The 144,179-nt window shown below is 36.8% G+C and overlaps 1 protein-coding gene across 5 annotated transcripts; it reads right to left on the bottom strand.

Moving 5' to 3' along the window:
• Positions 1-20,667: 20,667 nt before the first annotated feature.
• Positions 20,668-78,383, bottom strand: CYRIA (CYFIP related Rac1 interactor A). Of its 5 annotated transcripts, none has more exons than XM_032183529.1 (13): positions 78,290-78,383; positions 61,933-61,983; positions 60,018-60,086; positions 43,247-43,326; positions 32,411-32,532; positions 31,416-31,521; positions 30,119-30,255; positions 29,957-30,034; positions 29,590-29,706; positions 29,412-29,491; positions 27,507-27,633; positions 24,811-24,881; positions 20,668-22,775 (listed from the first exon to the last, which is right to left on the bottom strand). In XM_032183529.1, exons 4-13 carry the CDS (start codon positions 43,317-43,319, stop codon positions 22,712-22,714), a joined length of 975 nt encoding a protein of 324 aa, XP_032039420.1. In that variant the 5' UTR covers positions 43,320-43,326; positions 60,018-60,086; positions 61,933-61,983; positions 78,290-78,383; the 3' UTR covers positions 20,668-22,711. The 5 variants fall into 5 exon arrangements, with proteins under 5 accessions (XP_032039420.1, XP_032039422.1, XP_032039424.1 ...); XM_032183531.1 differs by lacking the exon at positions 43,247-43,326 and adding an exon at positions 43,514-43,593; XM_032183533.1 differs by lacking the exon at positions 43,247-43,326.
• Between the last annotated feature and the right edge of the window lie 65,796 nt (positions 78,384-144,179).

Here is a 144,179-nt window from a genome sequence, read left to right on the forward strand (position 1 = left end):
TTTTTTTTTTTCCCCTAACAAAATCGCCGGCATGTTGGCCTGACAGCCCCCCGGTTCACTGGGATTAACATCAAGGCTGCGGCGCAGGAGCGGTTCCAGAGTGACCGGAGGGAGAGACAATAGACAAAGCCGCTCTCTTTCATCTCGGGGCTGCCGGAGCAGCGCCCTGACAGGTGATGGATGAGCAGAAACCGACACGGCTTCCCCGCGTCCTCCCCAACACTGCGCGGTTTATGGCCCAGCACACTGCGCCCATTATACCGCCCCTCGCCTCTTCCCGGCCCTCCTCTCGCCCTCCAACCCCCCCCCCCCCAACCCCTCATCCCCTCTCGGAGCCCCCACCCGGAGCGGGGAGGTGCGGGGGGCTGCGGAGCACCAGCACCACCTAGAGCCGGGTGCACTGCGCGCCTGCGGCCGGGCCCAGCGGCATCATCTGGGGCACAGCCCGAGGCCTCCGGGGGGGAGGGCGCAAATCCGCCTTTCTCTCTCCCTCTCTCTTTTTTTTTTTTTTTTTTTTTTGTCTTTTTTTTTTTCCCTTCTGTTTATCTTTTTTCTTTCCGTTTTTCTCTTCCCCCCCCCCCTTCTTTTTTTCCCATTCTGTTTTTCTTTTCTTTCCTTCTGTTTTCTCCCTTTAATTTTTCTTTCTTTCCTTCTGTTTTTCTTTATCCTTCTGTTTTTCTTTTTCCTTCTGCTTTTCTTTTTTAATTTTTTCCCTTTTCTCTTTTTTTTCTTCTGTTATTTTTTTTTCATTTTTTATCCTTCTGTTTGTCTTTTTTTTCTTCTGTTTTTCCTTTTTCTTCTGCTTTTCTTTTTTCTTCCATTTTTGTTTTCTTTCTTTTTTTTTTTTCCTTTCAGTCTTTTTTTCCTTCTGTTTTTCTTTTTATCTTTTTTTTTTTTTTTTTTCCCTTCCTTTTCCCCCCTTCAGTTTTTCTTTTTTGTTCTCTTCCTCCTTTTTTTTTTTTTTTTTTTTTTTTTTTTTTTCTTAACTCCTCCCTCTCCCCAAGTGTTTATGAGTGTTACTGTTTGAGTCTGGGGCTGGGCTGTTGCAGAGGGAGGAGGTGGGAGAGTCTTGCCCCCCCCCTAACTTGACCCAGGACATCACTGTTCCAGGGCTTTCAGGGACCCTATGGAGGGGACAGCCACAGTCTGGTTGCTACAACCTGAGCAGTGACACAAATGGACAGGTGGTATTCGGGCTTTTGTGTAACCCAAAATGCAAGAGGCAGAAGCAAATTGCTGAGGTCACAGAGAAGCAGCCAAACTCTTGTATCAGGAAGTTGGTGTTGCTCCGTGTGTGTGCCCTCTGTGTGTGTGCATGTGTGTGGCAGGGACACCCAAGCCTGAAAACCTTTCAGTCATCTGTCTTCCTGGGACTTTGTTGCCATCATGCTTTTTTTTTTTGCCTCCATTACATACTTAACCACCAAAAGCACCAAACCCCTGTTAAGCCCTCTATCAGTTTTGGCACTCCATGTTTTGTGGTCGTAATTACCATCAGATGTAAGCATTGCACAAATGTTATGGAATATACTTCACAAGGCTCCCAGAGGGGCATGTTTATTGAGGAGTGAGAGCACAGGAGGTGGAAGGGAAAAGCGCATTCTTCCTGCCCTGCTGTCCCAGCCTGCTGCTGGGACGGCTGTACCGCCTCTTCACAGGTTTCAGCCCAGGAAGACTGTAGCCTCTGCACATGGTGCTTGTCCAAAAAGATAAAAGCTATCTACCTGTTTGGTGGGTCAAGACCTTTCTAGCTAGCTGCTGCCAAATGAGGAACTATTCCTTAAACTCCTTTATAGCAGCTTAATTAGCACTCCAGTGATATGGACATTTGACTCCTTGATTGACTTCCCTCCAAATTCTCTGAAGTCTGAGGTGCTTTAAAGTATCTAAAGTCCTCTCGGATCTGTGCTTCAAATTCATACTTACTAAATAAATAAATAATGTAAAAAACAAAACAAAAAAAAACTTTTAAAAACCTTGAGCAGCTCAGTGGTAGTGCCACTTTGTAAGCTTACAAAAAATAAAAATCTCTGAGCAGAAAGCAGAAAATTCCCTGCAGTTTAACCTAGATTTTTTTTTTTAATTCACTTTCAATTATATTTCGGACAATGAGACAAGAAGGATCATGAAGGATTAAGTACTAATATTACAAAAATACAATAGTGTAATTATTTGGGCAAGGGAAGAAACAAGAATAAAATAAAGAACAAGTGATCTTTTAAATGAGCTGAATTTATTCATTTTATGTATTACGTGTATGAAATTTAGAATATTTATATTTGCCTTCCTGCAGATAGGTATAGAAATATTATATCCATTTTATCCTTTTTTTTTTTTTTTTTATGTGTCAGCATAAGGGTGTACTTCCCCTGCAGATGCTGTTACTGAGCAGAACCAACTTGTGTGTGTGTGTGTGTGCTCTTGAAGGATAAATCAGAGAGTGCTAAGTGTTTTGCATTTGGTGTGCACATCCAATGGAGTTGTTGCACCTCTAAATGATGATTCAGAGACATAAAAAGATGGTTGGGGAAGCAATGAGAAACTGTCTGAGTTTGCTCTGGAGAGACCCTGATAGATGTGCCATGTATTTCCCCGGTATTTCCTATGTTATTAGTCAATACACAAAAACTAATACTTCAGCAAAACACAGCAAAAGTGATTAATTTGGAGGCCCTTGAGTCCACAGTGTTGTACAGCTGACAGTTTTATAAATTCAGACTTCACTTGAGCAATGACAAATGCATGCCATTAAGCTGAAGAACAATACTATGAGGCTGAACAAAGTAATATAAATGATAGCTAGACGGACTAGAAAAGCAGCAAGATAGAAAGTTGAGGTGAAGTGCTGTGGCTTTAAAGGTAAAAAGGTAAACCTTATTATCAGGCTGGTTTGCTTCTTGAGACTGGCAATTTCCTGACCTCAGAAAATGCACAGACCTGATCTCATTAATTTCATGAAGCACTTCACATTGCTGATAAATAATTATTTACATCTTGATAGCACATAAATATATATTTTAACAGCATTGTAATAATTTTGTGTAGCAATGGTACTGTATTAAATTACATAAATTTGAATTTGATATTCAGAAACCCTTAGAAAAATTCAAGCTTTGGTTGGCATTACTTGCCAAATGCTATCCTCCTCGTTGAATATCCAGCTGCAAGCTGTACAGAGTTATATTTAAAACAAACAAACAAACAAAAAAAGCAAAACAAACAAACAAAATAAAAATTAAAAAACACCTTTATTTCTATAACTTGCAATACACAAAACTAGATTGCCTGTAAGGTCCGTGTCCCTTCTCAAGCCTTTGATGAAATTTTCACCATGCTATTAGATGATTTCAGTTGATACAAAGGCTCTGTTTTGCTCAATTTAAGGCATCAGCTGGTACTTAAGAAAAAAATAATACTTCGTAGAAAGTGAGAGTGGTTCTAATCTAACTGATAAATGGTTTAAACACTTTAAATTTTACTATTAGTGAATAGAGATACTTTTAAGAAACAAGTAAAGACCTCCAAACTGTACTTAACAGGTTCACCCCCTGAAATGTGTTCTCTCGTGATGCTATGATTTTTGGATCCCTAAAAGTAACTTTAATAAGGCTGTAGGGGTTGTGGGACACAATTGTTTGCCGGAACATAACAAGAGCTGTTTTGAAAACTGGGCTGTAAACTTTTGCTTTGACATCACAGGTGATCTTAACATTTCCATCAGGCAGAACTTACACTCAGCATAAAGTTACTGGATCTAGTCCAGAGAATTTGGCTTGGATGAATTAACGGAGCTGAACAGAAATCCCGGGAATACCTCTCTTCACTGTGACTTACAGGGGCACCGGTGGACATAGTCAAAATTTTAAATTAAAATTAAGAATCTACTAGCTTTGTCATACATGTGTTTTGTATGATTTTAATGAAACAGTTTACACAGAGTAACTGAGCAATATTAATCCCATTTATACAAGAAACGTTACCATATTACATAGCATTGTGTCATTAATGTTTTGGTACCTGCTCTGGTAAAATGAACTGTATCACAATATTTTATTTTTTTTTAATTGACTTGTTAGTGTGTCCATAAATTATAATGCTTGATCTTTCTATATACATCTCATGTTCATGTTTTGAGACTTCATCTCACTTGTTCCCTACCATTGTTACTAAAGACAAACCATTACTATGAGCAATTTTTATACACATATTAACTATGGATTACTGAGATTGCTTAATGAGGTTTTAATTTTCTGTTAAATATTCCTGACAGAGGAAAAAAATCAGTATATAATTTGAAAAAAACATCATCTCATGATGAAACCAACTTCCAGTAAGTTTTGTTGGAAATATTTGTGAGAAAGCCTTTACAGTTCTGCAAGAAATTATCCTGCATAATGCTAATAAAGCAGAATTAGCTCAGGTTGTTGCTGACAGCAGAAAACTACTCTGTTTTTTCACCCTATCAGGCTACCACACTTGGAAAGTATTATAAGCAACTACTAGGAAAAAGAAAATTAACATGGGGAAAAGTGGAGAGAACATTTGGTTTCCAGTTGTTCTTGTGATGCAGTTTGCAATGATCATCCTCAACTGGGTCCTGACCCAGCCATCTGAGTGAAATCACCTCCAATGGAAGCACCTCTCAACACACAGGCACAAATTTAGTTGGGTTTGCTTTCTTCTTCTTTTTTTTTTTTTTTTTTTTTTTTTTTTTTTTTTTTTACCATACTTTTGGATTATGCTTTATTAAACAACACTGGAACTCCAAGGTTTTAAAAGGGAGGATCACTTTTCTCAAATTTTTCAAAATGAAGTAAGATGCTGCAATACCAAAGTGTCTCACTAACTGATGTTCACAGGCAGGAGTCCAGCTGGCTGGAAGGAAGATAGGCTTTGCTAATTTTTGGCTTAGTTTTCCAGGAGGCTTTTTTTTTTTTTTCTGTTCCTGTTCCTGTTTGAGATGCTCCAGCCCTGGTCAACTTGATACAAATGTTTTCTTCAGGCGAATGTTGATGCAAGTTATATTTTCCTATGATTGTTTCTGTGAGGAATATCATAGAATTATAGAACAGCTTGGGTTGGAAGGGACCTTAAAGATCACCTAGTTCCAACAGTCCTGCCATGGGCTCCCTACATCAGGTTGCTCAGGGCCTTCTTCTAACCTGGTCTTGAATGCCTCCAGGATAGGGCATCTACAACCTCTCTGGGCAACCTGTTCCAGTGCCTCACCACTGAGTGAAGAATTTCCTCCTAATCTCTAATCTAAATCTCCCCTCTTTTAGTCTGTTGTGTTTGCAAAAAAAAGCTGCAGCCATCTTGCCCCACCACATGCAAATGTCTCATTTGCAAGAGAAGAGAGGGTAAAGGCAACTCACATTTCCTCTTAATCTGAAGAATGGATGTTAAGAAAGAGGGAATGTGTGTCTGATGACCTCAGGCTATGTCTATGCCTGAAAATAAAATGTATGGAAGATCATAGCCTGGCTTACACCCAGGCACGTAAGCATTCTTCCCTCCAAAACCAGGGTTGATTCAGGTAAAATCCTCGTTCATTTGTAGTGAAGTTGCATGTATCTCTCACCCTCTTTCTGTTTAGTTGTTGATGTTTACTCTAATGTTTTTAACTTGAAACTTGAAGAAAAAAATCCATCACATCTGCTCATCGGACTCTTTAGACAAGCAGTACTATTGGGCTATTACAGCTCTTTGTCATATAAATAATGAAACTTCCTGAAGCAGAAGAGCCTTTTTGTATGGCCTGACAAAGACCGGTGAAACAGGACATTTTGATGAAATGATATTCCTGTTTAGGAATTCTGTGCAGTGTACCTGTCTCTTATTTTATTATTCTTACTCTGAGGAGCAGACCACAGAAGGTGTGAGCACACCTATGTCTGCAGCACCTAATAGTTGGACTCAGAGACAATGCATCTTAAATCTTATCTTTGCACATAACTAGTACAACTAAAGCCCATCCTGCTGATTCTGTATACTTTTCAACTTGCTTTGTTTTCTTGGCACTGATGAAGATGATGCCGGTGCCCAGATGTTATACTTATCAACCATGCTGTTTCTTGTGTTGGGAGTACTGCAGAAGTTATAGTCTCTTCATTAGGCAAACATTGTCTTCTATCTTAAACACACAGAAAAACCTCATATACATGTATGTGTGCGTGTATATATATATATATAAATATATATATTCCCTTCCTCCCCCCCGCCCCCCCCCCCCCTCCCCCCCCCCCCCCCCCCCCCCCCCCCCCCCCCCGTTTTTATACCTAAACTCATAGCAGCCTGCATTTCTACAGAGACACTGTGGTTAAAGGGAGTTCAAGTATAAACTGCCAGCAAGGGTTTTTGCCTCAAAATGCAGTGCTTGGTGAGGTCGCATCTTCTACTTGGATAAATTAGAGTTACACAAATAGAGAAAAAAGTGACAAAAAAGACAAAGAGAGACACAAATAGAACTAATTTGTCGTCACTTTAGAAATGGTTTCATATATATATATACATATATATGTATAAAGAATAATGTTCTTTAACGTAATGAAGTCTAAGGGATTGTAAGATTTCCAAGTTTGCAGAAGGCTGGAAAATAAATTGACATTCAAAATCCTGATCTTTCTGTGATGAAGATTGGGACAATTGAGTTTTATTTTTTAACTAGATAACTCTCTATCTGGGCTTTTCTGGTTGGCAAAAGCTGCTTCTGCATCACCTTCTTGGCTGGACTTCTCTACTCTGATGCATACTGCCCTCTGCACTACTGCAGCAGCACCTCTGAATGCAGAAGGATGGGCATTCAGCTCATACCATCCTTCTTACAGATGTGTTCAGAGCTGTCACAAAGCTGTATATATATATATATATATACCCATATATAATATAAAGCTTCTTTTATTTGTAACTGGAAGAATATGGAACATCTTAGCAAGTACTTTATAGATAGATATAATTGTGTAATTCAGCCACATGGTGTGCATATATAAATGTTGTAATATAATGTAATATATTGTGGTAGCAATATTTATTTATTTATTTATTTATTTGTTGGTCCATTTTAGGTGAATTACAAGATTACAGTTTCCCCTTTGAAGTACATTTTATTTCCATGTGCACCATCCTGATCTTGCTTCTCTGTGTTTTCCGTGTGAAATATGGTTTGCCTTTCCAGTCTGGTTATAATGTTCTGGCATAGCTTGCTTATGGTTTACTCTGGCAAATCAGAGAGCAATCTGTTCTACAAGTCGGTGAGCTGATACTCAACCTGCTGCCAATGCTTTCTACAGATAATATCTACAGTAATCCCTGTGTGCTACAAATGTTTCACTTACACCCTCCACTTTCTGTCTTCTCAAACAAGGCACAAGACAAAACAAACAAAAAAACTGCTCTCACAGGCAAAAGTCAACAACCTAAACAATATGGTGAGAAGTCTTTATGTCTCTGATGTTGTACAGCCACAGTTAAACCAAAGCTTGAAGTCTTTGCTCAGTCTTCAATTAGTCCTTGCTCAGGTAAGGACCTTATGGAAAGAAGGCACACCAGAGAACATCATCTCCTTCTTTAGGTATCACCCACTCTTATATTTAGGCTTTGTAATAATCCCCTTTTATAGATAGGCAGCCCAAAGATGCCCTTGTGCCCTTTCATATATCTACAGGGTAAAAAAAATGACATAGTTTCCTGCATTGCCCTCATTACCTTCCCATTATGAATTCAGTAATAATGTGTATAGCTAACATGTAAACATGTAAGGTTTCTTTGCGTAGGCTTTTACCAGGGGGATAATAAATTCTTTTTCTTTGCATTTAAAAAAAAAAAAAAAAAAAAAAAAAAAAAAGGAGTATTTATGTAAGAATTACCTTCTGATGTTATTAAAACTAATGGAATTGCACTAGGATAGAAATGATATGTACAAGAAGAGCCTCAGGCTTCTAAGCCATGTTTACATTGGCATTTGAGTGAGGAAACCCCTTCTCTGAGCTGTACACAGATCATTCTCTATGCAGTATGGTTTGTATAAAGATGTATTGTTCCCTGTTCCTACTCAAAAAGCTCAGAGAGCTTTTTGTGTTTTCACTGTTTTTATTCCCCCAAATCTTACACGCAGCCCATTTTGTCTCCTTTCATCTTACTGCTGCTTTGTCCTGCTTCTTTCTTCGGCCTCTTTGCAGGATGCAGTGGAGCTCAGACTCTCAACCTCTCCTCAGATGAGTGATGTCTCCCTCTTACTGCAGCTTGCAGCACTGGCCAAAGCACTGATCATCCCTGGAGAGATCCCAGCACACACACTGACCACAGGCTGGTGAAGTCAGCGGCTCAGCATTTAGCTTGTGTCAGCAGTATCTCACACACCCCCAGTTTTATTCTACAGAAATATATGAAAAAAAAACAACAACATGAAGAAAACACAAAACATCTAATATTGTATTAAATGTTGCTTACAAAACATTGTATTTAACAGCCTGTGTTGAAAAGAGAGAAGATATTTCTTCCCCAGGTGAGATCAAGGTGTGATGGAAGAGATAAAGAACAGTTCACAAAATTCAGCTTTTGCCTGGCATGATTGTTTATTAAATCCAGATTTATTACTATTAAAGTTTTTTTTTTTTGTTGTTGTTGTTATTTTCTTATTTGAACTATAATAGTTATAAAATAATAGTTATCAATAGATAATAGTTATACAGCAGGCATAAGACACTGAGAGTAGCATTTTACCAATCTTCAATTATACTACACTTCATCTTTATTGAATGATATTAATTATAATTCATGGCTTTTGCAAGCCACTCTTATAGTTAAAGGACACTCAAATCAAAAACAAAACAAAGAAAACAAAACAAAAACACGAATATAATGTCTAGCTCCAGTGTACTCATGTAAGCCACGTTAACCTTTTGATTAAATAACCTAGCTTTCTGTAATTATCCCTATTATATGAACTGATAAATGCAGTCAAAAAATGGTGGCTTTCCTAGTGAGAGGAAGATATTCATCTTATCAATTAATTCAATGGAGGCTTTAAAAGTTATTGTTAGAATGCTATTATTTTATCTTAATGTTCACAAACTTCAGTCAGTTTCTAATGTAAATTCTTCCATTTGAAATGAGTTACAGTGTTTCAGAAGGGGATGAGAAATGAGATGTATATCCCTCATATTTCCAAATCCGTGGTAGAGTTTATATTTCATCATCTGGCTACAGTTTTATATAATATTATGTAATAAAGTTAAACATTTTCCTTAACACAAATGTGTTCATTTAAGGAATAAGTGCAGAAAAGGTGTAGCACAAAGCAAATATCTGATGAAGATCCATTTTCTTTCCCCAGCCAACATCTGAGTCTTCTTGGACCGCATTTTTTGGGGGTAAGATTCCCTCCTTGGGGACAGGGTGATGGGGTCAGACTGATGCATGCCAGGACTGAGGCTCAGCACCCTGACCCTATGCAGCTGTATGGCTGGAGCCTCTGCATACAATAGTAGCAGATTTATATAGAGAACATTTCTTCAACCACTTACAGGAAATCAATGTGAGGTACCATCAAAAGCTTTACAAAGGCAAATTACTTGACATTGCTGCTTCTCCTCTGCTACTTCTTCCTCTCTGTTAAGGAAACCACATTTCTTTAACATGGTCTGACATGGCCCATTATCTAACAGGGCTCTTATTTTCAAACCCTGTCCTGCTTTTTAAGGACAGCCACTTGCCTTTTGAAGTAATCACATGTCCGTGCTAAGCCAGTTCATTATATACTCTATGGTGAAGTTCATCAGGCCCAGCCTACCACAAGTATTAAATTTAGCTAAGTTTGAGGCACTGAAGCATGAACTTGGTATTTAAGGATATTACTTCCAGTGTATCTACTACTTGCTATGAGATAATCATGAAAAAATACTAGCTGACAGACAATGAAATGCTTTTTCAGTTTTTTTTCAGCTGTGTTTTCTCCGATTAGTATTGTCAGTGCTATACATCATTGGAAACATCGTCTATCTCCTTAGGCTGTTTTAATGCATCCATGTCTTTAATATTTTATGTTGAGAAAGTCTCTTTGTCTAAAAATATCTTCACTAATATCAATCCAGAGTACATTCACGGAAATAAGTGCAGCAGTACCTGTAGGACAGAAAGAGGCTTTTTAGGTATTCCAAAGGGCTAAATTGTTTTGCAGTACCTCTTGATTTTATTGCCTAGATCTATAGGCTTTTTGTGAAGCCCTAAACATTTCCAGGTCCCCCTGTCCCTAGTTGTTTGTATTCATCTTTCACGTTCTGATTTCACTGTTTAAAGGGCAAGGAAAGTTTACTGAATGGAAAGACCTTGGAGTCTACAATATCAAACAGCAGAGTGACCTCAAAGGAAAACATATTTCATTAAAAAGAAAAAAGAGTTTCCTTGCAAATCCAGCTTGTTTTACCCACCCAGATCTGTCTTTTTGCTGCCTCTGTGGTAACACATGTTTTATATGAATCTATATTAAGATGAATTTTAACTTACAAATAACTAGATACAGCTATGCAGTAGGAGGGAATTCCTACAAGATGATGTAAAGTTTTTTAAGCAGTAAAATTAAAAATAGCACATAAAACCTGACCAGTAGATTTGGATCTGAACCAAGGCAACACATTTGGGAAACATTATCAAGTTTATCAGGGGTAACATATCACAGAAAATCTGCTTCTGTTTATATGCCATTTATTATTCATTTTTGACATTTCCCTTTTTTCTTCAACCTTTTTCAAACCCTAGACAAATATATGTTAGACTTAACTGAAATGTGAGATAACAGACCAGCCTTTTTATTTCTTTTCCTATAAGACAAAAGCAGATCTGACTAGAAGCAAAAAATAAAATAAAATAAAAATCTGTAAAGTATAAGTACAGGAAAAAAAATGTTGATGGAGTAGCACTGGTAATAAAGGAAAAATCTGTTTCACAATGAAAACCAAGAAAAACTGAAATGTCTAATAAGATGAACCTAAGGGCCAAATTCTGTCCTTCCCTATACTGTCTTGCATTTCCTGATGTATAAATAGAACATTACAGACTGCTTACTCACATGAGCATACCATATTCATTATATATATATATATATATTTTTTTTATATAACTAGGACATCTGTATTAATAGGGCTATGCCACCCAAGACATTTTTGCCCATGCTTTTCAGAATGTTTGCAGATCTAAACAGTGCACAGTTGCCAAATCTAATTAAGGGAATAATGCACAAAATTCAAAATTAAAGCAAATTAAATTCTGGTAAATGACCCATTCACTAAGTTTTACTCAGACAAATTCTCACTGATACCGTTGCAACAAATTTTAAACTAGAAATTTTGTCTAAGAGTGAATATAGCCATGACTTTTACTTGTTATTATCTGTCTTCAAAATAAAAGTAATCATTAAACTCAGTTTAAACCTGATCCAAAGTCAGCCAAGATGCATGTAACCTTTTCTACTGAATGCACTTCATATAGGTTGGAGAAGACCTATAAGATCATCTTGTCCAACCTTTAATTTAGCACTGCACCATAAATCCACCATTAAACCATGTCGCTAAGCACTACATCTACATATGCTTTGAAGACCTCCAGGGACAGTGAGGACTCAACCACTCCCCTGTTCCAGTACTTTATAACCCTTTCAGTGAAGAAATTTTTCCTAATATCCAAACTAAACCTTCCCTGGTGCAACTAAAGGCCATTTTCTCTTGTCTTATCACTTGGTGCTTGGGAGAAGAGACTGACCCCTGCCTTGCTATAGTCTCCTTTAAGGTAATTATAGAATGTGGTAAGTTCTCCATAGAGCCTCCTTTTCTAGAGGCTAAACAACCCCAAATCCTCCAACAACTCATAAGTGTTGCTTTCTAGATCCTTCACCAACTTTGTTGCCCTTCTCTGGACACACTCCAGCACTTCAATATCCTTCTTGTCGTGAGGGGCCCAAAACTGAACACGGTATTTAAGGTACAGCCTCACCAGGGCTGAGTACAGAGGGACAACGACCTCTTTAGTCTTGTTGGTCACACTATTCATAGAATCATAGAATATCCTGACTTGGAAGTGACCCACAAGGATCATTGAGTAACTCCATAATACAAGCCAGGACACTGTTGGCCTTGACCACCCGAGAACACTGCTGGCTCATATTCAGCCAGCTATTGACCAATAACCCCAGGTCCCTTTCCACTACTGAGTTGCCCATAAGTAATTTGTGACTTTCTTCAACGGATCCAAATGTAAAACATCAACATGTCTTTGAAAGCAGTTGACATTACTTTGTTCTGATGTTCAGATCTCTAGCTGAGGTGAGTATTAATTTTTCTATGCTCAAATGAGCAAAACTTCTGGACTGGATTCAGAAGCAGATCTTTACTACATATGTTCTAGAATACACATATATCAGCAAACACTTTTCACATGTCAAAGAAACAAAACACAATACAGGGCATAAAATAGTGGAGACATTTATTTTAAAATACAAGTACAATCCCAGAATATAATAATATAAACATATATTGTTTATTTTTTTTAATACATGCTGCAGTTTTGAAAGTAGATATATATATATATATTTAGAATCTATGCAATAAAACTGTTCTGTGATTTTACCAATCATTGCATGCTGTTGCTGATGCAAATGCTTTATTTGAATAGCTATTGAATATTTTCAGTTGAATGGTTATTTATGGTAATAAAAGGGAAGATTTATTTTTAAGATTCTTGTAATTACAGTGTACAAAGACTGCAGATTTACACCCAGATGTTATGAAGGAAATTTTGGATAACTCTCCACTACTGTGGCAAAGCACAAAACTCATGTTTTAGCAAACATAAGTTAACATGTCTTAAAACATAGTATTCAAAGGACATTTGTTCAAAGTGGATACAGATGGAAGAGACCAGAGAGTAAGTCAAAAGGAGTTCCTAGTAACCCAATAAGGTTGAACTGCTGAACCCTGTGGTGGAAATTAGCATTGCTGGTTATGCTGTCAGGTAGCTGAGTGCTACTAGAAAAAAAGATGATTTATTAGAGCACATGAAGAAAAAGTTACAGCTTGTAGGAATAAAGAGTTTTTTTTTTCTCTGTATTCAGCTTGTCAATTCAAAGGCTAATGACTTGAACAGACTTTGAATCAGATCCTCAGAAATCAACTAAACCTGTATGAAAACAAAATATTTTATATTGTTGCTTTTGTTTCCAATCGTTCATTATTGCAGAAATCCCAGCACAGGACAGCCAGACAGTGCACTAGGCATTGCTCAAAGCAAAAGTTCTGCATAGTGGGAACACTAAGATGAGCAGATGCTTCTCCTTCTGACCAGCGTAAAAGTTGGCATTCCATTCAAACCAGGATCCTGGCCTTTCAGTCCAATGCATGGTCCATAGTGGAGAGACTGAAAGACATTTCTAAAGGGCTTATTCAGTGCATAGGAGCTCCAGAAAGGATGAGGCTCTTCAGCAGTCTGTCTCTCCCCAGTCTTTGGAGGACTGCATAGAGGAGGTCACAGTTTGCTATCTCAGACAAAGCCCAGCGCTGCTTTAAGTGATACCCCTTGAAAGACCAAATTAAAATAAAGGTTCTAAAACCTGCCACCATTTTTTCAAGATGTCTGTGGCAGGCTGGACTCAAAAATCTATGCTTCAAATCAGGCAGGCCAAGCTGAGCAAAGCTTAGGAAGAATTTACCTGCTTCAAACACAAGAAAAAATGTATTTTCTATTTTTTTTTTAATGGATAAAATAATAAATAAATAATAATAAAAATAAATTAATGCCATTAAGAAGAAGGTGAGATGACGTCTTTTTAGCAACTCTGACCATGAATTATTTTCATCCTGCTTTCAAGATCAGGGAGGTAAACGACCCGCCACTGCAGAGTCTAAAATGCTATCTTTCATTTTTATGCTTCTTGACCCATGAGGTCAATAAAAGATGTCTCAGAGGAATTATTCCAGCAGAAGTTTCTAATACAATTGTGATACAATTGAATGAACGGCTCAGGAAAAATGAACTTTCCCAACACACACAAACAAAAACCAACAGATTGACTTTCCAAAAAAACTCGTATTTCGTGGCCCTTTAATTTTACACAGAAATGGCCCCAAAATTCCTGCAAAAAAATAATCTGAATTAAATTGAAGGCTGCATCTTTCAGAACTACAACTCAAAAATATTTGCTTGTTAGTCTTTTGTTGGTTGATTTTTATTAAATATGACATTTCAAATTGCTCGTAGGGTCAGAGTTAAAGAAAGGACAGTTTGCTTGCTTGTTTAATTCTATTTCATAAGTATGAAAGAAGTGAGGAATATCAAATTTTCCAACGTGAACAATTCTCAGTAGCTTGGACTATATCAAACTCTACCAAAATTGTGCTGTGTTTTCTCAGTTCTGTTACACCATACCTCTGGATTCAATTTATTTGCATACTTTTGTAATTCCTGTGTAGTAAAACTCCATTTTCCATTTGGAAAATAATAGGGAGGACTACTGGTGCTTGTTTGTAAAATAATCTTGTTTCAGAAGTAATATATTCCAGCAAATTAATTTAAATTATTTTCCAGATAGCATATATTTGACTGTTTCTATTGACTTCATTTAACCTGTGCTGGATTACATTATTTAAGGACCTGGCCAATTATACCATGAATGGCAAAAAAATAAAGAGCAAAACTATTTGTCTTATTTGGTCTCAATTAAAGTAACTACAGTTGTACAACATATATTCAGAATAGTGGGTCTCAATGTCAGTGTGAAACTAGTGAACAAAAGAAATCTTCATTAGGTTTTTAAGCTTTCAGATTTAATAAAGCAAATGTCACTTTGACAGACTATGTAAAACAAATGTGGCATTCACCTTGAAGTTTTAAAACACAGCTGCGAGGAACTGCATAAGTCAGTAGTTACAAAGAATTGCATAAGTCACTAGTTAGAAATAATCTTCCACTGTAGGCCTGAGTATGTGTGATCCAAAATTAATCAAAAGAACAAATATGATCTGATATACATAACACAAATCTCCACAAAATCCTTTAATAAGGTTGGCTAGATAACAGAAGTTTTCTTTACCTAAATTAATTTCTTTAAATGTACTTTGTGGTTTGGTCTTATATTGGTACATTCAGTATCTCAGCAGCTAGGACTATATCTGCTCAGTGAAGTTCATCTAAGAATCCTAATTTAACTCCACTGTAGGGAATCATGTTTGGGAAGGTTTCTATTAAAAAGCCTTTGAGCTATGATGCTGCATGCTATTTAAGCCTGAGTTTCATAGTTAAAATGCTTATAATTAACCACAGCCTTGTGTGCAAAACCAAAACAAAACAAAAGACATGAAAAGGATTATAACCTAAACCAAAGACACAACTAAGAAATGCATAGAAAATTCTGTCAGAAAACAAACAAACAAAAACATATAAACATAACATTTGATTTAGAAATATATCTGAAATTATCAAACTTTAATCTCTGTTGTAAAAATTGTACAAAGTAACTATTTTCAAAAACCTTCTCATAAAAAATAACAAACTGTTTAGTTCTCACATCTCTGAATTCACTGGGAAGACTCCATTTACAACAGGGCAGATGGAGGCTGTTTATGGGTGAGCTAAGGTGAGCCACCTCGCATTCCCTCACAGGCAGCTTTACACACAATAAGGCTAAGCATCAAGTAGCAGAGGTTGTAGCCTGAGGTGGGCCCTCAGGCAGCAAATGGAGTGGAAACTGAGGCCCCACACAATGCTGTGCTGCTGTCAAAGAAAGGGAGGTAAGGTTAGTTAAGCCAGCAACCTGCTTAAACCTTGGCATCCTGAAGTTATGCCTGTAAAGAGACAAAGTTCTTCGTCTAGGGTAGAATATTTTCCTTACCAAGCCCTCTCCATATGACATGATTTGACTTGGGACATTGCCACATCACACAACCACATGGGAAAGCAATTTCTGAACTGCACAGTGCCTGCATACGTTCCAAGTCTTTGTCCTCTTTTTATTATGTATAACCTAAAACCTGTTGAGGTTGATCATCTACTGCTATCCTCCAACTTCTTTTGTGCATCTAAAGATAGAAAATCTTCCACAATTTTCAAGGCAGTAAGGAAGTATCTGTTTGCCATTTCACTAAAATTAATGGAAATATTATTTAAGTCCTAGGATTGCTCTGAAGCAAATGCAGCATCAGAATAAGAACAATCACATGGGCTGTAATAGCAGTTATGACCAAAGTCACATAAAAATTTTCTGAACTTTAAATTCTTTTAGCAATTTTAGAATTGCAAGAGTAATGACAATATTCTGATGAAAATGTACAGACCTTAATACCCAGGTCTGTACATTTGTCACAGTCCAAATATGCAAGACAAGAGTTTGATAATTCCAGCTGGATTCCAAATTGAGATCAGCTGAAAATTCATAATGTATCTTCCTGTTAAACTAGGGATTAGTGCTTGGTTGGTCTGTTTTTTAACTATATACTTATTGATTTTCTATAACACCTACTGCACTGTTCTTTTTAGTTTTAATTTCAAAGCAGTCAAGAGCCAGATCTCTGCAAGATTATCGGGTTATGTCATTGATCTGCACTAGCAGAAGACTCAACTTACTCAGTAATAAGCAAGTTGGGTCAAAGGGCACAACTGAAAAAAACACAAAGAGTATCATTTACACCCATGTCAATCAGAAACAGATCTTTTGCAATCAACTGAGTTATATTTATGTCAAATTGATGCAAAGAAGAATCAGGTTTGCAGAATTTGGATCATTTGGCAGTCAGGAATTCACCTTTATTAGTCTACAGCAGGAAGCACTACAAACTACTAGGTTAAAATATTAAATCTATTAGATGTATTTTTTTTTTTTTTACATTTTTTTCTTTTTTTTTTTTTTTTAAACAAACAAGGCTTTATTCACTTACAGATGAATAAAAATTGTGTCACTGTTTCAGTTCACTGGCTTCCATTACATTATCTAATGTGCTTCATGTCCATAGATTCTAGAATTTTGCATCAGAGATTTCATCTGAGGCAAGAGAATAGTAATTAGTGTCTTACTTTTCAAGGAAATAATAAATAAATAATTAATAATAATAATAATTATTAATAATAAATAATAATAAAAAACCCTCTTAAAAATACCTGAAACCATCAACAAACTTTTCAGATAAGCGAGATTTTATATTTCTTGACTTTTTATGTTCATTGAAGCATACACTTCTAATAGTTTTAGAAGACACAGAATCACAGAATTTCTAGGTTGGAAGAGACCTCAAGATCATCGAGTCCAACCTCTGACCTAACGCTAACAGTCCCCACTAAACCATATTCCTAAGCTCTACATCTAAACGTCTTTTAAAGACCTCCAGGGATGGTGACTCCACCACTTCCCTGGGCAGCCTGTTCCAATGCCTCACAACCCTTTCAGTAAAGAAGTTCTTCCTAACATCTAACCTAAAACTCCCCTGGCTCAACTTAAGCCCATTCCCCCTCGTCCTGTCACCAGGCACGTGGGAGAACAGGCCAACCCCCACCTCGCTACAGCCTCCCTTGAGGTACCTATAGAGAGCGATAAGGTCGCCCCTGAGCCTCCTCTTCTCCAGGCTGAACAAGCCCAGCTCCCTCAGCCGCTCCTCGTAGGACTTGTTCCCCAGGCCCCTCACCAGCTTCGTCGCCCTTCTCTGCACCCGCTCAAGCACCTCCATGTCCTTCTTGTAGCGAGGGGCCCAAAACTGAACACAGTACTCGAGGTGCGGCCTCACCAGAGCCGAGTACAGGGGGACGATCACCTCCCTAGCCCTGCTGGTCACACTGTTAAGACGTGTTAATTTTAAAGCATATTCCCAGCTATACAACCACAAAATGTCTTCCAGGAAAGATTAAATTTGGGAACTCCAATTTTTGACAGAGGTCTGATTGGAAGAATTGCATGGGAAACAGTCCTGAAGAGGACTGTAGGAAAAGCTTGTTTTTCATGGATCACCTCATCCAAGCTGAAGAATGGACCATCCCGATGAGCAGAAACCAAGGAAAGGTGGCAGATGCTTACGTGGATGAACATGGCATTCCTGACTAAACTCAAATATAGAGGTAACATACAAGAAATGGGAACAGGAACAAGTGACCTAGGGAGAATATAAACGCTGTCTGAGCATGCAGGGTTAGGATTAGGAAGACCAAACCCTCTCTGGAGTTAAATCTGGTGAAGGACATGAATAGCAGCACAAAGTGCTCCTACCAGTGTATCAAGAGCGACAGGAAGGCTACAGAAAATGTGTGCCCACTGCTAAATGGGGTAAGGGACCTAGTGACAAAGAATGCAGTCAAGGAAATCAGTGTTTCCTTTACCTCGCTTTTTAATGGTAGGATTTGCCTTCAGAAATCCCAGGCCCCCAAAACCAGACAGAATGTTTCGAGAAAAGACTTACTCTTGCTAGAGAAGGTTCAGGTTAGGGAGCATTTAAACAAATTGGACATACACATACCCATGTGACCTGCTGGGAAGCACAAAGAGTGCTGAGACCTGGCTAACGTCACTGAAGACTGGATGAAAGCAGGTGTAACTCTTTAATTCAAGCAGGACAAAGAGACTTTAGTTAACTACAGGCTGGACAGCTTCACCTAAATTGATGTGAATTTGATGTGACAAGTCCTAGAAACTATTTCCAAACATAAAAAAGGACAAGAAATTGCTTGGGAGTAGTCAGCATTGATTGATAATAAGGAAATCATTGAATCACAGAATGGTTTGGTTTGGGTTGGAAGGGACCTAATGCCATCTAATGCCACCCCCCTGTCAAGGTCTGGGACACCCTCCACTAGACCATATTGGCCAAAACCCCATCCAACCTGGTCTTGATCACTTCCAGGGATGGGGCATCCACAGTTTCTCTGGGCAACCAGCTCCTTAGCAACCTCAGAGTAAAGAATTTCTTCCTTATACCATGTCTGATAAACTTTATAGCCTTCTTTGATGAGATGACTGGCCTGGTGAATGAGGGAAGATCAGTGGATGCTATTTATCTTTACTTCAGCAGGGTTGTTGACACTACCTCCCATAATAGCTTCATAGACAAACTGATGAAATATGGATGAGATCAAAAGACAGAATTATACTGAGAAATAGCTGAACAGCTAGGCTCAAAGGGGTTTTGATTAGTAGCACAAAATCCACCTGGATGCCAGTCACTAGTGGTATACCCCAGTGGCTGATACCGGGGCCACTATTGTTTAACATCTTCATTAATAATCTGGAGGGAGGGACAGCATACACCGACAGGAATTTTGCAGAAGATACAAAACTGGGAGGACTGGTCGATACATCAGATATTTGTGTTGCCAACAAGTATATTATGAAGTTCAACAATGAGGGTTGCCAAGTCCTGCACCTGGGGAGCAATAACCCCTTCCACTAGCACAGGTTGGGGGCCAAGTAGCTGCAAAGCAGCTTGTCAGAAAACAAAATAAAACTGAGGCATCTGGTGTACAGGAAGATGGGCATGAATCAGCAATGTGTCCTTACAGCAAAAAAGTAAACAGCATCCTGGGCTGAATGAGGAAACTCTGCTCTAGATGAACCTGCTTTGAGCAGGGGAGTTGGACTAAATCAGAGGTACCTTCAAATTCAGCTACTCTGATTCCATGAAGCCCTTGAATCATATTGTTATTTAAATAGTTTTGTTCTTTTGTATTTATTCTTGGTCTTTGAAGACCTGTTTTGCAAACTTGGAAACTGAAGGGGAAAAAAAGAAAAAAAAAAAAAGGAGAGAGAGAGACTTGCCTACATCCAAATAGTTTTTCTGTAAGGGTTGTAGAGATATTTAAACATGAATGCAGAACTCTATATAGCTAGAAAAAGTTGTACATGCAAAACATTAAATAGCTTATCTGTGGCCTATCACATATCAGCAAATACAATCTTAGCAACTATGCTTTGTGACAGCCACTTAGTAGTAGCAGAAAGCTTAGAAGTCATAAATTAATTAATAAACGCTTCTGAGTTGAGATTAAACCCATTCATTTTTTGCAGCAGCAAATTCTAGTCTTTATATCACAACTCTCCCCCCACTTTTTTTTAAAGGCTACTCTGTCCCAAACTAGTCACACATATTTATGCACATTTTGCAATGCTCTCATTATGAGGCTTAAATATTTACCATACTACAAAATATGTATTCTTACGTAATGATGAACCAAAATAACAAGAAGAACTGATAAAATGGAGATCAATAATTTTGACTGTTAGTCTATAGAACTTCTCTTCTGAAAGCAAATCATTTGCTCTTATCTTAAGAATAAATGAATCATCCTCTGGTTATTATTGATTATAAAGGCAGCCTGTGACGGCCACCACAGCCTTGGGTGGCACACACTTCACTAATGTGCAGTTATAAATTTCATGGAAGGGATTCATCTCCTCTTTTTTGTAAAGCTGTATCAACAATTTCCCCTGGACATGATGACAAATGATACTATTTGTCAAAAAATCCAGGAATTGTTTAACTGACTTGAGGTTGTATTGTTCTGGCATGCAAGTGACACATTTTAAATGCTTTTTAAAGAAACTATAAAATGGATACATAAAGGTGAGCCTATTATAACTCTGATTCAAAACTTAAATAAAATCCTTGTCAACTTTTAAATGTTGTCTCTAAATACAGACAGTGCCAATGCTTACTGTACCAAACTTTTTATTATTTCAAACAAACTTCTGTACAAAAACATCACAGCAGGCAAAGAAATTCAGTGGCTTCAGCAAACAGCACATGACAACTTGCAGAATGCTTTAACGTTTACATTTTTATTATACAAGTGACAAATAGCTTTCCTCCAGGCTACTTAAAGACTTCATTGTTTGACAAATAATTGCAGGTAAGCGTCTATTAACTTTAGTTACTAAAACTCAACAGAATAACCTTTAATCCACCTAAATTTATCTAACTGAAAGTGGCTATGAACAAAACAGGATTTTCCCTAATATACATTTGTAAATGTCCCCCAATTAAAAATGGAGTTTGTAAACAGTGGATTTACTACTACAAAATAGCAGTGTGATCACCGCTTCCAGAAAAAGAAAAACTACTCGCAACTTCTAATTCTGTTCCTGACGACAACATAGTGATCTGCCACAACTGCAGATCTCTGAAATGAACTCTACAGTTGCAGTGGTATCTTGTAACATTACATGTATAACACTAGCTTCTGTGGGTTCTCATAAGATTTGAGAAACCTCATAGTGGCAGTTCTGCTCAGAAATAAACTCTAAGGCAATTCCTATTCCAAAGAACTTATGATAGTAATACTGTTTAAGGACCAAGTTCAATGACTAAATTTGTAACAGCGCAGCTGAGTTTTAGCAGACCAAATGCATCTTCAAAGTCTTATGGGTAATGTTTCAGAAGCGAAATGCATGAAAATTCCAGTGACAGCACACAAACCCTGATTGATGTACACAAGAATAAACAAATACAAATCTGAATCTGTGCACAAGCACTGGAGTTTTCATACATACATGCAAGCAAAGTACACAATTGAACACATTTTCACGTGACCTCTGCAAGAATATGTACAGCAACTGTAGATCACTCAGAAAAGACACTTTAACAGAGCATGAACATTTTGCTGCTTTTGGCAAAATATTTCTATTCCATTTACTGGAAAAATTACTAGAAAGAAAGAACAAACAACTCAGCAAGGAACTCAAGTCCTTGAAGCATCAATCACACCTAGAAAAACAATGAAGAGCAGTCAGCTGAAACATACCTCTGTGTGGATTCTGAATCAGCTGATGAATATTACTACCCAGGAAATTGATGGAGTGCCTAAGAACAGCTCAGGTCTTGAAACTCCTTTATTTCATCCCTAGTCTAATGTGGGCAATTTGACACTAGGGAATTTTACTGCTACAGAAAAGCATTCAGCTTTATACAGTTTTGTATCAGCAAAAAAATTATTTACCAGGAAGAGCTGTCTCTAACAGATAATGTTTACCATGATATATTTACACTGACAAACTCTTTTCTCAAGTCAAGGCATTAGCATTTTCCCTTACCTTTCTAAATCTAATAAAATTCTGTATAATTTTCAAAATCTAGCAATGGTCTTGAAACACACTTCGTGTTTATATTGAATCTGAAAACAGGTATTAATTTCCTCAGTGGTGGAAAGGTATAGGCTATATTTATTAGAGGTAAGATGACCTCTTTTGCAATGCATTTTTAGATGTCAGCCAGCAAATAATCCTTAAAATCGGATGTCCACTTATTACAGGAAAGACAATATATTTAATGAGGATAATGAACATTCAGGTATTCTTCTATTCATACAATTTTACTTTCTCTTTGATTAAATTTCTCCTTTAAAGTTCCTTTTTCTATGGCATCTCTGATATTCCAGTTTATCTGATTTCATTTTGTCTTCATTACTACCTACTTCTCTGGAAGAGAAGGCATTTAAGGATTAAAATACACAGATAAACTGTTGTAGCTGAAGTATCTAAGTAGAAAAGGTATTTTAAAAGTCAAAAGATAAAGGCTAGCATAAAAACTTAGGCTGCACTATATAAAGTCAGTCAGGTTATGATTACAGATTCATATATTTTAGCAGTGCGAAGAAAATGGTTATGTAAATACACACGAGTATTAACACCAACTGTATTAAATTATGTAAACATACACATCTTCTGTGGTCAATACAAACATCTACTTGTCTCAGGATACTACTGCAGCATAGCTCGGATTTGTTTTGAAGTAGATTCATCATTCAGGTGTTTTGTAGTGAACCTAGAAATTACAAGTTAGAACAATAAATAAAACAGTAAATACAATAAAACAAACATGGATAATAAGAGTCTGAAAACTTCATTGGCTTTTTTGGAAGTCAATACAGGTCAATTACACAAAGACCCTTGTATATTCCTTTACTCACTGATCACTGGAATTTAATTACTATTAGTCTGGAGCTCTTTATCTTTTAATTACCCTTTGCAATAAATTATTCCTTATTAATAGGTGGAGAAATGCTGGCCTCAAGCCAACAATCATAGTTACTTCAGTGTTGCAAGTGTTTTAATTTAAAAGATGGGTCTGCAATCAAATACAGTGCCTGTGATCTGGCAGGAAACTGAAGTCAAATCATCATATTTCAAGAACAGATCTTGATACTGTCTATGACTTTTTTTTTTTTTTTTGGCAGACTTATCTTCTTTTTTTTTTTTTTCAGTTAAAAGCCTCAAAAGAAATATAACAAATAGAAAGCAATATGAAATAGGATAAAAAAATAGGAATCTAGAGGAATCCTAATTAGGATTTAGGAATCTAGATTGAATTTTGGCAGAACCTAAAAGTTTAAGCAGCTTTTTAAAATGTCTTCTAAACTTGCATCTTATGATGTACCATCACACAGAGAATCTTCTTGCTTGCTTGCTTGCTTTTTAAACCAGCAGTTTATTTTGTGCTGAGTTAAACTATTATGAATATCCTAGGAGGACTGAAAGAGCTTTAGTGTGTTTCTTCCATTTAAGCCCAAACGCATTTGCCACTATGTATGTTTTTGGGGAAATCAATTGCCACCCAAGCTCAAAGGACAACCAACACCTGTAGGATTTAAGTCTGTATCAATTTCAATTCAAAAGACATAAGTAAAGATGGAGGTGGTTATGGCTGTAGATCTCTCTCTATCCTAGTCCTCTACAGCTAAAAAATTCAACACAGCTGTGAAAGATTTGTTACTATGATGCCTTTCTCAGTTTCAGAGAGGTCAGATCTTTGTGTCTTGCTTTCCGAGAGCGCCTCAAATGCTCAGGTACAATATAGGGGTTTAGGTTAGATGTTTTCCTTAAGTTGTACCATTTAGCAACATTAAAATAAAATAATTCACTAGATCGCAAGGAAAGAGAAAAGGGAAGTAATGATGACCCGAGAAATAGAAATTTTGTTCTACACAATTCTATTCTATATTCTATTGTAATTCTTTCATTCTAAGTGTTCTAACTACTGAGATATTTTATATAAGAAATCTTTCTCTATCTGTGCCTTAAAATAAAGCTCAAACTGTCTACTCCAACTGATGGTAGATGTAGATCAGTGCTCTAAATTGCAACTTTCCTGAAATTTGCAGTCTCTTTCCTGTCCCTTCCTCTAGTGTTCTCTATTACTGTCTCTGCACAGGCTGCTGTGGTTATTGCAAACAGCTTTGAGGAACCTAGCTCTTCATTTCTAGCAGTCACTTCAGCTCTGAAGTTGGCTTTAGAAAGTGCTTGTTGAAGCACCATACCATTCCAGTTTTTAATACAGTTCTAGACAATTTGTTGGAGATGTCTCAAGAAGATTGTGGTAGAGCGCGCAATTAATATTCACGTCACCTAACCTTACTTATATAAAAGTCATTTATCTAATTTGAGATTTCTGATCGTGCTTGTAAGCAACAAAGACAGAGAAGTAGACAAATGCTCATTTTTTCCCACTGAATATTAACTGAGCATAGAAAACATGCTTAGCTATATTGTTTACTTTTTAGATAGCTAATTTTTAGGCAATTGAATGAACTTCTACTTAAGTATCACTGACGTAGGACACTACAACTTCCAGTATTAATTGTCATTGACTATCAAAGTGAAATGAAATTGAAAGAAATTAATATTACTTAAGAAAATCCCAGGTGATGAATGCATACCTGAAAGGACAGTTTTCTTAACAAAACAAACTTCTAGGGTGAAAAGTCTTAAATATGAAGAAATTGGGAGAAAAAAAAAAAAGAAAGAAAAAGAGGAATTTGTTAATTTGTTAAGGCTGAATCAAACAATTAATCGATACATACCTGAGAGCATTCAGAAGTCCTTCCACAGTGTCAGGTGGCTGTTCCTTTAAAACTTTTATGCATCCCTTCATCTGGGAACAGAAGCATGCCACTATTGAACAATAATATATGAATTGCACTAGCTGAAAGCAAGGAAAAATTTCACCAAAGAAAGGCAGTTTTTTTTTTTTTTTTTTCCTACTGAGTGTTAACGATGCTTTATAGGACACAATAAAAAGTGCAACTTATTTTAAATTAGAGAAAACACCTACTTTACTAAGTAGCTGTTGATACTAAATTATAAATCAAAAACGTTTATTTTAACTAACACAATTTCTCCAATTCCAACTGGAAAAGAGTTCAAGAATAGCTGATATAAGCTAAAAAAAATCAAAGAGATTGAGAGAGAGTTCCATATCACTGCTGATAGGAACTATCAAAAGAGATGTTTTAACTTTGACTTTTATTTTTATACTTGCACACAGAGAAGTAATTTTCAGTATTTCATTTATAGTTGTAAACGGCAATAGCTTATGGTTTGTTTCATAACTAGTGGTTTCTAACTTCATCTGAGATGAGAAGTCTCTGGTGTTGACTTTAAACATGATAGTGAAAGAACATCTGCCTTGGAGACTGTAATAATCAGGCTAAAAATACTGTTCAAATTTACAAAAGATAATAAAGCAGAGAAAGACGACAAAGAACTTATCTGACCCAAAATACAGACTCCTTATATAGTTCATAGAGAGAAACAGTAAATTCCTCCAACCTATCCAAAATATAATTTCAGATGTAGTGAATGGTACCCTGGAAATACATATTTCTTCCCATTGCTATGTAGATATCCATTAGCTATTCAGAAGTCAGTCTAGGTAAAATCAATCTTATTTAAAGTAACAGATAAAGACATGGCACAGCCAAGATGTGATCTTTTTCCAAGTCACATTACAGTGCTAAATCTACAAGCCATTATTTTCTTTGTAGCTATAGAGCAACTCCGCCTTATTATGGAAGTGGATGATTAACTGAAGTCAGGATCCATGTATTTGCCAATAAAAATTATTTGGAAAATGTGACTCAGCCTCCTGTACAAAGACTGGTCTAACAATTTCTGATCACTGTTCAGTTGGCTTATTTCTACCTGTAACATAAAACTAGCAATGCAAACACCAAATCAGATGAAATTCTCAGGGTAGCAGCACATGTATTGTTAAGTGACAAAGTTACTTCTCCTGAACCAGAGAAACTCTGCAATACAGTATGAAGTACACATTCAGATGTCCCATCAGATCAGACAAACTCAAAAAGGATAAAAATTCAAAGCATTCATTTCCATTTTTGTCAGCCTCAGAATCCTTAAAACAATCAAAAAAATAGAAGCTCTTAGGGTATCTAAGCTAGGTGCCTATCAGCAACAGCTTGAAATACAACTCTTTGGTATCCAGCCTTGAGAGAGTAACAGAAAGGTAATTTGTTCCATTGTCCCTAAACTCTTCAAATGGCTCCTAAGAAATGACTAGCTTGGAGAGTAGCATTGTTTTTTTTTTAGTATGCATCACCTGAAATACAACAGGAATATATATATATATATATATATTTTTTTTTTTTTAAGAAGAATCTCTAAACTAATTAAGCAAATTAATAGTTGAGATCATATACTAATTTTTTAAAACTGAGTTGTACATTTCCTTCCTCCCATTTACGCTGACTATCCTGTAAGATTACAGGGTTTTAGGATAAATGTGATAAACAAAGTACGCACACTGTATATTTGGTCCTGTGAAAATTTCTACTTATGTATTCTTTGAAGGCAAGAGACCAAATTAGAAGTCAGGAAGTCTGAATTTAATTCCCAGACCTTATCTGCTGCATGACTTTGAGCAAATCAATTCACCTCTTTGTGAAATCCCTTTCCCTCTGTTAATCAGAGTCAAAGAGATCCAGTAAAATATTGGTATCCACAAATAAAAATGCTAACAAAGACTCAGTGTCATGGAGTACAAAAACATATATGTATGTATATATATACATATTTTTTTTTTTTCTTCCTTTGAAGTAGACTGTCTTGTAAAGGGAAAGATTTAGCTTTTTTCATTAATTACAGATTATTTCTTCTGAAAGATGTAGTTCATGAGATTTAGGCTTGTAAAAATATGTAGCACCAATAGAGCACTTTTTTGTATGTGCTTGCGATATCTCAGATAAAAAAAAAACAAAAAAAAAAAACACGTTTATTTTGCTGTGACTGTTCATGCCAAAAATAGAACTGAAGGCTCATTATCAACATTACAACAGTAGCATTTCAGTTCTGTTACTTTAGATCACAGACAAAGCAGAGACAATGTAGAATATCTGCCTATTTACAACAGAGCTACAGCCAAGGATAAGCATTTTATTATAAAGAGATTACATGATTAATAAAAAATTATGACCACAGAACTTATTCAAGGTTAGCTATAATACAAAATTATTTTAGTATAACTCTACAGTTGGTAGAAAAGCGGAGCTAACAAAGACAAATAGGTATCTGTGTCTGAGAGAAAATACCTTATTTTAATTTCAAACAATCTGATGTGAAAGTATGCAGGTAGCATAAATTTTAAGTTTTGCCATTCAAAAGTAATTAAAATGATTTATACAGAGTTGTAAGCTTGTACTGAAAAAAATCTGCAAACTAGTTTTCAAACCTATGGAATATTAGAAAAAGTAATTCTTACATCAATCTTTGATGTCTTTGAGAAAGCTCCCACAGGATGAACATGATCATACAGAATAATAACTCCCACCATTACACGCATGCAGAACATAAGAGTCTCTTCACTGGTGAATCTACTCCTGTACTCTCTGAAAAACAGAACAAAAGAAACAACAAGTCTTGAATTTTTTTAGCTTGATAGCTTTCCAAACTAGACTATGAATGTGTGAAACCTTAACATTGTACTTAAATGTAGTACAAGAAGAAGAATTTTAGCAAAATTTTAAAGATCTTTAAATTGCATAAGTCCATGTCAATTTAGAAAGAAGTTCAGAAAGCAAAGAGATACGGAAATCTGTCCTATTGACTCTTCACAGTTTAGATCCTCACTTCTGTGAAGCCATCAACTTAGACATTTTGCTGAAGACTTCCATAGTTAATGAAAATATGATGGACAAAAATTCTGCTTCCGTTTAGTCTTAGCAATGCAACATATTTGGACCTCAAATGAAACCTACTCTTTTTGCTTTCTTTGAAACAACTAACATTTAGGTGGGATCTAATTTTAGCAGCTAGGAAGCTTAGGGCTTCACCTAGGTGAATCATAGCCATTGCTCTCTCCTAAGTACATAGGCAACTTCAACAACCCAGGTTCAGTAAACATCTAAAATGTAGAGGCACACTATATGGGACTTGACTGAACTCATTCCAAAGAGATTTTCTGTGATTTTTGAACGGCAAAATAGGAGTATGGATGGCACAGTTAAGTCAGTCCCTAACAGCTCCAATACCTGAAATCATCACAAGAAATAAAGAATTAACTACAGTAGAGAAAACCAGAAAGTCTGAAAAACGCTAATCACTGCTATTTTTCCAGCAAGTATTATTTTGAATAGATAATACACAGACATCTACTGTCATTCATTGGCTTTCAATATAAAAAAAATACTTAAATATTAAAAACACCAAAAGCTTTACTGTACTATTTCTCAGTTTACAATGACTTCAGATTTTATTCTTCAGTTTACAACTACTATTAACACAGCATCATAACATGACCTGATTTAAAGGCTTCAGACATTTACATGTGAAAATATGTGATTATCCCACAATTAGAACTAAGAACTGGATAATAAAGTCAATTTTCTTTTTCTAACTCTTACTGTTATTCTAATTTTGCCAAAAAATGAGCTAACACATAAGGTTAGTTTTCAATGATGCATTTTAAGATGTCCAAGTATTGTGAGATGAGCCCCACCTCCTATATACACTTCTCCAGAATCTTCATAAACAATCATAATAACCTCGGGCATTCTACCCTTTACATACCATTATGAGCAAATAATTCAAAGACAAGAATACTACTGTGAATCTATCTTGTATGTGTTTTTCACTCAGAGAACACTTCTAACCTAAAAAATACTTGGCCAAAAGCACAGCTAAACAATAGTAACTCCACTGGCTATAATAATGCAAATAAGTAAGAAAGCAACTATACAGTTTCCATACAATTGAACTTTCCCATATCCAGAATAAGATGGCTGCATCCAAGAAAGACCTATTCAAATTATCTTCAAAATAGTCCCTGTGTATCACCTGCAAAAATGCCACTTGGAAGAGCCAAAACCTGTCCTGCTAATAGTTTAGCAGAATGGGCAATCAAGAGATGGCAGTTGGCATATGACTCCGGTTAGACAAGACACAGATATTGAAACCTATGCACTTAAATTACACTTGTATGTTAACCTTTGTTGTAATACAGGCTGACCATGTAATCCCAACCTAACAAAATTCAATGCTGATTGATGAAAAATATTCTAAGATGGTTAAAATAGGAGGCAAGGCTTTCTGAAACAGGTAATGCTTTCTATACCAATATGATAACACGATAAAAATCTTGAAAAACAAGATTTAAGGTAAAACTTACGGTGTTTCCAACATGACTTTACATACACTAGCCATAGTACTTAGACAGTCCGTTGTATTTTCAATTGGCAATGTTTTGTTCTAGAAGGGTTAAAAATAGACATTGTTCAGTAAATTGTCTTGTAAAATTAAAATTAAGAATGTCTATGCATTTCTCCCATTTCTCCCCCATTACCTACTTCTGATACAAAGTGTGTAGTTGCATTACTGAGTGTTTTCAGCATTGGTGTGGCCTCAGCATAAAACAGGGACATCCTATTGGCCATTTCATTGTTTACTTCATTCTCAATGTCTAGCTGATAAAAACACGAGAAAAAATAGTTAGTAAAACTCTTAAAAATTTTGGCAGTACCAGGATGCTCATATCAGCAAGCAGATTGTTGCATGAATAGTTCCAGCCTAATCACTGCTGATTAACTCTCACTGTGAGGGACAGAACATGACAGCTTGCTAATCAGAATAAAAAATATTACCACAAATGGTGTAAATGTGTGCAAAATAATAAATACATCTGCATGAACAGCAGATCAGCTTTTATTTACTTACATGCATGTTGTTTATTCTGTTACGGCTTATTGTTCGCCTATAATAACTGAAGTCATTCTGAATTGCTGGGTTTCTCATCTTAGGGAAAGACAAATAGGAAATAATCAGTTTCAATTCAAAATATATGGAAAAAAATAGCATGTACTAAAAGATTTTATTTACCTTAAGTTCATCAAAACGAAGAGTAAAATGTAAGATTTCTGCAAACTCTTTAGCCAGAGCCTGTTCCCGTTCCAGGTGTTGAGTTGGAGTATAAGGTGGGCAAGTCAAGGATTCCAATAAGCTTTGCAGGGCTTTTTCTAAATAAAATAATAGAAGCACAGCTTTTATTCAGTCCATATTATGACAATTTTTACATAGGTATCTAAACATACTTTGTTAAAAAGGAAGGAACCCTTTGAATATGCAGAGCCCAAACAGGAATATTCTTCCTTTCTATTCTAAGGTGAGAAACACTTGTCAAAGACACCTGCCTCTTTAAGCTGTCATTTCCTCTCCATTTTGCATCAGTGAGCTCCTTTCCCTTACTTCTCCTTTTCCTTTTTAACACCCTTTATCTAGGATCCCTATCAAAAATTGTATGGAGAAAGCATTTTTCCTGTATTCAAATATCATGCCCTCTCTCTTTCATCTCACTCAATTAGCCATCAACAGTAGAGAGATTATTCTGGCATCTCAGTTATTAAAAGTGTACTCTTAGGCACTGATAGCAATGACGTTCAGCTCCTGTGGTTATAATTACTAGCATTACTCAAAAAGGGTACACAATTTAGGATGTTGTAGAAGAATTCCCTTGTTTTGGTAGCTCTCCCACTTTATAAATACATTATGAATAAGTTTTTTGCACACTGGCTCTCATCCGGAATCCTAATTCAAAGATTAAGTACATAATTTTTTGAGGAGAGCAGGGATGGCAAAATCAGTTTAAAACATGCTCAGGCTTGGATTTTCACCCTGCAAGAGAGTTTATCGATATCTTCCTTTCTCTTATCTCCCTCCTTAAAACAAACAAACAAAAAAAAACAAACATAAATTACTGTATATTTTACTATATTTAAATATATATATTTTTATATATATATGTATATATATATATATATGGTCTTAATTCATTTTAAAACCGCTCTCTTCAAGAATCCAAATTACAAAAAGCAAATTGCTACAATAAAGATCAATGATGTGCTGAACAGTGGGAGGCATCAAACTTCATATTGTTACAATCACACTCTCTGCTTGTCCTCTATTTAGATAACATAGACTTAAGTGACAAGCTAATAAACTGTGATAATTTTGAAATCAAACAAAGATTAAAAGGTATGCTCTGAGAAATGTAATTGAAGGCAAATTTCTGTCTGTATCAAAAAGAAAGAGTAACAACCTTTTAAAAGTTTGTGGGAAAAGAAACATTGTCTTTCCTTAAAGTAAGCTGGTAAAACAGATAAAATAACACAAGGCTCACCTAATCTGAGTGAAAACTCATAAAAACGCTTCAGCCTTACAACCAGAGGACATACTGAATTCCACGCTTTTTCTTGCAACTGGATATCATTGGGGTTTTGTATTGCCTGAAATGAAAACATCACAGTAAAGAATGGTGATCCATGAGTAACGACCAAAAGGTGGTTTGGAAGTCTTTTTAATACAGAGTTTTAGAAAGTAAGTATTATAAAAACACAGAACAATTACAAGAAATTACACTGTACAGGAATAGAAAACTATTAAACAAAAACAAAAGCAGTCAAAAAAACCCACAACATTCTTTTCCAGCTTCCTTCTTCCTTTTAACTTGATGATTAAAAAAATATTGTGAAAACATAAGGGAAGACATTTGTATAAGAAACTTTTTTGTTTTCTTTTTAAGTTTTGATCCTTTTGAAATTTTCAACATATTCAGGGTCTTAAGTTCTATAGCTCATAATAGAAGTAAACATGAGACTGATGCAGGAAAAGATTCTGTAAGTTGAGACAAATTTTAAGTAACAGTTCTGAATTTTACTTCAGGACCAGATTCACAGAAAAAGACACCTGCAAAGTTGATATAAAGTTATAATTTACTGTGTTTCATTATTTCTCTTATACAGAACCATTATTTTCAACTTTTTTTCTATTATTTCTGATATCTGAGCATTATTTCTTCCACATTCTTATCTGTGACTTCTGCCATAAGATACATGAAAAGAGGCATTTGAAACTGTATATCAAAGTAAAAAATAGTTACTAATTTCTAATAGTAAACCCAAAAGAAATTCCAACAGTCATTTCATCATCTGATGATGTGACGTTAGGGCTTACTATGTTACCCATAATCAGTAACATGTTTTCAAAAAACAATTTTAACGAAGATTTTTGTATAGTTCGACAGAACATGCTTAGATATTGAACAGAAGCAAGGAACACATTGAGTTTTGCTTGATTTTGCTTCCAGAGAACTGTTATTAACATTAATGAACATACATCTCTAATTTCTTGTCCAGCTCCTTTGTAAGCCTGAAGATCTGCAAGCATACTTTCCGAGTCCTGCAAAACTGCACTGATCTGATTCCATACCTCCCTTTCTCCATCTGTGGGCTGTGCATCTAAGAAACATAAAAGCAAAAGGCACAAAGTCAAAAGGTAGCTGCAGTACAAATGGCAAGATTACTCAGTTCTACTTAATTATATTCAACTTGACAATGTGTTAAATGCATTTTTTTTTAAACACACAACTATACTGCACTGCCACTCTGCTAACATCAAAGTTTTTCCTTTCTTTACACCAAGGAAGGAAAACCAGTACAGTTTTGGTAAGCTCTGGCTCAGAATGTCTCTTCTCAAAAAGCGGCATTTTGAAGTGAAGCAGTATCATAAAGCAGTAGTATTAGAAAACAGAATAATGCCTCTCATTCGTGAGCTCCACAGCTTGAATCCTCAAGCAAAGGATTGTTCATGTTTCTTGCAGCTTGGGGATAAAATCAAGCCTGAACGGTGCAGTAGAATATAAACTTCCTCCAGGCTTCCCTAACTGGGCTAACTTTTCTGTAATAGGTACAGTACTATTAAACATTTTTCCTTTGTATGTCAAAGACCATTCCTGCTACTAAAATAAAACCAGTTCTGACAATGATAATTTTGTTTTTAGGGTGGGAATGGCTTGTAGGCCTTTATATTAAGAGAAATGACATTTTGAAGGAGATTAAAATGCCCACGCTAACAACACGAAATTCGACAAGTGCAAGCAAGGCACGTAGTGATAGGACAAGGGGAGACGATTTTAAATTGAAAGAGGGTAGATTTAGATTAGATAACAAGTTATTCACTCTGGTGGTGAGGCACTGGAACAGGCTGCCCCCTCCTTGGAAGTATTCAAGTCCAGATTGGATAGGGCTTTGGACTGCCTAATCTAATGAAAGATGTCCTAGCCCATGGCAGCAGAGGTCGAAACAAATGATCCTTATAAGGGTCCCTTGCAATCCAAACCATTCTACAATTTTAAGATAAATTTTCCAATTCAAATCCCACGTGATGGGATTTTTAAAGCATGATGTCAAGTGATGATGTCAGACCTCAAACATCAATTTGCAAGACAAGGTAGAGATCTTCTCCCTTCTTTTGCTTTGAAACATAAAGTTAACGACACTGATTTGACAGGATGACCTACATTTACAATTGCTGTCAGCAGTTGTAGAAACAATCACAGTGTCCCCGCAGATTTCTACAATGAGACTTTTTTTTTTCTCCCCTAAAGACAGTATTTTGATCTTAATGGAGGAAAAAAAAAATATTGTGAAGGTAAATCTTATGTCAACTGTTAAGGGCTACTTGTTTGAATTCAAAGCAAAGAGATACATTTAGTTTGAAATTCAGTGATTAGGAAGAGCAACTATACACATCTCTACGTTAACAGGCATTAAAAATACTTTTTCTATTTAGTCTTCTCACTCTCCCTAAGAAATGAGACACAGTTCTTCAGCTATAAATCAATACGGGATTCATTTACTCAACCCCCATTAGAAGCAAATGAACCAGTTCAATTTGGAGAGTATGGAAAGGGCAGACACTTCTGAAGACTTTCTCTATGAATTTTCAGGTTAGGACAATTCAGTTAAATATTAAACCGGTACCTTCCTTGGCTCAGCTCACTCCCCGAGACCCCACGGATATCACCCCCTGTAAACATCTTGGAGGGAAGGTAGAACCAAAGGGAAAAGTACCCCCAAAGACAAAAATCACAGCTGAGGACCAGTGCTGTTGAACTGAACTCTTCAGTGATATTAAGCTTACAATGATACTGACTGATTCTTTCCCCGAGCTGCAAGAAATCTCATGTATACACTGTAATGGTTCTCTGACCTTGTGAAAAAGAGGGGAACAAAACAGTGAACATTTATGAGTTTAACAAGGAGGGTGGTACTCTTGCTAAAATGTTACATACCAAATAACAATGAAGTAGGAGGAAGGAAGGAGTCACCTATAAATCAGTATTTGTATTTTAATTGTTAAGTAAAAATTAATTAGAGTAGTATTACCAGCATAAAAAAAGAGAATAAGTAAATGATTAGTACAAATCACAAGTGTAAAATTTGCATATACAGGTCACCAGAAGCATGGGTAAGTTAGCAAAGTACTTCTATGTTACTTTCACAGTTAATTCACTTTAAAAAGTTTTAACCCCTAATAAAAATTTAAATGCTGTAGACTGCTCAGCATTTTGGAACTTAGGAACGGTCTTTAATAACATCCTTTGTAGTTAATCTTTATCAAATTTTCCTAATTCATCTTTTGGAAGCTGGGGTAAGGGTGAACATTTGAAACCAATCGAGCTGTTTTGTATCCCAGCACCTGGGGAAGTAGGACTAGCAGAAAGGTAGATGGATGGAAAAGGGAAGGGAGAGGGAGCAGGCTGCAAAAGCTACAGAGCAATAGGCTTAGCTTGCACTTGCAGAAGCAGTTTGTATTTATGCTGAAAGTGTTTAGCTTAAACGCAAAGGCAGGGAGGATGAATCAGGCTTTTTTTTTTCTTTTAAACATGCATCTTATTTATGAACTGTACGTTACGCAAACGGATGCTCTGCTAAAATTATAGTTGTGTTTCAAAAGGGATTTTACCTAAAGATTTTACCAGGTATTTTTGTCAGCTAAAATACCTGTGATCAATCACTGAAAAAGATACAGCTTGCTTCAAACAATAACAACAACATTAAAAGGAATAAAGAATTCTTCATGGTTGAGAGTTTGGCTTTTAAAATTATTTTTCTATTCCAACAATGCCAAAGCTCATTCCCCTGTACTGTGTGTAAAAATGCCATACATGATCAAACAGTAACAGCCTGGAACTACTGCTTGGTAGCATCACCTCTTGCATCTTATTACTAGAGATCCAGCACATTCTTAAGCACTTTGAGCAAATTTATAAATAAAATTGTAGCCACAACTTATCCACACAGAATGTAAGCCCTCTCAGTAAGGTACCAGATCACTGAACTTACTGCATTTCAAGTCTAACAGTCTTTAGAGTACCCTCAAGTCTGAATCTTTACAATTCACAATTATCTTTCAGAGTGCGCTTTCTTTAGCAAGACAAAACAGGAGACCCTTGCACCTCTCTCTGATAACTGAGTAAATCCTCTTCAATTATTTCAATATACTGTATTCAAGTACAGTGTGGTAAATACTCTGGAGGGAAGGGATGCCATCCAGAGGGACCCTGACAGGCCTGAGAGCTGGGCCTGTGTGAACCTCATGAAGGTCAACAAGGCCAAGTGCAAGGTCCTGCACCTGAGCCACAGAAATCCCAAGCACAAATACAGGCTGGGCAGAGAATGGATTGAGAGCAACTCTGAGGAGAAGAACCTGGGGGTGGTGATTGATGAGAATCTTAACATGAGCTGGAAAGCCAACTGTATCCAGGGCTACATCAAAAGCAACATGGCCAGCAGGTTGAGGGAGGTGATTCTCCCCATCTACTCTGCTCTCGTGAGACCCACCTGGAGCCCTGCATTCAGCTCTGGGCCCCCAGCACAAGGACACAGACCTACTAGAACAAGTCCAGAGGAGGGCCATGGGGATGGTCAGAAGGGCTGGAATATCTCCTATGAGAACAGGCTGAGAGCTGGGGTTGTTTAGCCTGAAGAAGAGAAGGCTCTGGGGAAGACCTACAGTGGCCTTCCAGTACCTAAAGGGGGCTACAGGAAATCTGGGGAGGGACTCTTTGTCAGGGGGTGTAGGGATAGGACAAGGAGCAATGGCTTTAAACAGAAAGAGGGTATATTTATATTAGACATTTGGAGGAAATCCTTCACTCAGAGGGTGGTGAGGCACTGAAACAGGTTGCCCAGAGAAGCTGTGGACTCCCCATCCCTGGAAGTGTTCAAGACCAGGTTGGATGGGGCTTTGAGCAACCTGATCTGGTGGGAGGTTGGAGCTAGTTGATCTTTAAGGTCCATTCATTCTGTGATTCAATGAAATCTGTATATTTGTATATACAGATTCTACCAGCAAATTTTCATACAGAAAGCAAAAAAAAAATAGTTTTGGAGAGAAAAGTTATTCCATTGGCTCCATCACAATTAACCAGAATACGGTAATTCATCCACTCCATGAACAAATGAACCCTTTCATCATTATACAAGATCTAGTCAATATTTTTGATGGGACTTCTGATTTAAAAAAAAATTAAAGGCGGAAATGATGGACTCTGGACCAAATTCAGTCCATTTGTGGATGAGTTATGTATTTCAGGTACTTGGTAGTGTTGCAACATGGAACAATTTTTTTTTTTTTTATAATATGTCATTTGTTTCAAAAAAAAGTCCTAACAATGAAAAGGTACCTACCTCATCCTTCACCATTTATGCATTAGAAAAAGCATAGACACGACTACATATCTAAGACACTAGTTCTCACGGGACAAGATTAAATACAGAAAAATGGATATGAAGCATTTACCAAGACAAAGTCAAGAGTAACAATATCTCTGCAATTGATTTTCATGAAGAGATAACAAGTCAGTACTAAAAGGAGTACTTCCAATCCGTACACCATTTCTGTATCTGAAATGCAGATGAGAAGCACAGACATTTATTCCACCCTCAAAGTAATTTCAAGCTAAGGGGATTCCCAGTGAGGTTGGATAGTGCTCGCATTTCATTAAGTGTGCAATTGCATTTGTCACAAAATACCATGGTCAGCTGGCTCTGACAACCTAAAAAGCTAGTAGTGAGTAAAGCAAGGTGTTTTACAGGCTCTACTTTCACCTCTTCTTGTCCTACCCATAGCTGAATGTGGCCAATAATTCCAGCAGCCACCAAAAGCAAGTCAGAGTGCAGCATATATACATGTATATTACTGCATCCTTCTGAATTCCTCTTACAGGTCTGTCAGCATGCCAATGATTTTTCCTTTTCCAACCTGGCACATGATTACACAAAAAAAACTAGCTTATGTACTTGAAAAAGACAAAAAGCCTTGCTTTCAACTACAGTGAATAACGTATTTCAGAGGGTATAACCCTCTAGCAGGTATAGCAGGTGAAACCTGCTATATCCCATACATTAAAAAGAATGGTACCACATAGAAACAGCATCCTACCAAACATTTAAGGCAAAATTCCAGTGTACACTGGCTTTTTGAATTTCATCCTTTCTAAATCAGCCAGAACAAAATGAAGCTCTCTAAATTGTTAGTGGCATGACACTGTGCCAAACAACTGAGTCTGAGGCTTCCTTGTTTGCTGCTCCCTTCAGTTCTGTGACAGATGCGGAGTGGACAGCCTGAGAAGAGGTGGTGTGACCTCTGAGACTAAACCACAGCTTCTTGCTTAGGGCACTCTCCGAAGTGCAGGAGACAAATGTAATCTCCCTCAGGCTGGATACAGATTACATCTCCAGCCTTCCTGCCTGCAGAGTAAGGGAATTAATTAATACTCTATTGTGCAAAAAATGGACAGTTGCTCCATTGCCAGACATGTTCTATTAATAGACAATTTTAATCATGTATGAAAAATTATAACTCAGTACTTCATGGATCGTTCCATGGTGGAGGAGGAACACTGGAAAGTAAGTGTCCTTGATTCTCGGGGGAGGGATCAGATAACAAGTCCACCCAGCTAACATTTAGGAAAAAGGGTTCAGGTTCTTTTAAGGTTCTGAGTTCAAAGAGTTTGGTCTTATAAAAGATATTTATATGTGGGTAGAGGATGGGACTGAAGGTGACACTAGAGACATTTCCTGCCAAAAACCTACAAGTTTTCCAAAGCATGTTATAAAACTCCAGTCTTTTAGGTTCAAAACAAATTGCTGTTACCCCAATCATCAAATTATTTCCAAGAATTCATGAAATAGTTATTTATTTTGTCTGAAGAGTGGGAAGTAGTAATTTGACAAAATTTCTACAAAAAAGAGCACTCATAAGTTGCTACGGAAAGAGCTTCAAATACTCAGAATTCATTTATTTGTTACTAATTTAAAAAAAGGTGAAGGTCTAACAGAATGTCCCTTCAAGAACAGAACAGTTCTTGAAGGGACAAAAACAATTTTAAGAGAATTCACCCTACGTGCTAACAACGAAAGCTTTCATTAGCTGTGAAGACCATAAACTCTCAAGATTTGTCATGTACTCACTCTTCCTAACAAGATTTTTATTTTTTTGAGTTAAGAGCAAAGGAGGAATTAAGACAAAGTGGTATATAATCAATTCAAATACCTATCATTTTGAATACAAATACACAAAGTGTAGAACAGTAATTTGCTTTCTGTAATTAAAATAAATAAATCTGGGGTTTAATTAAAACATAATTCTGTTCTGGAAAAATCATAATTTCTAAGAAAATAAATTTATTTCTGTTGCACAGAACAACTCAACCTTACAACATGTTGCCTAAAAATTAAAGGTAGTAAGGGAAACTAGTAAAATAAGTCTACTGACTACTATGCTGACCTTATTGTGCAGTTTCTTAACTGACCTAAGATATCTAGATCTGTTCAATTGCTTGTCGTTCTCTCCAGCATTTCTGTTCTCATTCATGTGACACTGTTAGGGCTCTTCCAACCATGCAGTCATCCAGATTACTCTGATCTCACTGGAAGAATACTTAGTAGGAAGTTGAAAGCTGGTAGAATTTTTTGTTTGTTTTGTTTTGAACAGCTAGTTCCTAGCAGGGTCATTATCCCACATAGTTATCTGACTTAGTTATATGACTGGTACAACCATATTTGTACATGTTAATTCTAGCACAAGGATATAAGACTACGTGACAAATCATTGGGGATCACCCCTTTGGAGCAGCACAGAGCTAGATCAGCTTAAATTGATTATCAAGTGAATTTAAAACCTTCACATTCTTCTTGTGCTTCCTTTGTATAAGCACTCATACTACTTTTGACCAACATCAGCACATAAAACCCCTGACTCTGGAGGTATGAAGACAGATCATATTTGTTCTACTCCTGCATAGTAGGAAAAAGCTTTTTTTTTTCTTCCTAACAATATTTGTATGGCACATTAGATGCATAGCAGGAAGAAGTATGTCACACACCCTCTTTTCAGGTACAATAAATTCCAAATGAAGAACAGCAAAATGTACTATGGAAGGAATATCCAAAAATTCTGTAAACATTTCAGACATAGTGCTGACAGATTTACTTTGAGATTTCAGCTTACTGCTAATGAAAAAGTGCACAAAAACTAAAAAGCAATATCCTGATGCAAAAAAATGGAATACAGTAAACGTATCAACTCAACGTACCTCTCATCTAAAAAGGGACATTCTACAGAGTATTTCCTGTGTTTTTATAACGTTCAGTTATAAATGCAGTTGAACTCAACAGAAACCTCTCTGGGATACTTATACTTGCACAGCAATGTTTTCAAGAAAGTTACTGAACAACAACTCCACTAACACTTGAAACTACAGTTTTACCTATTTAACTTTGGTTTAGTCATTTCGCAGTCTAAAGCAGAGATGAACACAGATGTGAGTTTTTCTCTGATGAATCTGTCAGAATAGGTGTGGCACAGTTGGATAAATCCTTGTGGACAGAAAGGGATACTGCATTTCTACAATCCAGCTAATTCGTTCTTTAAGTCTCTTATCTAAGGTCCATCACACTTCTAGATGCAAAATAGCTGGAAGATTAGTAAATATTTAAAGAGCCTGGCAGCTAATCTTTTTTATGCAGTATATTTGAAATTGAACGAAGGAAGCCTGTGATAGTCTTATACTATTCATAAGCATAATACAAGTACCCTTGAAACTGCATTTTGGTTGAAGGCTTTATTGACACAGAAAAAGAATATTTGCTCTCCTTAAAATAGGTACCTAACCTGTCTGTATTAACCTGAGGATTTGTTTGTATGTGTGTATATATATATATATACACACACATGTATACGTGTGTGTGTATGAACATTTCTACATATTTTTACATTTATTTGAAAATTACTTTTTACATTTCAATGAAAAGCACAAGCTATTTCACTCTGCAGACTAATACAATTTAGGGGGAGAAAAAAGGAACAAATTGTGTAAGAAAACATTTGTCTCTACAGTAACTTTAACTCTGTCTTAGTTTAAATTTAGTGGATCAAAACTTTACCTTCTAACACATACCTACAATGTCCAACAGCTACAGCGACTGGAAAAAACAACTTTTGGAGAAACTAGAAACAAAACTCCTAACTCAGCCTGCAGACACATTAAGTCTTTTGTAGAGAAAGAAAAGAATAGAATTTCTTGCACCTGTCGTGTTCTATAAGGATGCACTACAACACGCTGCCCCTGGCATCCTGCAGTGTCAGGAGCTCATCACACTAAGGGTTTTTCACAGGAGAACTGTAAGTAATGCAGTTCTAGTCTTAAAAATGTGACTAAAATTACCTTTTTGTTATAACATAAAAGATAACATCAAAATATCTGAGACTTCTGAAACTATCAAAATTTGATTCTACATTATATTCTACATTATATGAAACACCTTTCCAAAGCTTTGGAAAGGCTTTTTTTTTTTTTAAACAAGGAAACTTTTGTAACTGCATTAGGTTCTAATAATACTTCTTACTGCTGACATCAGGTATGTAAGAATAGAAATCCAAGAAAAAAAACTAAGAGTACTCTAATTATTTGACTTCTCTCCATAAGTTCAATACAGATATTGATAGGTTTTTGGCTATGGTGAATGCACTTTTAAATATATGAATTTACAAACAAAACAAATCTTCAGCTTTTTGATTATAATCAGCATACAGTCACTTTACAATGGGTTTCTCAATTACAATTACTTCTGCATCTCATAAAACACACATAACACCAGAACTGTCTACCAGATACCTGGAGATTTCAGTGTATGCTCACGTGTTAACATAGAATCATTTAGTTTATGTTTGAGAATGCATGAGGAACGTCTCTGTACTTAAGCATAGTCCCAACTATCTCATTCAACAAGGTATCAAAAACTGATGTCAACTCCTGATTGGAACTACAGTGGATGTATCTTTAGCAACTATACCTTAGAGATACAAAGCCGAAGGACTTTTAGAGACCTCTGAATAACCAACTCTAGTGACAACCTTTACCCACTGAACTGAAAACTAAATCCACAGAAAGTCACATAGCCAGCAATATGCAGATTGGCATCTGGCCATTAACTGAGAACGCTTTAACACCATTCAATGGCTAAGGAGACAAAAGCATGCCACTACACACCTCTGTTGTCACATCCCTTCCACAGAACACAGATTTCATTCCATAAAAATCTCCAGGACTTTATTTCAATCTCTAGGTAGCTGTGCCTGACAAGTGTGTGTGTGTGCTTACACCAATCACTTGTACTTCCCTTGGGAGAAGGTGCTTTGGCCCATTTCAGTTCTTGTTGGCAGTGCACTTTTAGAAAGGCAATAAAATAGGTATTTTCCCCTCTCCCTCCTGCGAGGTCTCCCACTGCCAGGCCACCTGTTTCCTGCTACGTCTACATTCCTGGTTCATAGGACTTTCTTACAATAGAGGACATGATGGGACTGATTAAACCTGAAGGCTCAAAGCAGCTGAAAACCTTTGTAATAGCTTGGCACAGTGCTCGCTCTGAAGTTTGATAGTAAAAACTACATGATCTTTTGGATAAAGATTTGACATCTCAGTTTTACAATAAAACTGTCAAATTATATAGACAGAGGGGAAAACGGCATAGATGGCTTGCAGTACCTTTTTTCTAAACCCCAACTAGCCAATTAACTTTTTCCATAATTTAAAACTGATCCTTCTTAACATAGTAAGATCGAGATGAGAAGATTAAGATACGTACAAAGTGATATGCATACACTCCAGTTCTGATCCAAGAAAGCAAGTTTGAACAATTTCATAAGATTTACATGTGCTTAAATGACTTTTTGAATCAGTGCTTCTGAGTGAGCACACACAGTCTTAGCTCATGTAATTTTTTTCAGAAAAAATACTTTCAGAATAAATTATTTAGTAAAGCCATTTCAAGGTAATAAAATTGATGCCTACTCATCTGGAATTCTCTCAAACTGTTCTTGAGAATGAAGTCATTCAAAAAGTGACTTTTCTCAAAACATTTTTGTTTGTTCTTTAAAGATATTAAGAGACAAAACATTATACACTGTTAGCATTTCAAATAAAAAGCATTTCACATAAGTAATGGAGTAAGATTAAACTCATATTTAAGGACTTGATGACCAGTTTTCAAGACAATGTCTAGAAGTACATGCAGGAAAACTGTAGCCAGCAGAACTGAAATAGCTTTGATTCAGAGACAGATGCAACAAGGAAATTAGAAAGCGAAACACTGTTTGCAAATTGCTAAACATGCAATTAAGAGAGATGCAATCAAGCACATACACTCTGACCACTTCATTACTTCTTAAAAATGATAATAATCCTGTTAAATCAATCACTGAACCAGGCAAAAACTGTGCCACCTACACTGTTGACATTTTAACAAGATTTTTATTTCCAATATATATTTGCATTCAATGAAGCAACAACAACAACAACATAACTGAATGTTAAAGGAAGCTGAGGTCAAGTTCATTCATATGCAAAAAATGGTTTATAAATCTTCTGAAACTAAGTTGAGGTAAGATTTTACTTGAATGTCTATCATTCTGCCCTCTTCTCTGCTCAGAATGAATTTAAATCACTTTATATGGTTTTATAAATATCAAAAAACAATATTCAACTGAAGTGTAATTTGATTTGCTTGCAAATCCCTTTTGAATTGCTTTATGATGCGTAAGCGCATGCAGTTTATTAGGAAGTAATAAGCAAAGAAGGCAAGCCAGGCAAGAAGCTTTGCTCACTTTCAAAGTCAAGGAAAAAATTTGGCCCCTGATCAAGCTCTGTGCAAGTGAGAACTTTTAAAAGATTTCCCATTTGGTTCCTGAAAAATAGAAAAGGAAGAGAAAAGGAGTCCTGAGTGAACAAATGGTTTTAGAGACAAGGACTTGGACAGACTGGTTGTGCTGGAAAATATACACTGCAAGCAATCAGATTTTAAAAGTTTTTCCTCAGTTTGCTGTTAAGTCAGGGAAAGATTCTCTCATTGTCTAGTAATTGTTTGAACTTACTTTCAAAATCCAGGAAAAAATGTGGATAGTTTTCAATTTCCCTGGTAAGGACCTTAAGAAGATTACCCATCCCAGCAAACCTAGTAAATGCAACAAAATCGTAAACAGTTATATATGTAAAGTTAGAATACTATAACTAAGGGCTTGACACAGTCTGCATCATGTATTAAACATTATGGCAAGTTCTGGACCATGAGAAACATTTTGATGGTCAGTTCAGTGATATTTATGTGTGGGGACAGAGAGAGTAAGACCTTGGATAAATACAGAAATAATTCTGTTCATCAAATTGGAATTTAAACAAAAGTATAACATTCCTAAGTACAGACAGATATTTATGAGTTTATTTACTTAGCAAAAGAAACAAACTCAGAACTGTCTATATTTGTAAATCCTCTAAATTGCTGGACTCAGATTGCTAAATAGCATTCCACAGTAAGAAATAAGGTCTTAATCCCTGGTTTGGATTCTTAAGCATAAATTCACACATTATTGCACTAAAATGACTCAATTATTAAAGAAAATAAATTACTATATTAGAAACCTAAAAAGTCCATTTCTTAACTTGTAAGTATTTTTATGTATTTTTGAAAAAAATACTGAAGTTCAGACTCTACTATTTATCTGTTATTCCTATCTTGTATCAACTCAAAAACATTTACATGTGAAATTATTAAGAAAAACTCCCAAAAGAAAAAGTGACCAATTCTCAAAAAGGCAAGTCTCTGTGGAAGACAAGAAGGAAGGAGATTTGAAGATATTTTTTTTCCCCCCACTGGTATGGTCCTTAGAAAATTCCATTATTCTAAAACTATGTGAAAGTATAGCTTACTTGGGTAAGCTTAATCGTTTTTTTCTCAGAAGAGAGGAATTAAACCATGAAAAGCTAGAATAAAGAGGGTCTGCCTGGAGGGATGTAGAAAAATGTAATTTTAGATTTAAAAGTCAGATTGAAAACTGTTTTTTGCCTCAAAGATAAACATTCTCAGTACTCTAAACCATGGCTCTTGAGGCTTACATCTGATGCTCATCTATTTTTCAGTTTAAGACTTTTCCCACTTAAGAAATCAGAACACACACAAAAATGATTCTAAGCATGTATACGGGTAAAACTTCATTTGAGGAGACAAAGATTTTTTCTAAATTTTCCCTCAAGCATTACAGAAGAAAAAGTATCATGAGTTCTAACTGCTTCATGCATATAAAGGATACATTTTTATAGCAGGAAAACCTAGAAAGGTAATGTAAGGCTTAGAGATTTCAAAGCAGTCATAGTCATCCCATAAAATGATATAAATTTAGTCAATAATCCGTTCCGAGTACACAGTTTCATGTAAACCAGGTTTTTGTTACACATGCTTTGCATAAAGTATTTCTTCAAAATTTTCTCTCCAGAACAGATCTAGTGAGCAGACTGTCAAGCCCTTTACAATTAGCATCATCTTGCATACGCAATATTGAAACATGAAGAAACATTCTCCATTATTCATAAAGTCATGTCCATTTACATGCAGAAAAAAGGAAATACAGTTTTACTTTCACAAGTTCTACACTTTATGAACTGAACCTAAGTTTCTGATTAGCCTAAAAAGGGGAAAAACATGCAAACAGGGGAAACAACTTTACTCAAGACAAGGTTTAATGATGTATAATATAACATCTCATCACACTGAAATATTGCATAAACATCATTTAAGAGGGACAAAATAATACGCATATAGTTATTTTCCTTTTCAGAACTCGGAAAGAAACAATTTATATTATTAAGAAATACTACCACAATCTAAATTCAGTTTTCATTCTTCACATTCAACTCATTTTAAGCCGTATCTTACCTCATTGCCTTCAATCTTCAGAGAGAATCCAACCATTTCTTCTACTGCCAAAGTTAGCACTGCATCCAAAGACTGTTTTAGTTGATAGCATGCTTCGAACAGCAAGAAAGCTGTTCCCTTTGCCAAAAACTGCAGCTATGAGCCCTTATTTGCATGGAATAGCTTGAAGTCATGTGCCCAATATTTGGTTTCTTATCCTTCTTACAGAACTACAGCACACCAAAGCTGTGGAGATTTCTAAATATTTTTTCTTGAATGTTTACTACATTTCTTAGCTTGTTTTTCATTCTATTCCCCTCTACTTCAATCCTCATTTAGAAAATACATTCAGCTATTTATGTTATAAGTACTAAACAAGAACTCTCTTGCAAACTTTATACCAGGGTCAAACCACATTTTGTAGAGGTCTTAAAGGCACTGGTTTGATGTCATCTATTTCCAATACACACAAAACCAAAAAAGTACGTGATATTATTCAACATCTAGAAGGCACGGTTTGGGCGTTTGATAAATATGTCATTTTTTATGTTTTGAAATAATTTCTTAGTGTTTTCCTAAAAGCAATACTAAAAGCAAGATCTACTTCCAAGTAAATTTTCATTTTAATTATAAGTCTTCATTCAATATTAAGTTTTTAACTCCGTATTAGAAGACCAACCTTTACCATAATAGAAGTATTGATAAGCATATTGTCCTACCCCAAGCTGAATTATTTTATTCTTTATAGCTTGCTGCTTCCCATGACTTGAATCTTCCAAACTGTCTTTCCCTGGAAACTAATAGTTTTTCAAACCTCAGGAACCAAGTCACTTCCAAGATGATTTCTTAATGATATTTCAAAGATAATTCAATTTCATTAAACTGGAAACCATTTTCCTTTACTTACTGTAAAATCAGTTCAATGTTGAAATACAACTCAATGCATGCATAAAAACATTGCTGTTGCAGCGATCCTAAATGACAGCAGCTTCTCCTTAGTGTCCAAATCCATTAAAAATTCAATTTTTACAGTATGTTTTAAAAATGACATGATGATGTTTGCGTTTTCATGTTTCCCACTTTTTCCAAACCATCAAAGCTTATCCAAAGAATATACATAAACATACAGAAAATACTAAGGTATTGTTGACAGTTTAATCCGTATTCGATACTCAACATTTCATTAATTGCACAAACAAACCATAAAAAAGCAGCAAACAAGAAGGTACACTTAGTATCTTGTGTTTCATATACAGCTATTCACTGGTATTTAAAAAGTCTTGAGCTTTGAAATAAAAATAACAGACTGATTTTCTATTGCATCATCACTTTGTTCCTAAAATTGCATTAATTTAGTTTGGACATTCTCCAGGTTACTATTTATGATGGGTAAAGAAAATTCTTCTCCTACACTAAAGCAATCAATGTATTTTTGAATAATGATAAGCAGAACACTCCCCAAAGTGCACTAACTGGGTATTATCAACTGAATTTTGCATGTCAAATGCTAAACAACATGTTATTTAAACTTTCTTAAAAATATTTGTATTTGCTGTTTTATGTCATTATATAATTTTGATGTGTGGAGTTTTTTAATATTTCTAATTGATAACTACAATATTCTAGATATTGCTAAGTAATAACTTTATAAAATGTATTTATTCTTCCTTTACAGGACTAATTTACATCAGCGTAAGCTCAAAAACATCACTATCACTAAACTACGTTGAAGGTAGACATAGAGAGACAAACATTTAAACACTGTATTAGTGAAAAAAAACATGTTCACCAGCTCAACCCTTTGCTGATCATCAGCGTTCCTTTGCCAAATTTTGTTTCCTAAATCTGCCTGCTTACATAAACACAGTCTAAAAGGCTTCTGTCAAAATGAGCTAGATCAGCAAATACCTACTGCTTAAATTCATTTTTATCACCCTAACTAAATGGGGCTGGGAGTGTTCTCATGAGCAGCTCCACCGGGAGTTTCAGGAGAAACAGAGACTCCCAAGTTCAGAAGCAGCTATGAGTAATTAGGAATGACGACTTCTAATGGTGCATCTACGTTGATAAAGACAGGCATCCAAGTCCACAGTCTGAGGGAACTGTACTGTAGTAACCCTATTATTAAAGTAGTGGAACTGACCTTACTGCCTGAATACTTTACTCCGATTTCAAAACAAAACAAAACAAAACCTGAAGCATCTGAACCCAAGATGATGTCTCAAATCAAAAGCACAATTCCAAATTACTGTGATATTCACCTGTGAAATCTGTTGAGGTGCTTACAAGGGAACATAGCAGAAGTGCAAGACTTGGAAAATGGTCAGAAAAATATTGAGAGATAAAATCAAAATAAAAATAATAAAAAATGCTGATTAAACATCATCACAATTTCTTCATGACAATAACCAACTTTGTTTTCTGAATCACTCTTTTTTTGTTTGGGAGAAGAAGGAAGATGTAAAAGATCATTTTCAGCTACATTTTCCTACTCTATTATTAATATTTTTGCTTTTTCTTCTTCTTTGCAATAAGCATATTAACACTTACTCTCTTTATTATTATTATTATTATTATTATTTATTCTGTAAGAATTTATGTAAGACTAACTCCAAGCAAACTGGAATTGATGCAGTTCTTGGAATTATCCACAGAGTGATGGCACACAGAGAGACTGGAGTACTTACAAACAAGCAAAGAAAAACCAGTACCTCACATTCCTTGCCCAGGTGAAGCATAAACAGAAACAAACAAACAAACTAACAAACAAACATAACACAACAAAACTCAACCCCCCAAAACAGATGTAAAAAAGTGAAAAGTGGAATAAGAGAAGAATGTTGCTCAAGGTGAAAGTAACCAAAGATAAAAGAATAATTTCTGCTTTGAACAATTATTTTATTACAGTTCCTAGAAAAACAATGCTTCAAGCCAAGAGCTTTTGCTGTCAACAGACAGGTAGATTGTGGGCACAACTGAAAGCTACAAGAAAGGTGGGGTGTATCAGCAGGAGTTAATAAATGGTTTGTAATGACAAATACATACATTTAAATAATCATAAAATGTTAAAAGAGTTGGCCAACAATATGAGAACCTATAGCCCCAAGGAACAAAGAGCTTGGCTCATGGTTTCACTAAAATCAAAAGGTTAAAAAAAAAAAAAAAAAAGGATTACCTCAGATGAACTTAAAACTTATTTAAGGGGGGATTTTTCAACATGCCAACCCTCACACCTGAACACACTTTGAAGAGAATACCTATGTATTTTCAAGTGCATAATATTAAAAAGAGACATCATGAAAGAATGAAGACCAGGCAAGAAAACTCTTGGGATTCTGACTTGCAGGTCACAATAAACAAGAATGGAAGACAATGAAATAATTAGAATAAAATTACGTTTGAAATAAAGGAACTATACAACATCAAGCTGTATACTTGATGCTTCCACCTAAGTATACAGTTTGAATCAAATTCATTGACTACTGGCATCACATCCACAGATGCTTACACACTCAACAGGGGTTCAATTCCTCCCCTCTCCCAAGAAATAGAGCCTCAAACAGGTAAGCTAAACAGGATTCTAATATCTACCCAACTGATACCTGTTAAAGGTATCCTTCACAGAAACAGAACAGGTTTAGCTAGTTTGTTTCTTCAAAACAAAACCATTTTTTCCAGGTACAGTTTGACTTAGCGCTTTAAAACTTCAATTTCAAAGGGCATCTGCTTTCAACATTTGTTGATATTACAAGCAAAAACTCTACTGCTGATCCCATACAGTCTTACATACAGAATGAGAAACAGAATTCAGATGAAAAATCAGAAAGAAAAAAAAAAAAAACAAAAACAAAAAACAGAACACGTTGCTCCTCTTAATGCCTTTTAATTAATGCCAATTATTCAACCTTCTGACTATACCATACATAACATTTCATACTATGCTCATAGAAAATCCAAAGTATGTGTCTGAAACAACAAGCTGAAACCCAACATATTCTAGTTCTTTGTACAGCAACAGCAAAGATTTTCCACAAAGTGATTTTTATTTTCAAGTTATTTCTTGAGAAAGTTGATAATAGGAATAAGTCTTTGCATGCTAACTTTGTTCTTTATCTATTTTACTTCTTTTTAATACTTAAATACCAAAACAGCACATAAAACCTCAGTCAAGCCAGACATAAATCCTACGGTGACTGGATTTCTTGCTGCATATTTGTTAGTGATCTGCTCTGAATGTGCCAATACGTAGGGCATAGAGCATTTTGCATGCCGAATATATATTTCTAGTTTGAAGGGGGCTGATCTACAAGCTATGAACCTGAATCAGTCTTTATACATATTCCTTTCTGCAATAGGAGTCAGAAATGAAATGATATCTTACAACACTATGCACATTATTAAATTCAATCAAAGAAGTATATTGATACTGTCAGAATTAAGATAGCTGACATACTGTATATAACAATTGCTCAAGATTTGGGGAATTAAAGAAGAAATGTAGACCTTTGAGGGATTAGTTGCTATTAGTTTAAAATACTTCCATTTGTATAATACTGATCATACTTAATATCTCCTTCCAGAAAATAAGAAAATTTACTGACTCATTTGCATTACATTGATACTGTTGACAGAAATAGCAACAATTCTACTAGAAAGAAGAAAAATATTTAAAAAACACTGTAAATAGGCCGGATGGTTTTTTTTTTATATATACATATATATATATATATATAAAAAAAAAAAATCTTTTTTTTTTTTTTTTTTTTTTTAATTCAGAAAAGAGTAAGAGAAAAAATTCCAAAATATGGAATATGGGTGAGGGTAAAGGAGGAAAGCACAGGTATCATCAAGACAGCATTCTGAGAGATCCCCTAAGCCCAAAAAGGTTTATTGAGCTATGGAGGCATCTGGGTAACAGAACTGGGCATTAAGAGGTTTAATTAACCATTTACCTGTACCAGTTCCTGAAGTCGACTAGCAATAAATGTTGTTTCTCAAACACTGAGGAATTTACTAGAAGAAAGGCTATTTTAGACTTTCACTTTTATAGTATCTTTATACTGTATTTGGTATTTGTTGTAAAGATCTGGTTTTCTCTAATACTTTTAATCGGTGACAAAGAAGCAGAAAATATCATTTTAAAATATGCAATAAGATAGAATGAAATAAAAATATTCTGGAAAACAGGATTACAATTCAAAATCATTTTTGATAAACTCGAGATAACATCCAAAAGAAATTCAGTAAATTCTAATGTAATATACTGCAGTAAAGGAGTGAAAATAATAACAATAATAATAATAATAATAAAACACTAACAATTAACAAAACACAAAAACAAACAAAGTTACAAATGCAGATGGTCTGGAATGAAGAAAGACTGAGGAAAAATTACTTCTTCATTATACTGGACAATAAATTAAACATAAAACTAGAAAGGTGTTAAAACTCCAGATTTTTTCAAAGATTGCACTTATAGTCAAGGAAAGGGAAGGGGGGCCCATATATTGAAGAATATATTTTCTTCAATGTATTAGTGTAATCTGTAATTAGACGGGAGCTAAAGAAATGAATGAATTCCAGTAACACTTCCTTTTAGCTTCATTATTTTTGTGTCATTTTTTAATTCCTTCTGATATTATTTTATTAACTTTCACTCTTTCCCATTAGACACTCAATTCATTAGAACTTGCAGAGAAAGCTTGGGATCATAGCATTGCTGCAAAATATCCTGCCTTGAAAATTGTATTCCATTAATAGGCAAGCACATAAGCCCTCATAATGTTGGAAACATGAAGAGATTCATAATTTTACATCATGCCTAATACTCCAAGAAGCACATCCCCTCCTAAATCTATTTCCAACTAATATGTTTTACGTACAAAGAATACCAAATAAGTTTTGTGCCCCAATATGAGCTACTAAAAGCCACTAAAACTTTTTTGGCTACATTAATAAATCTGCTATTTGCCTGATGAGGGAAGAGCACTGCGAATGGTATTGAATTAAAAAATAATCCTTTTAATTAAAAATTGTATTAGATGGTGCAAATGAAAATTGAAATAACATACTGACCCTGACAGGCTTCTTAGTAATTAATTCAAATCACTACTGGAAGCTGTTATTAATTTAGCAATGAACTTTGCACAATAACTTTTATTAAGACAGTAAAATTGATGCACAGTAGTGACTATATATTCTCCTTCTACTTTCCTATAAAATCTATTTTTACTTAATCGACTAATTTTCATGATGGTTAATCACAAGCCCATTTATGACAGCTTAGTCCCTTCACGTTAAAAGATGCACGAGTCTATAGTGGCCCATTATACAAAGAAAACAGAGTATTGTTCGATGACGTGAGCAAATTAAACATATGCACAAAAGTGAACATTGTACAGTTGTTTTGACAACCCTACAATGCTACTCGGTGGATTTCCTGTAAAGGAGACATTTAAAACTCACAGACCAGCCTATAGACATTTGCTCATTCAACATGGCTTCACTCGAGTAGCTACAACACAAGCTCAGGAAGCCTTTGCTGGGGATGTGGTGCCCTCTGCTGTCTGCATGGGAATCTCCAACCGAAAGACGTTGTTTGAGTGTTTTTAATTTACCCAATATTGCACAGTACGATACTGTGGAAAGCACAAACTCGAGCTTTTACACAAAGCACATGAAAATTTATGCTCTAAATAAATCAAGTTAATTAATATTTTATCTGAAGTGCTTATCCCTTTTATGCTTAAGTAGCTAGCACTAGCACTTCAGATCTAACCATGAGTTTATATTTGCAGTGAACCATCAGTGCTAACTTCTGCATGAGATGCATGTATGAAACTGAATATTTGCAGGGACTACAGCTACAATATCAGCGGGTGAATTTCTCCTCTACTTTTACTTCCTTTTCTAAATAAAGCCAAAGTAAGCTAGATATTATTTTAATAACTAGATTTCAGAACAAGTATCAAAACCATTACATTGTTTTCCCCTTCCTCCAACTGAAACACCAAATTTTGTTTTAAAGTGACTGTTAATTTACATCTAAAATTATGGAAACCATCATTTCTTCCTGAAACATTCAATTGGTGGTATTATTAGCCAGGCTTAGCAGAGAATGAAATTGGGAGGCTGATGAGCTTTCTGAGCAGGGCATCCCAACCCAGCATGTACAATGTGTTACACTGGTCTTTGCAGCAGTTGTGTTTTCTCTATGTGAACAGAAACACTATCTTTGTTTACAGTTACTCAAGAAGTTTTAATTACTACTTTTTCTTTGGAAGTTAAGAAGCAGATTACAACTTAAAAAAGAAGAAATCTGCTTTTCCCTTGGTAGTCTCGCTGAAAACTGAATACACAGGATGAGATACACTAGCTTAAAAATGCCAATCGAAAATGTAGGTAGGTATTTAGCTCCAACAGTTTTTTACTACCTTTGTTGAATACTGCTGTTTGAGAGGCAATTCTAGTTTTATAACTAGAAACTACAGAAAAGACACTGTAATTATGTTTACTGAAAAATTTAGCTAGGTTTATTTTTACCTAAAAAGGATGTAAGAATTTTTTATTCACACTTAGAGGTGAGATAAATCAAAAGTAAAACACCCTTGTAAAGACATCGATCATTACCTCTAACAAAAATTCAAACTATAACTTATTTAAATAGTTCATTTAAAAATAGTTTAGGTACAGAAACATAACTCATTAAAAATGTTAAATTCAGTATATAAGTCATACATGCACACAGATGTAACACAACATGTATACATACAGATACTACACACAAAGTTGCAAATCAGCATATTTAACTGAAAACTGAGAATTAGTTGCTTGTTAAAGGGGAAGAATGCAAATCAAGATTAAATTGTAACAAAATAATGTAAATCAAGATTAAAATAATCTACTGAACCAAAGTCTTCTATTTGTTGACTCAAAGCTATCTAGTCTATGCGTCCAGAGACAAGAAACTGCTGTACGGCAGTAAAGCACACAGCAGAATGTCTCTGTGATTTCAGCTCTAAAAGTGTCATAAAACTCAGGTTAATTTCAGCTCCGTACTTAGATGATGTGAGTTTCTTCAGAGGATGGGGTGAGACAGGTAAAAAAACCCTCAATTATTCCCAATTTCATTATAAACAAATATCATGATTAGAAGATACAAATTTCCTGAAAAAAAAAAAAAAGTTTTATTTAGGCAAATCAAAATCAGCATTTTCTTTTAATCTTCAACAGTAAAACAACCAGTCTGTAATAAAGCATTAGAAGATGACAGGAAATTTAATTATGTTTTCTTCTTTCTCCTCAGAGCCAATCAGTATTTTACTTGTAGTTTATTCAACTCACCTATTAATAAAAGTAGTATAGCTGAAAACTTCAGGAAAAAAGTGAGAGATTTAGTAAAAAATGCTCAATTGGGGGTTGATGGGAAGCAATGGAAATTTACTTAGGGAATAAATAGTTAAAAGAACACAGTCAAATGCTAAAGGAGTCATAAATCAGTCCTAAACCAGTGTGTTTCCGCAGGGGAAACAATCTCTTCCATCAAATAGATTATTTCTGTCAGATACAAAGTATGAATTTCTATGTATTTAAATTTTCTATCAGATACACCAAGTTATTAGCACTGTCATCTTTACTAAGCAAAGAAAAATCCCTGTGGAAAAAATATACTTCAAGTAGTAAGTGTATAGTGACTGAATAGACTTTTTGCATCTATCTCACCTTTCTGCTATTCCAAAGCAGAATTGTTTGAAGTCTACAAAAGATTCCAGCTAAAACAGGATCTATACTCTGAGAGTGTACCAGTGCTATACTCTCCTCAGTGCCATCCAAGAAAAGGTATTGACTACTTTCAATTAGGTCCTCTTCAACCCAGTTCTTGAAGAATCGGCTTGGTCATGGCTTGCCCAGCCACCCAATCTTTCAACCATAAATGCCAAAAATAACTCATTGCCTGAAACACCATTATCTTTAGCTTACTAACAATTATATTTCACTAGCCTAAAGAATCAATGCAGTAAGACCAAGAATGTTTGATCTTTCAAATCAAGTGAAATACACAAATGAGAAGATCCTTACTTTCTTCTATGAAGTTTAACATGCTGTAATAAATGACTCTGACTTTTTAATACATTTAATCCAGAACCTGCACTGACTATCACGAACTTCATAAAATAGTGATAACAGAAGGTTCTTTGAAAACGTGCTATTATCACCGTATTCTAGCCAGGAAGAAAACTACAATATAGAAAAGGATAACTTTATGCTACTTGATTTGTTTTTGCAAAAGAGTGTAGTTAAGGCTATTACCCACTAAGTGGCATTATCAACTCAAAACATGTAAATTTGACAAAAAATAATCATAGTACAGTTCATTTTTGCTCCTAGAAACAAATTCATGGAAAACCAGCTTATTCCTCATGCAAATATCTAGCAGAAGAGAAACAAGAACATTTACAAATATCTAGCAGAATAGTCAGGTCAGAAATAAAACTATCATGACAGAGATATTAAACTAACCAAAAACTTTACAGTGATATGAGTTCAAATTAGATAGATAAAGGTATCATAAGGTATTTAAAAAGTAGCTGGCATTTCAAACTGTTGTGCATCAACAGTTCTAGTGCTTCCTACTGTAAAACGTAAAGGCAACAGAAGTCACACCAGATGTTTATTTTACTTTAGATGAAATACTTTACTTTAGATGAAAAAAATAAATCTAATATATCAGGTAAACTAATTGACTGTTGCTAATTGATGCTAAAAGATATTTAAAAAATACCAACCATTTGAAAGTAAGAACAGTATTTATTACATTTCAGTAATTATTTAAGGGTTAATTTTCAAAATATTACTTAACAGTAAAAGAAAGAAACTGTAGCTTTCTGAGAAAAGTTTACTGGAGCAAAAGCATTTAGAAACAATATGAATAGAAGAAAAATGTATTAGATCGAAACTCTCATTTTAAAATAGGTTTATTCTATTCCTATTTTTAGTCCCTCATCTTTTATCACTGTTGGCTCATATGTAGAACTGCAGAAAATAAGAAGAAAAAAAAAACTAGTGTCAGTGTATAAGAGACTAGGAAAATGAAATAAGCAACTACTTCTGTCTCTCTTTACCACTTCAAAGCATGTATTTTAAGCTTGTGAAATGTCCTATACATGTACTCATGTGCACATACAATGCTAGAAGAATCAAGACATTCTTTTTCCTTTTACTTATTTTTATTTTATTTTATTTTTTTAAAAAGGGGGGGATTTTTTTTCCTCACTGGTCACCGAGGAATTGCATTAGGACATAGTCCTTTTTCCCTACATCCGCCTACGACAAACATTTGCTGCAAGTCAGCGACTCCAAAACCAAATTGTTTACAATTAACTCAAAAAGCCATTTAAAAAATTGTTTCTTTGTTCCAGTTGGAAAGAGAGACAGCCAGATGTGTGGCTTGTTGATCTTGCTCTTTTCTGACCTCTGAGTGTAGGAAGAACTGTAGCTGAGGAAGGAAGTCAGCAAGTTGTGTTAATGAAGGTGAACATTACGAAAAAAGATGTTTGCATTTTTTATATAAGAAAATATCTTTGAAGCATTTTTTATTTAAAGAAAAAGGGTATTAAAAAGCCTTTCTTTTTGCTAGTGGTGAAATATTAGAGCATTTGTTTCTATAAAAGTCAATAAAGAGTGCAGGTTCTGTTACATTTTAAAAATTCAACCCTTAATTTCAGGAATTTCATAAAGTTTCATCACCGTAAATTAGCAAACACCTCATCATTAACACCTGCCGGGAGACTGTCCTTCTTTGAGAATGCAAAATTCAGGAGAGACATTTAAATTTTGGACTCCAACTGAGTCATACTCTATTATTACAGACAATAATCAGACCTAAAGCTGAGTTCCAGATAGAGAGTGCACCCACCTCTTTGTAAAACACATCTGGCAAAACCCCCAAGACAATGAACAATGTTTTCTACAGTACCTTTCTTCATGTTTCTCCCTGAAGCACATGTGTGCTTTATAAATATTCAACAATTAATTAAAGTAATCTGAGTTGAAAACTATTCATTACATGGTTCTATGCACTACACACTGAGATATTTCACTAGCATAATAAAGAACAATCTCTCAAAGACTTCACAGTAACAGACATGAAACATTATCACCTTCTTCCTGAACTTTGAATTATTTTCTAGAAAATGTCTAAAATGTATTCTAAAGTTCTGTGACTACTCTGACCCTCCTTTTATCATGGTACCTGTCAAGTCAGTGAAAGTTACCATACTTGAGATGCTAAGAATGCATTTGCATGTGAAGCAAAAATTTACACCAGAAATTCAGTTTTAGATATTAGTTTTGGCACCTAAGCATCAATCCAGACTCATCAGACAGTAAATGAAGATTCCAAACTGTACTATAGGCATCTACCTTGGTTGTCTAAATTGCATTGCTGTCTTCATCTTAACAACTCACACTAGTTTTGGTAGAAAATGATAACGCCTAAGTTTTGTCAACTGGTTACTATTTCAAGAATATACTTACCATCAAAAGACCTGAACAATATCATCATAGTTCATCTTTCAACATATGCTTATTATGTTACTATTTAATTTAGAATTTATTATGTATTCTTTGAAAACAGGAAACTGAAAACTAGTTTACTCTCTTCCCACTCCACGTTCTAGTGACCTCTAAGGTCATTTGGAAAATGTTATTAGATCACCATACACATGAATATTCACACAATATACACACAAAAACATTTCTGAGAACAGTTATACAAATGTTTAACCTGATTCTGGAGAATTAGAACAGTATTTCAAGTCACACATTTGGAAAGTTTTCTAAGGGATATGGATCATTTTAAAAACAGCATAAGAGACTTGATCTTCCTCTTTGTGCTAAGAGACGTGGAAAATCTTATCATGCAAGACTTCCAGCACAGCTCAGACAGCTCACAGCTATTACCACAAAGATACAAAGAATTACTTCTGCTGCATATATAAAAATATAAATATAAAATATAAAATTTATATAAAATATAAAATAATTTATATAAAATATATAAATTATTTTATAATTTAAAATATATAAAATTTTATAATATATATAATATATAAAATTTTATAAAATATATAAATTATTTTATATTTTATATTATTTTTATTATTATTATTTATATTTTATATTATTTTATATTTTATATAAAATATAAAATAATTTATATAAAATAATTTATATAAAATATAAAATATAAAAATTCTTTTTGGCTTGCTGTTGTTATATGGTTTTATTTTAAGAAACTTATTTTAGGGAAAAGTGTTTAGATGTTTCTACAGTCAATCTTTAAGGTCATTAATGGCATGTTTTGAAAAAAAAAAAAATCATTATATCTGCAATAGGTTTCTAATAGCAAAAAAATAGGATTTATCAGCTAATAAAGAGATTACCAATTTATTTTTTTTTTCTACCAGTTGTAGTTCCTAGCAAGGGAATTAATAAAAACAATGAACTACGTTGTAGTAAAGATTAACCTTCTATGGACTAGATTTAAAGAAAAAAAAATCCTTAATTCAGTAAATCTCTATTTCTTTATTTTACATTCCTTGTTTCTTATCATTTCCTGTTTCTTCTAACATGTTGGAGTCTTCATTAGCTTTTCTACCATTTTTCCCTTTATTCTTTCTTTTCAGTTTTCTTATCTCTTAAGATCTCCTTGCCCTGTGCTTCAGCTCATCTCAGTCCCCCTCTACTAGGACGGATAAGACCATGAAGAACATTCATTTTTGAGACCCTCTCATGTCCAGTTCAGTAAAATCTTCTTCAACTAAAAAAAACAATTTAAATTCAAACTTAGGCCCATTCAATCTTTATAAAATGTAATAGGTATATCATATACGTATGTATATATATAATGTACATATATATATATCATATACATCATTCTTATTTTAAATTCCACTTGACTTTAATAGAATAGAGAGATGGAAGGCCCTTCAAAGGAAAAAAAAGCGTAAAAACAAAATACACACAGACACTTCACTGATTTAGTCTGTAATCCTTTCAAGCGTCACTTCATTAGCTTACAAGGTAGAAAAGAATAATTACTTACACTGCAGAAGTTAATCAAAGTTAGGATTATAGCCTTCAATCTTAACTAACTTTCCTTCTACCCCTTATATCCACCTCATCCCTTGGACCTGGGTTTGTTCAACCATCTAGTGAAACAAAACAGGAATACTGCTGGTTTTCAACTACACTGGTTCCACTTTCAGCAGAAACCTTTGTGGTCTTAAATTAATGAATCTAAACTTTCCAAAGTCCTCTGCAAGTGGCTTTGTTGCTTTTGAACAAACATCCACATGATTAGCAAATACTTTTACTTTGATAGACTGCCATTGAGATTCCTGGGGTCACTTGGGAACCGCAAATCTGCTTTGATAAATTGCCAGTCAGACTGCTGCCATGTTGGGCTTGGTTTTTTACTTACAACAAATTGAAGTCTTTGTGGTCACCTGCCTGCAGCATCCCTTGCTGGATGACTCTCACAGCAGCTAACTAATGACAGAATTCACTAAAGCAGGGCCAGCTTCAAGATTCCTCTCCATATTTCATGATTTCCTTCTCTCCTAGAAACCACTGGATAAAAGCTAGCATCTCACAGGGCCTTAATTACCTTAACAAATTAAGATATTAGTCTCTTTTAGATTTTAAGATTTTAAGTGTTACATGCTGCAACAGCACAGCTCAAATGTCATGTCTGCTTCGCATTTCTCAACAGCCTAGAAAGGGCTGGCAACCAGCAGCGTGTTAGGGTCAGAACCAATAGAACCATTTCCTGCAACTTGTAGCCTTCGGGCTCAGAAATCATAACATATGGCCAAGTTAGTGTCAGCTAAGTGTTACACTGAGTTTTCCATTCTCATCCTTATAATCTGTGTTGTAAATACTAGCAGCCAAATTGGCATGACCTCCAGTATTTCACTATGAGGAAGAAGGCAATCTTCAGGGACAACTGTTGTAATTACATGTACCTATTAAAACCTTCTAGTTCTACTCTATCACCTTCTACTTCCTCCCCAGATACTGAAGTCTCTAAAGTCTCCAGCTGTTCACAAATCCTTCATCTTATTTCTCATGCATCAAATTTGTTCTTGGAGCAGAGTAAGCAAGAGGTTTAAAGACACAGTAAAGCTGATACAACAATTTGTTGCCACAAGTACTGGCACTGATTTCCTTGTGTAAACACCGGTACTTGTTGGATTCCACAGCATGCTGATCCAGAGGCCTAACCTGTCAGAAAACCTTCCAATATGTCTTTAAAATCCTACAGAGTTTCAGCAGCAAATTCCCTAAACCAGCACAAAGATGGATACAGGTGTTGATGCAACAGAAAGGGCAGACAGAACTGAACCACCACATTTTACAGCAACAAGTTAACTAAACTACTTACTCAATAACAAAATTAAATCCTATACATAGTTAGACCATGTAGAGTTGCTAATGCAGTTTCTCTCAGAAAAAGAAAAGTTTAGGATAACTGACCTCTTATTCAATCTCAAATAAAAGTGGACTCAATCAACAAAGATAAACACTCAATATACACAGTAAAGTCTAGCATATTGCATTCTTTAGCTTTCTCATAATCAGTGCAAAATTAAGGAGATACTTAACACAAACACTTACTTATGTCTTACCTAGAAATAGAGTGGTTCCAATTCACATTCAAAAATCCGAAGTGTTGATGCTAAACATTCAACGTCCGTCTGTCACGAAAAACATTTAAGATTACACATGCGATCATTGTGCTTTTCCTCTTTCAGTTTTCAGTTAAAACTTTTTTGCTTGCAAGCAAATACACCAGATTGTATCAACTGAAAACTGAAAATGAGTCTTTTAAAAGTTTGGAGCATCCAAGAAATTTTAAAATAACTGAATTCAAAAAAATCCCACTGGATTGAAATGGTCAGATATTTAAACTGATTTTTCATCCCATATAATTCTACATTACAAATTAAATTTAATTTTGATTTTCATATTAAGCATTGCCAAGATTGCACAGCCGTTCACTGGTACCGATATGTATTGCATTAAGAATGAAAAGAAATAACATTTAAATAATGAAAGGGTAAACACATTTCCAAAACATTATAATAGCTACTTATTACAACAGCTATATTTATTTAAAACAGTATTTACATTGAAAGAAGTCTGGTGAAACTGATTCTAAGTTCACAAATTAAGTTTCCTGTCTTCTGAAACTTCTAAAATAAAGAATGAAACTGAAATGCTTAACAGTGATAATTTCATTCTCAAAGTGTGTGGGGAAAGCTCAGAGAAATGCAAGTAGACCAACCAGGTCCTTTATAAGAATCCACAGGTAGACTTGTTCTTAAGATATGGCTGTTGTATCACTTCTACAACTCTCTAAGTCAAAGAACTTACAATGATGCATGTTTGCTCCAAGAACAAAGTTAAATCAACTTAAGAGAAATAAATCTGCTAAATAAAATATTGGAAGTGAACTTCTTTTTCAATCATATCCTCAGAATTGCTAATTTGGCTCCACAAACACTCTTCACAAATATTCTGTTTCACTGTTCTCATGACTATGGAGAAACAGAGGTTAAGTCATCAGGTCCATAAATCAGTTCATTTAAGTTTGGGCTCTGAAAATCCCATGGTTTCTGGTGCTGTACTTATAAAGATATGACTAGGAACTGGGCCTAATCTAACTATGAATTTTTATTCATTTAATTTCAAAAAAGTAAGCATGTTTAATCACTTCCTGAAGAGAAATTCTCTTTTGAAAATCAGGGAGTGATATGGCACAGATATTTTTTTTCTAAAAATAAGTCCCTCACTACAAATTGTAACAATTCTTATAAAAGCAGATTGAATTAAATCAGAATGAAACACTAATTTCTCAAGTAGAGCACCCACATAGGGAACTAATTAGGAATAACTCCTTTGAGTAAACAAACCTTTATACCAATTAGTAGCTGGTCGAGTCTGGGAACTCCCTTTCTCTAGGGAAAAAAGTCTATTTTCAGCATCACTTTATTTTGCTGCTGGCTACAAATTCTCTAGTTCTGTAGCAATGGAGGGTGTTTAGAATTTAATTTTGAGACAGTTTTCTGGGAATGTGGTCAAGATTTAAAAAAAAAAAAAAAAAAAAAGGAGCAGTGGAAGACCTAAATAATTGTGGTATTAGGACTTCAGAAGGGATGAGAACAAATCCTATTTTCCATCTAGGCCAATTTTGCCCCAAAGTCTAAACAACAACAACAACAACAACAAAAAAAAAAAAAAAAAAAAAAAAAAGGTCACAGTAACAGTGAGATGACTCAAAACAAACAGTAGCATAAGTGAAAAAAAGTACATGGGAAGGAGAATTTACAGCTTTTGTTCTATAAGAAAAGAAAACAAAAACCCTAGGGCGAGAATATTATGCCCACACCACATTTTGAAAGCATCAGTTAGGTGCAATGGTAAAACTGTATCACAGGGCATCATTCAAGGGAGGCTGAGTATTCATTTATTATTTATGACACGTGAATCTGCTAGACAACTGTTCTGTGCAAGATGAAAAGTACATGAGTTGATTCTTACCTTGCTGAAGATGATTCAGAGCCTTCCTGATAATTAGAGAGAGACTGCAATCTGTGAATTTTAAAATTTGTTTGAAAGAATTGTTATTAATCCAAGTTTTGATTACTAAGTAAAAATCAGAAAAGTTACCAAAACGCCTTTAAAACATTATAGTAATTTCCCATTTTTAAAAAGCAATGAGTATCTTTGCTGCAAGGTATCTTCTCTTGTGCATTATGCCCAAAGTAAAAGGTCAATTATCTCATAGTACAGTGCACCAGGATAGTGAACTACTGTTCCCATGGTTAGAATAGCAAGGGAAAGTTCAGACCCAGCTTAGGAAGCTCCTGTAGAGTTAAATTTGACTAGACTCTCAGCAGCTTTAACTGTCTCTATGGAGAGTTGCAAAGAATTGAAGAAAAGGAATTGATAAAACCTTTCAAATGTTTTAACTCCACTACTCGTGGGAAAGAAGCCAAGAAAGAGGCATCAGAGAACAGGCAAGAGAGGGATGGAAAAAGGACTGGAAACACCCCCACAGAACCCAGAAAACTATTGATTTCTTACAGAGTAGTAAAATAGCAACAGACAATTTTTGACCCTCCAGTCCTAGAAAACAAAGGACTAGCTACCATACTTTTCTACAACATTTACTGATTAAAGATGCATCAAACTATCACCACTTCCTTCTTGACCCATCACAAATGACAAATCTGAAAGATTCAGTAACCTCAGCACTAATTAAATGAGTATCAGTGGGAAAGCTTCGAAGAGGGTATTCCACTTACAGCACCATGTTAACTCCCAAGCTACTAAGTGTCTTAGTGCTACTAAGGTATTTTCCTAATTTCATGTAATTGAGGATTAATAGCTGGTTAATAACTAGAAAGAGTGGTCAAGCAACAGTGCACTAAGATTCATATTAAACTGAAACAAAGCAGATTTATTACAATGAATGAGAGAAAGTGAAGATGGTAGAACAGAATGGATGGAAATGTTAAGAAAAAAAAACAAACAACAAAATATTAGTACAGGTAAAGAAAAAGGCCAGTGAAACTTGATGCTTTTCAACAAGGAAAAAAGAAAAAAAAAAAAAAAAAAAAGGAGTTTAGCAAATCCAGCACAGACTATTCTGACACATATTAACTGTTTTTGGAAGGTGCTCACAACTGAAAAAAAAAAGACCCTAAATCAGTTTGAGAAAGGGGAGGAAAGCATTTTAGTATTTTAGATACCTTTAACTTTAAATATATACATGAATTAATCCATTAAAAATCTCATGCCAAAGTGGGCATCTGCAGAACTGTATTTATTTGATCCATAATCAGGAAAAGTTAATCAATTTGAAAAGATCAGAAATTTTCAGTCATTGAAGCCAGAGGCAATGCAGTTTAATTGAATTCATAATCTAATATCAAAAGAAAGAAAATAGAACTAAAAATACCTCAGTAAGGGCACTAGAAAAATTATGAAATTTCCACCTCTTTTTGAGAGTTTTAAATTAAAATAGGCTACAAAGCTTCAAACTATAGAATCAGTCTTACATGTTTAATTATGGCAAAGAATTGCTGGAAACCTTTAAACAGATTGCAAATGGGACAGAAAAAATCCAGTCTATAACTCTATGGAATAAGGAACTGCTATAAAAAAATGAAGTTGTTTGAATGCCATGATGCAAGCACAAAAGTTAAAATATATATGACAGAAACTTTAGAATTTGTATCTTGTAAAATAATGTATTTAGATTATTTTAAAAAATCTCCATGTTCATATCACATGAGCCTTCTATAATAGTATTAGTGATGCTAAATGAAAACTTTGAAATCTAATGTAGACCTACAGAAAGGTACATAAGTATTTTCTTGAATTATATTGTTTGTTTCCGTTTGTTGATGCTTGATTGATTTGTTTTATTACATAACTTGTCTTTTTTTGGACTAAAATGAACAGTGTGGGCAAGAGTAAACTCTCCTTTAACAGGTGTAAAGTATATTCACAGAAAGCAGACTGGCTGGGAAGTCGACTAGCACAGTTACTTAGGGAGTCCTGCACATTTTTATATAGAAAAAACTAGGTTTTGGCAACAAAACCCAGCAACTATAAAGAAGTAGCTCCAGCATAGCAGAATCATGAAACTACACAAATATTGCTACTTCCACAGAATACTTGTTTCTGTATAAACCTAACACAACCTAGCTACCAGCTGACAGTGGGTTTGTTTTTTAAAAAACTGTACATTGCCTTGTGGAAGTCTTTTAATCTTTTAAAAAACTTTTTCTGGATATCCAAATGTCTTTCAAATTTAAACAATGTGTGTATATATTTTTATATATACACACATATATATACATATTTATATATAAATTCAAATGGCATGTAAAATAATGCCAGCCCAGTTTAGTAAAGCTGATACGATCGAGGGCATTTAAAAGAGACAGGGACCAGATGCCAGTAGGCTCTTCTTGTTCAGCTACCAATAAATGCCTGGATGGCCTGGGAGGCAAGTTTACTGAGGTAAAACATGTGGCCTGAGTGAGATGCCATTGAGCAGGAAAGCAAGTGCCATGGGAGAGAGAAGATAAACTACGCTGACTGAAAGAGCTTCCAGTTTTCAGATCTTGGCCTTTAATATAATATTCCTTTAAAAGTTTAGATAAGCAAAGATTGATATCAGTCTTCCACAGGAGAGCCAGAGGAATCAAGAGGGTCAACACTTTAAAATGTTTATAAAATAACTAAATACCAGTATACTCCCTACGACACTGTGACCCAGACAGGGGGTGAACAAACACATTTATAAGCAACTGGGAAATCTTGTGTCAGGGAGAAAGGAAAGGCACCTTTCAGCAAGGAAAACACCAGCATGATGAAAACGGGCAGAAACAAATACACACGCTGCTGCTTACTCTGGAAACCTCAGCAAAAAATCCAACCCTTAATGCAGCTTTAAAGGAAGGATGTCAACAAGGAGGAAAACCATCATAGATTAGTGTAGAAGAGACAATTCTGTTACTGCTTCGGTAACACCTAGTAAGTCCACTTATCCCTCTTTAAAAGGCATTTATAAAATGAAGCATGGGAGTCAGTTCCGCACCCTCAGAGCAGGCGGCTGGGGGGCCTGCTGGCAGTAAAGCTTATTATACACCCAGGGATTTGGGCCGTCACAGCCCACCACCAACTCAAACCTAAGGCATAACACAGCTGCTACTTTGAACGTTTCCTGCTGTGTAAGAAATAATTAAGGCTGTATGATCAGCATTCAAGAAAGCATTTATAGCAGAGAGGGCAAGTTAATTCTACCTGCAAATAAAGAGTCAAGTGACGTTGCATCACAGAACAAACTAAATGTGAAACAAGAGTTAAGCAAGATGTGATGTGTAATAGAGGCCAATCTCTAAATTATAACAATGCAACCAGGACATTATTCCACATTTTAGAACTCACTTACTCAAGATAGCACATGTTCCAAAATGAAGTTATGAATCTTTATTTCAATTTAAGATACAGGGAAAAAAGAGAAGCAGCAGAACACACTGATTGATGTATACAGTGAAAAACAAAGGCTTGTTGAAATTTTTAGTACCAACCTGGTACTATTTAAATATTATGCAGGAAGATGAGAGAGAGAGAGAGAAAGATGTTAAATCTGGACTCTTGTGTTCAGGGCAGTTCTTGCTGAATTTCAACTTCAATGGCACCTGCTCTTGGTTTTGGCTCCCTTTACACACAAACCCAGTCACCCATTGCACCCAGCATCCCCAGCCCAATCCACCACTCGGTCCAGCACTCTCCCTGTGGCCCAGGACCTGGTTTCTGATTGTGGGACCATTCCCAGACAGAGGGACACACGCCTGGTTCAGCAGACAGCCTGTGCTGCCCATACAGCTATTCCTCCCTCATCCCCTACAGAAGAGGCTGGGAGACAGATGGAAGCGCTACACAGACTGGATTCAACCCCTAAGTTGTCTAAAGAGACCCTGGCCCAACTGATATTACATTGCTAAGAGCTTTAATGCTGCTTTAAAAAAATAAATAAATAAAAATCAAGCCACCAGTTTTGGCAAAATATAAAGTTAGACTTAGATCTCCCTGACAGGAGGCAATAAGACAACTAAAGAAGGTTGAAATATTTGCTTGAGACAGACTCCCCAGGGAAAACCTAAAGATCATACCTGTTGTTAGCAGGTTGCTACTGTTACTTTGGATAACAGAAGGCAAAACTTAGGAAAGGGATAAGTTTTACACTTACAGCATACATGTCCCCTGGTCAGAGGACACTGTAGATGACATCTTTTACTTTTATTTTACTCATTTTGATTTAAAATGCCAGACCATTATTCTTCATAAGTAAATATATTTTTAATAGAACTTTCAAAATGGCTAATTGCCTGTGTATTCCCTGGGGTTTTTCTCATACACACAATGTGAAACTTAATTATTCTATGAAACTTAATTATTCTAAGTTGCTCAGGATTATTTTTCCAGCTTTCTAGACACAAATTCTTACCTTCAGATTTGATTGATTTTTTTTCTCAACCCTTCTAAGCACACAAAGAGAATCCTGCCTTTGCTTTCTCAAATATGCTCCTGAATCCCAGCTTACTGAAAAGTAGGATCTGCAGCTGCATACATAATAAAATATAAAATAGAGCAGGGCAAATGGCCACACTCTGGGCTTGGCAGCAGCTAGCATGGTATAGCTTGTGGCTGGACAACTAAAATCCTGTCCCTCCAAAACAGCATGGCCAGATCCAGACAGCCTTTTGGAAACAGTCCACAGTCTATACTAACCCCAGAACTATGCTTGGGCATAATGTGGGAGAGTGTTAGTTGGCACAAGACAAAACTGTGTCACGAACAGTACTAAATTTGTAACAGTACAGACAGTTGCATGCCATATCCATTCCTTATTTAGTTCCTACTATAAACATGTATCATGATTATAGTTCCCAGTTGCTTCTGGAGAATATCATTTTAAGAAGTGAATTCCGTAAGTAGCCAATGCATTTCAGAATTAACAGGTCACCTTTTCCAGGCACAAGAGCTTCTAGCCTTAATAACACATCCTAATCGAGGCTGTTGGTGCAAATTTGTACTCTCTTAGGATTTAGAATTTTTCTAGTGTATTCAGATAGACAGAAGATGAACATCTGGGATCTGACTTCTTCATTTTAGCAAGCCTGGATTGCTGTCAGTATTACACTGGACCAGACTGTCAGCTGGTATGAAGTGGGCACAGTTCTAGTGACAAGTAGCCAATGTACAGCAGATGAGACTCTTCCCCAGACGTTACCTGCATCAGGGTGGTGGGCAAGGACAAAATTAAAATACTTTAAAAGGTTAGTGTTTTCTTTTTTTTTTTTCTTCTTCTTCTTGTAATTAACAAACTCGTCTGTGTCTTCACAAATTTCTTCTAAATCAGAAATCCTGACTTACTTTTCCTGCTAACACAAATCAAAAGAATTTACACTTAATTTGCACAAAAATAGATACAAGTAACAAGTCTTTGTGCACAAAACAAAGGCATATAATTTTTTTCCAAAGGAAAACATAGCTACACTGGATGCAAATTTTATACTTAGGAAGAATTACTGTCTCTTAAACTTTGCATAGATGTAAATGATTATGCAGTGTCACAAGGTAATGAAAAAATAGAAAAATTAAAACTGAGTATAAAAACATATACTCCTTTCACAAATGCATACCTATAAGTTATCTCAATACATGCTTCTCCAAGGCTTACCTTGAAATAGCCTTAAAATGTAATGGTATTGACAAAACTGTATATTATTCTGCGAAACCTCAACCTGCCATTGATAACTGTTAGAGTATCGGCTGCCAATCTGGTCCACTGAGCTCTGAAAAATTAAAATATCAAGCAATGCTGCCTTGTCCCTTACCCAGTGTACCAGTCCCAGCCAGTGAACTCTTGTACCCACATTTGCCTGGGAGTACTTTAATCGTAGCCCCTTGAATTATACATGCAATTTCTGTCTTTCAAAAAAGTGACATGAGCACATGCATAAAGATGATCACTTCAGTTAACCAGAAAACTAACAGATCTGCCAACAAAAAAAACAACCAAAAAAAATAAAATCCAAATGCCCTCCCACATAAGTGAAGTAACAAACTTCTTAACTCTCAGCAACAGTAACATTGCTGGCATGAGACAGGCATATGTTTTGCACAGATTTTGGCCTAAATCCTAGTTCTGATGTGGAAAAAAAAAAAAAAAAAAAAAAAAGTAACAAACCAGCTTGTTGGAAAGCGAAAATACAACTGTAGATCCTGAATTACTATGGTCCTTTTTCTGTTTTCTCTGACACGCTGCCCAGAATACATACGGTGTCACTAGAAAAAGATGAAGCTAGGAAATAACTGGTCAATACTGTCATCTCAGTTTTCTCCGGTTTCCTTTGGACTCCCTGACAAAAATACTTCATTTCATATGAAAGTAAATTCTTGCATAAAAGATCTTTACTTTTCACAGTTGCTTAAGAAAAAAAAAAAGTCTGGTTTCCAAAGGTAGATCCATTCTGCTATCATTCTAAAACCTGTTATGTTAGATTGAGCTGGAAGAGAGACAGCTAATTTGTATGCCTCCAAGTCACATTGTCTCATACCATCAGTAAGTAGGGAATGTAGAAGACTGACTAAAACCAAATTCATCATTACTGTGGATTGACATGGAGATGGTTTTGAAAGTATGTTCAGGATATCAGCAGCGAGCATGGTTGGATCTGACAGATTAAGACTGTCCTGGTGCTGGCTGCACCCTTAGATGCTGAAACATAAACCAGTTGAACTCTACCCGTTAAGCCATGGTAGAAGCCGGGTGGCACTTATTTAGAGCTGTTAATTGTCTTCACTCTGTGGAAAAAATGTGACTCTCACCAATGTGAGGACTATGCTTTTTGTCAGAGTACATCAAAAGAAAGCCAGGAGACTCGTGCTTTGCTGTACACTGAAAGACACTGTAAGACTGCAGAACAAGTGGGCACAAGGCCCCCAGTCACGGAAAGCACTGAGACTTCCAGATTTGATTTCTGGGCAAGCCTTCAGAGGATCACCTGAATATTCTGTTTTCTTGAAAACTGGAGAAGAAACTTTTTAACAGTGCAACATTAAGCACTAAACTTACCCTGCATATCTACAGTCACTGGCACAAGATGGGAGAATACCACACACAGTCATTCTTTTAATCACCATCAGGAAAGTTTCTGCAGGTTTGGAGGAAAGCCTAATCCTAGAGAACTGTTTTTTTTTTTTTTTTTTCTTTATTCCAAATTCGTTTATATCCAGCTTCCCTTCAGAATCTCTCGTCCATGTAGCAGAAAAGAAAAAAAAAAAGTTATTCTAAGAATGAAATGTTTTACTTCAATGTCAGTTGAAGGAAGTACTACCACATACTCTGACAGTTATATCAAATTAAACGCAGAGAGCAGAATGTCTAACACCATGTGGAAGAGTTAGTGCAAGAAATAGCTACCTGAGTAACCTCCCCCCTGCTTCCCTTTGAGATCCGCTCTAAAACAAGTCATATGGCAGCACTTTTCTCCTTTTATGGGCAAAAAAAAAAAAGGAGAAAGGAAGTCAGCACCACGAGCAGGACTGCATTGCCACGTGAATCAAGAAGCTCAAAGCTGGAAGACTACGTGCTTGTGCCTACCTTGGTGAAATCAGAACACACACCCTGGAAGAGGAATATCATGAATCAGTTGGCAGGCACTTACCACGTATATAATTATGTCACAAAATATTTCATGCTGCTGAACTAGAGAACTTACTGAAAACCAAAGGAGAAAGGGCATGTAACATATTTGTATTTGCTTATCTAACATCTTCTTTCTTTATGTGAATGGCCTATCGCTAGATACGAATCTCTTCTTTTGGAAGCAGCTGTAGTGATAGTATGACTCAGAGCAGCAATTAAAATGCATTCCTGTGAACTATAGTACTTTCTTCTGCGTATATTTCTCTGCCAGTTGCATGCTGCCTCAGTGCCCAGCACCCACTCCCAGTGCCGTGGGAGTTTATTTTTTGTTCAGCACCAAGCTGTGGTCTACAAGACAGTCAGAGAAAGTTACAAACAATCTGACTTACCACAGCTTGGCCTTTTCAAGAAAACTGTCAGAATGTCATTAGCTCAAAACTTGGGAAAGGTAAATGATATAGAAAATTCCCCATGTATCAGGCAAAAAGGAATAAAAGCCTTTTTGTTCTTTTATCAATAGCAAGAAAGAAATCATTGTTTCTGCCTCAACAGTTAAACCCCTAAATCATATAAGGGGACTCCTACCTATAAAAAGCTAAAGAATCGAGAGACAAGAAAGCCCTTTTCCTCACCATGCACAGGTGATGGGACCATGACACTGTAAGAATTCCCATTTCCTCTCCAACAACAGGCAGTCAGGCACATCAGCCAGACCACACATAATGTATGTACATACACACAATGACCTGCAGGGTACCTGCAGACACCTTGCGTGGAACTGGGTACTTATCTGTTGGCCGTACAGGTACCTATCATTGACCAAGAGCCACCTTGCTTTTCCTCAGCTGCTGATGCGCAGTCATTCAACGTTTTATTTGAGTGCTGCAACTTAATATTCGACTGCTTTGGGACTCATCCTGCAAACAACTGAATTCAATTACATGAGTTACGCTTGCTGGGCTGCAACCCACGCATCAAAGTTAAAACACAGATAAGCACTGGCCAGGTCAGAGTCTCTGTCCTCAAAGCATTTTTTTTTTTTAAAGGAAGGAAACAGTCTTCCCACTTATCAGATCACTATCGGGTCAGATTAGATGGCCAAAACAGCAGAGCTCTGGAAGTAGTTTAAAATAATCCCACCATTTTTTGAAGTCTAACATTGCTATTACATGGAAAATTAAATTCATTAAATATATATATCTCTATATTTGTTATCGGTAAAGATTATGATTTGCTCCTGCGAAGCTTTCAAGTTTTACCAGTGGGTCTTTAACTCTCTTTTGACAAATGTTATTTCAGTATAAACAAGGGATATTTCTTTAAAAAGTAGTACTTTAACCTGTAGGTGTCCCTTTGCCTTATAAATAAATTAGAAAGCACTGAATAACTGCAATTGCAAAAGTACAAACACTTTATTACGATTGTGGTGAGTCAGACTGCCAGGATTTGGCAGCCCACAGTGTTCCTCAGCAGCAGAACAAAAGGGGATTTTTTAGGCGGATTTACTTTTGGTTCAGTAAAGGACAACATGATACTGTCTGTGCCATAATGAATCAAAACCTCAGTTAAACACAGGCGTAAGTAGTCAGACCACAATAATTTTTGCCTCACGTAATAAAAATGGACAAGAAGATTATCTATACTTCTAAGGCCTCTAATATGTATGCTCTCTCAATGTCTTCTGGATACAAAAACCAATAAAAGTAGTAAGATTATCTAGTTGCAGAACTACAAATCTGTTTTGCATGCAGCATATCCCCAGAATACTTCAAGATCAGGAATTATTTTCTATTTTCCTCTTGAGTACAAGAGGTGTTCAGACAAAACAGTAAGTGGATTTTTTAACACCTTCTCTAATTCAAAATATAAACCCTGTAGACCTAAGTATTGCATTCCCAACAAAATCTTTCACGTATTCAGAGCATGAAACACATTTTAAGAGAGACTCATTTTCCAGCTTCCCAATCATGATCTCATTTGGACTCGCAAACCATTCCCACAGTAATTGATATTACAGCGCTCTGCTGTAATACAGTCTTCTGAGAGGGTGAGGAAAGTGTTCCAGTCCTACAGGGTATTTATGCTTTAATAATAAAAACATAGGAAAAACAGTTGCAAAGTATCAGCTCCCATTTCCTCTGCTGCCATGAAAAACCCAATCAGTTATTAGGGAGATGACTAAAGTCTTATTTCCAGAAACTTCCAAAGATGCCCACATCCATCATGAAATCCCTATCTAAAGGAGTCACCAGCAGTCTACAGATGATCCTTCAAGCAAAACATCATAAAATTATCAAACCATTCAGTAAAAGAAGTCAGACTATGTGTATGTGGGTGGTAAAAATTGCAACTGATAAAAAAAATCAAGACTGTTCTTGGAAATGAAGCATAACAAATTTAACAATCTAGCCTTCTAAAATATAAAGAGGGTTGAACAACTCAGAGAAATAAATGTTTCCCCTCCTCCAATTTCCACAGCATTAGAAGAACCTCCCCCAAAAATTAGGAACAGCAAATCGCCTGTACCAAATAACAAATGATAAATACCACTGCACATCTCTTCTGATGGCTATTTAAACACAATTCTGGAGCCAATTTACTTGAGATAAGGTCATACCGATCAGTTACCAGAGAGAGTTTTCCTTATTCTCCAGAACCAATCCAGCTCCATCAGTGGTACCATCACTCAGCATTTCCGTACCAGCTAGCAGTAATGAATTTCTGCCCCACAGGTCCATACCGCCATTAATATGCATGAGAGAAACCCAAAGATGTACTTTCTGCTCCCCTCCCAGAAAGCCATTAACTCAAGCTAACCTCCCAGACTTAATATGGGGTTGCTGCAAAATTAAAAAAATGAGGATGATCAGGCTATGTACCAAATACATTAGCAATACAGAAAGTAAAACAGAAAGTTGGTTTTCTTTGAAATGCCTCTGAGAAGTAAGAAAAACACCTCTTCCCCACACTTCTCACCCTAAATACATTCAGCCTAAACAACAGAAATATTGGTAAACTACTGGGTTCAGTTCAGTTGTATACTAGAACCAGCTGTTTTAAGTTCTCAGCACCAACTTAGACCCCCCTGCATTCCCTGCAGACATTACTCCAGGCAGGACATGGGTCTTTGTACATCTTGCATCTGCCAGCAAAGCATAGACACAGTGGAAGTTGCAGGGCATCTGGAATAGGACGTGATGCCTGTGTTGGGCAATTCAACCAAACCACGCTCCAACTGTGTCCTAACCCCCAAATACAGTTGTTCTTTGGAAGGTAACTGCAGTCCACTCTTGCCAAATTCTGGACTTCATCCCCCCAGAAATTTACACTTTTAGATTTACCACTTCATATGAGAATAGAAGCACAACAATGTATTCCCATGAAAATTCCGAAGATGGCTATAATAATTCCAGCTAGGAACTTAAAGTAACTGGGATTGTAAGCAGGAAGCCCTCTAACCTAATAGGAAACAATGCTGAGAAGTAGATACCTTAAACAGCATTATCCTGGAAGCTCAAGAGATGCCTATGTTATTAAGAAGGGTTTTAAAACCTTCAAGCCTCCCTGGGAGCAAAATACAAAGACATCCCTTTCACAAAGAGATGAGGGAAGGCGTCACACAATTTTGAAGTTCTGGATGAGAAGACGAGAGCACACCCCCGAGCACCATTTAGCAATTCAAGAGCATCAGTAAAGCAACCACGGAGGAAGTGCTGGGTGGTATGCTCTCTTCAAGCTAAAATGCTGGCTCACAACCACACCTCCATTTGACAGGGCACTGCCCTAGCCAACGGACTAGTTTCTCCCAGACCATTCCCAGTGAAGGTATGAAACTGGAGAATATTTACTGGATGAAAGAATGAAACACCGATAGCAATCAGATTTCCCTCATCTCAGATGAATGTCTTGATCACAGGGCAGGAGTTGCTCTCCCTTTGGCCTAATTATTTTTTTTTTCCCAAGTAACACAATTGCAGGTGAAATAAACGTTTCCTACCACTATGGGACATTTATGAGATGCTGACTGTTGTACTTTCCTGGGAAGAGAGAGATGTGAGTTTAAGTTACTTCAAGCTGAAAAGGGGACATAGAAACAAGCTTTCCACTTCATGGGTAATTGATGCAACTAATGCACCATTGAATATAAAGAGAAGAGGGAGAGAGAAACATCATTGCAAACATTTCTTCCTTGAGTTTGAATAAATAGTTTACACTTCTTATTTATTTATAAGCAAAACAAGGTTTTCAAATCCAGGAGGATCATTCCTGTCTAAGGATGCCAAAGGCAGTTAGGCACAAGAGAGATGCCAGTCTCCAGAACAGTCACGGGGGTAACAATGCTGGATGGACGCAGATGTGTAGCTCAGTGTACCTAATTTTCCCTACAGTAAAAACACAGACAGCAGCGTGCTTTCAGAAATGAGTTTTAAGAACACCATAGTTGGCTTTGAGGCATCTAATTGTAAAATAGGCCACTCAAATAATTTATGAATTCAGGCTGCAATTCAACAGGGAGAAAGATTTTTCCTCCAAAATACCATAAATTATACATATATATACATAAATAAAAGGCTTCTAATAGCTACTTAAATTTTAAGTAAAGCCCATGTGTATCAGAGAGCTATAGGACAGTGCAGAACAGCTGTTATCTAAAATGTCAGCATAAGTCCACAGACCCCTTTAAAAACAACAAACTACCTCCAGAGCATTATTAAATTGTGAAAACTCCAATGCCCAGACATGACTCAATCTTTCAGAGCTCACCACAGATAAACACGTGACCAAATGCAACATCCCAATATATTCCATTCCATGTTCCATATATGACACCTCCCATGACATGTCAATGCTGTTCAACAGATCTGAGGGCGACAAGTTTATGAATCACATTTATTAACTCAAAACTCTGACAAAGAAAGAGTGGCAGTAGTGATAGACATAAATAACATCACAAGTTGCATTGCTAGTGGAACCTTCAAAATTAATTTTTCACATCTTACTACCTTGACAAATTCCTTACACAGATTTATTGAAAAAATAACTCTCAGACTTAGGCATTAGCTTCATCTTTTGCACTGCCATTTATCTAATCCATGATTTTAAAAATCAACTTGTGCATTCCACTTCAAACACGCCTTCCTTTGTAAATATTATCATTGTCAGGGAAAAAAAAATAGGGCAAAATTCACAGAAAGTTCCCATAGCTCACTAGTTACGTAGTCTATGGACAAGTTGGTAAAGTAGGTAAGAATATTTCAGCTGTTGGTGAGCAAAGTTAATTTTTCTTGAATTAAGTCTGTAAGGTATGGAAGATGTGAAGACTCATAAGACTATTTCTAAACATTTTAAATCCATAATAATAAATACAAATCTTTTAAGCACCTGTGTGTCACTGCTGCCCTAGTTCATATGCATCCTACAAGATATTTGTCCTGTATCTGCTATTTTTCAGGTACAAGCAACTACTGCTACCAAATCAAGAACTTGTATCAAACAGTATATAGAGATGGACACGTGTATTTCATTTTAATTGCAAGTGTAGACTGGAATTCTGTGAAAGCAGAGGAACGGTAAAATGTGTACTTCACAAGAATTAGGACCTATACAACTCCCATCATTCACATTGCTCTCATCATTATTCATACATGAATGCATAGCAGCTTCTATTACAATTTTAATTTAAACAGCAAAATTCAAATTTATGACTCCATTTTTTGCAGCTCTCAAGCTGTCCCATATTTTAAATATTGTAATTCATGCTTCTCAAACTGTTTTCTCAGATTTAATGTTACTGCTTTGCATTCATAGATAACATAAGTAGAAGGCACTGCTAAAAGAATGATTGATAATACTGAAACAGATCCAAATACATACTGAATTCAGTACACAGGAAATACTATGAGGTTTTGGCTCCTTCAAATTGATACATACTATTACTATGCATATTCCTCTGCCCACTGATACTATAACTCGCATTGACATAGTAAGTTTGTTTCCAAGGATTTAATAGGAGACCTAATGATGTCTGGATTGTATGCAGGTTTTGGATTTAGAATATTATTTTTCTGTTTTGTATAAAATGTGAACTGAATGATCAAGTTAATGTGCTACTGCATCTAGTACTAAAGAACGTGATTCCACAAAACTATTTTACAGTTTCTCTAAAAACTCCAATTAAAAGGGTATTTGGAAATACATATAAATCAATTCAGGAGGTCTTATTTATAGTATCTGTACACCTACAGTTTATGTTAAGGTAGAATTGTTATTCATCTAAATAACGTCTAGTATTTTTATATACATTTTCATCACTCTATTTGTATAACATGTAACCCATGTAAATCTGCAACACACTGCACATGCAAATCCCTGACGTCTGTGAGACTACCATAGTGCTGAGGACAAGATATTTTAGGCTGACAAAACAGTGTCAAAAATGATGTCATGAAGACAAGCTAAGCACACTAACAATGAATTATCTTCCCAGCATTGTAAAATTCACTAACAGGCTCACTATTATGGCAAAATGACATCTGCTCACAGTAACTATATAGTAGTACCCAAGATCTTCACCATTTTTCCTTTGTGAATTAACCAAGTATTTTTCATTCTAATTACTGGCATACATTGCCTTTTTAATGACTTGTGACTTGCTTATTTTCTGTTTTTAATAAAGAACAAGTTCACAGGCATACATGACTGCAAAACAGTAGATGAGAGTAGTGAAAAAGTACAGAGCAGTATACAATAAAATAATGGACAGTCATTAAGAAACCATGCAAATAATTCAGAAAGCCTCTCTTATACTTGCCATAGTTTATAGTTTCAAGTGAAACCTTAATGATCAGATACACTATACAGTGGTTCAAAATGCAGCTGAAGAATCTTATTCTTAGTTGCTACTCTATGCTTTTTATAAATTTAAATTAAACCCTTTATGCTAGTCTCAGTCTGTAATTTCATTAAAACATTTTGTGAGTTGTTTAACTTTATGATTTGTTTGTTTTTATTTCAGGCCTCGTGTGTGTGTGGGGGGGTTTACAAGAATGCAGAAAGAAGAATCCAACGTGAGAAATGTCAGAATTTATTCCCTAAAAATAAAATAAAATAAAACAGCCTTGCCAATGTATAATTTTTCTTTATATCTTAAAAAAGATATAAAACTTAGCATAACTGAGAAAAGGGAAGTATCAACTTAGTTCTCTGTGTAATATGAGTTGGGGTATTTTTGTAGACCAATGCTGAGCATGTAAAATTCTTTGCCCACAAGGCAACCTCCTGTCACAACTGCATTTCATTCCAGATCTCCCCACCTAAGCGTTCACAGTCAAAGTCATTTTTATTTTTTTTCTGACCTTGCAGATGGCAAGAATAGGAGAAGGAAAGCAAAGCAAAAACATCCCTATCCCCCTCAATTTTCCCTTTCCACATGCACACACAAACTGCCTTTAGGAGCTGGTAAACAAAAACAGAGTGCAAAGATTGTCTGTATGGAAATCAAGGACTACCAGAACAGGCTGGAAACCAACACACATTACAACCCTCAGCAAGTTATTAGCAACAACGCTGAAAGAATGGGAAGTTAAAAGTGCTTCTGGTGAATTATGGATCATTTGATTTTATACACTGGCATCATACATTACCAGGGCCTTAGCAGAACAAAACCCAGATAAATAAGTCCGAAGCTTAACTGTCTTGAAATTAAGTTAGGGAAAAAAAAAAAAAAAAAAAAGGCAGAAATGCTTGTGTGGTGTCTGTTCAGAGATTCAAACGATGAGATGAATTTAACATTGCAGAACATGTTTTCCATCTGCTCTCTCTCATGCCTAGCCTTCACAATGGCACATCCTTCTAGAAACGGTGCTCACAGCACTCTGCATCTAACCATCTCCAGCAGCTGAAAGTTTTCCCTAATAACCGAAGTTGTGAATTTGAACCCCCCTTGTCCCCAACCTCGAGCAAGGGCATTCTTAATCCAGAGAAGGGCTACAGCCTTTTTATTTGATTGATTGATTGATTGATTGATACCCTCAGCCCCATTACAGCTCATCCTGGCACCTGGGCCCACAGGGAGCCAGGTGCCCACAGCACCCCGGCGTGATGGGGGTCCCTGAGGAAGAAATGGGAGCTCCTTTAGGGGCTGAGGCAGCGATGAGAGCTCAGGCACGGTCCTTTTGAGGCCGAGGCAGCGATGGGAGCTCCTTTTGGGGCCGAGGAAAAAAAGCCTCTCCCCGAGCTGAGGCTAAGATCTACCAGCAAAACGTTTTACCACGGGGGAAGGGAAAGCAAAGCGTGGCCCTGGTGCCCCGTAACCCCACTCGAGGCCGCTGGAGCCGGTGCTTTTTGAGGCAACAGTTGGTCGCCTCCCCACCGGCAGCCCCCCACCCCTCTGCCCCCCGAGGCTGGCAGCAGGAGGGCAGGGAACGGGGGGCGGCACAAGGGCGGCGGCGCGGAGGAAGGCAACCCCCGATCTGAGATGAAAAAGATAAAAATAAAACCACCACAAAACAACGCAGGGGCTGCAGAGCCTCCCGTCTCCCAGCAGGGCGCTGCGGGGGCGGCTTCTCCCTTCCTCCCCCTTACTCCCCCAATCTTTCCCCCCCCAGAGGACGGGGCGCCGCCTGCCCCCACCGGCGGCCAGCCGCAGTCCCCGAGCCGCCTTACCTGAGCTGCCCGTCGCCGCTGGCCGCTGCGGGGACCCTCGTCCATCCCCCGAGCCTCAGAGACAGCCGGCGGCGCGGCCCGGCCCGGCCCAGCCCAGCCCAGCCCCGCGCCACACTCGCAGGCCCGCCCCGCGGTGGCTGCGTGAGGCTGCCGCCAGACGCCGGCCCCGGCCGGGCGCGGTTCCCCCCCCCGGACCCGCCTCCCGCTGCTGAAGGAGGGCTGTGAGCCCCTCAATGTCTCCCCACCGGGCTGTGTAGGGTCACAAGAGGGAGGAGGAAAAGAGGATGAAGCCTCCCCCCCCAAGTGGAGGGTGGGGAAGGGGCGGCAGGGCGCGGGGGCAGAGGAGGCGGCGCGGTTTGAGATAAGGAGAAGAGGGAAAGGAGGGTGAGGGGGGCACCCTGCCTCTGCACAGACCTCACCCGGGGAGATTCGTGCTCCCCACGTACCCCCCAGCCCAGCCCAGAAGGGCAGGGACACCCGACGGTGTCACCCCTGAAGCCACTGAGGAGCGGCCCCCACCCGCCCTCTTCCTCTCAGCGACAGCGGCTTTGACCCAAATCAGCCCCGTTTCGACCCAAATCAGCCCCGTTTCGACCCAAAACCGCTCCGTTTCGACCCAAATCTGCCCCGTTTCGACCCAAATCTGCCCCGTTTCTCACAGGTCCCAGCCCGTCCCCTTCTCCTTTGTGGGCTTTTGACTCTTGTTGTGTGTGTGAATGCTTGAGTTCAGCAGGGCTGCAAAGACATTTTGTGTGTGTGTGTGCATTTCTGACTTCGCAGAAGGCAGTACTTCCTCAAGATGTCAAAACCAGATCTGAGTCCATTCACAGCTCGTGAAAATACTTTGTACTTCCTCTTACTGTTTGGAGGGTTAAGTAAGGTTAAAGTTGTAAAAGTGGCTATGCGGTGCTTGGTTTCCCCCTTCCCCAAAATGAGTCTGTGAGTCTATGAGTCATTTACAGGAAGAAAGAAAAAAAAATATCGCCTACAAGTAACTATTGGAAGTACAGTATAGAAATACCAGGTTATTTATTCTTCACATTGGGGTTTTGCTTACTGAGCTCTAGATGTGAGATGCTGCAAGGCTGACCACAAAGCCATTGTAACACCATTGTCAGTGCACCCAGGAGTTCACAGCTTTGGGAAAATGTGTTAGAGAAAAATGGCCTCTGTGCACTGAGCAGGTGTGATGCTCTTGAACAAGGCAAGTTTTGCAGTGCTGTGGAGCAGAGCGGCTTGGTAGAGCTGCGAGCATGTAGGATCTGCTGCTGACTTGATCCTCTGGCCTTTCACACCAAGTCAGCAGAGCAGCAACACTTACATGCCCAAACTTGTTGTCTTTACCCAGGCTGTGGTCAGATATCCTTGAACTGTTCTCTTTTGGTCTGAAAATTCCAAATTTTCTTGTCAGAAAATAATTCAAGGGACAGAACTGGTCTATTAAAAGGCTTAGTCTTTGTTACAGCGGCACATATTTAATACAGCTATCCTTACAGCACCCGGCTTAGTGGAACACTAAACTGCTGGCTTGCATTTTTTTATCCGCAAGTCTCAAAAGTACCTTTTAAAAAAAGTAAAAAGCATTGCTCCACTTTCAAGCAGGAAGAACGGTCACGTGGAAAACTTGAACCAGGAGAGAGAACTGAACCTCAGATTCACAGCTAGCAACCCTTTTCCTTGCTTATTTTTCTGGGGCATGTGTTCTGACCACTGTATAATGGACACGTCTTTAACTGGCTGCTATTACAAAAAGAAATAGCTGTCTACCACCACTGGTAAATACTCCCGTTCTGTTAGTGTGTGTTACATATGCTCTCAGAATGCCTACACTGAATGCAGCTGGAACTTAGCCAGAAGAATATTTTGATTATGGATGCTGATAGTGTTTAGGAATTAGATATGTCCAACTTTTAAATTCTGTCAAAACAAAGGGACTGTTATATATTGATGAAATGAGCTGTAGAACATCTACCCAGCTTTAGCGTCACATACTACCGTAAGACTGAAGTTGAACAGCCTTTAGGGAGAACGGCAGTTGAGTGATAGATTTCAGATTCTCAACTTTGGACAATGACGTTACAAACCAGGAATAAATTGTTTAGTCAGCTACTTGCGTATTGGCAATACCACAGTAACTATCTGTGTGAAACTGCTATGCCAATGCAGATGTGAGACAAATTCAATTTGGGACACATTTGGTAGGATTCAGATTCCTAAATAAAGCTCTTTCTTATCATTTGGACTCTACAAGGTGTCTTATATAGTGCCCAGCTTTTGCTCAGAAAAGGTGCAGAATTCTTACAAAGTTCCATCTCATATCTACCAGCTGCATGCCAGTACCTCAAACACCCTAAACTTTTTTTAGTAGTGTAGTAGTGTTTAGTTCTGGTACTTTCGTATGGGTGTCTCAAGCATCGCAAGAAGCAGTCAGGTGCCTACCGGGTAGTGATGATATGGACCAGCTACTACAAAGCTGTGTTATCACAGCTCAAAGCTACCTAGGCTCCACTGAGCCAAGACCTGAAGGGGTAAGCAGGAATATGCAGGGCATTTCAAGATGCCCTTGGTTATCTTGCTTTGTTTTCTGCCACTCTTATGGAAGCATGCAGATCTCTTCTAGGTCCTATGACCCATACAGGTAGCTCAGACAACTCAAGATACCCACTGCTGCAGAAGTCAATCTGTCTTCACTGCAATGGAAATTTCAATCCCTAGCTGAAGACAACTGCATACAGACAACAAAAATTTGGAAGTTTGAATCTTACATTGAATCCTATCCAAAACAATTTGCTATCTTAAATCTCAGGGGAATTTAACACATTTTATTGCACAGTTATGACAATGTATATGCAACCAGTAGTCATGGCTTAACTGAACATTGTAGCATAGCACCAATAACACATTTTTTAAATTCTGTCTGTAATTTGAAAGATAACATAGAGGTCTTTCTTTCTTTCTTTCTCTCTTTCTTTCTTTCTCTCTCTCTTTCTTTCTTTCTTTCTTTCTTTCTTTCTTTCTTTCTTTCTTTCTTTCTTTCTTTCTTTCTTTCTTTTTCTTTCTTTCTTTCTTTCTTTCTTTCTTTCTTTCTTTCTTTCTTTCTTTCTTTCTTTCTTTCTTTCTTTCTTTCTTTCTTTCTTTCTTTCTTTCTCTTTCTTTCTTTCTTTCTTTCTTTCTTTCTTTCTTTCTTTCTTTCTTTCTTTCTTTCTTTCTTTCTTTCTTTCTTTCTTTCTTTCTTTCTTTTAAATGGGAATGATTGAGTCATAAAATCATAGAATCATAGAATCATTAAGGTTGGAAAACACGTCTAAGATCATCTAGTCTAACTGCCCACCTCCCACCAATGTCACCCACTAAACCATGTCCCTAAGCACCACGTCCAACCTTTCCTTGAACACCCCCAGGGGCAGTGACACCACCACTTCCCTGAGCAACCCATTCCGATGCCTGACTACTATTTCTAAGAAAAAATGTCTCATAATTTCCAACCTAAACTTCCCCTGGCACAACTTGAGGCCATTCCCTCTAGTTCTATTGCTAGTTATCTGGGAGAAAAGGCTGACCCCCAGCTCCCCACACCTTCCATTCAGATAACTGTAGAGAACAATAAGGTCTCCCCTGAGCCTCCTCTTCTCCAGACTAAACAACCCCAGTTCCCTCAGCTGCTCCTCATAAGACTTATGTCATAGACTTATGTCAAGGCTTTTGGATAAGTCACCCACAAAGTTAGCAAATATTTGAATGACTATCTACCTAGGACAGTGTAGCCTTCTGTAGAGAGTACAGTGCCTTAAAAGTTTGAAACTCAAGGTTTTAGGCACAATTGCGCTAACAATCATCTGGATGCAAACAGTGGCCTTGGAACAGATGGAAAAGTGAGTTCTCTGCTTTTGATATTTGACTTGCCAAGAAGAAGTAATAGATTTATCTAGCAGTTTTCTCAAGTATTTAATGAAGGGGTTACTTTGTGGAATAAAAGGACATCTTTCTTAATATTTATTTTAACTCTGTACAGACTGCCATGAAGGAGGTTAATACAAACAGCATTCTCAGAAAGAAGGGTTTTGCACCCACTTCAGAGATTACCAAATTCAAAGGAGAGTCTCTTCAATTTCAGCGGCCATTGAATCAGCCCCTTAATCACCTCCTCCATCTGGAAGTACTTTATTTTTGTGGTTAATGCAGAAAAAAAAAAAAAAAAGATAATGCTAATATATTCTATGAAGTAAATTGTATGAATATTCAGTATGATCCTGTCATCACTTGCATAATTCATGGTACCACTGATACTGTTTGGAATTGTAGCTGTTCATCACTTATGAAGACAATCCTCTGTACAGTTCTGGAATTTAGGGACATAATTTTCTGAGTTATGAGTTATACTGCTCAAAATTAGGAGTAAAAACGGTAGATGAGACATAACAAACCAAATAAATAAATGAAGAGGTGGTGGTGGGGAGGAATTAATCTGTCATTTTATGAGTCTGAATTGTGTCTGAAATTGTTTCCTACCAGAGAAATGTGCTGCTGTGGTTTGTCAGCTTATTTTTCTCTCCTCGCAAAGAATCTACTATTAGTAAGTGGGCAGAGAAAACTTCTGCTTCTCAGTTGTTGTGGATATCTTCTGCTTGAAGAGCTTGCTTTCTCAACATGCATTGAGCCTTCATTGGAAATCCCCTGTTTATTTCTCGCATCAGCTGATGAAAGAAATTAGCAGAAGCATGGGCAGACAGCCCTTTGCTGGCAAAGGGCCAGCCACTGGAGATTACAGCAGCTACACTGATCACAAAAATATAGGAGTCCCCACGGAATACAGCTGGAAATCTGACTTTGTTTACCTATTTGAAACTCAATATGTTGAAAATATAATCCTCTTTATAATGCATGTACACACCTTAAAGAGGTATACAATAAAATGTATTTGTTATATATATAAGAACATGTATATTCATTAGGCATTCAATGCAGACAATCTTCATTGTCGGTCTTACACAAATTAAACAACTTTTCTCAAGAAAGTGATATGATTAAGCTTCTGGTATAGGCTTTTAAAGGTATCAATATTCATGTATGCAATTTAAAAACAGTTGAGATTTATGAAATATATTGCTTAAAGTAAAAAGTAATTTTACTTTTGTCATTTTTGACCAAGTCAGAATAATATACATGTACATTAAATAATGAGACTTTGGTTATGTAATTGAATAGGAATGTGGTAAAACCCTAGGATATTTTTTGGGCACGGTTCTCAACTGTAAACAACTTATCCAAATATACACAGGCAAACCATAATAATAGTGTCCCTATACACTGATACATGCTTATTGGTAACACTATAACACTAAAAATCATAAAAATTAATAACAAGAAACTTACCTTTTAAATTCAAAAGTTTATCAAGTAGCTAACATAGAATATTTACTCATTCTGTATTCTTCTACAATGAAACTGCAGAGTAGTGGAATTATATTGTACAAAACAAAACAAAACAAGTTCAGATTTTCTTGAAATAATATTCCTAATGAAAAATTAATAGCAATAATTGCAATAGCTCACCGGATATGTAACGTTGCATTTATCACTATTAATGTTAATAAGAAAATGTCTAAGTACCAAACTATTTTAAGCTGGTTGGCACAAACCCATTTTCATTTGCATCTAGCAAGATGTATCCTGGCAACCGTATATTTTTGGATTTGTAACAATTTATTCTATTCATTTTATGCAAATGAGGTAACCAATACTGCAAGAATCATGAGAATTCAAGATGGATAACTTGGATAACATCGTTCAGAGCTATATATAGATGACTAGGAGTGATATGTGAGTAATATATGTATATATTTAACAATCTATTGAACATTTCTTTCCATGTACCTACCCAGCTAAGGGGTTTAACTTGCACAATTCACATACTTTTACTGCAAAATAGAAAGCAGTAGCAACCCAAGCTGTGTCCTGTGAAGTAATAATTATCACACACCACAGTCATGATTCTGTTTTGTTCTTTTTGGGGTTGAAAATGCTGCATGTTTCCCAGACTCATACAGAGTTTAATGAACTGGAGGGAGGAGGAAGAGCAAAGGCTCTAGCTGTCGACCGCATCTATGCATGCTGACTTGATAACTTGATAAGTTAACACAGTATCTAGAGCAAACATGAAGCTGAAGCTATATATGGAGTTTCTATCTTATTGTGTGCAAGTGTCATTGAAAGGACACATAAGAAAACTTTTGGTTTCGGTGCATACGTGTGAATGATTTCAATGCATTTGCTATAGGATTAGGTTACAGCAACCTGTGCATCTTCAGTACATTCTAGTATCATCAAAACCTTGTTTGATTAGAGATCATCTAAGGTGTTCAGCTGGAACAAAGCTCTGCTTATAGAAATGCAGAGTGTATAATGCCATCATAAGAACAAAACACTTATAAAAATCGTTAATTGTTCTTAAACAAGCTCTTTGCCTCAGTCCTCACTGCCAGTCTGGCTTCCCATGTCTCTTGAGTCCCTGAACCTCTAAGCGGGGTCTGTGGTAGTAAAGGCCCTCCCACTGTACAAGAACAGCAGGTTTGAGACCACCTGCAGAACCTGAACAGGAACAAGTCCATGGGGCCAATAACATGCATCACAGGATCCTGAGGGAACTGGCTGATGTAGTGGCAAAACTCTATCCATCATATTCAAAAAGTCCTGGTAGTCAGGTGATCTCCCTGGTGACTGAAAAAAAGTGAAACATTACTCTGATTTTAAAAAAGGGTAGAAAGGAAGATCCGAGGAACTACAGACCAGCGAGCCTTCCTCTGTACTTGGGAAGATCATGGAACAGGTCCTCTTGGGAGCAATGTTAAGGCACATGAAGAACAAGGAGGTGATCTGAGACAGCCAGCATGGCTTCCCCAAGGGCAAATCATGCCTGACCAATCTGCAGTCTTTCTATGATGGAGCAACTGCATCAGTTGACAAAAGAAGACTGACCAATGTCATCTACCTGGCCTTCTGTAAGACCTTTGACACAGACCCAAACGACATCCTGGTCTCCAAACTGGAGAGACATGGATTTGATGGGTGGACCAGTCAGTGGATATAGAATTGTCTGGATGGCCTCAGACAGAGAGTTGCAGTCAACAGCTCTATGTCCAGATGGAGGTCGGTGACAAGTGGTGTCCCTCAGGGGTCTGTCCTGGGACCGGTGCTGTTTATCAGTGACATAGGCAGTGGAATCAAGTGCACCCTTGGCAAGTTTGCAGATGACACTAAGCTGAGTGGTGTGGTTGATCCAACTGAAGGAAGGGATGCCATCCAAAGGGGCCTGGACAAGCTTGAAAAGTGGGCCCAAATGAACCTAACGAGGTTCAACAAGTCCAAGTCCAAGTTTCTGCACCTGGGTTGGGGCAATCCCAGACAGGATTACAGACTGGGGGAAGAACTCATTAAGAGCAGCCCTGCAGAGAAGGACTTGGGGGTTTTGGTGGACAAAAAGGTCAACACGAGCCAGCAGTGTGTGCTTGCATCCCAGAAGGCCAACTGCATCCTGGGCTGCATCAGCAGAGGAGTAGCCAGCAGGGAGAGGGAGATGACTGTCCCACTCTGCCCTACCCTTGCGAGGTCCCACTTGAAGCACTGCATCCAGGTCTGGGGCAACCAGCACAAGCAGGACATGACCTGTTAGAGTGGGTCCACAGGAGGGCAAAGAAGCTAAACAGAGGGCTGGAGCACCTCTCCTATGAAGTAAGTCTGAGAGATCTGGGGATGTTCAGTCTGGAGAAGAGAAGGCTCCAAGGAGACCTCATTGCAACCTTTCAGTACTTAAGGGGGCTTATAAAAAAGATGTAAAGCAACTTTTTACATGGGCAGATGGTGATAGGACAAAGGAGAATGGTTTTAAACTAAGAGGGAGATTTAGATCAAATGTTAGGAGGAAATTCTTCACCCAGAGGGTGGTGTTGAACCTGGGGGTTTTGGTTGATGAGAAGCTCAATAAGAACTGTATGCACACTAATGTGTACTTGCAGCCCATAAAGCCAAACACATCCTGGGCTGCGTCAAAAGAATTGTGGCCAGCAGGTTGAGGGAGGTGGTTCTCCCCTTCTACTCTACTCTTGTGAGACCCCACCTGAAGTACTGTGTTCAGCTCTGGGGCCCCCAGCCCAAGAAGGACATGGAAGTGAGTCCAGAAGAGGGTTGTGAAGATGATCAGAGGGCTGGAGCACCTCTTCCATGAAGAAAGGCTGATAGAGTTGGGATTGTTTAGCCTGGAGAAGAGAAAGCTCCAGCAAGACTTTATAGTGGCCTTCCAATACCTAAAGGGGGCCCACAGGAAAGCTGGCAAGGGACTTTTTACAAGGGCACATAGTGATAGGACAAGGGGTAGTGGTTTTAAATTAAAATAGGGTAGATTCAGATTAGGTACAATGAAGAAATATTTCACTATGAGGGTGGTGAGGCACTGGCACAGGTTGCTCAGAGAAGCTGTGGGTGCCCCAACCCTGGAAGTGTTCAAGGCCAGGCTGGATGGGACTTTGAGCAACCTGGTTGGTTGGGGGGTGTCCCTGTCCAGAGCAGAGAGGTTGGAATTAGGTGATCTTTAAGGTCCCTTTCAACCCAAACTATTCCATGATTCTATGAAATACTGTATTGAATGCATTCTTTATGCTGAAGATCTGATACCCTGTCTTGCATAGAGGGTTTGGAAAGGGTTTGTAGGATTGAGTTTCTCCTTTGCAGAAGCATTAAGTTGTAAATGGATGTTACCTTCTTGGTTCCACTGTGTTAATAAAGGACATTACCACTCCCAGCTGCTTGTCAACTTTTTGCCTGTGATTATTGTTCCCCCATCCTATTGCTGGGAAGACTTGCTAATATAGTCAAAATGAGACAGGTTAGATGAAAGTTTAAATAGTAGGTCTTTACTGGGTCATCTCATTTTGACTGAACCATCCTTTTTTTTTTTTTTTTTTTCTTTTTTTCTTTTTTTTCACCTTAGATCTTAAAAATCAAAAATATTGCCTCTTTAGAAAGAAGTGCTTCTGCCTTTTAGTTGAACATTCAAAGAAAATTTAAGTATAACAGCACTGGTAAAGACTCCATCTGAGAGGGTGCCAACACACAAAGACACACAAACAAAATTAATTCTTCTATAATCTAGGCATTCCAAGCTTAGTCTATCACTTGTCTAGTTTATAATACAAACAGCACGGCAACAGAAGTGCTAGGAACATTGAGATAATGCTTTCTGCACTGCCCAAAAGTGCATTACTCTTTTGCTGTGTTACTAGAATTAGAAGTTATAGGCCATATACCATCTTCCTGCTAAATGATGTCAAAAGTAATTTAAAAAGGTAAATATCATTATTATTAGTAAACTACCTGTGCCTTTTCTGGCATTAGAACAAGGAAAGCTAAGCACATTTTCATGAGTTCTCTAAATAACCATTACATTTCTTCTTTCAAGCATTGAATCTATCAACAAATGAAAGAATTACTTATCTGAAAGATAAATGCAGCAGTAATTAGGAAAAGTCAGAAGCCAGCAGTCAAGAAGATGTTAAAAATGAACAGCAAATAATACTGAAACATTTATGACGATTCATTGAAAGTTTATTTACATGGGTGGAAAAAGACCCATTTCATCAATATATTGAACAATTATAGGATCAGAAGATCATAAAATGATTAATGTTGGAAGGGACCAGAGGCAGTTTCTAGTCCAACTTACTGTTCAAAGCAGGGCCAGCTTTGAGACCAAGTTGCTCTGTAATTTATCCAGTCAGTTCTTGAAAACCTCCAAGAATGGATACTGTACAGCCTCTCTGGGCCTACTGTCTGACTGTCCTCATGCTGAAAAGACTTTTCCTTATATCCAGTCTGAACATCACTTTTTTTCAACTTATGTGCATTGAGTCCCTTCCTCCTGACATAAATCACTCTGAAGAACTTGTCTCTATCCTGGATAACCTTCTCAGGGGTATTAGAAAGCTTCTGTTATTTCTCCCTAACAGTAATATACAATAGACAGTAAGTCTTTACCTCATTTTTCCTATCAGCTACTATGAATGGGAAATAAATATCTTACTCTACCTCACCTTCTTCTGTTTTCCCAATAAAGCCACCGATCCTAATCCCCTGACCTCCTCCCTGGTATGTCTTCTGTTAGCCATGTACAGCAAAGTCCCCAAAGCCATCTTAAATCATGATGTTGCTTTGAGCTTTTATTCTAGTGAAAGAAGCTCCTTGCTTTCCAGTAGTGACCAGAAGTTTCTGGGAGCCAGATATAGTGTCTCATTGCTTTGGCATTGCTTCTTGTAACAGTCCTAGTTAGACATACCACAGTTTTACTTTGAACAGTTTCAGCTTTGTCACTATGGTGCAAAACAATCCAAGTATTTATCTGACAAGATGATATGCAAACAGTCTTTTCTAGCTCATTAATAGGTGGCAACAGAAAGCTATTTCTCCTATGACAAGAAACAAGTTCATTCAGTTGTTAGAAGGAACTGAACATTGACTTATAAAACAATTAATTTTGCATGAATATGAAAATTATAAAAAGTTTTTTTTTTTTTCCATATCCTTATAGATCTCATAGTAAGGCTGAAGCATACTCTGCTTTAATTCTTTCACCGCATTTTCTGCATTTCTTTGCTTACAAGTGATGGCTTCCTGCTGCAGGTAGCACCTTTAAAAGGAGCTGTAGGACTGAGATGAGAGCTGTGTTTCAGTTAAGCCATAACAAGAAAATGTCAAGCTGTGTCACAAATTCTACCAGAATGAAACTGAAGAAAGCCATGGATGAAGACAGAGAAAAGCATTTAAAATTTTCTTGGATAAGACAGCCTCTATGACTCAAATATAGCAGTGGAGAAAACAAGATAACTTTTCATGGCATCATAACTAGATCAAATCATAAGGAGACCTCTCTTCATCACAGAGTTTGAAATACAGCTGAAATCTTATGCATAACCTAGGTGAAAGCTGGCCTTCCTGGACACAGAACAGAGAGGAGCTCTGCTCTTTGCTGAGGTTCAGGATGAGGGCATGAAATTCCTCTCTGTGTGTTTGCTTTGTGCATCCAGTGATTACAAATGGTGTTTTCTTTACCCTGAAAGTTCAACAGTGATAGGGAATGCCATGCAATGAACAACATAAAACATTAGAGTTTTTCCTTCCCAAGCTTTAGTTTGTATCACATTTTGTCCTGAACAATTTTTTTAATGCCTTTTCATCAAGTGAAGAACAGTATAAAGAGGAGGCTTAATGCAAATGAATCAATGAGATAATTAGTGCTTTAATCAAACAAGCAGGTTCAATTCATGCAATACCAAAAAGGCATTTCCAGCTCTGCCTCCCTGACAATCTTTGCTATTAATTGAGCACATCTAGCTTGCAGTTTGCTAAATAGCACAAAGATGACGACATGGGCCATGCTACTCTACGTGGTTTGCAATCCATTGATTAGCCTACAGCAAACGGAGAAAAAAGGGGTGAGGTTAAAAGTTGTATTTTAACCTCTTAATGACTTGGAAACCTACTGACTTCAGGGTCTTGTTCAGGGTTTCGGTTTCTGGCAGTCAGCAACTTTCAGATCTTTGAAGGGTTCCTCTCTCTCCGAGGGTAACTGCCGTGTGAAGATCAGCAAGAAGCAGCACAGATCTGCATATTCAGTTCTGGATACAATAGCTCCATTCTCACTGTCAGGTCAGCAGTCAAGTTCAATGTAACTCCTCCTTCTGTTTCTGAATCAGGACTTTATGGAAATGCTGAGGATTTTTAATAAAGTAGCTCTGCTGTGAAACAAATCTACCCTTAGTGACAGCTCTGTACTGAGCCGCACCAGCGCAGAGCTTATTAAGTCAAAATTTTAGAGTTCAAAGACAGCATCAGGTTTCAGTGGGCGTCTCTCCTGATTTGCTCTTCACTGCAACATAATTTGTTACCACCCATATTTTATTAGATAAATAAAGTCTACATGCTCTTGCTGTTGTAAAACTGGATGTATTTCAGTAACCAGTGAACCATTCACACACACACACACATTATCAGAAGCCCAAACTTTGAGTCTTTAAACTGATTTTCAGCCTTTTTTTGCACCTAAATTCAGATGCAGTCTATGATTTCTAACCAGTAGCAAGCTCTTCCATAACCCTGGAAATGATATTTTTCAGTGATCTGTATTTTGGTGCAATATTAAATTAATGCACCACAGGGCAGAGAAGAATGTTATTCCATGGGTCTCAATTCAGTCATTAATATGACCTGACTTGTGGTCGAATCTTTCTTCACACAATATAATTTCTGATGTGGTAAACACCATCCTTTAAATTTCAGTGCCTTTATAGCCTTTGCAAAAGAACTGTTGCAGCTGATTGAATGAAATCAATCTTGAATGAAATCAGCAGCCAAATTATTTTATTTTTAAAATATAATTGCAAATTCTAGCATTACTGGCAACACTTGCATATTTTTTCCCCATTGTTTTTATAGAAACCATAAACAACTTTTTTTTTTAAATATAATTCTTTACACCAGCTGATGGGATTTTGTTCTGATTTCAATACTTTGTGTTGCAATCACATGGAACCCAGTTTTTAAGTGTGGAGGGCTTGTGATAGTGTTAAATGCATCAAAAGCAATTTCCTTTAACTGAGTTGTTCTTGTGATCCTCACTAACAGAGAATGTCATTGGGAATCCATCTGCTGGCCTGAATTTCTAACTTGGTCATTGGGTCTCTCAGTCCTTTTTTTTTGAGGATTTATAAATACAAACTTAGTTCTTTATATCTTCATCCCACAGTAATCCAGTAATCCTATACATAGCTGCTGCAGATCATTGTCCAACCTCAGTCTGTCTCCCTGGATGTTTTTCTGCTGACTGGGAGGCCTTCCTCTGCCATTGCCAGAAGAATTAAATTTTAGCCACAATTAAAAGATTTTGGAAAATAGTTTTTGAAAACAGATTGATCTCTCAGTGAGTGGGTTGCAGTGGGTAAAAAAATAAAATAATTTTAAAATAAAATTCTTAATTAAACCAAACAATTCACTATCATCTTCTGAGGTCAATTTTGTGTGTGACCAATGGACGTAGCAGGATTTGAGTGGGAAGGATCTAACTGACAATATTATTTTTCAGGGTAAATTCAGCCATATCTCTTTGCCCTTTTTTTTTTTTTTTTTTTTTTTTTGGTCAAATTTTCCATTTTCTGTGCAGGAAGTTTTCACTAAAATTACTTTGGTATCTGTCTGAAATGGTATGCAGCATATCATGCAAGGTGACAGTAGAGTAAATAGGATGCCTGTTAATGAAAGTGAATTTCCTTCTACACAATCATTACTTTTGTCATGCTAACTTTCCATATCCTGTAAATATGAACCTCGCCTCCAACAGGAAACACATGTGCACACGTTCTGGTCATTGAAAAAAATACAAGGCAAAATTAGCTGGCACTGAACTTTTAGACTGTAATGTTTGTGAATAGTCACAAACATGCCAAGAGGGGATCTATATAAAAACATGAAGCATGAAGTTGTAAAGTAAAAGCTGAAAATTTACAGTGATAGTTATAAGTTAACGTAAGAATGCTCGAGCATTCTGATTTCCATTCCTTCACTCTGAAGCATTTTCTTGCGAATACAATAGAATCTAAAAACCCTCTAATAATAATAATTAACCTCTGAAGTCACAGGATTTATAATACTGTGATTATAGCTACATAGTCCTGTCAATGGTCTGTTCATAAGCTGGTATAGCTGAAATAAAATTAAAGGAACTACTTGTGAAGTGCTTGTATGTGTAAAGTAACCCATGTTCATGTATATACAGAAAGATCAGGACTATTTTACAGAACAACAAAGAACCATCATTTCATAAAGAATTGTTCTGTAACACTATATATTTATTCATGCTACTATATTGAACAGCATACATGAAAAAGGTTTCATGGATTGTGTTTTAGTGAAGTTTAGTAATGGGCCTTGAGGGAGCCATGGGAGAATCTTATAAAGAACATCTTTGGTAGCTTTAATTACAAAGATACTACCTGTATGCAAGAAGAAAAACATGTATCTCTTATCCCTGTTTTCCCATTTACAACCTGACATGTTAGGACTGTGCTCCACTATATGTAAGGTGTAAGGTGTAATGGCAATTGTGGCCTGAAGAAGCTGCTGAGACAAGCAGTAATATCTCAGGAATATTGACATAGCTGTAGAAGTGTTATGTGTTGCATAAGAGAAAGAGAAAGAAGAAATCTTACAATATATTTGAGAAAAATGTAGTATCATTATAGAAATTTATATTTCTATAGCAGCTGTTATCTCAAAACATACAGGTGATGCTTGTAAAGATGACTGCTAGTTGTTTTAATTGGGACTGAGGCTAATATGTGGTAGCTTAATTTGAAAATGGCTCTCAAAATCCCCACTTTATTTCACAGAAACCTCAAAATTTCCTAAGGTCTTGATTTGAGCCTTTGCTGAGCACTTTGATTCAGCTGATCGATGTCAATGACAAGGCACAAAAAGCAGAATCTATTCTGGCTGCTCTCTGTGAGCAAGCTGCTCTTGGAGGTCCTGCTCAAAGGGTATGGAGTATGGAGCTTGTCTCATTCACTTCTGCAGAAGACAACAGGGGAGACAACAGAGGCTGATGGCTTTTTGCCTCTGAGACCCACATGTAGCCTGCAGCTGTGCAGTTGTAACATGGGATCTACCACAAGTCAAATATTTGTCAACTTCTGTAAACATACAGGTCAGGTCTTAATCAAACCCTGCATGGCTTTTATTCTTTACAGATACATGCTTTCATTTAGCTTTTGTATGTAAGTGTGCAAAAAGAAAGTAACAAAATGTGGGGCTGGTATCTGCAACTGCAACCAGAGGTCACTTGAGAGAAGGCTTAGCCATCCAAAGAATCAGCAGATATAGGTACTGGCTGTTGTTATGCAGGCAGTTCTAAAAAGTTCCTACAAAAGATCTAGTGAAATAGGATCTTCTTTAAAAAAAAATAATAACAATCACTGCACATACTAAAGTGCTGTTTGTAGGAAGTAACACTAGGAACATTAGATATAGATAGTCAATGAGTATAGCCCTTAAAAGTCATTGCACGTCTCAAATGTTGCTACCTTTTTTTTTTTTTTTTTTCTTTTCTTGTTGGGATGCCTTGTAATGAAGTCAGACCAGTTATGGTAGCAGGCTTAGACTGCAAGAGGTATTCATTCCAACTGCAACAATATTTGTAAAAGAACATTCCTGGGAGGTCTACTGGCTTATTTCAGTATGATTTTTTTAATAGAAGCCATCTTTCATTTGAATACTTCTGTTTATTTTTTTTTTCTTTGTTCCGTTGGTTTGTCCTGGAAATCTAGGATGCAAAATTCAAGACAGCAAAAACATTAGAATATTCATAATTTTACCAGAGTTAAAATACTTACAGATGATACAGAATGCTTGGAGGTATAATAAAAAGGCAAATTACAATATATCACTAATTTGCTTTAAAAACAGAGCTTAAAAAAAAATGTCAGAAGCTATGTAAAATTTCTTTTAATACAAATCCACACTTCCCTGATTACCGCAAAACACCAGACTCTATCTCACCTTTCCTTTCTATGAAACTTCAGTTCTGGGTCTCTGTTTTCAATTCATGTGAAACAGCAAGGTGTTAAGTATAATTAAACTTTGTTCTATTACTGCAATGTCTAATTGTTACAAGTTCCAGGATGAGGGGTTGGAGAACAGAAACAGATCACTCAACTGTTTGATACTGAAGAGAGCAGTCTTCTCATTATGAAGGCATATGAATAAAGATAAACAATAGAGCTATAAAAGCTTATTAAACACAGTTTTAATGTAAATATAAGAACACATGTATTTATGTAGTATTTAGATTCTAAAGCTTTCTCTCCTTCATCTGGCCAACTGATGGATGCTTCACAGTCCTCTGGCTAAGGATATGTACCTCCCTCAATATTAAATCTTGAGGCTGAGCAAGATCTGAATTCTGGTACAGTTCTTCAGAACTGTCTTTGGAGGATATTCAGATTCAGTTCTCCCCGTCTTTTCTTTCTATATGGTTTTCTTGGTCCTCAATTGATCCAGGAAGGAGTTTTGACTTTTCTGTCATTGGTTATTTGCCCCCTTGTGTTTTAGAAATATGATGTTCTTTAAGTTCTCTTCTATGCTGATCTAAGCATTCACTAAAATACTCATCCTAACGTGGCCTTATTCAACTCTGAGTGTTCGGTTAGGCAATATACATGTAGTAAATTCAGTTTTAGAACTCCTAGCACCAGATCAAAATATCATGGAAAAATGATAGTCATCATTATTCTAATATAAACCATCTGTGTGAGTTCAAATCTCTTTAATTAACTTCTCTGAAACATGGACCTTGTAATGGTGGGTTTTACACACAGTAAGTCATTGTCTCTCTTTTCCACTTTATGCTGCATCAGATGCTTGCCATTTTCCCATGGTCAGCATAAAGATGACAAAAAGACATAAAGCCAACTAAATTTTATATATGCAATTTGTACCTATTGTCTCATTGTGAAACTCTTCACATGCTAAGACTTATAAATCATTAGAACCTGGGAAACAAGAGCCATACTTTACACCAATATGTGAGTAGAATTAATCATTATGACTTCTGAATCCCCAGACACCGTGGTAACAAGTAACTAGAAGGAATGTAACTCCTCCTTCTAACTCTGTCCTTGAGGGATACCATACAACATGATTCATCTGACCTAACTTTAGATGTCTACATCTGAGCTAGCCATACTTTACAGACGATGAAGAGAAAGGGGCATGTGATTCATCTGACCTATTTTAGCCACATACTTTAGAATGAGTTTAATTGCAGTCTAGAAATGTGTCTTGGTCTCCTTGACCATAAAATTAGTCTACAGAGACCTGATCAGATGAAGATGTCTAAAATAGGTCAGATGAATACCATTTAAACTGTCTGAAAGCAGAGACCAGACTATGTAAGAAATTCCACAAAGGAGGGAAACTAACTAACTAAATAAAAGATTGGATCTTAAAGCTACTTAGTGCCAGGAAAAATTACAGAGGTGTCAGGTGCTTGCCAAGCCATTTTGTGTTGTAAAATAATTCATAAACACAAAATATTCCTTGCTCACTTGCTCACACGGAAACATCCAGAGCTTTTTGAGATTCCCTGGGATATTTGAAAGAATTGAACATGTTCGTCAAATACGACATTATTATCCAGCATTATTATCCAGACCATTGTGGAATGGCAGGTAGAAACCAGGGCAAACACTCTAAGATATATGAAACAGTACTAGATGTACTAGTACTATGGGAAACTACATCAGCTCTATACTGTCCTTGTAGAAGGGTGTCTAGGGTGGGTATCAGTTCCAGATGGAGACACCTATACTTAGGTTTCTACCTGTATATGTGCTTGGTGTCTGAAGTTATGGTTATATTCAACAAACATTAAATTTTGATATATTGCCCTGTATATAGGCACCTAATGGTGTATGAGGTGCTCCAAAACATCACACCTATCCTCTTACAACTGCTACAGCAAGTCCTATTCGTTTCTTAAATAGCAGCACATGGCAATTTTTTCAAAGGCAAGCTTGAGCTAAGGAAGTCCAAATCAGTATTGGTATCCCATTCCTATATTGTGCGACTCAGTAACTGCAAGGAAAAACAGTATTTTATAAAATGTAAGCAATTATTTAAGGTAAAAACATCAATTTTATTTTTACTTTATTCAGCAAGAACTTCCTTAGTTCAGAGGAAGTTGTCAATGAAAGAGACTTTAACAAGTACTGTAAATGCACTGAATCTCCTCCAGCTTCCTGTCCAACTAAGGAATCAATTTTTTTTGTTCTGAATGTCATATGTTGATTTGTATCAATTACGAGTTGGCCTCAAAGAAGTGTTACCAGGTCAGAATGTTGTTACAGAGCCACTTAAAAGTTTAAGCACAAGTACTGACTCTCCTATGAAAAAAAAATATATATATATAAATTAAATTTTTATTTTTATTTTTTTTCCAGTACCATCCGTGTTATTGTGATGGTGTGTTGGGTCTGTATGAGCTGTTGTGGTGGAACTCGGCTGCCCACCTGAGTAAAACCACCACAGATGGACAAATTCACACTTCTTTTGATGTGACATTTGGCCTGTTACTATCCTTTCTTCATTGTTTATATTGGAATTGGGCATATTGTCCCTGGGCTGTAAATATCGATCATTTGTACTAGACTTATTCAGTCATTTTGAAATGCTTTTAGTGACCTTACAGCAAAATGTCAAAGTGCAAAAAAGGAAAAAATAAAATAAAATAAAAAAAAGAAAATTTCAGATCTCATAGGCACATTTTCCTGTTTCTAATCTCTAAAATATTAATTTCCCATTTCTAAAATATTATCTCGTGTTTCCTGTAAGTCTCAAGTTACTAGACAGATTTAAATATATTTTTCACCACATCTTATAACAACTGGAATACATATTTCAGGTTCTCATTTTATAAAAACTGGAAAAACATATTTTGTGTTCGCATGAAGAAATTTAGAAGACTGCTTCTTATGGAGCAAGTGTAGATTTTTCTTGCATAACCTAAGTTATTTCTACCTATAGTTTATTTTCAAAAGATATGCTTTTATTACTATTTTATTTATAACATTTAGTGTCATATAGATCACAAGCACTGGAAAAATACATATTTTGCATAAAAGTATAATGCAACTGAATACCACATAAACCAGAGATTTCTACATTCTGCCATCACTAATCTTGGAAAAAATAATGAGATGATTATTACAGAAGAAGACATTACCACACAGTAATTTTGAGCATTAGTCAGAACTCTGAATACAAATAATGCGTAGATATTATTTTCTTATGAATACTGAACAATATTAAACTCTATGAGGATTTTAAAACCATGGCAATATTTATTTCCCTACTTACTGTGATAATAAAGCAATCACTAAATAAAGATTCAGATCTGAAAAAAATTATTCACATTTGAGGCAATTTACCCTGTGTTGGTGTAAGTGCATATTATAGATCTTGTTGCTTAGAGACATGACAAGACTGGACTATCTCCAGAATAGCAACTCACTACGAACACATATTTCAGGGTCCTGAGCCAATCTTCCAAACACTATGACTCTTTTGTTCCCCCTCCTGTCTCTCCTCCCTTCCCCAGCAAACACATTAAGATCTGAGCTGAGGAAACCTTTGCCAACATTGACCTTCATTATTCATTGCCTGACTTGAATAGACTAAAAGACCAAAAATCCCTGGTCCTTCTCCCTTTTCTTCTCCTCTCGTCTTCCATGAAGGCTGCTAATATAATGTCTGCAAAGCTGTTTTCCTATAGTAGGGGACTTTTAGTCAACACAGTCATGACCTTTTAAGACTGACTATCCCAGTGCAAATAAGCATTAAGAGGAGGAAGGAAAATGTTTTAAAGGAACTAATTAATATTTTTGGAAAGATTTATTAGATTGCTTACTAAATTTGATGTTTCTTTGTTGATGTAATATTTGTTTTGTTGTACGTGTGATACCTTTTTGTGTCTAAGCATTTTAGTTTCTATCTTCACATGTTCTAAATGCAGATAATTTTAGCAGTTTCATATAGTTTATACTATATGAGTTTTGCTTTGTGTTTCCTTCCAGAGTAAATTAAATAACCATTTAATAGAGTAAATTAAAATAACCATTCAGTATTACAAAAGTCCTGAAGTGACATTAAGTTCTTTGATGAAAATTGATTGCTCCCGGTTTTTAAGACTTTTTCGAACAAGATGTTACAGGCTGGACAAGAAGATTCAGTGAAAGATTGACAATACACTTTTCTTAAATGTACATTTAGCCATTGCTGTGTCCTGCTGGAAGCACTGTTCTCCACTCCAACTTGGGAGCTTTAGATGTGCTTTAGGGTAGAGCAAACAGTTGAAAGGAATGTTAAAATGGTCTTAAAATGTTTGATCTGAACTTTTGAACAATTTCCCTATCTTCTGTTCTGGCTTCAAGTCATAAGCATGTTTGAATAAAAGCATAATTCTTAGCTACTTTGGATAAGGTGATATTTACTTCCTCATTATAGAAAGTAATTAGAAAAAGGCATCAGAATATCAAATGATAAATTGTATGAAAAAATTTCTGATGATATATGTATGGCTGAGGGTTGTACTTTCCCGAAGAGGAAATATGCTCCAATTACCTGAAAAAGGCTCCAGATATTGACTTTGTCTTGCCTATCTTGGCATGTATGGTCCTGCTTCTTTTTAATTGCTTTATACCTGCAATTTAATCCCAACTTAGAAATGCCAGGGCTCCTCTGTACCTACAGATAGGGCAGAAGGAACAAAAACTTTGACAGTAAGGAAGACAACAAAATATAGGAAATAATGCTAATGCAATAATAAAAAAGGGAGAGCTATCAGAGATTCCTTGAAATTCATCAGGAACTTTCTCATTATCATTCACTTAAGGTGAAGGCACAGATCTACTTGTGATGAGTGGCTACTCAAAACTCAGAGAAATGTCCTACACCTGTCTTTCAAAGATATGCCTAAAAATATATCACAGCTGAACATTTTCCTATGAGTCAGAAAATTTCACCTCGCATGTATTGATATAAATACATGTTGTATATTAGTTGTGTGACATGCTCCCCACCAAGACAAGTATTTTGAATAAAAGCATTTAATGGCCTGCACTTTCCCAATGAGGTAATTGGGAATGCATGACTTCCTCCATACACCTTTCATAGCAGCCTGTTCCCAGAGGAATGCAGAGAAGGTGCAGGCCATGCCCTCCCAGACTTGAAGGGAAAATTGATCTTGACATTCATGCAGGAATGTGGAGAAGAAAGTTCCTTGTGCTTTACAGACCAACCCACTCATAGAAGAGACACAACATTTTAGGTCTGAATAAGCATTTACTGTATTCAGTTTCAACCAGCAATACCAAAGTGTATTGGGTGTGCCAGGAAGCTCTTTTGATCCTCCTTTCTCCCAACATGAAACAAATTCCTCTCCCCAGGATTAAAACATGGTATGTTGTGTCATGCTGTTGTTCTGGAAAGTTTGAGTAAAATTAGTCTCAGGGCTGCAAATAATGTGAATACACACTGCACAAATGTCTGTGTGCACATGTTCTAGAACTCCTTTCTGATGTAAAATACTTTTTCTAACTATACAAATGAATGCAGGTAAATGTTACCTTTCAAAGAACAGCGAAAGGTTGAAAAACGCTATAAGGACAGTCAAGTATTATTTCCTAAAACTGAAGACTCATATTGACAAGTTCTTGGTTAATATGAAGCAGACCAGCTGTTCTCGCTTCCAATCCCTCTCTATCTTCAGATAACTTCAGGGCAGATGGTTCACTGAAGAATGTGTTCAATCCTATCTATTTTATTGAATCTCATATTTAGCTACCTTTGTATCATATTTCCTGCTCATTTATCATTATTCACTGTGTTTTATAAACCTGTATATGCATCGCTACTGGTTTTATAATCTACAATACTCTATTTATTGTTTTAGTATACCATTTAGAATAAATCAGGTGCCGTAAAATAGTGCCATCTTGTGGAACTCATCAGTTGTGTAGCTATTTCCATTTTTTCCCAGTGATATTATTTCCAAGTCAACATTTTTGAGTGTTAATTTTTATTGTGACATACTGAACACCCTATATGTGAAGGTCTTCCAAACTATACTTGAAATGTTTTTCAAGAAAACAAAAATGAAATTTCCCTGTTGAACCACAAAGATTCCTGATATCATCTTTTATTTTTTTAGAGAAAAAATATCAATCCCACTAAAATAAATGGAAAACAAAACAAAACAAAAAAACCCCTACTCTTTCTAGGAGACATTTTAGGCTTTGAAAATAAGGAAACTAATTATGCCATGAAACTATGTTGCTAAAAGGGTGGCCTAACAGGTTGCCCTGATAAAGTGTGAATCGTGGAAAATATTGTTTTCCCAAAATTCTCATTTATATGGGTGAAGAGTGTCCTGGATATCAATGTACTGTAGACAAAGCACCGAACATCTGAATTACTAAAGTGGTTTCAAGAATCTATCTACTATTACATTCATCTATCTAGCTGGCTCCCTACAGAACTGTGAAACTAAGCAATTTTCATGTTTTTACTCTGTGTTGCTCCTGACGAGAATGTTAGCATCTGGGGAGGAGAAATATGACTCACTGTTTATGAGTATGATATTCACTCAAAGTAAATTGAAGGATCAGGGTGAGTGTCTTCTCTTGACTTCTGTTCTTGGCTTGACCTTCAGTTAGAAAAGGTAGTGTGAGATTTTCAAAAGCACTTGGCCTTGACCTAGTTCTTCTCTAATTAAATCATTCCTAAAACTCCCATTCAGTAAGAGTTCATTTAGACTGTCACTGAGGACTTTAAATTAGTTCTGTTGCTTATTTATGCTTCAGTTCCTCCCCTCTGTATAATGGATGTAATAATTGCCTGCACTGTAGTAGCTCTGCAAAACTTCATTAGTATTGGATAAAACTAACTACAGAAGTGCAAAGCAATGCATGATTCAACTGCAGTTAAACTTGTACATCTGGCCACATGGCATTTTGCTACACAGCTCATAGGAAGCATTGTCCAGTTTATAGAATGCCACTATGATGTTTTCTTAAAAATAAATAACATGGATTGTATGATATGATTATTAATTAAATGTCAACTACAGTTGTCAACTATGGTTTACCTATGAAAATTCAGTTACCCAACAAAACAGCATTGTAATTATATTAAAGTAACTAAGTACCACCAGTGTGTGGTTTATATGGAACCAATTTGTATGTATTTCAGTGAAAACTAACAATGTACTGTACTGTAATAGCAAGACTGCAGCCAGTAGGAAGAGGGATGACTGCCATCTATTCAATGTAAGGCTGCACCTGAAGTTCTAATTTTGTGCTCCCCAGTACAAATAAGAGCAGAAAAAGAAAAAAAGAAAAAAAAAAAAAAGAAAAAAAAAAAAAAAAAAAAAAAAAAAAGAGGTAATCTCACTCCTGACTATTATTGGGTGTTTATAGAGAAAATGGAGCTAGATTCCTCTTGGAGGTGCAGAGCATCCAGTGCAAGGGGCACTGAGGACAAAATGCAGACAGTTAAAATTCTGATTAAACATTAGGACAGAAACAATTACTATAATGAGGATGGTGACATTCTGGATCAGTTTGTCCAGAGAGGCTGTGAAATTTCCATCCTCAGAGAGAGACATGGCAAGGCCCTGGGCAACCTTATAATGTCAGTTAAATTCAGCTTTGAGATTGGCTCTACGGTGAGTGGGGAGTTGGACCACACAACTTACAAAGATCCATTAAATCATTAAATCTTAAATCATTCTCTTATTCTCTGTTTCTATGTTAGTAAATACATTTTATCATCAAGAAAAAATTACAAGAGCATTATTCTCAGGCAATAAAAGCACTGGCTACTTCCGTCTTTCCATATATCAGTGTTTTTGCTTCTATCAGAGTGCAGTGCCATTTACAATGTGCCGTCTGGAACAGAAAAATAAATAACTCTAATTCTGCTGTGTTCATTTGTTAGTATCACTGGCATATAAATACATGCATATATATTATTTATTCTGTCCCCAGCAATGTATTTTTATGTTTATAAAATCCTCGCTATTAACATTCAGAACACTAGAACACTGGGACCAGAGAAAAAAAGCAAGCAAGAAAGCAAGCAAGTAAGCAAGAAAAGTTATTAATTCTAGAAAACAAAGTCTGTAAGGAAATTAAGACCTTTTTGAACTAAAATACTTTGGCATTTATGATAGCTTGTGCTCTTCTCTTTACAGAGATGTACACTATTATCCAGAGTCTCTGGTTTTCATTGTTCTTGAGAATAAAAGCCCAGCTAGAATGAATTCATTTACCATAAACACTGTAGACAATATACTCCATTTAATGTGTATATTCCATTCTATTGAAAGAAAAATAAATAGAAGTGTTCCAAATCAGATTCCTGTATGGAACACTTTTTATGGAGTAAATGAGTTGATTTTTGAGGTACATACATGGAACTGCTCTCAAATGTGTTTCCAGACAGGCTGTATTTTCCACCCTCTCTGCACTACTTATGCTTGCCTTTGCACTCAGAAACAAGTCCATGTCATCTCAACTTCTCTCTGAGAGAGAAATATGGACTTCTGACAGAAAAGGTAATTCTGGAAGAGATCTTTCTTATTTCATTCTTTTCCTCCTCAAATTCTAGATTGGTCAGGGCTACTTTCTGCTCAGAAACCTTTGGTACGGATATTTTCTGAGCTCTGCACAGGCAATAATCATTGTTTAGTGAATCAGCACAGCTATGCTATGTTGCCATTTTTTCCAGTGATTTAAATGAAACGGCCATGTCTGTCATAAAATTAATCTTTAAAAAATTAAAATAAAAATTACAAAAGTAATTTAAATACAAAAATAAAGAAGCAACTAATAAAAAACAAAACAAACAAAAAAAAAACCACAAACAAACAGTGGTTACACTTAACATCACAGTTTGCATGCATGTAAGTAGATAAGACAGCAAAAGTTTTGAGGAGTACAAGATGACATAAGATTATGTTTTCATCATACAAGTCTAATAGTTTTTAGTGAGAAAGTAACGGAACCAGTGAAATCAGAAGTTCTGGAGAAAGTCTGTTGGGATTTCCTAAGGAGCAAATGCCAGAATACGAGTGCTACATTGTAAGACAGTAATAACTCTAAAATAAGTAGGGAAGGGTAAAAAAAAATTATTTTTACATCTGTATCTTCTAGCACCAAGTAAACAAAAGGATGATAATTAGGATTAGAGCTTGTCCTTCCACAGTCACATGCCAGACAGTGTATGCCTGATAGGAGCAGATTGGTGTCAGCTACCCAACGACACAGCTGTGTTGACTGGTATTTTAGCACTTCAGCTATGGCATGCAATTTGTTGACATACTAAATATCTCCCACGTGTTTAAATAAATGATAAAACCTACGTCGGTGTCCCGTGTCTTATAAGGACTGGGAGGATATCTACCTAAAACACGTGCTCTGTTTGCCGGTGGGACAAGACCTGTGCATACGGGTGTCCAAAACCAGGGCTTCACTCCTGGGCTGGGTGTTGGTACGGGCCTGGTCCAGCAGGTGGAGCTCATTGCTAACAAAAAGGCATTAAAAAGGAAACGAGGAAAGCAATTTTTTTTTTTCCTGTAGATTTTCCTGTGACAAGCAGCTATTTTGGCGTCATTTTTATGATTTATCACCCTGCAGCTAATATTACAATGTCGCTCACAAGTGATCATAATGAGTCCTAGGTGGTGCATAGGTGAGGTGGTGTTGATTAGCTGTTGACAGATCTTCTGCAAGATCCTTAATGACATCCTGTGGGATTCAGAACGCTTTCAGATTCCTATAAACCAGACTGCATCATAATGAGAATAGAAATGACAGCTAATTGCTGTGGAAGAGCACCAGAAACTTAAAGAGAAAATCTGTACATCCTGTAGAGATCTAATCTTGAAATCCAAGGACAGGCTTTGAAGAACTGGTAGTACAGACTATTCAGTATACTGTGTTAAATAAGGCTTGGCATAAGAATCATAATTAAAACGCTTGAACAAAAATCCTCAGAACATGTCTTTTTTATTAATTGGAAAAAATAACTAAACTTAGTAAAATATTGTTCATATCTACATGTTACTCACTTCCTAATCAAATTAGATTTTGTAAAGCAGTCAGATAAATCTCAGATACTTATTTTGTCTTTGTACAGGGAAAAAAAATAATAAAAAAAATTGCCTTGAGGTCTGTTGTCAATGGGCTCTGACAATGACTTAGAAACTGCCTGGCAGATTCGGAGGTTGGGCTTGTCACCTCTCCAGGCCTAAAGGACAGTGAAGAGCCACCGGCTGTTTGTCAGTGCTGCATAGTTCATGTAGAGGATACATGCTGGCTTTCTAATGTCTGTAAAAACACCATGTTGGAAACACTTGTTGGCAAACACTATAAAAACTACCTGTTCTTATCTGGATATAGAAATCCCAGGACACTTCCTTGTTGGTCTCTGAATCCCACTGAAGCTCCAACTTTACATTTCATTTTGACCTTTTAAAGAAAGACAAAAACATCCATGTGTAGATGATCTCTCTTCCTTTTTTCCATTTTTTTTTTTTTCTTTTTTCCCCTCCTCGGTCAACACAGAAAATAACTGTAATAATCCCAGATACAGGGAGAGATCAGAGTCAGATGCCTGAAGTCACTGATAGTAAAACAACAGCTACTTAGTCCTCTCCCTTCAGAAATCAGGTTAATCTTGGATCTCATGACATTTAAAATGTAAGAAATCTTTATTCTGGTCAGTATCTTAACTCAAAGATTGATGTTTAAGTAGCAGAAACAAAATAGGATAAAAATATAGAATAAAAAAGCAGTTTTTGTTTTGTTGTTTTGCTAAATCTGAAGTTAGAGACAGCTATATTTCTCCTCCTCCCTTGTGTAGGTCTAGAAGTGAATGCAGAAACCTTATGAAAATCCTTCCTTTAAATATCGTTGTTAGTACCTAGGACCTTAGCACTGGGTATAGTAGATATATTGCTGTGTTCCAAAGCAATCATACAATGTCATGAGATAAATTACCTTGTGTGAACTCCCAAAATCTGTATATTCTAAGCAGTTGCACTGATATAAAACCTGGTAGAAAATCCATAACAGACAGTAGAAATTTGGGATTTTGACAAGTTTGTCATTGACAATATGCTTTTATTTACTAAGCAGAAGCTTTGCTCAGTTGTAATATACATATACATATGTACTTTATAAACAACAATGAAAAAGTTAAGAATGTTTTTAGGAATTGCATTGACAATTTATATATTGCACTAAGGTAATTTGCTGTCACTGAAGCCAATTCTAACAAATGTTTCACTGGTTGGCGTGGATATTTTATTTTATTTTATTTTATTTTATTTTATTTTATTTTATTTTATTTTATTTTATTTTATTTTATTTTATTTTATTTTATTTTATTTTATTTTATTTTTTTTTGGGGGGGAAATGAAAGGAGTAAGAGTAAAGCATAAATTAAACTCATTTATTTAACAAAAAAAGCTACAGGCCTGACCAAGCTCCCTCCACGGCAGACTACACATGCCCATAAACCATAGCACCAGGCCATATATCTGCATTTGATGGCCCAGAGACAACATATTTATCAAGTTTTCTCCCTGCTTCAACCTGCAGCAGGTGAGATATAGCATGGCTCCAGACAGCAGACACAGGTAGCCTGCCTGCCACCACGGTATGGGTGAAAGTCAGGGGTGCTTGCAGATGCAGAACTCACTAGGAAAATGGCAGAGAGAACCCAACTTGGTGTGGGCTTAATGATATTGTCTCCTAGGGTGTAAATTCCCCCCAGCTCCTACTTGGGATTTATCTTGGAGAGACGCTGTTGAGGATTTCTGAAGGTGGCAGGGAAAATGAAGAGTTTTGCAGTATGGAAAGGATGGTCCAAGGCTCAGCTTTCCTCCCAGGACATACCATATTGTTCTGTGTGGGTACATAAAGACACTGTGGAGGAGGAGGATTCAATATCCCAATAGTGAGGGTAATATATCAGAGATGAGAAAGTGTAAAGTTGCAAAAACCTGCATTAGAGAAATGAAGAAATTGAGTGACCCAATTACTATTGACTCAAACCCTGTAGACTACACCTTTAGTTGATGGAATTATATGGGGACCCTTTTGTTAGTGACTCAGTGTGAGTAGAGGTGAAATGAATAGATGAAACAAAATAAATAGGCATATTAATCCTGCCCTTAGTGCTCAATGCTGAAGTTCCTTGGACACTTTGCAGCATTCATTCCATCCACGCAAAAAGTAGGAAATATATTAGATAAGAAATCTTCTACTCCCAGGAACATTCATAGCTTTTGGGAATTATATGAAATACAATTAAAGTAGATTTTCAAAAGATTGCTATGTTAGAACTATGTTAGCACTTGTTTGTGATGTTATATTGTTACTTTAATTATAAATTCATCATCAAGCATAGTCTTAATTCACTACGATGAGTCTTAATAGCAATAGATATTGTTCTAAAAGTTGAGCCACAAAGCTAATTTGAATTAAGGTAGAGTATGCATCTAATCTTCAGTTGTTATTCCTCAATACCAATCTATTTAGAAATCTTCATCTGAGTATTTTATCACATATTCAGGTTAGTCCAGAAATAAAATCAAACTAAATGGGAATAACACACTTATATTTCAAATTTGGAAAATTCAGAAGAACCTACTGAATTCATTTCATATGTAGACAAACTCCTAGGAAGCCAGTAGCAAAGCAGAGCATCAAACAGTGTGTTGAAAAGAAGGGGAAGAAAACGTTAACTAGAAATGCAAATGGAATATGACAGGAGTTTGAGTATTTATAGGTGACAGGGTGTTAATGTATTATGCAAAAGAAAAGACAAAGCTGGTTTCTTTTTGTAGATATTGCATTAAAAAACAAACAAACAACAACAACAAAAAAACATACCATCACCACTAAAGTTAGTAGAAACATACTCTATCTACAGTGCCATGTTCCTTCTCCAGCTAAAATGGAGGAGCCTTAGGAAATGAAGTCCACATCATTTTTACTACCCTGCATAATTCCATAGAGGTTGGGAGAAGGCCAGTGAGTGTAATTCCAGAAATATTAAAGTCTGCAACAGCATGATCATCATGTTTTGTGCCCTTCTAGTGCTGACTTTTCCTGGCTTCTTCAAAAATCAGTGGACCTTAACAAAGACCAGATCTTTAGATAATGCCTGAAGGTCAATGATTCTTGACTCGTAATTGCCAGGTATAACTTCACAACTGCTTGGCAGTGGAAAAGCAGAATGCTAATGTCTCAAATTGTGTGGCCAGTTACTAGTGGATCAAATAAACCATCCCTGTGAATAAATCTTCCCTGTGTCCTTGTAGTGTAAATTGGGCTTAGCACGTTGTTGTAAATAACTTAGAAATTAAGAGCTCTAGTGTGAGTCTACCAGGTATGTTATACTCTTTACATCATATGAAGCATGCTGCAGTCTCAGCTGTTGCTCTTATTCCCACAGTGGTTATAAAGGGGGTGGGGAAAGACATCCTGACTTTTATAGAGTCCTCCTCCTCCCCAGTCACAATCTAGGGCAACCGTTAGCACAGCTCTCAGATCTGGATTCCTTGAGAAAGGATTGCCACAGAGCTTTTGATGTGTATTCTCCATCCAGATAATCTGAAATCAATTTGACCCTGAATTATACAATGGGACAACTATTAGATTTGCCCTGCTGTACAGCTATTTTTTCCAACTGCATGATATACCATAGAGCTTCTAACTTTCTTTAAGGTGAGCATCCTTTTAACAGGAAATGTGGATGTTGCAGTTTTTCAGCATGTTTACATCCTATGTAATTAATTACACAAAAGGATATTATAGTATTTATAAATGACAAACTCATTTATCCACAGAGAATTCATCCAGCTTGTGGATTAGACACTGGAGCTGGCTCTGCCTGGACTATAAATTATGAGTTCAATCACTGTAACATACAAATGCATGTGTATTGCTTCCAAGGCTAGCAGCATAACCAGTTAGCACAGCCTAACACAACTGTGTGTAACAGCGAGCTGATAACTTACCCATTATCACAGCAGCAAGCTGTGTTCCTGGAAGTTGGAGTCCTAGAGGTTACAGCGAAAAGACACATGGCTCTGTTCCACGTCAGCTCTTATCCAGAAGGATTTATTATTTTTGCCTGAACACAAGCCCTGCAGGACATATGCTAGCTCCTGCAAATCCTCTTATGCATGTTCTTTCTAGAAAGAAAAAAATGAAACAAAACAAAACAAAAAAGCAACAACCAAAGCCTTATGGAGAATTCATGCTATAATGCTATACCACTTAAGGAGTAAGCAGTACTGAAACAAAGAAACTCAGTTTGCATTTTCTAGACTGAAGAAAATGTTGTCTTAAAAATTACTTAAGAACAAAATCCTCCCCATGAAGAAGGTTTCATGTCTCACACATGCCCTTTTATATGGTATTGTCCAGTTTAGTATTATCATTGTCTAAACCCCTTCATCTTTCAGAAGGGAACATTATTTGCCACCTTTTCATCTCTCTTATTAAATTGTATTTTTGTTACAGTCCCAGCAATTTTGTGCTGATAAATCACAGTTTTCTAAAAATACCATGTCATGCCAATTCCTTAGAATCTAACTATAATCAAAGTAAATATATATGGCAAATATATATGGAGTATATACGTAGCTGCTTTCCTCCAAACACTGCAGCTTTTAGAAATCATGTGGTTACAGGAAATATCCAGCTTTCATATATGATGTAAACTTTGTTTTATAATAATTTTGTAATTATTTTTATAATAAACTTTGTTTTATAATGTTTTATAATAACTCATATTATTGCAGAAGATGCCTAAAAATATGTTGAGTTGTATGTATGTTTTGCACTTAAAGGGTGCAAAAAATGGATTGCAAGGAAAACAAGCACTAAACCACCAACACAAATACTGCAATTTCATGCTATTTTTTTTATAATTAAATTTGTACTAAAGGTTGCATGTTTGAAAGGATGCTCCACACCAGTACAGTTTTAAGGCCAAAACAGAATAACTTAAATCCCTCAAAGGGACTTTTATTTGTGGAAAAAAAAAAAACTTGCAGTCAACCTGACACAGCAGAGTGTGATGCTTGGAGCTGTAGGCAGCTAACAGCCTGTACAATCTTTGAGTCTTTGAGGTTTATTAGAGTGAGTTTCATAGAATTAATCCTCCAAAATTGCTGTCTCCTTTAGCTGATCTCCTTCTCCAGCTAGCTCTTCTGTTCCCTTGCTTTGATAATTCTCTTCACAGAGCAGTCTCATGAAGCATGCAAGAAACATGCATATAATAAAGCTGTCTTGAGCAGTTGCTTGGTAACTGTATTAAAATGCTTCTAATATTCAAGAGATACATGGATTACAATAATAAAATACAGGAATACAGCAGGGAATCACTAACAGCTGTTAGAGATTTAACACCCACATCCAGATGCTTGAAAAAAACATGTTGTACTAATTAGCAATGGATTATTAGCAGTTTGAGTAATTGCTCTGGATTCAGCATAATGATCCTCTCTGATATGAAGAATTTAAAAAAATCTTTCTGATTTTTTAATAAGATTACTCCTTATTATAAGTATGTAACAAGAAATTATAAAATTTAAGGTCATAGATTTTAAAATAATTCTCGAATAACAAGGTTTGGAGATCTAAATATAACAAGGAAATAACTGGTATTCTTACAGAATTCACACCTCCTATTCAGGATCCACTGCCTCGTGTTTGCTTTTCCATACAAAGATCATAACAGATGTCTGTGCAAGGAAGGTCAGGAGGAAAATGTCTTGAAAAGATGCAGCACATTTATGAGTGTGCATGCTTTTTTAAAAACGTGGATTGTACTGAAATGCTTTTTTTTTTTTTTTAAGCAATGTAACCTAGGACTCGTAGGATTAAATATTCATAGCCAGACTCTTCCTTCCAAAACCAGCAAAAAGAATATTTGGGTTCCTCCCATACTGCCTAAAAGATTGTAGAATGGCTGCAATGGCTGTATTGGAGCCTTGCCAGTCCTACTCTGAGGTGGGAGTGGGAGGCTGTCGTGGTTCCGCTCGAGTGGGCAGCCGAGCTCCACCACAGCCGCTCTCTCACTCCCCCTCCTCAAAGAGGAATGGGGAGAAAATATGTGAAAAGGGCTCAAGGATTGAGATAAGGACGAGAAAATCACACAATAATTATTGTAACGGGCAAAACAGACTCGGCATAAGGAGATAGTAAGATTTATTGCCTACAACTAACAAGCGAGAGAAGTGAGAAAACGAAGGAAAAAAAAAACAAAAGCACCTTCCCCCCCCATCCACCCTCTTCCACCTCCTCCCCCCGAGCGGCGCAGGGGAACGGGGAATGGGGGTTATGGTCAGTCTACAGCACTTCTTCTCTGCCGCTCCTTCTCGGTCACTCTCATCCCCTGTGCTGTGGGGTCCCACCCACGGGATGCAGTCCTTGATGAACTGATCCGGCGTGGGCTTCCCACAGGCAGCAGCTCTTCCAGAACTGCTCCAGATATGGGTCCATACCACGGGGTCCATTCCTCAGGAGAAAACTGCTCCAACCTGGCTCCCCTACGGGCAGCAGCTCCTGCCAGATCACCTGCTCCTGCGTGGGCTCCTCTCCATGGGCTACAGGTCCGGCCCGGAATCTGCTCCGGCAGGGGTCTTCCACAGGCGGCAGCCTCCGTCGGTGCAGGGCCACCTGCTCCACTGTGGTCTCCTCCACGGGCTGCAGCGTGGAACCCTGCTCCACCGTGGTACTCCATGGGCTGCAGGGGGACATCCTGCTTCACCATGGTCCTCACCACAGGCCGCAGGGGACTTCTGCTCCGGCGCCTGGAGCACCTCTCCCCCTCCTTCTACACTGACCTTGGTGCAAGGCTGTTCTCTCACTCCCTTGACTCTCCCGGCTGCTGTGTGGCGCAGCGTTTTTTCCCTGTCTTAAATATGCTCTCACAGAGGCGCAAAACAACATCGCTTATTGGCTCGGATCTGGAAAACAATGGGGCCCTTCCCAAACATGGGGCAGCTTCTAGATCTTTCTCACAGAAACCACCCCTATGGCTCCCTGCTACCAAAACCTTGCCACATAAACCCACTACAGAGGCGTGGGTCTGACTCTGGAGGCCAGTGATCAGGGCAGTCCCCTGAGAAGCCAAATATCAGTGTTCCAATCCCTGCTCCAAAGAGCATTTAATACAAAGAGCACATTTATACAAAGTTGAATAGCTAAGCAGGAAAGACTAAGAGGATGTTGTAGCCAAGTAGCCAAGTTATTATTGCAAATTAAAAATGAAGAGTGCTAGACTTTAGATGAGAACTCTTCATTTTGTCCTGCATCCTCTTTCTAGAATTAATTACCAGATTACTTTGGGATGACAGCTCGTCCTTTATTAATAAATAAATAAATACGATAACACTCATAAGACTGTGAATATAACCAATACTCAAATTTCCTTCACAGAAGTATAATGTAAATAAAACCAGAAATGTAGAGTGCTTTCTAAATTTCACCTGTCCCCTTACTGGCATTTATTAACACTCCTTTCCCTTTTCACTGTAATTAATTATAAATAGTACAATTATACTGCCATCAGCATCATGCCTTCTATGCTGCTGAATAGGAGGTAACACGGTAGGCAACAATAAAAAGAGACCATGATGATAGGGCTGAGGGATAAAGAAAAGAAAAGAGGATAGAAATATAATTAGTGTATAGGTACCACACACAGTCATCCTTTGAGGAGAGCTGCTATGCAAATACTGAATATTACCACAAAAATAAGTCACCTTAGCTATCTGAGCTGTCATAAAGATTAAAACTGAGTTATTCAAGTGAACAAGAAAATCAGGACTTAGTATGCATTCACAAAGGCACAAAAGTCTGACATTTTATAGTATATTTTTCTGAATATTAACTGTTCAATTATTTTACTGCTCCATTTTCCTGCTTCTTTGTAATGGAGTCTAATGATGTTATGTATACTGGAAGTTATGAACTGGATGATCAGAAGAAAATGTAGAAGAAAATACTATAGAATTTGTTGAAATGGTACTGAATTTTTATCTGGAGCTGACAGAGCTTGAAGCACAAAGATAACACACACGGTGAAAGTTATTTTCTTTTTTTTGGATCAGTTGGTGAGAAATGTGCCATCACGCAGCTCACTTTACAAAACAGATTTCTTAGATTACAGTACACAGAATTCAATGTCATAGATGTAACTTTTATTTGCTGGTCCAAACTAATTTCCATGTTTCAGACACCATAGCCATAAGGTCCATTGTATTACAGTAATAAAAATTAGGTATTCAATACCTTTTAAAATAATTAGCAAATAACAGAATTACTTCTGGTGACGTTGGCAGCCTAGTAAAATCAAGAAATTCATATTATTCTAGCAATTACCATAGGTGGTTCTACCTTAATTAAAACAAAACAAAACAAAACAAAAAAAACAACAACCAACCTTTGAATGCGTTTATAACATTATTTTTATTCTAAGAGTACAGAAAATGCAAGGACTATTTATCAATGTATCAATGTTATGCTCAATTTTATTTAGGAATAGCTCACAAGTGGAAATTTATTGTGCTTGTGATTGTCTTTTATTGGGGTCATATTTACAAAGTGTTTTGTTGTTTGAGTCTAGTTTTTCATCAGTGTGCCATGCACAGTCATTATATAAGCTGTGGCTTGGCTATCTGCTATCAAGGTAAAGACATTTATATTCATGTATTCAATCTGACACAGAGGAGGTAGATTTAATTAACAGTTCATAAATCATATCATATTGCCAATCTGGTATATCTATACCAGAAGGCTTTGATCTAATCTGAATTTCTATGTGCATGAAGTTTAGCTTCTTCCTTTCTCTGCTAATCACCAATCACTTTGGTACTGTAATAGATATATACTGTAATAAAGCACGTATTCATTGTATAAAGTACAGAATAACTTGATTGCTGCTTCACATTTCAAAACCTTGATTTTATAATCAAATTGTTAAGAGATTTCACAGAAAGGATTCATTGCCAGTGGAAGCTGGATGACTCTTGTTTATAATACAAACTGTATACCCATCATCAACAGCATCATAGATAATCCTTCTAGTTTAAGCAGGATAGCCATTTTTTGGCACACCTCAGACCTCCATGGACAGAGAAAGAAAAACAAAAGCATAATGCAAAACACTGAAAATGCGGTGCTAAGCATGTAAATCATGCAGAATGTGACTTTTTCTTCTGCAGTGGGAAACAAAGAGTTCATTTGGCATTAACATGTTAGTCCTAATCACCTCCTCTTCTTCACTAAAAAAGCATGTTCATACTCTCTTCAATACTCAGCCTGGCTCAGGCCTAGTTCAGATCCTAAAGAATCTTAAGAAATCTTAAACATTGCTTTAAACAGAACAGAGGAGCCTGTAGCTAATTTATAAGATTAACTTTGGTCTTTGCAGTCCTGATTATGTTCATCAATCATAACAGCATCAATATTCTAATCAGTGTTAGAATAGTTAGCTAGAATGTCAAAGCTGAAACCTGTCAAAACTGTTAATAATTAAAAGAAAAGATAATCATAACATTCTGGAATCTCTGACTCCCCATTATGGCCCTCTGCTGTGAAAACTGCCAGGGAATATGCTATGGTTCTGCAAGAAACATTTAATCTGTGGAGGAAATGGAAATCATAAATCTTTCTTCATATAGACTAAGGAAAACAATTGCTTTGTTTGTTTGTTTGTTTTAAACTTGTCCTACCATGGCATGTAATCTGTGATATTTGACATTGAAGATATAAGCTATTTATCAAAAGCAGAGACAAATTATAGGAAAGGAAGTAGGAAAACATTTTTACTTTAAAGTGCTAATAGAGAGTTGCTTTCTGTAGCTCGTGTCAAATTTAGTGAACAATAAGAGAAATACCACTTCACGTCTCCTTGGTTACAAATCTCTTTACTTAAGACATTAGAATTTGAAAGTCAAGTGCAAGGAATAAAAATGTACTGTTTAATATAGTCCAGGCTGAAGTTCTGAACCTCATTCTAGGACAGGGTAAAATATAACTATGTATTGAATACCAGTCAGTGACATTGCCATTCTTCATAAACCAGGGGTCAATGTATTTTGATTGAGATTTAGGTATGAGGATATCGAAATGAAGCTGTCAAGGTTCTCTGCTTTTTTGGATGACCTATATGTTTTCAGATGTTTTCTCCTTGAGATTTAGGAGTTAGGGAACATCATCACTGTTCCCCATGGGTCGTACTTGTAAAACTGTTGTTTCAATGATAGCATAAAGATTTAAGGGAAAGAAAAAACATATTTTGATTTACGTATATTCAGGGAGTAATTCTCCATAGTAGTCAGTATATGTCAAAGGAAATAAATCCAGGGTTTCAAAGAGTAATCTTGTTTCTGTGACCAAGTGCAGGGTCTTACCTACCAATTTGCAAGCCGTCTGAACACGTATCAGTATGGCTAGGATTCAGGGCAACACTAGTACACCTCTGATTTTATATCTTTTTATAGAGCAACTACAGGCTCAGTTCAGTTCTCCAAACAGAGGATTCTAGTGCTATTTTAAATTCCAGAGGGTGTGTAAGACACCCACGTAGTGTTTACAGATGAGGCATGAGATACATAGAAATATTGCTTACACTTGTGTACCATCACTTGGGCACAATACTTTGATTATCTGAAAAGGCATTAGACACAAAGTTGTGTTACAACCTTGCTTTGCCACAGTTTCCTAAGTACCCTATGAGGTCAGTAGGGATCTAGTTAAAGAAGTTAGTGGAGCTCAGGGCTCTACTGGAAGCCCCTGAAGTTAATGGAGTTGCTTAAGGTTTACACAGTGAGAAGATGAAAATATCTGACTCTACAGAAAAAAAAAAAAAAAAAAAAAAAAAGATCCTGTTATCCTGTTCTTCTTTGCCAAGGTGGATCAAATATATGTTGTTCCTGCCAAAAGGAATAGGTATTCAAAAGCCAAAAGTACATTAATTCTTCATTAATATGCATTTTTTCTATCACCTACTGTTTTAACTATCAAATTTTGAGAAATGATGACATATGAATTCCACCATATTCTTTTGTGGTCAAGATTTGTAAAAAAAACTCTTTGAAACAACTTCTGATTTCTGTGGGGCTTAGAAACCAAGGTTCAAGTTTTGTCTGCATCATAAAGAGCTATAGAAAAACAGCTATAAAACAGTAGCTATAGAAAAACAAACAAAAAACCACACAACCCCTCACCCGCAAGCTCTAATGCCTCAATTGTGAAAAACAAAACAAAAACAAACAAACAAACAAACACACACAAATTGACTGAATTCAATGTGAAAGGGATTCTGCCTGGAAATCAAGAAGCGTTTCTTTACTGTGTGGTTGACTGAGCACTGGAAGAGGTTGTCCAGAGAGGTTGTGGAGTCTCCCTCCTTGCATATCTTCAAAAGCTGCCTGGCCATGGTCCTGGGCAACCTGCTGTAAGGGTCCCTGCCTGAGCAGGAGAGTTGGACTGGAGGACCTCCAGAGGTCCATTCCAACCTTAGCCATTCTGTGATTCTGTGTTCTTTAGCCAGTCCTATGGCTAAGGATAAGCTAAGAGTACTGATAACCAAAGGTGACTGAAAAAAAAACCCACAACAAAATGAACTCCAGGGAAGTAAGTCCCACACCCCTTCACCAGTATCTGGGTCCATCTTTTCATCCTCCAGGGAGCCCAGAGAGTGGAGAGAAGCCCAGGAAAACCTCACAGCCTGGCACCAGGACAATGCACAGCACAGGAACCATAACCAGCCTCCCTGCAGAACTGTGGACCAAGGAGGTCATGCATGGAGCCATGACATTAACCCAGCCAGCTGTTCTCCCTCACTGCACCATCTTCCCCACAGCCCAGGAAAGTCATGTAATTAATGTATGTGTGATTGAAGTGCTTTAGTATGCAAACGTTCCACATTGCCATTTAGTTTTACATATGACACATGTAGGTTGGACTTATTGGGGTGAAGGGAATTAAGGGAATTAAGGGAATCAGGGGAAGCAGATCTGACACAACAGCAACCTTGAGTAAGCTAGTGAAGAGAAATGGATGGTGATAAACTACTTTGATCCTGTTTGGAACTGAATACTATTGAATAGCACTAAGATCTGAGTGAAGAATCTGCAAGTAAAATGTGCTGACAATGAGAGGAAGAAAAGCCAATTTAGGGAGGTTATTCCACTCTTGTTTTTAGCATGATCTATTCAATACAAATGAAAATTTTCCACTCTTTTGCATGGAAATGATTTAATATTTTTGATTAAGATGAAAAGAAACAATGAAAGAAAGTTTCTTAGATTCTACATAATTTAGATAACATGCATAATTCAGAAGGGACAAAATGTCAGATGAAATAGAAATTATCAGTCTGATGTAAACTGATCTGCCTTAGCTGACCCTTACTTGTTGGCTGCAGAGAGCAGAACATTATCTTTGAGCCCCCAGTATCTTATTGGCATATGTAGCCTTGTGCATGGAGCACTAATTTGTAGTAAATCTCCTCACACAGCGCTATATTCACAATAATTTCTTATCCGAATAGTGTAGTGAATATTGATAATAAAATACCAGGCTTTAATGTTTGCTAACTGTTGCAGGACAGTAACTATTGTATAACTTCCTTCCAAGTGATAAAGGCCAAATCAGCAGGTATGAAAGAGAAAAAAATAAGTCGTAGAATCACAGAATCATTGAATCATAGAATATTCTGAGTTGGATGGGACCCATGAGGATCATCGAGTCCAACTCCTGAGATATAGCAGAAACATTACTACCCAGAAAGAACTAGGAAAACAAACAAAAACATGGCTGAATTACTTAAAACACAACAATATCCTTTTGTTTTCTTGATTCCTTTTTTTTTCTTTCTTCCCTGTTTGATGTGACAAATCAAGCCTCTAAGAGCACACAGCCCTCATACCATTGTCTTTTGGCTTCACGTACACACAGAAGAACAAATGTCTTCTGAGTCCAGTGACAAGTAGCTTCTGTTTTATTCAGGCCCCAGCAAGGCAATGTGGTTAGTAAGCAGAAGGTGCTGTAGAGCTGTTCAGTCTCATAAAAAGTCAAACTACTCTTAGTGAAATATTGTGAGTTTTGTAACAGAAGTACAATTTTTTATCTAGTGAATATTATACTTCTATAAAGAAGTTTCCAAGAGTAGCTGTTCCCTCTCTTCTTTGCTATAACTGCACAAATAGGCATATCCTAGATCATGACACAGCCTTTGTCCTTACAAATCTGGTCTTCCAAATTCCCATAAAGGAGAAGGGTCCAGTCCAAACTTCCTGCGGCTCATGCTCCTGGTAGGTGCTAAATCTAAAGCCTACCTGAAGCTAATACTGAGTGAGTATTATTAGGCTGGAGCCAGAACTATGCCAGAGACCACAGCAGTTTGTGTGAATGACTATGCTCAGGCCCATGCCCAGTTCAATTTGCTAGTGTAGGCTCAGATGCAGAGATTTGTGACAGCTAGAGAAGCTAATGTTATTCTTTCTAAAGGAAGCACTGGTTTCAAAAATTTTATCCCTAAAGAGAAGAAAAGTGAAAAGAATCTAACTTTGCTAGATAAGAAAAAAGGAAAGAAAGTGATCCACATTTATCAGACATTTCACTTGAGAGACGTTTGAAATGTCAGAGCGGAAAAGTCAGGATGAAGCAACAAGGTCAAATATCTTTCAAGCCAGAAAAAAGCTGAAATGATTTGTATTGCCAGTTCTCTGTAGCAGATACTATCAAAATAGAATATTCATGCAAAACTTCCCATTTTTAAGTGAAAAATGATTTAGCTATTTTTTTTAAACCTTTTTAAGAACTCTCAATGAAAATTTTCCTCCATGGTTCCACTACATCTGTTACAGAGGGAAGTACATGTTATTAAGGAGATGGGGGGTGGCATTTAAATGAATTATTGAACACTTCTAACTGAAAGTGTCATCACTGCTTCATTTCAGATTCATTTACTTTTGGGGAAAGGAATGCCATTTCTAGGCTATTACTGTGTACAAATCTTTTTTTTTTTTTTTTTTTTTTTCCATAGGTAATGAACTGCATTTCAAAAACACAGTCAGTGTCTAATTCCAAAACTGCTGAAACCTATTTATGTAGCCTGATGGTATAATCTTAAGCCTGTTTTACAGAACATCTTTGTTCAGGGACTGGAATGAAGAAAACTAATGTCACATCTTAACCTACTCTTAGGTCTTGCCTTAGATGTCCTAATAGAACTCATATAGGCTCCAGCTGCCACAGGAGACCATCCTGCCTTGGTACACTTTACATATTGCAACATTACACATTGTAATCTACATATTACCCAGTTGTAGTGCTTTAATATCGGACTAAATCTTGCTCCAATGGGTGTTTGATAACTATATACTCAGGATCTAGAAACAATATCCATTAAACATAAAACTTGAAGACAGGAAAAATTAAAACACTGTTAAACAGAGATTAAGGCAATGGCTATGAAAAAAGAATGCAAAGATGTTTAATGTAATACTTAAAAAAGCAAAAAATTAACACAAGAATATATAAATGTATGTGTGCATATATATCTTTTTCTATGATATCATATCACATAATCTTATTTTTCCTTTTCTCAATACTAGCTTTTACATGAAGAAGTCTAAATGTAGAATTTGCTCTTTTCATTTATAGTATAATTGCCCAAGGCAGAAGATAAGAAATTAATATGTGCTCAGCAGCTAAAATAGAAAGTTATATGAAGCATTTATTTTGACATCTGTGGCTAGAACATAGTATGCCATGTTGTAACTTTTAGCACACATATGTAGTCAAGTGGCTGTTAAACATATGTTATCACTATAGGTTGTTTCATTCAGAATGTTTGCTACAAATGATACCTTCAAAAACATAACTATGCCACTGTAAAATGTGACTACTCTTCAAGATATCATATTCTTTCAAAAGAAATCTGGCCTAAGGGAAATCAATTCCTGCAAAACAACATTCCTGAAATCTTTACTTTACTACAAACGTCTAACAACCTTGCTCTACAAATGCCTATATTTGCCTGGCTCTACAAATAACAAGCATTTTACCCTTCAGCTTCTCTGAGCCAAAAATCCACCTCAACTTTTGTGTTGGAGAGAGCTGATGCTGTGCAATGCACATGTTCTGTAGTAGACAAAATTATGATTAGTTTTGAAAAGATCATAGACAAATTTAGTGGAGCTATGTCTACGAATACAGAGTCCACTCACTGCATGGCAAAGCTAAGCTTATTTGTGCTGCAGATATCTCTGCTGATTGTAGAGATCTTCTCAACTCCTTTTTATTTTGCAAATAAAAGCTTGGTATTTCAAGAGTAGCCCCACTTATTCAAGTAGATCCAGGAAAGAGCCTTTATTTAGTGCACAGTCACTATTACTTGCATCAGTAAATCATACCATTTGCCTGGTCTGACCCCATATGTTACACACACATCTGTCATTAATTGCAGATACAATATTGGTGTATTCTACTGCTGTCAAGTCAAATAGAATGAATTGAATTCACTAAGAAATGGAAAACAAAGAAAAGACAAGATATATGATAAAACTTGTTTAAGACACAGCTTTACATATCGTAAAGAGATACTGTATTTAGCTTATTGGGATAATAAGAAAATGAGGTAATTAGCCCATTAGTTCATTTGAAATTCATAGTTGTATCCACCTACTCCTGCAGTTCTGCAATGCTGCAACTGAATGGTTTTATAACTCATTTAGATTTCCACGACTAACTGACTGACTCACTACTGTATATGGCCACAGAGCGACAAAAGTGAGGCAGGTTTTTGTCCTAAAAACAAATAGAAACAAGTAAACAAAAATATAGAGGTTCCATTTGCATTCACTTCTATAATGACATGATGAAGAATACATTCAGAAACTCCTTATAATTCAAAGAACAGTCTTTCTAATGCTGTACACTATAACAGTAGGGGATTTCCAGCACTATGCACTGGTGACTGGAAAATTGTGCATGTTGAAAATATATAATAAATATGCAGGGTCATACAGTTATACTGTAGATCATATTTAGCAAAACTTTCCATTAAAGGTTGTATTAGAAACTACATAGACTCTTGTAAATGAATGACTGAATCAAATGTATGAAATGTATGAAATGTATGAAATTAAATCAAATTTTGGAAATAAAATTTATGAAATCCTCTGCAAAAGGAAAGAACCTCATCTGATTGATGTTTGGGAATTTAAGTGTTAACTTTTTTGTTTTTAAAAAAAATTTATTAATAGTTGCTACTATTTTGAATGATAGCATCTCCTCCTCCAGATTATCATAATAAGTATGCCTGAGATGCACTTGAAAGGCAATTTAGAAATGAAATTGTAGGAAAATCACCATCTCTTTCTAGGGAATGTTGCTGATGGTGAGTTGCATCCTGTACCATCTGTGGTTTCCATCAGTGTTTTTTATTCAAGTTGATCAGAATTCAGACCTGGCTATCTATCTATCTATCTATCTATCTATCTATCTATCTATCTATCTATCTATCCATCTTTATGTATTTGTTTATTTGTCTATATATCTTCTAAATCTTTATATATCTAATCTGCTTGAAGAGATCCTTGGACAACTCTTTAATACCCCTTATGTATGTAATAAGTGAAGAGTCCTTCAGGTTTAAAAGACATTCAGCACCTGGAGGCACCCCATTGCCTTCCTTTCCTTCTCCATCCCCAACAGCAAGAATATTCATGTCACTGAGATATTGTAAGATAAATTATAGCTGAGAGGTATTTAAACTATATCTCTTTTTCTTGTACATGGGAGGATAGTCAAATAACATCTAGCAGAGAGTGGCAAAATACCTGCCTTAAACAGACTGGGTAAGATGAAGATGATACTAGCTGCCAATAGAAAGCATCCTGAAGAACTGGAATAAAGAAAGGTCTCCACCTCTGGTTTGTAAACCCAGACAAATGAGAAGAGAAATGACTTCTATCACCTTTTGGTTGTCAGAAGATTCTAGATATTTTTTTCCTGTAGAAAATATATTTTTTTTTTCCCCTGCAGCTTATTTTGCCTATTCTATACTAAACTTTAACAAATAGCAAATCATTCTAGTCTGAGAAATGATTGTGACCATTTAATTTCACTAACTTTAGGTTTCAGTTACCATGCTCAGAGTGAGAAAACATAGTGGAAACCATACTTAGTCATACTCTATTACCATAAATCAGCTGCATCTTCATTTCCAGATGAGTTGTAAAGTACAGGCTATTAAAATAATATTGCATGACTTAAGTTATTATTTGGCAGAAAGATTGGCTGCTTGTCCATTTTAGAGATGAAATATGTGTGAGTCAGTGTGGTGTTTTAACACAGATGGCCAGGTCAGCTCTACTACATTGCTCTCTCACTCCCCTTTTTCAACAGCAGAATAGGGAGCGAAAATATAGTGAAAAAAAAAAGGCTTCTGGGTTGAGATAAGGACAGGAAGATCACTCATTAATTACCATTGTGGGCAAAACAGACTCAGCATAAGAGATAAAAAGACTCAGAAAAAAAAAAAAAAAAAAAAAAAAAATAATTGATTGTTGCTTATTGATAACAGACTAGATCAGTGAGAACTAAAAGCAAACGAAAAACAACTCCCCTCCTCCCCCCCCTCCCCAATTTATTCTACCTACTCTCCCTGAAGCAGCACTGGGGAATGGGGACTGCAGTCAGTCCATGATGCTTTGTCATCTGCTGCTCCTTCACTGTCACCCTTTGCCCCTGCTCCATGTGGGGTCCTTCTCACGGGATGCTGTTCTTCCCAAACTGAGTCTGCAGGCGCTGCCCACAGGCAGCAGCTCTTCAAGAACTGCTCCCACACGGCTCTGTACCATGGGGTCCATCCATCCCCCAGGAGCAAACTGCTTCAGCACGGGTCCCCCATGGGCAGCAGCTCCCCCCAAATCCCCTGCTCCTGCGTGGGCTCCTCTCCACAGGCTGCAGCTCTGGCCTGGGGCCTGCTGCTGTGGGGGCTCTCCATGGGCCGCAGCCTCCTCTAGGGCACATCCACCTGCTCCGCGGGGGCTCCTCCACGGGCTGCAGTGTGGAGATCTGCTCCATGTGGGACCCATGGGCTGCAGGGGGACAGCCTGCTCCACCAGGGACCTCTCCACAGGCCGCAGGGGAACTGCTGCTGTGTGCCTGGAGCACCTCCTGCCCTCCTTCTGAACTTACCTTGGGTGCTGCAGGGCTGGCTCTCTCACATTTTCTCACTCCTCTCTCCTAGCTGCAGTCGCACAACAGTTTTTCTCCCTCCTTTCTTCCATCTGCTCTCCCAGAGGCCCACCCAGCCAGCATTGTTTCCTGGCTCGGCTCTGGCCAGTGGCAGGTCCCTTTTAGAGTTGCCTGGAGCTGGCTCTGATCTGACATGGGGTAGCAGCTGGACTCTGCTCAAAGAGGATACCCCTCCAGCCCTCTGCTACCAAAGACCTTGCCACATAAGCCCAATGGAGGCAGAGGTATAGGGAGTCTCACAAATAGCCTCTTACACAGATGCAAATAGAATTACCATATGATAACTGAATGGGGATAAACATCTAAATAGCAATGTTTAATTTCTTACAGTTCCCAGGTCCTGTGCAGGGAGATGCATACCTGTAAATTCAAAATTTCTTCTTTTATAGGAAAGTCTTTACAGATATTTATAAAATGCATTGAATACATCCCCAATTTTAGGTCCAGATCAACTATTCAATCATTTAGCCATGTGAAATTAATTGCATGTTCATAACAGCATGCTTCATGTACTTAAAACATATTGCCCTTCAGTAAAAAAGAATTCACTAGCATTTAGAAACTAAACAGCTCCAAGGTAATGTGCTGGTAAATCCCAGAATAACAAAATATTTAGTTATTGACAGCAATTTTTGTCCTTGAAATCTCAGCATTTTAGTCTCATTTGCTGTAGGAACCAGAAAAAAAAAAAAAAAAAAAAAAAAAAAGGCAAGTAGTTTTTCTTTGTTCAGTTTCCATAGCAACAATAATAATATATCCCTTCCCCTCCCTCTCCCCCCCCCGCCCTTTACTTTTCCCTTTACAGTGATGCAAGTTTCTGCAGATTGCAGCTTATTTGCTACGGAACATAGAATTGCTCTACTCCTGCCTAGGGGGAGCTGTGCTGCAACAAATATTCTTCAAGTATTTATGGGTATTTGCTTGAGAATTTGGCATTGCATAATAACAATCTTGTGTTGTGACATGGTGAATCTTATTGTGTAAAATAAAATGATACTACTTAAGAATCTGTCATGATGTAAGTATACTTCTACCAGGCATTAATTGATGTTCTGGTTTCCTTTTCTCCCTCTGGTAAGGATGGAATGCTGTTTTCTGATGTTGTGTCCCAGGAAGTTCATGCAGCTTTATAGCCATTGACCATAACAGTTTTATAGCTATGAGATCATGCAGCTTTATAGGCATTCCCAAAATACTACCAATGATAAATCTAAAATAAAGGGAGCAGCACAGTCAGTATGAGGTCCATAGAGCAGGACCAGTACTGTTCAACATCAACACTGTTCTATGAGGAGGTCTGAGGTGAGCTGTACCCCATGGCCTGACTTTTCTGGAAGAAAAATAGAAGCCAGGAATAAAATAGTGGTGAAACCCACGTTTTTTATTTTATATTTTACATTTTGTTTATTTATTCATTTATTTTTGGTCTGATCTTGAGTGGAACATCTCTGTCTTACCCTCTCCTGAAGCCTATACTAAAGCATGCCTAACATATGAGGCAGAAGTCAGCTGCTGTTAGATACTGCGAGTGATACATCAGAATTTGACAATTTTTGTATCACCCTGAAAAGCAAAGAGAAGGTTCGTGAACCCAAGTGATAAGACAAGGGGAAATGTCCTCAAGTTGCACCGGGGAGGTTTAGATTGGATATCAGGAGAAGTTTCTTTACTGAAATGTTTGTGTGGCATTGGAATAGGCTGCCCAGGGAAGTGGATGAGTAAACATCCCTGGAGGTCTTCAAGAAATGCATAGCTCTAAAACTTAGTAGCATGGTTTAGTAGTGGACTTGTCAGTACTGGATTAAAGGTTGGACTGGTTGATCTTAGAGGTCCCAGAGTTGTCAGGCACGATCTCCCCTTAGTTGGCTGTCACCAATCACCTACTTATTTTCCATGTGCTTTAGCAGAGTATTCAGGAGGATCTGCTCCATGATCTTGCCAGGCACAGAGGTGAGACTGCAATTCCCCATGTCTTCTCTTTTTTTTTTTTTTTTTTTCTGTTTTAAAAATGGGGGTTATGTTTCCCTTTTCCAGTCAGTGGGAACTTTGCTGGACTGCCACAACTTCTCAAATATGATGGACAGTGGTTTAGCAACTATATCTGCCAGTTCCTTCAGGACCTGTGGATGCAGCCCATCAGGACCCACGGACTTACACACCTTAAGTGTCCTTAGATGGTCTTGAACCTGATCTTCTGCTGCAGTGGGCTGTCTAAATTTTGACTTACTGTCTGCACAAAGGTTAGCTGACTTTTCTTTCCCGTAGCTTTTCTTTTCTAGCATTTTCTCTCATGTACATTTTTACAAAATTTAAAATATAAAACTTTAATTTTGTTTTCTCTGTTATCATTATGAAATGGAAGTGTTTAACATGGGTAACGCAGGTACAGCTACCCCACTGCTTTTTATGGAGCCAATTTATTGTCAGTGAAAGATTGAGTTTCATAATTTACAGTAAGAACTGCTGAGACAGAAAACAAAGTCTACTTTCATTGTATCTTTTAGCTATAAGGCAAAGTTAGCGGCATTTGTGACAGTATAAACATATACACTAAGAAAATGCATGGAAAAAAACAACAGTCTAAGTAACGTTTGTCATGTATTTGTTTAATGCCATGGTCCTCGAGCAACTAGTCTTGCAAGACTGATTTTGAAAAGATATTTGTATACTTTTATTGATGCACAATACTGAAATATAATACCTTTTCATAAGGAAAGCTCTGTACGTTTCATTTTCATTTCTTCGGATATTAACCAGCAACTTGATGAAGAGCCAGATTCTGGTAGAATTACAAGAGAACCTCAACAGAGTCTTTAGCAACTTTCTAGCCAATTTTTTAATGAGCAACTGAGGACTTTGCTTTGTTTTGCTAGAATAAAAATGTTCTTTTAAAATAATGCTTCATTAACTTAACAATTCTAAAAATAAACTTTGGTAAATGTGAGGTGCTTTTCCTTCCCTTACAGTTAACTGATTAAGTTTGGAGATGGAAACAAATCTTTTCTGTCATCGTCTTCAGAACAAGATGTGGAATTTCAGCAGTCAGGGTCTTGTTCCATATTTTGTTTCATATTTTACAGACAAAATGCAAAAGCTAGGAATTTGAAATCACTTGTTTTACAAGGTAAGAAGGCAATAATAAATGTAATAATCCTCTACCTTTTCCAAATTTTAAATGACCTTGGTAAGGTGATATTTACAGTGAAACCTAAAGGCTTGTTTCAAATTCACAAAGCTTAGATATTGACTACCATACAAATACCATTAAGTATGTGGGTCATCCACCTGGAACTGGTTGTATGGGAGACCTGCATCTTTCCACAGGAGGCCTGACACTAGTAACCCATGTTACTAGTTCAGGTGCCCATGTTTAGAAAGCTAAGTTGAGCCCCTCATGACATTCAATTCAAAATGTTTTGTTTTGTTTTGTTTTCTTTTGTTTTGACTGAAAAGTGAATACATATCCTAAAGGTAAAATAGATCTTTCAGATTATATGTGTGCAAAAACTCCATGTTGGGCAGGTAAGTGATTTTTTCCATTCTTTTGCATCTACAGATTTGAACTGCAATGGTATGGCACAAGAATAATAATGTTCTCAGCCTTGACCTATGTAGTATTTCGTCTGTAGAGATAAGATGTTACGGTCCACAGGCAGGCCACAGCATTTTGTGTGTCAGTCAGCTCTGTCACCACAGGTTAAAATGCAACAGAGAATAAGCTCTGCAACTCAGATTGCAGACCCTTTTAGGGATGACTTGCAAATTAATATATGAATAAACAAACCAAAGATGAAGAAGGTAGTTGGATTGCCACCTGCATATAAATCCTCTTTCATCTGCAAGTGGGACAAGTGAAGATTTTGTTCCACCTCAACAAAAAGATCAAACTCTAATCTGTAAACTTTTCTTACAATGACAAGCACTTATATATGTCAAAGAAGTTAATGAAATCAACTACACATGCACCAAAGGCAAGGACTGCTTTGCATAATTGAGGGAATACAGTCTGTAATTAAAAAAAAAAAAAAAAAATTGTATAATTTCATATATCTGAAGCATAATTTCAAAACTTAAAGCAAATTAATAAGCACAGCATAATTTATGGATATCCAATATGTACTTTTCTCAAAGTAGCACTGCAGCTTTTAAGCACTGCAGAACACAAGTTTAATATGCACAGCTTAAGGGACTGGTGAGCACCAGGAGGGCTCTTTCAGTGAAAGACAAGCTGTTCATAGATTCCCTTTGGAAACCTCAGTGGAATCCAAAACTCATCCTGCTTCGGTGAGCAATTCCCCTAAAGCTAATGGCTTGATTGACAATTGCAACTCCATCAGTTCTTCTGGTTTATTTGAAATGGCTCATATAAGCCAAATGTATTATGTACACTTAAATTGAAAATGTCCTAGTTGTATTTGTGTAATAGCTTAGACAAATACACATGTATCCATTAGCCATGCATTAAGAGGGGAACAGGAGAAAGTATTCAGTGTCACTAGTTTCAAAGGATCATGCACTGAGTCAAATCCAAGAGCTGAATGCTTGTGGAAAGAAGGAAAAGTTGAGGTCGTATCTCAAGCACTATCATTAAATACTGGGAACAGCTAGCTCATGTTGTTTCCTGTTCATTTTGATGAGAATTATCACACAGATAAGAAGTCATCAATACAAGAGTTCAACAGACTGACCTTTATTTTCATATAATTCCTGTAAATGCATACTGTGGAAAAAAATAAAACATGCTCTCCAGTTATTCACACAGTCAGACCTATGCAACACGTGAACTCAGAGGTCTTCTTAACTTGCTATTATTCTATTCATTTTTTGTTTCCTTTGTGACATCTTTTTCTGTCTAGTAAGAGTAGCTTTATTACCATAGGCCATAATGTCAATATAAAAAGTAACAATAATAAAAAAAGTAATAAAAAAAATCCTCCTTTAACTGTCAGAGTTCAGCACACATGGAAGTAATTAAATTCAGAAAAAGACTAGTCAGCTTTCCCCAGCTTTCTTCAGCCAGTTATAGTTATCAATCTAAACAGAAAATCTCAGTTTAAAATTTCTGACTATTGAGCTCATGTCTGCAAATTCATCTCAAATATCTCACAGTCAAACCAGGCTATTGCAGAGTGCTGCATATTTGAAACACATATGACTGTGTTGAATGCTTTGAGAATCTCTTGGTGTGAAAAATGAGAAACAGTGAGTATAAGCTGTTGAATGAGAAGTACTATCTTCAGGAAAATGTGTGTGTAATTAAAAAAATAAATACCTAGTGTCCAATCAGTTATTCTTAGACTAAATTTTAGTATATAAAATAAGCAAAAAAGCAGATGCTGGCACAGAAGACAAACTCTTCTGTAGTTTCTGCACAAATTGTATTTTCTAATGTCTACAGCTCCAGGTTTCCATGCTTTTTACCTTTCATCAGCTGACTGGAGTATTTCATCATATCATAAACACTAAAGAAAAATAGTGAAGAGAGAGTTATTTGAACAAGTAAAGTGAAGATAATTTCACAAATGATAACAAATATGAAGCTTTTTACAATTAGTGATGACAAAATTCTGCAAATGTTTTTAAAGATAATATTATGTGCAGTCAATACAAAGGGAAACACAAGGAAGTGATGCCTAGGATGACCCATCAGGTAGGTTCAAGTGCATTGGAAGACAGTTCATCCCTCTGGTGGCTCTAACAAGTCTCCACTTAAACTCCAAATCTTTGTTGGCCAAGAAAGCCAACAGCATCTTGGCTTGTATCAGACACAGAAGGGTCAGCAAGACTAGGCAAGTGATTGTCCCTCGGCTCTTGGCTGTTTTAAGGCCGCACTCCAGAACACTGAATAGTGTGTTCAGTTTTGGGCCCCTCACTACAAGAATGACATCCAGGTGCTAGAGCGTGTTCAAAGAAGGGCAACAAAGATGGTGAAGTGTCTAGAACACAAGTCTTATGAGGAGAGGCTGAGGGAACTGGGGTTGTTTAGCCTGGAGGTTCAGGAGAAACCTTATCGTATTTTACAATTACCTTGAAGAAGATTCTAGAAATGTGGGGATCAGTCTCTTCTTCCAAGCACCAATGATAAGACAACAGGAAATGGCCTCAAGCTGCACCAGGGATGCAACGGCATCTTTATACAACTTTAGGTTGGATATTAGGAGAAATTTCTTTACTGAAAGGGTTGTGTGGCATTGGAATAGGCTGCCCAGGTTTGAGTCACCATCCCTGAAGGTCTTCATGAAATGCATAGCTCTAAAACTTAGTAGCATGGTTTAGTGGTGGACTTGTCAGTACTGGGTTAAAGGTTGGACTGGATGATCTAAGAGGTCTTTTCCAACCTGAATGATTTTATGATTCTATTATTCTATGCTTCTTGCTTTGTATTTGCACATATGAGAGGTTGAGAGGTTGTGCCCAGGGAGGTTGTGGGTGCCCCATCCCTGAAGGCATTCAAGGCCAGGCTGGATGCAGCTCTGGGCAGCGTGCAACCCTGCCCAGAGCAGGGGGGGTGAAACTAGATGATCTTTAAGGTCCTTTTCAATCTAGGCCATTTTATCACTTGGGGTTTTTTACTGTGAACACTTTGGCTTGGCTTCCTATGGCTTTCCCTGACCCTCCTTGGTGGCTATAGCTCTGCTTCACTTCATATTTCATGCTCAGATGTGGACAGTCTCACAGAAACATTGTAATTTTCTTGTTATCACAAGGTTCTACTTCTATCTATATTTGCCAAAAAATCTAATGGAGAATGAAGCATTACATTTTCCCATCTCTTTCAGTACTTGGCTCACAAATTAATTTATTTCCACTGCTGCAAAGGACCAAAAAAAACCCAAACCATATACATGTCAGGTGCTCTGGAGGACAGACATCTGGCCCACATACTTCTGTGGCCTCAATTATAGTCTTTGGCAATGGATTTCACCATTGACCATTGAAAACATGCTGACTTTACTCAAATCAAAAGAGAAATAGGAGAAATTTCCAAAGGAATAGAGAATTGTTCTAGAGAAAAAAGTGCTGAGAGAAGACAGGGCTAAGAAGAGCTAAGAAGCAGAGAATTGAAAACAGAGAGAAGGACAAAAAAAGCCAAACCAAACCAACCAACCAAAAATCCCACACATCCCATGACAAAAGGTAATATCCTGACTATGAATACAAATGAAGATGTATGCTCTCTGCCTAGTAATACTGCTGATGAGAAATGTATGGACATTTATAATGCTAATCACAGTAAAAGAAGCAAACTGTCAAACAGCAGCAGCAGCTATATATAGCTAGTACACTGTCCATCCCAGACTTTCATTAATACCTCATTGGTATCCTCTGACTTTTCAGGCAATTTTAACCATATATGTATCCCCCCACCCCCAAGTTCACAGTCAAACATGATCTGCCCCATGCTTCTTGATGCATTTCATATCCCTGCACATCCACCCAAAGTAAGTGAATATGCAAAATTTAGTTATAGATCTTGGATCTGCATTCAGCTTTGGAAATTTTTACAGACTCAAATGGACACATTGAAAGCAATAATTGTGCTACTCACATAAACAAAGATCGTATTTCCAACTCATACTTTTCAAAACCAGAACATAATAGACAAACTAAGTGAGCAAATTAAGGCATTAGGAATGCCATGAGAAAGCGAAAGATACAATAATAAAGAATATTGTTTTACAGAGTGAATAACTGTAAATTAAGTGCTGCTTTCACTTCTGATCACATTCTTGTTTCTTTTTTAACCATTCTGGAAATCATCCAGTTTTTGCCTTGGGCAAAACTTCTCATTATTTTATTTTATTTTATTTTATTTTATTTTATTTTATTTTATTTTATTTTATTTTATTTTATTTTATTTTATTTTATTTTATTTTATTTTATTTTATTTTATTTTTTAAATACCTAACTCCACAGGTATGACTATTGATCTTTAAGGTTTTTTGCCTTTGCCTTTTTTTTTTTTTTTGGGGGGGGGAGGTAAAGGGAGGAGGGGAGAGGTTTGATTTCATTAAAGAAAAAAAATAAACCAGCAACCATTAAGTTATTCATAAGCCACTGAGCTACACTATCAATATGCAGATCTTTTAAAATGAAATGTGATGTTTATTTTGAAAAAAAAAAAAAAATCCAATTTGAAGTTTGCTTTAAGCTTTATATTTTATATCATCTATTCCGAATCTCATGTGACTGAATACTCAAAGCTACAAATGTTTATGCAGCTTTGCTGGGATGACAAATAAAGTAAATTTATATATAATTTTATTAAAAAAAATCATTAATGTCAAAGGATTTTGATGCTAGTTCCCATCAAAAACCAATAGAAGGCTTACAAGAATCTCAACAGCTTCTGAGATGAAGAGAAAGAAATATTTTGTGACAGATTAAGCCACACGCACAGATTGAGTCACAGCTGGGATCATAACTCAGAAAACCTGACTCTATTTCCTAGTTTTTCCCATTCCTATACCAAATGTTGCCCACAGGGCTTTATTAGACTTGCTCATTGGTTTTGGCAAAACATTAAATGAATTCTTGGGCAATGACACCTATACTTAAGGAGAACCTTTGTCTTTAAGTAGATCACAAAGAAGATGGACTGTTTCCAGTAACGACATAATGATCTATCTGAATCACTTTTTCTTCAAGCAAAATTCCTTTTTGGCATATTGAATGGGTGACATGAAATGTCAAGTTCATCTAGTCTTCAATGTGTAGCCTTGTGCTACAGCAAAGTGAGGAAAAAGCTGAAGGCTTACTGACAGCAATATAATCTCTGTAACACTGAGATTGATCTAGACTGCAGAGAAAGGGATGGCTGTGGTGCATATAAACGAACAAGCAGTGCTTTTGGAAAGATTACAGCTGGTCTGATCAGCAAAAGACTGAGGTTGTTCACTAAATATCACAGCCTCCAGCTTAAGAAACCATGTACAGGAAGCAAAAAGAAGAACGATGAAGGACGTGAAGGACGAGAGTAAAGAAGCAGCAGATATTTTTTTCTGTGCAGGACGAGAGTAAAGAAGCAGCAGATATTTTTTTCTGTGCAGGCTCTGATCAAAATACAGTAGAGGAAACCATTCGAAGTTCAATCAGCAGGCAAGAGAGTTAAGAGTGATAGATGAAGGCACAGTCAAGCAGATAATTTTTTGTCTTAACCCTGATGTTACCAGGATTGTGAGAAACCATAAAGATATTAAACTATTTCAAATATGTTTCTTTTTTCCTATCCTTGGTGTGAATCATCATGAAATGCTACTTGAAGGCATTAAAAAAGCTGTCCATCTGTATATTTGGCCAAGCAGTTGTAGTCAACAGACTAGCAGCAGATTTTGAGGAATTTCGTAGCATATTTAGAACCTGTTAAAAAGCCTAATAGTCTCCAACCTACACACAAAAGATAATCTATAGGGACTGCACATATCCTATCTTACTCTTCTTTTAATTCATCACATCATCAGTAAGTTTAAATATACAAACATTTTAAAATATCTTTATTTTTCCCCATTTAAAAGTGCCCGAGACTACAAAATCATCCAGTCAAATTTTCATTACCCTGTAGGCCACACTATAAAATGCAGATTTGAATTATTGAATAGGATCCGATATGCATGTCTGGCAGCTAAACCTTTCTACATGGCTTTGAAAAGTTATGAAGATAATAGATCAGTGTTGTAGTGTCATTTTGTAGGATCTTTCAATTCCTCTGGTTATGGCTTGGTATATATCTGATACCAAATTAAAGATTAAATGACTGATGTTACTGAGTACTAAACAGTATTTTTCCCCCAAACACCTTTTAAGGGTGTTATTTCTTATACACAGGGACAAAGGAAAACAGAAGACAAACAATTAATGCAAAACTATAACATATTCACTGGCTAATTTAGGAACAGAAGCAGGCTTGCAAGCACCTTTCATAAATTCACAGGCATCTAAATTAGACTTAAAAAACATTTCAGAGTTATCCATATATATCCATAAGAGACAATTAACTGGGTCGTGGACAGGACACAGCTATCAGGCTCATTACAACTTTGATGAAGATATTGAGCAGGCCCTTCTGGTGGATCAGATGACCAGGGGAAACTCCCTGCCTCATGCAGCAGTAGCTCCCAACTTTTTTACATGTTCTTCCTAAGTACCTAATGCAGCAATCATTCCAGGTCTGAGATGTGCGTTTTTTCAGGATAAAACAGAACAGCCAAAGCAGACTGTAGGAGGAAGTATGATACTTGTGGCATATGATAAACTTAAAAATGCATGATAGAGGGCAAGGAAGAGAAAGTTCAAGTAGGCTTCTCCTTATATATATTATAATATATATATTAGCATATAAACCTGCAAATACAGCAGTGCTACCAGAGAGCCATTTTCCTTGTAATAAAAGTGTATTCTCTAGTGGTGAGGTTTCTCATTGGTACTAGACAGAGGTGTTATACTAGATTGTTTTGGGTTTATGTGGCAAGGGTTTGGTAGCAGGGGTGGCCTCTGCAAATAGAGCCCAGCAGCAGCCCCATGTCAGATCAGAGCCAGTTCCAGCTGGTTCCAAAAGGGACCTGCTGTTGGCCAGAGCTGAGCCAGGGAACGACGCTGGTTGGGCCTTTGGGAGAGCAGATTTAAGAAAGGGAAAAAACACCATGCAACAGCAGCAGGAAGAGTGAAAGTGGGAACCAGCCTTGCAGCCCCCAAGGTTAGTGCAGAAGGAGGGCAAGAGGTGCTCCAGGCACACAGCAGCAGTTCCCCTGCAGCTTGTGGAGAGACCCCTGGTGGAGCAGGCTGTGCCCCTGCAGCCCATGGGTCCCACATGGAGCAGATCTCCACACTGCAGCCTGTGGAGAAGCCCCCGTGGACCAGGTGGATGTGGCCCGAAGGAGGCTGCGGCCCATGGAGAGCCCCTGCAGGAGCAGGCCCCAGGCCAGAGCTGCAGCCTGTGGAGAGGAGCCCACGCAGGAGCAGGGAGTCTGGGGAAGCTGCTGCCCATGGGGGACCTGTGCTGGAGCAGTTTGCTCCTGACGGATGGACCCTGTGGTACGGAGCCATGTGGGAGCAGTTCTTGAAGAGCTGCTGCCTGTGGGCAGCCCTCACAGGCTCAGGTCAGGAAGGACAGCATCCCATGGGAGGGACCGCAGGTGGAGCAGGGGCAAAGAGTGACAGTGAGGGAGCAGCAGATGACAAAGCATTATGGACTGACTGCAGCCCCCATTCCCCAATGCTTCTTGGGGGGAGGAGGTTGAAGAGGATAGATAGAAGGGGGTGGGGTGGGGGGGGGAGGGGGAGAAGGGGGAAGGGTGAGGGGTGAGGATGGCTGAAGATGTTTTGAGTTTGCTTTTAGTTTCTCACTGTTGTAATCTGCTAGCGATAGGCAATAAATTACATTCATCTCCCTGTGCTGAGTCTGTTTTGCCCATGATGGCAACTCATGAGAAATCTCCCTGTCCTCATCTCAGCTCTTAAGCTCTTTTCCTTTGAGAAGGGGGAGTTAGAGAATAATTGTGGTGGAATTTAGGTGCCCAGCAGGGTAAATTGACGACACTTATAGTGTTGTGAGCCCTCAAGAGGTCTACAATATGAGTGAAAAATCCCTGTCACCCAGTAGCAGCAGGATACTCTGCTAAGACCTGCACACTAAGAACAGTTTCCAGTTCTCATATAACAGTAAATATTGATCATGACCCAGAACACATTGATGCAAACCATGATGCAAATTCAACAATAAAAGTCTGGGTGAATCCTTTAGCTCCTTGCAGATGGCATTTTTTTTTTTTTTCCAACTGTTATTTGTTTTTATTTAGTGTAAGGAATTTATGACTTTAGACAGGAAGAGTTTGGGGGAATGACAGGTGGACTCCCAGTAGAGATGAACAACAGATACCATAATTGTTCTGTTAAGCTTTCTTCTTGCTCCATCCCCGTTGTCTTTCCCCACCCATGCATCTTGTGTGTTTTTAATCATGCTCTTGTTTTCTGTGCAAGCAGTGACATGTAGCAGAATTTGTCACCTGCTTTCCAGTTCTATCTCATGGTCTTTCATGGATGACCTGGTCTTTACTCTTCTAGAGAAATGTTTATGTGAGAATGTGGCTTATGATGGTATTTTAACTGCTGATTTTCTTTGTTGTTCAAAGATTGTATGAGGAACTAATTAAACAGAAACATATACACTGAAGCTTCAGAGGGACTATTTGTTGCTCAGATATTATAGTATCATAGAATCATAGAATGGCTTGGGTTGAAAGGGACCTTAAAGATCATCTAGTTACAACCCCCCCTGCCATAGGCAGGGATGCCACCTACTAGATCAGGTTGCCAAAGTCCCATCCAGCCTGGCCTTGAACACCTCCAGGGATGGGGCATCCACAACTTCTCTTGACAACCTGTTCCAAGGCCTCACTATGCTTACAGTGAAGAATTTCCTCCTGATGTCTATTCTAAATCTATTCTCCTTTAGTTTGAGACCATTCCCCTTTGTCCTATCTTTATCTACCCAAGTAAAGAGTCCTTCTCCATCCTTTTAGACCCCTTAAGTATGAAAGGCCTTGAGTGCTTGAGGTGAGGCCACAAAAGCACAGAGCAGAGCAGGACAATAATTTCCCTCAACTGCCTAGCAATGCCTTGCTTGACACACCCCAGGGTAGAGTCAGTCCTTTTAACTGCCAGGACACACTGTTGACTTGTATTCAACTTGCTGTCAACTGCAGCTCCCAGATCCCTTTCAATATCAATTATTTTCAGGGCTTTCCACCTATGTCTTCATTATAATTGTTGAATCACTTTTTTTTTTTTTTTTTTTTGTTACATCTTTTTCTTGTCTCTAAACAAACAATTTATTTCTCTGAATTTATTGCCATTGTTTTGTTCCAGCTTGATTCATGTGTTTTGTGAGTTTTAGAAGTCAAAGTAAGATTTAAACTGTGTTATGTTCATGTTATTATAAAGACATCTTCACAAAAACAAAACAAAACATGAAAGTTGATTGTTCCTGTCTGTTATCAGCAATGGATAGCACAGAGTTCTTGCAGTCAGTTATTCCAGCACAGTATGTTTTATAGTTTAAAAATTGTATTATTAATTCATAAGTCATGATAGTCAATATAACTTTAAAGCTTTAAAGATATGTCCTTAATATAATATACAAATATAAACCAAATAATTTCACATCCATTGATTTCTAATGGCTTCACAAATGAGTAAAACTTAGCATGAATGTTAGTAGCCATAGGCCAAAACTGTAACAGGAACCAGATGAAGATTAAACTATTTATACAGTCATATTTTACTGTTTGGGCCTTGCACTTGCTTCATTTAGTGTAGATATAGAATCTGTTCTAGTGCAATATAGTCAACAAATTACAGGAGCTGCTTGCCTGAAGTTCCTTCTGAAATGCTTCCATCACACCTTTAAGAACCTCGCAGAGTCATAGAATGGCTTGGATTGGAATGATCCTTAAAGATCATCAACCCCCTCTGCCATGGGCAGGGATGCCACCCATTAGATCAGGTTGCCCAGGGCCTTGTCCAACCAGAGTCTCCAGCAGCATCAATGAGGACAGACTTGTAACTGGGCTTCCCAAACAATTCCAGCAGACTTATGAGATAAGAAATAAGAAATAAGGCATCTACTTCATTTTGCAGTGAAGTCCACATTTAAATAGAGTTACAATATAGAACTATTCAGAATTATGTCATGATCATCACTCTGCTGTAAGTGCTGCTTTTAAACACTTGCAGGTGTTTTTTTTTTCTCCTCACTCCCATGCTGAGGAAACCAATAGTCCTTCCTCTACTGGCATCCTCAGAGGGATACAGTCATTTTGTACTTACCTCGCTCTCATCACAATAATACTGTGAAATCTCGCAACCTACATACAATATGTCTCTGAGAAGGGCAAATGCCTTCACTTCACAGGCCATAACAGAAAAGCAGATTAAAGAGGAGATCAGTAAAGGAGGTTGGAGATATTTGGTCTAAAATAAGAATACCACTGTAGAACCCCTCATGCTATTGTTTTTTACATCTTCAGACATTTCAGTTCATTCACTACTGCCTTAGTTTACATGAAAAAGTTTTCAGATGCAGCTGTTCTTGCCTGGGGGTGTCCAGAAGTTTTCACATTCATCTTCCTATATGCAGCCCAAAAGCCAAACAGATAACATAATTGTATAATTCTTGCTACAGCAGAGTGCTTTCCATCCCTAAGGGAAGATAGCTCCCTTATTTTCCAATGCACTTTAGGTACAAAAGTTCACAGAAAGGTGATTCACACGTATACTTTTGTATTGGCCATTTTTTTCAACTAATTCCATGTGCTTCAAAACAGCTGTATTTTAAAGTACTTAATTCTCCCCAGACAGTGTACAGGGAATGAAGGTATGGAATCAAGAAACTTTAATTTACGCTCCGTGGCATGACTGGAGGTGATTAGAAAGATTCCAAATCTACATTTTTGACTAGATCTAGTCCTGACACCCAAAAAAGCTTACACAAAACTCCACAGATGAACAACACAGTCCTCTGTCTTCTGGACAGCCTTTGTCACATAAATATTTTATCCTCTTTCAACAATCATGAAGGATATTATTCTAAAAGGAGGATGATTCAAATCTTTAGCAAGTCAATCTTCTTTTTACAATATTGTCATGAAAATGAAAGAGCTGGAAGCAAGTTAAAGTTTTCCACCCAGGAAAAGCTATACTTAGAAACAGGAGCATCATGGCAGCACCTGACATGAAACTGCATCATTACCTGTATTTCCCAAGTGCATTCAAAATAATAATAATAAAAAGCCTGCCCTCTTTGCTAAACTGTGCTTTACTGCATGACTTCTTCCGATCAGATGTCAGAACTACATTTATTATAGTCTGTCTGTAACATTTGAATGATTCCCAGATCAGTGAGCATGTAGGACCACTGATGAGCTGCAGATACTTTTTGTATTGAGTCTTCAGCAGCCCTTGGAAAACTCTTTGACTTTTAGAATACTTTAAGAAAGTTATTAAGCTGGGTCCTTGATGTGGATGATCTTTATGGTTTTAAATATTGAAAAGCAAAGAATTTCTTTCCTGAGTTTAGATAGATTTTTTTCTTTCAAAGCAAATCAAATCAAATCAAAACAAACAAACAAGCAAAAGCAAATACAGAAATCAAAAGGACTGATGTTAAGAAAGTAACAAAAAATTTGTTGTCATAACAACCGAGCTAACTGAGTAGAGAACCCAAAATAAACTAATTATTTTTTCAGAACGTGAAAAATCTTTTAGGGTCATTTTGTTCAACAGTCAAATAACAGTGAGTCAATATAAAAAATTAAAAAAAAAAAAAAGTTGAATAAAAATATATGTTAAGTCTGACCTCCTAAATTCTAACTCATACAAAACCCCTTTTTTTTTCCACTGAAGTATGTTGGATTTTAAAGATATTGTTCTGAGAGACTGCACAGAGTTGTTTTAGAATGAAAGTAATGAAAGTACAGAAAACCTAATACTTTGGTCCTGAGGTTACATTCAAGAATCATATGCTGCTTCCACTAAAATCATTCACTGTTTTACCCATACAAAGGGTATGTAACTTAATATTGACTCTGGGTTTTGCCCTGAGATAGTGTAAATTATCTTTACTGACTTCACTGTCACAAAGCAAATTTACCCTCGTAGAAATTGAGTTGTCACCTACAAATCTACTTAATCTTGTACCAAATCTTTGCTGAAGGGATAATAATAGAAACATTTGAATTCAACAGGATTCATTGCTTTCCTGGAATGAAAACCTGCAGATATGCCTGCAGTTTTCATATAACAGCTGTTGTCCTTTGAGACCGTGTTCCCACTGAGAAATAGTCAAAATTCAGCCACTGGACTCCATGCCAATATCTCCGTTAACCAAGAATCCACCTTTAATGATAAAGAAAAGATAAACTATGCTTCTTTTTGTTCAGCAGACAATTTAGTAATGTGTGAAACTGTTTTATATTTGGTTAATAGGAGTTGGACTTGATGATCCTTATAGGTCCCTTCCAGCTCGGGATATTCTATGATTAATATGTGTGTTAAACCATAAAGTATCCCATTTGCTGTATTTTACTTGCCCATGGTTACAAAGGGACATCATTTTCTCTTGGGACTGCTGTGATGCAGATAGAGTGGAGTGGATTTACAAGAGGGTTGTGGCAGCTTTTGCTTCTCCCTTAGTGCTAGCCAGAACACACTTCATGCTACAAAGAGCAGCTGAGCTCTCTACAACAGTTTTATCCCTGACATGGGTGCCTGGAGGCACCCAGAGCTTTCTCTCTTTCTCTTATACACCTCAGTTTTCAGTTATTCACGACTTTTCCAAACAGCGAGCATGAAGGCTGGGTATACTTTGCCACAGACAGAATTCTGATGATGTTCTTAGTTTTTGTTACATAATCTGCTTCTTTTCAATAAGTCTGTCTGTGATTACAGTGGCAGCCTACAATCCATAGTGACTTAATGAGATAGCACACAGATGATTCATCGGATCTGCTAAGGTGACTGCAAGGCCATCAAGGTAATGCACATTATTCCCTTCATCATCCCACATAAATAAATAAAAATCGCTCACTTTCTGCAGTACCATATTTTTTTCATACCCTGAATCTGTTTCTGCAAATCCTTAGCTCACAAAAACATGGCATGCAATACTATTTATTTATTTATTTATTCTGAATTATTTTGTTTCCAAAGATATACTTGCTACTTAAATCCCAGTATCTCCCTCTGTATGATCACTCATGCATCAACTCAGCTCATTTCATCCAGGGGAAATATTTTTTTTGACAAAATAAATGCCAGTCTTTGGTGGAAGAGGATGGGAAGCTTTTTGGTACAAATCTATTGTATATTGTAATGGTTTAACCTGGCCGGCAGCTAAACACCACACAGCCGTTTGCTCACCCTACCCCCTCCCTCTCTGGGATGGGGGAGAGAAACAGGAAAGTTGAGATAAAGACAGTTTATTAAGACAGGAAAATAATAATAACAACAATAATAATAACAATAACAATAATAACAATAATAATGATAATAGTACTACTAATAATAATGTGTACAAACAAGTGATGCACAATGCAATTGCTTACCACCCGCTGACCGATGCCAGCCTAACCCCGAGCAGTCCAGCCCCCCTCCCCTGGCTAGCCACCCCTATGTATTGTTTAGCATGACGTCAGATGGTATGGAATACCCCTCTGGCTAGTTTGGGTCAGCTGTCCTGGGTCTGTCCCCTCCTAGCTCTTGCTGCAGCCCCAGCCTGCCCGTTGGCAGGACAGAGCAAGAAGCTGAGACGTCCTTGGCTAAGGACGTAAGCAATGCTCTGCAACAATTAAAACATCGGCATGTTATCTTCTCATTCTAAGCTAAAACACAGCATTCTACCAGCTACTAGGAAGAAAATTAACTCTGTCCTAACTGAAACCAGGACAATATTCATCTATATGAACTGCAGATGCATTTGCGGTACTAATATTCTTCACAGTTCACTACAGATGACAAGAAAATAGCATCAACAGAAGAGTGAACCGGTCACTCATGGGGTACCCTGTCAGACCTACAGGTTTCTGTCAGCCTAATGACGAGGTGGATGATCACAGACAGCACTTCTAATTTGCAGCTGAGGCTGTCAAGACAGCATATACTTCGAGATTTTATTACCTTCTGGACAACAGTGTGAGGTGGGTAGATTCTCACGCTTTTTAAAGTTAAGACAGCAAAACACATTTATGAGGCATAAGTAAACTTTAATTAGAAGGTTTAAGTAAAAAAATCAGGTTCATCCAGTAGCTACCAAGTTGTGCTAGCTGAGGTATGAAAGGAAGTCACGCTTGATTTTTCAGAGCTTCTATGAATATCAGTAGATACTATAGTGCTGAACAAGAAACTAAAGCTCTCACACACACATACAAGAAAAAGCGCAGTTCTTATTCATAAGCAAAATAACATGGTTACTCCTGTTCCTTCCTGAGACACTTCAAGTTCACCTGGCACTTAGCACAGGGAAGTTGTCCCTTTCCCACTGACTGAAAGGCAGTGCTGGGAGAGGAGTTACTGTCATTTTCCTCTGTGTTTTGGTATGGTGAGTCATGTTCTGAGACTGCCTACCAGAACCAATCCAGCAGGTTTAATCCAGCAAACACCTCTGGGCATCAGGCTGAACTGAATTTTGCTTAAGCTTTCATTTGGGTACTGATCTGATCAGAAGCTGGGACATTTCAGTCCATAATGAGACTATTCCTTGTGGTACTCTGGTAGTTATACGGAGATCTAAATTCAAGAGTGATAAGAAATACAGATATAGATAGATATAGATATATAGATATAGATATATACACAAACGTATATGGTTGATAGATCCTACCCCATCAGTAGGAAGATGCCAAGGAGTAAATTATCTATCTCAGATAGTAATTCAGTTAAATTTAACTTTCCAGAGAAGCATCTCTACCCTCCTGATAGGGAAGGGTAGGTGACTAGTTCATTTCAAATCTTTTTCTCCTTTCACTCTTTAGGGAGAAATACTAGATGATGGAATTAAATGCTAAATTCATAGATGCTTAAATTTCAGTGTGGTAATGCCTGCTCTAATCTTATAAGAAAATTTGTGCCTTACTCCTTCTTTACTTTTCTGAATTTTGATGGTTTATTTGAATTAGCATTGATTTACTGGCAGATTTACTGACAGATACTTGATACAAATAGAGTGAAATCATGTTCCCTTTAGTTTATATGACAACATTGTCATTGCCTTTAGTGGGGACTAAGTTTTTATATATATCTTGGACTCACTTTTGCAGTACCAAATCTAACATGCTTCTCAGCTTTTCCCTCATTATCTACTCAGTGATTGTCTTCAGTGATGACAGTGCTTCCCATTTACAAAACATTTTAGAAGTTTCCTAAATTAACATTTACATTGGCATGACTGTTATTCTGTTTATGCACAATTGAAGATACTAATAGGTGAACTGGCATTTTAAAGCAGCTGTCAGTGGGGAATTTAGATGACAATTAGTATACATTTAATGCTTTAACAAGTTTTGAGGACATCTCACACAAATGTACATTTGTATGTGCAGCTGCTAGTATAATAAACCAAGGACTTCGGTAATTATTTCCCCAATCTAATTAGGGAACACAAATGCTTATTTTATCAACAGAATTGCAAGATAACTCAAAGCAGGACAGGTAGATTGAAAACGCTGTAGAATTAATTACTTTGACTTCACAAAGGCATCTGACTTAATGTGCTACAAGCAAACCAATCCAAAACACTGTATAGCTGATCTTGGTAATTATTATTGAATTTACTATTAAACAGACTCAGTGTTGTATCACCACTTTATTCCATAGAGAAGCATGCACATAAAATCTTAAGTTGATAAAATAAAATGACACTAACCTCTATCAGAGCACTTGTAGTTGGGTCTGATTTCTGAGAGGACAGATTAGCATTGGTTGGTGCTGGGATCTCAGCTGTGCCATCCACAGGTGCTATTCCACTACTGAAGGAACCAGCTCCATTGCCAACATTCATAAACTGTTAACATTCTTTAGCAATCTAAAAGATGAACATTTAATTTAAACTCATCACTGTTGCTGTTTTCATGGTCAACCAGGGAGAAACACTTCCAGAAGATATACACACATCATCATAAGCTCTAGACTTCAATGGGAAAATATCACTCACTGGAGACACCTATATCTTAACACTGACTGTGAGGGAGTATACTTGATTTGTTTAGGCTAGATGTCTGACTATTTGAGTGTTGGTGGATGAGAAGAATTACTCTCAAAATGGACAAACACAGAGGGCAAAGGTACACTTATTATTATTTTTTTAAATATTTTTAAAGTTATTATAGTTATTATAGTTAGCTATAGCTATTAAACAATAAAACTTGCTGCTAAGACTATCTTAGGATAGTCTTAAATGTCTTAAATGTAGTCTTAAATGATCAAGATTTTCTGCATTAAGAAAATATTTTCTACTATTTCACCTTAAGTATATGAACTAAAGCATTTAGTGAATACTTTTGGGATGTCAATAAATATGATTGGCTAAAATGAAATTTGCACTATTAAATTCCATTCTTCAAAATATATGTATATATATATATATCTGTTAAGATATTTTTAATGAAGTTCCATTGCCTCCATGCTTAGGAAAAACTATGTAATATTCAACTGTGTGATTTAGTGTTAGGTTTGTGTCATTGACTTGTTACACAAAAATAGATCTGGATTTGCCCAATATATAAAATTTTATATAGGCAAATTGAGTTTTGTTGTTTTGTAGCTTTGAGTACTTGTATTTGTAACTATGTTACTTTATTAACAGAATTTTGCTGTCTGATAAATCAAAAATATTGATGGCAGCTTTTATTACATAAATTGCAAAACAATGTAAGTACTTGTGGTTGGTTCTTAGATTTCTTAGGGTAGAACTGTGATGAATATCCATCTAATGTGTAGTTTCAATAATATCTACATCACAGACCTTTGACAGATATTTAGTCAATTTAAAATTCCAACAAATGGGGTAAGGAAGTTTTTTGCAATTAATTATCCTTTATTAAACTTTTATGTTTCAATCTTAACCTGAATTTATTCAGCTCAGTTTTGTTTGAAAAATTGGATTTCATTATATCTTTTTCTGTAGAAGTATTAACCTTTATCACAAATCTTTTTCTCTTGAGAAAATACGTTATCAAATTAATTCAAAAATATTTATTTTCAATTCCATATCCAAGGGTCTACTGCAATTTTTTTGAAGATACAATGAAAGAAAATTGCCAGAAAAACAGACAAACAAAACAAAATTAAAAAACTGTACCCATTTTTCTGAAAAAGCTGAACGTCTTGTGAATACACACTCCAGCGTGTCAGCAGAACTAGCTTTAGCACATGTTGCAAGGTATCCTGCTCTTGCTGACCTTTCTTTTTTTTTTTTTTTTTTTTTTTTTTTATCCCATTATGCTTTAATAAATTTGAGCCTTGTTTTTCTGTTCAAAATTCCTGTCTTAAAATTCTCGGTACAGATAGCAAATTAGTCATTTTGAGAAGAATCAGTTTTTAGACTCAAAATTTAAGTCTCATTTTAAACTATTTCCTGTTAATTACTGAATTACATTGAGTAATGGAAAAATGGAATCATCTCATAAATCACACATGATTCTTGAATAAATAAATAAATAAAAGAATAATTAAAAGTATATAAAATAATATAATAGAAAGACCTTACTTGCCAAAGTACTGGTGCAGATCACCCACTAAGTAGCCTATAAGCAAATCATAAAATACCTAGACAAAATTACAGGAGCCCATGATTCTTTATTTACACTTGAGCAAGACCAAGAACAACATCCAACAGGGGATGGAGCTATGGATTCAGGTCCTCTATGTCTGTATTTGCCACAATCCATTTTTTTGTGTTTTATTATGCCTCCGTGTTTACTCATGGAGGCTATTTTCACCTGATACAACTTTTGTTTGTATCTCTTTTTTCATTTTCAGGGAACAGTAAGGAGAGCACGTGACACTAGACTGTGATGTTACTCTCCCTTCGACGTGCAGAAGGTCTAATCCCTTTTGTAATTCTGGTCTGGGTCTGATGACTGAGCCTAGAAAATAAGTAAATCTCTAGACATAAAATAATAAAAGGATCTAAAATAATACAGAAATCACAGATTTTACTTCATTTTGAAGTAATGGGAGAATAAGTCTTATCAATATATGTGAATTCATATAATTCAGACTGAATGTAGGATAAAAGAAATTTCCTTCTAGTGTCACTAATACATCTAGTAATCCTCCACATGCACAGCAGCCAGCTCTGACTTGACATTTTCCTTTTATATGTGAATTTATTTGACAGTTTTTAATGCTGACCTCTGGTGAGGTTTCCTTCTTTAATTAGA

This window comes from Aythya fuligula, chromosome 3 (genome assembly GCF_009819795.1).
Source record: "Aythya fuligula isolate bAytFul2 chromosome 3, bAytFul2.pri, whole genome shotgun sequence".
Classification (NCBI taxonomy): Eukaryota; Metazoa; Chordata; class Aves; order Anseriformes; family Anatidae; genus Aythya; species Aythya fuligula.

Bases quoted from the DNA above. Each gene is read 5' to 3' on its own strand.
- CYRIA (XM_032183529.1), bottom strand. From the start codon at position 43,319: ATGGGAAATCTTTTAAAAGTTCTCACTTGCACAGAGCTTGATCAGGGG. The intron at 30,256-31,415 runs GTGAGCCTTGTG...TATTTTATTTAG, and splicing joins TGAGTTTTCACTCAGATTAG to AAAAAGCCCTGCAAAGCTTA. The intron at 29,492-29,589 runs GTAGGTAATGGG...TAACCCTTCTAG, and splicing joins CTACACACTTTGTATCAGAA to AACAAAACATTGCCAATTGA.